Source organism: Cydia splendana, chromosome 8, assembly GCF_910591565.1.
Source record: "Cydia splendana chromosome 8, ilCydSple1.2, whole genome shotgun sequence".
In the NCBI taxonomy this organism is placed as follows: Eukaryota; Metazoa; Arthropoda; class Insecta; order Lepidoptera; family Tortricidae; genus Cydia; species Cydia splendana.
In genome coordinates this window covers 4,223,995-4,341,032 of record NC_085967.1, presented here as the reverse complement: position 1 = coordinate 4,341,032, position 117,038 = coordinate 4,223,995, and the positions used below count along the sequence as shown (strand labels likewise).

Below are 117,038 nucleotides of genomic sequence, written 5' to 3'. Positions count from 1 at the left end.
AATGTAGGCGTGAAGGGATATCGTCTCATAGAAAATTTGAATTTCGCGCCTTTTTCTACTGACAAGATTTGCTTGACCATCTATAAAATACATATAACCCGCTGATCACACTAAATATGTTATTTGTTTTTTTTTTCTTGTCGCACGATAGTTCTGTCCTTGAGTTCACACTGCACTATGGCCCAACGGCAATTTCAGCGCGACCCTGAACTGCCCCGCTACGACCTCTGACTCTACGTTATTGATTTAAAAAAATATTAATCAATATAGTCGCTGGGTCAATTCAATTAAATATTTATGACAGTGGCGTCAATGCATAAGAATATTGTAACCTTCAGTTTCGACAGGACGAAGTCGATTAGTAATATTTCAGAGCCGTTTTTCTACTGAGCGAACTATTTACTTATGTACTTACAAACTTAATACTTACCTAATGTAAGGTAAGGTGGGGTAAGACGAACATAGTTTATTTTGCTCGGGTCAAGACAAACAGGGTTATTCCCACTAGTTACCACCAAGTTCTTACCAGTGGTAACTACTGGGAATTTTTTTCCCACCTTTTACCACTGGTAACTACTGGGGAAAAAAATTCCCACTAGTTACCACCAACTCGTCTTGGTGGTAACTACTGGGATTTTTTTTTTTTACAGTTATGTAATAAGATAAATTTAATCCGGATAATAAGTTAATTTCTACTTAACTAGAATGAGACTCTTCTATTTTAGTTTTTAAACTTATACCGGTAAAACTGTTTTAATATTTTTGATCACTTTTAAGGCAGTTTATTGAATCACTAACTGACACATAATTATTTATTACAGCACGCTACATTTATACTATACTATTTATACTGTTTTTATTAGTATTGAATTCTAACAATATTTTGGTGGTAACTACTGGGAAAAAAAATTCCCACCTTTTACCAGTGGCAACTACTGGGAATAAAAATTCCCAGTAGTTACCACCAAGCCGAGTTGGTGGTAACTAGTGGGATTTTTTTTTCCCAGTAGTTACCAGTGGTAAAAGATGGGAAAAAAATTCCCAGTAGTTACCACTGGTAAGAACTTGGTGGTAACTAGTGGGAATAACCCGACAAACAGTATGAGGATTTTATACAAGTATTTGTCTTGTCCCTGTGATGAGTTTTGCCCACCTTACCTTAAATATTTAAAAGGACAGAAGCTACTAAAATAGCAAAAATATTTCCAACTCGTTTCTGCCCGCGAGCTTTGTCGAATTAGTAATTCCATATCAATTTTCCTCAGTAAATTCCACACCGCTTTCAAGCCCCTAAAGATATGATTAAGTGATAAAAACTATCCTATGTCCTTTCTCGAGATTCGAACTACCAACATTTTCAATTTGCATTAACTTTCGGCCAACACTGCCATCACATTGTATAAGGGCTCATTTAGACGGCGCGCGATCTCGCATGCGATTTTAGTTACATTGCGTCCATTGCGGTTACAAAAACTCAGCCGACCGATAATATACCGCAATGTAATGAAACTCGCATGTGAGTTCTCGCACCGTCTAAATGAGCCCTTAATGAGGGGGTGTTGGTGCTCGACGCGGTCCCAGTACATGTCATCTTGAAACTTAAGTCATTGTCAATAGAGGTGACAGCAGGGTGTCGTCTATAGGGCATTAGCATGTCGAGCACTAGTACCACCACCGGTTTAAGCAAGAAGGGGTAATTAATTACAGATAGGCAAGATCGCTGTGCATTTATGGTTTGTAAATAATTAATAAGGGTTGGCTTGATTAATTCATTCATCATCAATATCATCATCATCAATTGATCTACTAATATTGCATTCAACTTTATTTCATTGATAACGCGTCCAGGATTAAGATTGATTGCTTTATTTCTAGTAACTACCTACTTACCTATATTTTCTTTCGTCGGAGTCATTATCCTAATGCAGGCCTAATGCATCTTCATCAATCAATCTAACGCCTTGTCCGTAGTTTTAATACTGCAATAAGTACTTGTTGTACTAAATTCTTGTTTGTAAAAGACAAAATGTCTTTTTATTAATATCATTGTCGTAAAATTACTCTTTCACAAAATGTATTTTTTTACACCTCTATAAGTTTTGCTGTAAAATAAAGGAGTAGGTTGATGTTTTGTAAAAAACTTTTACAAGCTTTCACTAGTTATTAAAGAATAGTGGTGGTGGTGCATATGGTGGTGGTCACTCTTAGTGGCCACCCGCGGCACCCGCTGTAAACGGCCTCCTAGCCTAGTCGGTATCGGTACTGTCGGTAGCAATCGGTAGTGACCATGCCTACGAAGCAGGAGGTCCCGGGTTCGAATCCTGGTAAGGTCATTTATTTGTGTGTTTATCACAAATATTTGTTCCTGAGTTATGGATATTTTCTATGTATATAAGTATTTAAATATATGTATATATTATATATATCGTCGTCTAGTACCCACAACACAAGCCTTATTGAGCTTACTGTGGGACTAGGTCGATTGTGTAAAATTGTGTAAAATTGTCCTATAATATTTATTTATTATTTATTAACCGACTTCAAAATCCAAAAGGAGGAGGTTATCAATTCGATTGTATGTTTTTTTTTATGTTTGTTACTCCATATCTCCGTCATTACTGGACCGATTGTGAAAATCCTTTTTTCGATTGTATGTATATGCATACAGATTGGTCCCGTTTTTGTCAAAACCCAGTTCTGATGATGGGATCCATGAGGAATTGAGGGAACTCCTCAAATCTTAAAGGCATACATATAGTGATTTTGGTGTTTTTATCAACAAATCAAGCATATACATTCAGAAAGGTGACATTTGATGAAGTGGAACTGCTGATGATGATCAGAAGGGAACTCCTCAACAACGCATAGTTCACGTTTGACGAGTTGTCCTCTTCGTTATGTTTTATAAGCAAGTTAAGTTTTTAAGCCATATTTTTGTCAAACTCGAGTTCTGATGATGGGATCCATGAGGAATCGAGGGAACTCCTCAAATCTTAATATAGAGATTTTTGTATTTTCATCAGAAAATCAAGCATTTTCATTAAAAACTGTCGCATTTGATGAAGTGGAACTGCTGATGATGATCAGAACAGAACTCTTCAACGACGCATAGTACACGTTTCGCTTTGACTTGGACTCCGACCCGGACCTAGACCTGGACCTCGACCTGGACCTGGTCCTAGACCTGGTTCTGGACCCGGACCCGGACTCGGACCCGGACCTGGACCTTGACCCGGTTCGGTTGAGAAGTCGGTTTTTTTCTATTTAAGATTATTTTATTAAAACCCCTCTGGTGTTGCAGGTGTCCATGGGCGACGGTAATTGCTTACCATCAGGCGGTTCGTCTGCACGTAGGGGGCTGTCCATAAATTACGTCATCGATTTTTGACGATTTGTGACCCCCCCCCCCCCTAAAATCATCCAAAGATCATGCTTCGAATGACCCCGTTTCCTCCTACGTCATGCTACCATCATCCGATTTCCAGACCCCCCCCCTAATTTGAAATGACGTAATTTATGAATAGCCCCTAGGAGGCATCCTACCTATATAATTAAAAGTACAGATTCTCCCTTAGAGCCTCTACCATCAGTTTTAACATTGACATAACGCTCACGTCTACGTAATTTACTTTCTGTACATCTCGCTTGCACTATTGCTCGCATATGCGAGTACGAGCGAGATGCATAGAAAGTAAGTTACGTAAACGTGAGCGTTATGTCAATGTCAAAACTGGTGGTAGCCGTATAGGTACCTTATTCAAAAGCATCAATATTCCTTACTTACTTACTGCTGTGGCGCAACGATCCGAAGTGGATCTTGGCCTCCGACACCAAAGAATGCTTCTCTGTCCAAAGCCGTTTCTGTCCAGTCGACGACGCCCGAGTTCGCTAAGGTCTTTCTGCATTTCGTCGTACCTAGGGCGTCCAGACGGTCTTCGGCAATTTGGTACGCCATCCAGACTGCGCGATCTTCCCCCATCCGGACTATTTTTCCAATGATGTTGTTTCTTACCTATAATTAATTACATTGAAGCACAACATTGCTATGTTTACTTAGACTGCCCCACATAAAGTTCAAACATAGTTTCACCACAAAGGTTTAGTCTGATAAGTCATGCAAAGCCCTGGAGATAACATATCGCCGCTATCAAGCAGTTTTGCTCGGCGAAATTCACCTTTATGGCACTCATCTGAGATAACAGAGCCTATAACTGTGATAATACGTATAGCCATAATATTTATAACATTACTTTCAAATGTACCGAGATATGTACTTATGTATTTACCTTCCATCGTAATTAGTGCGATGTGAGCTGTAGCTTGATTTATTTACAAAACTTTTCAAATCATGTATAGGTATCCTCTTTAGTCCGCATGATTTAGTGACAGTAATACTAAAAGCAAAAATTCTCTCGGGATTCGGGAGTAATGTCGGCTAAGTATTACCTCCTTTTGCACTTGCGCGGGACTTCCTTTTTCGTTCTGTGGTACCTAACTTTTTATCACACCTACTGCAAAATAGTGTAAATAACACTTTAATGACTTTAACCCCTCGAATGCCTTGTCCCAGATACGTCACAGACAATTTGAACTTTAATTTATAATTTCAAGGTTATTAATTCAATACCAAATCTTTGACACGGGCGTTCGAGGGGTTAATCAATAGGTATATAACACTATTACCTACTGACTTTGCGCGCTAAAAATTGTGAAAGCTTGTGAAAACTTTTTCCAAAGTTACTCCAAGTTTTAAGTTGGTTTAACTAAAAAATTATGAAACAGAATTTAAGACATACTTAGGTACCTACTCAAGTAGATTTCTAAAATTTATCTCCTACCTATTGTTACGATGCTTTAATTGATCATTTTTAATAACGATTTCCTCTGGTAGGGTCGTCACATAAAAAATAAAACCGTTTGACTAGGTATTTTATTTAATAAAAATATGTGATACATTTTGTAACCTTAATTAGATTATGGGGTCATCCATTAATTACATCACACGTTTAGGGGGAGGGAGGGGGTCAATAAAATGTGACATGTTGTGACAAGGGGGAGGGGGGAGTCACAAACTTTGTGACGTCACTTTAACTATCAGTAACCGAAAATGTATTTTTATTATTTTATACGCCAATTATCATTTAAATAACAAGGTTTTGAAACGATAATCGTTTTTATTCGTTTAATTTTATTTCTTAATCAGTTTTGGGTTATATTATTACTAATATTTCTTTTGTCAAAAATATTTTGATAAAATATTAAATAAATATTTGCCGATTTCGTTGAAGAAATGTGACGTCACACCAGGGGGGAGGGGTTTGCCAAATGTGACCAAGTGTGACAAGGAGGGGGGGAGGGGTAAAAAACCTAGAAATTCGTGTGACGTAATTAATGGATGACCCCTATCATTTAAATATGTGTCTTGATAAATTACGATTGAAATTTATGATGTGTACCTTCTCACAAATACTTTGGCCTCGATTCAAATTTAATTTGATTCATTTCCATTTGCTACTATTATTACAATAGCTCATTCACAAATCGTATCCTATGGCAATAGTTGAATACATAGAATAAAATGTGAATTCATTAAAACCTTAGTTTAAAAATATACTATTTTATTTTAGCGATATTAGTTTAAAAGGACGGAATGTTACATTAAACGCGGAAAAGAAAAAACCTCTTTAAAAAAATATCGGTAAAATAAAGGAAAGTTTTCATTCAGCCATTATGCCGCGGTCTGCGTCTGTCCGTAGAAAGGGACATAGACAATTGGCTTAATTTTTTCTCCATCTGGGTTGAGTGACGTGTGGGAGTTGATGACGCTGCTCTGGATCTCTTGACGTCTGCGTTCACGTTCAGTCTTGGCTTTGCGGATAGCGCTGGCCAGTGAGAACGAAAACACGATGCCAATCATCTGGAATTAAAAACAAAACATAATTAGTTCACCGTCTTATCGGAGCAGAACAGCATTTATAACGACATCGGCATTTTTTAATGCATTATTGTTGTGCTCATTAAGATAAAACATAAAACAACGATACGATAAGGAATAATGATCATAATTAAAAAAACATAGAATTTCCTATTGTTTAAACTATAATATAATCTGCGTACTTGGTGCATGCAGCAAAGGTAGCGTCATCGACCACGGAGGAGTGGTAGAGTCGGACCAAACTTACGCTGCATGGCATTTGCAATGACAAAAGGTGGCCATGTCATCTTTAATGTCGAATTTCTATAAAAATTTGATGCGCTATGGAATTTCCATGAAACTTTGACGTTTATAATGACACTCTATCACTTCTCTCTCTATTTAAATCGGTGCGTAGTCGGACTCTAATATTACTATTCAGCGCAGCAGGTGTTAGACACAATAGGGAATATAACGCAAAACTCTGCGAAGGGGGCACTACTACCACTATCTATCACAATCTGGGGGTCTACCGCGAAACAAGAAAATCGAAATTTCGTTATCTAACCTCTATCACTCTTGCATATTCGAGCGATAAAGAGGCAGATAACTAAATTTCGATTATCGCGTTTCCCGGTAGGCCCTTGTTAACAGACCTCCTTGATGCATCAACGTCATATTTTATTGTCTGTGAAAACTCTGTCTGTCAAAAAACAGTTTAAGGCACAGAATGTATAAGTTACTCTATGGTTCACTAGCTAGCTTAGTGCTGCACTCTGGCGGCAGAACATTGCAGTAATACCCCCTATTATGCTAGTTTACTCTCTTTTTAAGACTGGTCCTAATTACATATGCATACAAACCTGAACAAAGGCAATGGTCATAGCGCCAGCACCCAACAGTCCAGCGCTTTGATAAACCAGGTATATAACCCTCGGCAGGCAGCCATTAGCGAACAACTTGGTACACTCAGCCACAGTGACATCTTCGACCACAGTGTAGTGGGACTCAGCGCAGCAGGAGTTGGGCACGGTGATGTTGGAGACAACGATGCCGTTGGCGCCTTGTGGTGGTTCCACCATGTGCCAGTCGAAATACGTGTCGACGCCGCAGCAGTTCAGCTGGAAAGGAAAAGAGGAATTAATTATTGTAGGTCCGATATTCTGCAAAATATTGAACCGTAAACCATTAAAGCTCCGTCACACAGGCGTGTTTTGCGGGCGGGGCGTGAGCGGGGCGCGATGAGAGCGGCGCGCTCACGCCCCGCCCGCAAAACGCGCCTGTGTGACGAAGGTTTTAGGCTCTATTCGGATGGTTTCTTTTAAAAGTGGACAAGTGATGTAGTATGATGAATTGATTTCGTTTTTGATGTTTCAGTCAATGCTGCAATTAATGAACAAAATGGCACGTGAGTAAGTCAATTTGTTGAAACGCCATTAACAGTTTTCAGGATCCATGGGGATCTACCAACAAATTCAAGGATGTCAACTCTTGAATTCGCATTGGATACCGATCGAGTAATCCGAGTAAGTATATATCTATATATGTAATTTAAAAGTCAGTACCTAAATCCGTTGTGATAAAAAAAACATTTCACGTTATCAGCTGTGGCTCATTATCGATTAGCAGGACTTAATGATTACGAGGACATTAACAGGTAATAGACGAATGAAGCATTGTTTTTACAAGTTCATTGCATGAAGTGACACTTGCAATTCGTGACACACCAGCAATGGATCTAAGATAGATTTCAGCGACCACTTTGGCGCTGTTATTTTGTCCAAGCCTTCCCCTATTTGATAAGCGATGTTTGACGTATCGCGTAGAAATCATAAGTTCTCAAATACGCACAATGTCAAAATTTGACATTAGCAATCTACAGTTAGGTAAACGAAACCGAACTACCCCGAGTTTAGAGTTGAGTTTTGGTTGTACAAAATGATATTATCCACAGTGGATCGAATCAACACTTGATAGAATCAACATACAATCAATTCAACTGTTGATTTGACGTAGATGCGAAATCTGACAGTTGTACATGTCGAATTTGGCCCGTTAGCACAGAATAAATAATCATACTACCGTACAGAAAGGACACTTCGTACAAACCCGAAGTTTGACAGCGGTTCAGGGTCGAATCATGCTATCCCTTTCTGATATATGGCCCTATCCCTTTCGGCTATTTAGGGTTGTCAAAATTCAAGTGGTTATTTTATCTGTGGTTGCGCACGCAAAAGGAAGTCAAGTGGTGCCAACCCTAATAATTGCTCGGAGCAATGCTGAGCCGAACGGAGCCGAGTTCGACCGAAGTGAGGAGTGTCTCCCCACTGCCCTTAGTTCTTACCCTGTTCTGAATGAAGTCGAAGGCATCCGTGACCTCCTGGTTCTCGTAATAGTAAGGCATGGCGATGCGGAGGCGGTCGTCCAGCATGTCGATGACCTGAGAGCGGAGGCTGTAGGCGGCGATGGCCGCTGCGACCTCCAGGATGAACACCAAACTCAGGATTACTGCGAACTGACGAAATATACGTGTAAATAATAACTTGTTAGGATATCAAATGTATGGAGATTCCCAGGTGGTCTTCTGTCAAAAGTACGCTTACAGGAGTATTTGTGAAGAGAGCGCTGCTATTCTCATGTATGGGGTGACATGTCATCAGTATAGTATGAAGAAATTAGTTCCAGTGTAATTCCGCAACATGGCGCGTGATCATATGTATATTCCTGGCATAGACTAGGAATCCTCTAGACCGAGTTTAGAGCAATTATTTCATGAAACCGATGCTGCCTAAAATACGGGGGTGCGGGGGACGAGGTGAGCGAGGTCCCGTGCCGTGATTGGTCCGTTCAAATACACGGACGTCACACAAAGACACTTTTGACTCGAAAATGGAGTAAAACTACCGTATGCGTGGCAGAGGGGGTAGAGCTACTATGCTCAGTCTGGAGGATGTCTTGTCTGTGATTCCTGGTAAGGCTTTAAGTTAAAGAAAAATCTTATGTGATAAGTTAAAATTACTGAAAAGACACACTGAAAAGCCGGCGCTACTGACGCGCGCATTGCCAATAGCATTTGTAAAAAAATAGTTCTTGATGAGGCCGATTCAGTTTGCAGCTGGTTTGCAGGTACAATGTTTTGACACGACCTTGCAGATCTCTAACGCTGATAGGCGCATGAGAAATGGAGTGAAAGTCTTGGGCGAGATGCGCGCCAATCACCAGGACGATCATTACCAAAACCATAACAAATTAGTAAATTGGGCCGTTTTCATTTTAAGCCCCTCCCTTTTCTTAAATTACAAGGTGAAAGGGCTTTTACTGGTACGTCTCGTAGCTTACCCGTAGTGGGAGCGAGTCTACGAACACACACCCCCTTCTACAAATTAAAATTTTTCGCTCGATAGCTAAACTATGGATTTTGGATAGGGTAACATAAGGGCCAGTACAGACGGAATGCAACCTGACTACAACTTGTATGGAAACAGCACTAAGACTAAAGAGTGAAAAAATACATACAATGTTAACCAAACACGTGCTCTCCCTCCACGCCCCAATACACCCGAACATGGAGATGAACAGCATCATGACGCCAATGACGATGACCAGCGTGGCCGGCGAGAAGAAGTGGGGGTCCAGGAAGAAGGACACGTCATGGTAGATCGCGTAGATCGTCGTGCCCACGGAGATTATGAGGGCTGATGTGATCTGGAAGGTAAGATTTTGTTTGTAAATTAAGAGTCGTCGAAAATAGAAAGTGCTTATACCCAAAGACAGAAAAGACTAGCGTAGTGGTGCAGCAATTATTATTTTATTTGCGGCCCAAATTATGACGACTAAAGTCCACAGAGAATTGTTTTGTTTATAAACTCGCGACCAATTTTCTGATCTGTTTAGCATCTAAACTTTATCAAACTTATGCTAATTTATTTCAAAATAGCGCGAATACTGGCTACGGGAATACTTGAAGAAAATAAATATAAACTTGGAACTTGGCTATATAGTTCAGTTTTATCATACATCAAAGAGTAGGTAGTATTAATATTGATTCATACATTTTGTCAACGCTACATTATTAATAGCAAATCGAAATTTAAAAATAGAAACCGCAAGTAGGTACTTATATTAATTATTGTGCCAAAGCGAAAACCAGGAAACTAGCGGAGGCCTTCTGCACATATCAGCAACAAATGCCAAAACGGTAAGCCAACCGTGTTGATTTTGGTTAGCATTCATATTTTTACAGTAATTAATATTCAGATTCATTGAAAATACTACAGGCTACAGGCTTTACGCCAAATTTCCTGGCCTTCGTCGCATTTTGCTACACAGTGCTATAGTTCGCTCAACTTCGTACTGAACGAACATTAGGGACCAAAACTGCTAACAATTTTTGTATATATAGTAAGTACATAATACTTGTTCTAGTCGTTTCCTCGTATCACACGCTTACGAAATTAGGCAGAAATTTCGGAAAAATCCCTATTTCTTCTATCTGGTACTATAAATAGTATAAATAAATAAAAAACCTACCTATTACTCATTCTAGAAGTTTCCTTGTATCACATGCTTACGAAAAGGCAGAAATTTCGGGAAAATCCCTATCTCAATGCAAATAATAGGTAAGTATCAGTATAACAATTAAACACATGTGTCATCATAAAGTTGTCCAATAGATATCTGTATGTGACACATACGAGTACATACATAATTTCACAAAGCTTTGTTTTTAAACGATATCGCTTGATAACGTTCCACATAAATATGTTATCTTATCTAAACGTGTCTCGATCGATTCAGTTCCAGGTATATTTATGTCCGTTTTTTGGATAAGTAGGGGCTTAAGTTAAGTACATGAACTATTAACTTCAAATTCCGTAAGAACTGCCTTTGCTCGAGTACCTATAACACGTCTGGAAAGCCTTAGGCGAAAGACACGCAATGGGATTGACAGCCTAGGTTGTACGCAAGAACTGGGGGCCAATTCCAGAAGGCACATTTGACGTTTCGATGGAATATCCAGTTGACGCGGATAATTCGTCACTTGTCGAATTGCGTACACTTGCCATCTGTCAGTGAACTATATCCTCACTAGAGGTGGGGCGTTGTACTGAAATAGTTTTTGGGACAGGTTTTTCTTAATGGACGACTTTTTGTTTGTCGAGTATTTAAAAGCACGGACTTTAATTTTCAAAATATAACAAATATGAAGTTGCCAACACCTCGTACCTCCATTCTTACCTTTACTTTAAGGAAAATATTTTTTTGTTAACTGACAGTCGTACGGGTATCTGTTGGATCAAAAAATTATGGAAATAATTTTTACATTGTTAATATGTCATTTGATTAATGGCCTTGACTCAAAACGTCACCATACGTCGGATCCCTACTAATGAAAAGTCGATATTTGCATAAATAACCCTTATTTGTAAGACGCTTAAGTACGGTAAACACTTAAATTGCCTATTTGGGGTGGTACACGTAAAACTGGTATTTTCATAGAAACGTACTTTTGGTACGCATTTTGCCAACGTGTCCCAGCTCTAGTTAGGATCGCAATGGATCGCAAGTTGTTGCATTTGACAGCGTGCGATCGTAACTGTCAATGAAATCACATCATCACTAGACTTTTTTGTCGATGGGTATGGCCGCCATATTTGGATTTATGACATTCAAAAGGGGATCCTACGGCATAGAGTAAACTGCATTCTTATTTTTCTACAATATTTTGATTCTTCTACTGGACGCAAGATGGAGTTAGCATCTTGGCGTTATAAAAATAAACCGCAAGAACATGACATGCAGTTGCGTGTGGTTGCGTGGGTGTAGATCTATCATGAAAACGAACATGACTGTGACAATTGTCTATGATTAAAAAAATAATTGACAAATATCATAAAGCAATACATATACTCCAAAATGGCAAAAAGAAAACAGATTTATTATAAACATACTTACAAATGATATAGGTAAAAAGTTTGATTTGTAAACCAATGGTCGTGGGTCCTAACCCCGGCTATTATTAACAATGAACTTGTTGTAACTATCTTAACCGATTGCTTTTCGGTGAAGTAAAATATCACGAGGAAGACGGAGTAGCTACTATAAGGTATATATTTTTCCCCTCTGGGTTAGATGGCAGGGAGAGATAGTGAAGAATGCCTGAAAATAAGCATTTATTTTGTTGTTAGACTAGTTTTCTTTTATAAAATTTTTAATTGTCACAACAGCAAGCTAAAAGCCCTAAGCCATGAGCCAGGGTATGTTAGGTGCAGGCTTAGGGGCTAATCTCGAGGAAACCGGAGCTTCGGCGACTAGCTGCCAACTTTCCCAACTCACTTTTACATCAGCTCCTTTGATTAATAAATTCAGGTAAAATTCGTAAGAACTAGTGCCTGTGCCATACTCTACATTGGACGCTATGCCTAATTAGTTGTTATTAATGTTGAATTTTCAATGGCATATAAGACACCGGTCGTATACCGACTTAGAAATTTGGATTTTCTCAGTTTGAATGAATAGCAAACTGGAGAGTTTTAGATTAATTTAAAACTTTACTTATTATTCATTTTAGGTATTTTGTGAAGAAAGGTCTTCACAGACATTGACAGAAAATCGGGAAACACCGGCCAGGTGCGTCAGACCACGCAAAATATGCCTACTTCTTTTACCATGTATATCCATATATCATTAAAATACCGTCTTCGCAGCACTACACTTCAGTCCTTTTATTAGAAAAGTAATATGTTTACTTGTTTAGGTACCTATATGTAAGTAATTTTGTTCTGTGAAACTTATTGTTTGTGTTACGAGACTTACGAGTAGGTAACTTTGGCACAATAAAGCCTAGATCCCAATAAGGCCTAGTTTACCCTCTGGGTTGGAAGGTCAGAAGGCAGTCGCTTTCGTAAAAACTGGTGCCTACGCCCATTATTGGGATTAGTTGTCAAGTAGACCCCAGGCTCTCTCTTATGAGCCGTGGCAATTATGCCGGGATAACACAATAAAGAATATTTGGCTAAATAGTTAAATCCTTATTTGATTAGACTCGTGTATTTAACCTACTCGTATTTTGCCACCTAGTAGGCTCGAATTGGTTGTTATTTGTGGCTTTCCATAAAATAAGGGCACGTCTTTATGCTTCAAGTGCAATAAGGACGTTTTCATCAGAAATTCCAATAGAAATTGGACTAAATTGAACTAAAAGCCACATTTTTACAAGTTTTTATGTAGTTTCACTTTCACCTGTCCCGTTGTCTGTTTGTAACAATCAAACCTAAAGACCCACTTTCCGGATGTTCAATGAAGCTGAAAATTTGCATACATAAGTAATCAAGTTTTCACAGATGTTCCGAATAAATATAGTTTTTTCAAAGGACTGTCTCATTTCAATCGTATACAGAGACAATCATACTATCTTTGTCTTACACATTACACTAGTACTAGCATCCAAAAGAAAAGGACGACTATAGTTTTCCCGGTTCTTACTGACTGATAAATTGGTTTGACCAACTATATAACATTGATGGATCAAGGCGGTTTGTTTACAGAGGGCTTGCGGCGAAACCCGAAAATCGAAATCTCTTTATCTGCCACTCTATCGCTCGGATATGCAAGAGTGATAGAGAGGCAGTTAACAAAATTTGGAATTTTGTGTTTCACGGTAGGCCCATTGTTTGTGGTAATTTTTCCGCAAAGACGAAGTACGCACGATAAACGCCAAAAAGTTAGTATTTAAATGTTTATGATATTCATTTAAATCGTCGTTGGTGGTTCTTGCTTGTGTGAGTTCTAATGTCACTGTACTATCACCTGCGTACTCAACCTTCACGTTATAATTTTTTTTTTTTAATATTAACGCTGTCATAGTAACGAAAATAATAAACACGTCAATCGAAGTAAAGAATTTAATATCCAAGAAAAAAATGCTGAATATGTAAAGCATCATTTATTATAGAATTAAAATGATATACCAATTATACGGGTTACATCTTAAAAAAGATGATTATCTTGAAAAGGATACACAGGTGAACAAAGTTAAGGTAAAATAGGTACATAATTCACTCGGCTTGCCTGGCCCACGCATGCTGCACCTACCACGACCACAGCCCGTAGAAACCTGGGGGCCCGTAGAGGCGCAAACCGGCGGAGCGCAGCGCAGATCACTTTAAAATTATCAATGTATTTTCTTCCCTATTTCAATTACCTTCAGGTATAAATTTAAATGCTTTGAGACCGACTTCGGAGCATCACGGAGGATTGTTACTCCGTGGCATCGAGGAGCACGTTAGAGGATACCGCGGCGGTAGGCGCCGGCATGCCGCGGCATCCCCCGGCATGCGCCGAGGCCTCCCGCGGCGTGCGCCGGAGTAGCGCCGGGACGACGGGGGAGAACTCGTGCACACTAGTCACTAATCCCTTGTGATAGAATACACGCGGCGGCATTTCCCGGCCTGCGCCGAAGTGCTCTCTGGTGCGCCGGCCGCCAGCGCTTGGGCTGTGCGCACTCGCGATATCGCGGGGGATTTCACCTCGCCGGTGAGCGCTGCGCGGCGTAAATCCTCCTCGGTGATCTGCGCTGCGCTCCGCCGGTTTGCGCTGGCCTTTATACCTATATGCTTCTGGTAATGCTCTAGGTAATGGGACGAACATCCACTTTGGTGGACACGTTCAGAAAAAGGAGAATATTATACAATGAGCTTTATTTCCATATGACCCAAGACTCTTTCGAAGATTTCAGAAACCAATATCCAGCAAGCACCGTCTGGCTTTCCGCTTGGAAGATATGGAAATACAATGCACGTACCTACATATATAAATATGTGTAATCATGTGCCGAAGCATATTAAGTTATTAAGAGGAAAGGGGATGACCGGTTCTCCATACAAACGTAGTCCCCATTTTCCTCTCTGGATATTTATATTATGGAATATAGGTAGTTAGCCATCAACAAACTGTAGTGCCCAATGCATTTTGCTACATTGTACAAATTTAGATTTCAGTTTGTCAGGTTTTGGCATTATTTTCTTCCATCAATCCCACGTTCTTCAGTGTTCATGTGTACAGATTTTTTCAGTTTCAGGAACGCGTGAAAAGAGAAGTTTAAATAAAAGAGAAGAAATTTCCGATGGCTGTGGGAATGTAACAAAATTTTAAAGTAGCGATTTAAGATAATCAATCATCTACAAACACGTTTTCGGCCACAGCGAATACGTTCACCACTAAGAATGTCGGTGGTGCGCTCTCAAAGTAAAAAAAAAGAGTAAGTAAATATTAACTATTAAGCTCATTACACGAATTGTCTAACAGTTACAAAAAATAAACTACATACTTATTGGGAAAAATATTTTGTTTGTCGATAATAGGTAGTTGAAATTTACTAAGCACTGTAAGTTTAGGGTTCCGTAGCAATAATGGCAAAAACGGAACACTAACAGTTTCGTCATGCATCTGTCTGTCTGTCCATAATATGTCACAGCAATTTTACTCAAAACTATAAGATAATGAAGGGAAGGTCACTGTGGGCAAGTCCGTCTACAAGGCAAGCCCGTCAACATCAAAGAGATACCTAATCACTACGTTTTAAGAGACGGGACTTCCATACTAGCGACTGGAATCAGTTTTTGTCAGTCTTTGGTTCTCCAACCATACCAACATGTACGACAAAGAACTGTCAAAGAACAATAGTACCAACATAACAGAGTCCAGGGCTCGGAACCGGTATTGATACACCGGTTAATATCGTTCATAAACCGTTATATTATTTCGTTCATTAATAAACCGGTTAATTGATGGAACGCGAACTTTAAAATTTAGTTCTCTCTTCTAACCGGTTAGTTGAGAGAACCAAATGTTTTCGTTCTCGAGGATCGATATAATACCGGTTAATCTCAGCCGTCTACAATATTAATACATTATCCGGCTACCCGCTCTAAGTACTCGATCTCGATGTTGACTTGACGGTGCTGCTTGCTGACTGAATTGTTTATTTTTAGGGTTCCGTACCCAAAGGGTAAAACTATTACTAAGACTTCGCTGTCCGTCCGTCCGTCCGTCCGACCGTCCGTCCGTCCGACCGTCCGTCCGTCCGTCCGTCCGTCCGTCCGTCCGTCCGTCTGTTGAAATTTTCACAGATGATGTATTTCTGTTGCCGCTATAACAACAAATACTAAAAACAGAATAAAATAAAGATTTAAATGGGGCTCCCATACAACAAACGTGATTTTTGACCAAAGTTAAGCAACGTCGGGCGTGGTCAGTACTTGAATGGGTGACCGTTTTTTTTTGCATTTTTTTTCCGTTTTTTTTTTAAATTATGGTACGGAACCCTTGGTGCGCGAGTCCGACTCGCACTTGCCCAGTTTTTCTTATTTATACTTTTTGGGCGTGTGAGTTTTGACTGTTGGTGTTGGTGGTGTTTTGTTACATTTAAAATGGATTCACAAAGTTGTAAATATATTCCGGACAGTCAACCATTTTTCAATGAAGAAGAGACCGATAATTTCGATTCTGACAACTGTGAGTAAAATAAGTGGGTACACATTCTTTGATAATCCTAGTCTGAAAGGATATAACGCTCTGAATTGTATTATCAGCTTCTCCTCCTCTCCTCCTTGCATTTTGTATGCAAATTAAAAAGAATATGAAATGTTGGTGGACGTAATTAAGCAAACAATGCTGACACGCTGGCGTGCAAATTATTTATTGTCTATAGATATTCATTTTGAATTTTGTTAATCCTTTTTAACCGAGTTCCAAATCCCAAAGGAGGAGGTTATCAATTCGATTGTATGTTTTTTTTTATGTTTGTTACTCCATATCTTCGTCATTACTTAATTACTGGACCGATTTTGAAAATTATTTTATGATTGTACGTATATGCATACAGATTGGTCCCGTTTTTGTCAAAACCCAGTTCTGATGATGGGATCCATGAGGAATCGAGGGAACTCCTCAAATCTTAAGGGCATACATATAGTGATTTTTGGGTTTTTATCAACAAAATAAGCATATACATCCAAAAAAGTGACATTTGATGAAGTGGAACTGCTGATGATGATCAGAACGGAACTCTTCAACGACGCATAGTTCACGTTTGGCGATTTGTCGTCTTTGTTATGTTTGTTAAGCAAGTTAAGTTTTTAAGCCACATTTTTGTCAAGCTCGAGTTCTGATGACGGGATCCATGAGGAATCGAGGGAACTCTTCAAATCTTAAAGGCATGCGTATAGAGATTTTTGTATTTACATCAGAAAATCAAGCATTTTCATTAAAAACTGTCGCATTTGATGAAGTGGAACTGCTGATGATGACTAGAACAGAACTCTTTAACGACGCATAGTTCACGTTTGGTGATTTCGAATTTCGATTTTGACTTGGACTGCGACCCGGACGCGAAACCAGAACCGGACTCATACCCGGATCCGGTTCGGACCTGGACCCGGACCTGGACTCGGACCCGGATTCGGACCCGGACTCGGACCCCGGACTCGGACCCGGACTCGGACCCGGACTCGGACCCGGACACGGACCCGGAACCGGATTCGGACCCGAGCTCGGAACCGGACTCGGACCCGGACTCGGACCCGAACTCGGACCCGGACTCGGACTCGGACCCGGACTCGGACCCGGACTCGGACTCGGAACCGAACTCGGACCCGGACTCGGACCCGGACACGATCCCGGACTCGGAACCGAACTCGGACCCGGACTCGGAACCGGACCATGACTCGGACTCGGACTCGGAACCGCACTCGGACCCGGACTTGAACCCGGACTTGGACTCGGACCCGGACTCGGACCCGGACTCGGACCCGGCCTCGGACTCGGACTCAGACCCGGACTCGGACCCGGACTCGGACTCGGACTCGGACCCGGCCTCGGACCCGGACCTTGACCCGGATAACCACTATGATACCTTAACTAAACATGGGGGCCACTTTTAGGGGGTCAATGAGAAAATTTAAAAATAAAAAAGTTCAAACTAAATCGTGTTGATATGTATCAAATAAAAGTTGTGAGAATCCAAATATATTTTTTTTATAATTTTAGGATAAACATTTTAGAAGTTATTCAAGTAAATAGGCAAAAACTGACCATTCCTCCCTTTATCTCCGACACTACTGGGTCTTTCAAAAGTTTTTTTGAAAAAAATTCATAAAATAGTTCTTTACCTATTAGATGACAGGAAAATCTATTAGAAATGTGCAGTCCAGCGTGAGGCGGACTTAATTACTTCGTTTTTGATCCGACCCTACGGGTTTTTCACTCACGTTTCACATAAAAAATACATTGTTAAAAATTGTGTAATGTTACATTTCTAATGTACGAACGGAACCCTTGCAACGCGAGTCTGACTCGCACTTGGCCGGTTTTTTTTTTTTAATTTTCAATCAGATGGGCTAATTGATGGTGGCAAATATGAAACTGATTAGTTTTCTTGTATAAATAAATAATTGGTTGATTTTAATCAATAATAAAAATAATTAATAATACCTTCTTCTATAATCATTCTAAAGCTGCTATAAAAAAAATTATTAAATAAAATTATAAAATAAAACATCTGAAACTATTATTTATTAACAAACAGGAAAAACATGTAACAAACATGCACTAATTAATTAATAAGTAGAAAAGTAATAAAAAAACAATAAACAAAAAACACATATTTCGGCGCACACAGCGTACTGCAGGACGCAAAAGGATTCCTACGCAGCGATACGCTTCGCTTTTTCGAGGAAAGCACTGATATTCTGCCGGTTACAAATAATAATACTCATTTTATCTTGCTGCGACGTTTTCAATTTAACCGGTTTATTTCGTTCCTCAAGAGAGCGTAATTGGTGTAAACCGTTATTTCAAACAAAAGAACAGTTCTTTAACCGGTAACCGCAAACGGAAACGAAATCCATTTCGTTCCCGGGCAAATGAACGAAACCGGTTTGAGCGTTGAGAACGGTTTCCGAGCCCTGTAACAGACTTAAATAGTGTAGTATGCTACATGCTTGCGTATTTTATCGATATCGATAAATTGGGGAGGGTTGAAACATAGGCCTGGTTAGGCATAGGTTAGAATCGATCACTGCGCACGACGGCCTTTCAGTCCTGCTTGTGACCAGTTAGAACTGTTTGACGGGATGACGAATAGGAACAGATTTGCCGTGTGACCAATAGCTACAAAACTATGATGTGACTTAATGACTGACGCTGACGCTTTTGTGATGATGCTGATGATGTGACTTTTTTTTGAGAACTCAATTTACTTGTGAAGAATTGAAACAAATAATTTCGCTTTTGGCGGTGTGACAGGTTATAACAAAATTTTGGTGTGACGAGTTGATGCCTGAATCCTTTTTGCATGGTGTTAGGTACTTTATTAAATTTTGATCTCAGTAAATTAAAAGAAACGATTGAAATTCAGTTTAAATGACTATTGATCCTTTATTTCGGAAATCAAAAAAATAATTACCTACGTGTCATTATTTGCCAAAAAAGGTTTACCACCCCATTTTCGTAGTATATGGGCGACTTGCCTTTGTATTAGAAAAATGGTGTTTATTTCTAATCTACACCCCATATTAACAAGTTTAAAGTACACTTTTCATTGTCTTGATTCGTTCCTTTTAGGAATTTGACTACGAACATAATATACGCACCCATAGATTGGCTGATATCATTACTAGACGGACTTCACTTAAACTGCACGGGAAGTCCGTCTACTCGCCAAATTAAAAAAAAAACTATTGTTTTTGCTTAATTTGTGTTTGAAATGATCTGTCACTAAAGCTAAACTATTAATCGAACGAGCGAGCGAAGCGAAGTACTTACATTCGACTTTGAACACGCGGCTGGCTAGGGGCACGTCCTGGCATTTCGATGTTTTTAAGCTGAACTGGCAGAAGATAGTTTGATACTCAATAACTTAAGTAAATTTGTTCTAATTTAAATGAAATTAGGTAAACGTGTAGTCGAGGGCATTAGACACTGCTACCTACCTGAGGACTTAATGAAGACTATCGTAGTGCCGGTCGTTAAAAATAAAACTGGTGACTTATCCGATTCCACTAACTATAGACCTATTTCCCTTGCGACCATTGTAGCAAAGGTATTTGACAGTTTGCTTAACGCACAGTTAAATAAGTACGTGCACCTTAACCATAATCAGTTTGGATTTAGACCTGGGCTATCCACTGAGAGTGCGATACTGTGCCTTAAGTATACTGTCAAATATTACGTGGATAGGAAAACGCCATTCTATGCTGCCTTCTTAGACCTTTCTAGGGCTTTTGACCTGGTCTCCTACGATGTATTATGGAAGAAGCTGGAAGCTATTAAACTACCCTCTGAGACAGTTCGCATACTTAAGTACTGGTATGGGGGCCAGGTCAATAGCGTTAGATGGGCTGGTACACTGTCGGACCCGTACAGGTTGGAGTGTGGAGTGAGGCAGGGCGGATTGACCTCGCCCACACTCTTCAATCTGTACGTAAATGGATTACTCGAGGCGCTGGGTAAGATGCATGTCGGCTGCTATATAGACGCAGTGTGCGTAAACAATATAAGCTATGCGGACGACATGGTTTTGCTCAGCGCATCGGCTTGTGGCTTACGACAATTGTTACACGTATGTGAGAAATACGCCTATGAACACGGACTTAAATACAATGTAACTAAAAGTAATTTTATGGTATTTGACCCCGGCAAAAATAGGGTTAATGAGGTTCCTCCCATATATCTAAATGGTATTCCACTAGAGAGGGTGGGGAGCTTCAAATATTTAGGTCATATTGTTACGTCTGACTTAAAGGACAATCTGGACGTAGAACGAGAACGGAGGGCTCTGTCGGTTAGGGCAAACATGATTTCCCGTAGGTTTGCGCGATGTACAAGGGAGGTAAAACTTACCTTATTTAAAACGTACTGTACTTCCCTGTATACGTGCAGCCTATGGAGGTTCTATACCCAGCGGGCCTACGGGGCCCTCCGGATCCAATACAACAACGCGTTCCGGGTATTGATGGGGCTGCCTCGTTTCTGCAGCGCATCAGGGATGTTCGCAGAAGCACGCGTGGACTGCTTTTATGCGACTATGCGCAAACGATGCACATCCCTGGTGCGCCGGGTGCGGGCCAGCCCCAACCCTATCCTGTGTGTGATAGCGGACAGACTTGACTGCCCGTATATGAGACACTGCTGCGAAATGCATGTTTCCAGCAGTGTATATATATTGTAATAGTTAATTAGGTACTAACATTAGGAACGTAAGTCTACTAACAAATCTGTATGAGTCCATAGTTGCTCGAAATAAATATTTTTCATTCATTTCATTTTCATTCATTATATTTTAGTCATTAAATTATGAGCAGGCCCGATCAAGGGGTTATTGAGCTAGAAGAGCTTAGAAGGCCAAAAAGCTGTTTGTAAGAGGTCTTGCTATTCTGGTAATTTTAATTGCAAGAAACATGGTCGAGTTTGGTATCAAATGAAAGTGCTTGGTTTACACTTTTATAATATCGTTTTTAAATTTACCATTTTGGAATAATTAGCAAGATAAAAATAAAATAAACATAAGTATTTGACATTTGACAGGAAATGTTTCAGGTTAGCACAGATACAGTTTATTTTTATCTCTATGGTGGTGACTTAAGTCCAGGGGAGGGACAGCCGTATACAAAGCCCTTTATTCGAAAAAATAGCGCCATCTATATTACTTAACGCTAAACTTTTTTTTGTTAATATGGCTTCACTTTATTTCGTCAGAACGTCTTAAAAGTCTTGTATCCAGGGCATGAAACAAACAAATAAACATCTGATAGAACAGATTATTTATCGCGTTGCCATACTTGCCATGGAGGCAATTGTCACAAAAAAACAACTTTGTCGAATAAAACTCAACATATTATAACACCGTATTTATAGTCTGTATTACGACATAATTCATATAAATAAAAATACTTTCAGTTTTACAATGTTAAAAGAAACAAAGTTTTCATACGCCATCACAGTTGCTGAGAACTTTATTATCAGAAAATTCAGAAAAAATCAGGGCGGGTAGATTCACAACCTGTGCTGCGTTCAATTGTGTTTTGTGGTCAATTGTGTGTTATTCCAGCCGTGTATGATAGGTACTTTATTTACATCAACAGTCAAGTTAAAAGTACCTAATCTGTTTTCGTGTATTAATAAATATCCTGAAGCCTTTCTTCAAAGTCGAAGTTTTTTACGTTCGCAACATAGGTCCTTAGACGCTATTTATGCCCCTTCACCCCTGATATTGACGTTGATGTTTCTGGTTAAGAATTACAGATGGCGCTTCAAAATTGATGCAAAAAAGTTCCACTAGAAGTTCTCTTTGTCCTATACAGGGTGTCCCTAGCCATTGGACAAAGCCGAAATGTACATATGCATCAGGGTATTTAGAACCAGTATACAAAGTATCATAACAATCGGTGTAGCGGTTACGAATAAATTAACAAATTACAATTTTTTTACTTTGGAGCAACCTCTGTGTCAATAGCTCCTGAGGTAATAAATAGTATAAAACCTTCTTGGACCGTTTTGATTATCTTTTTTATTTATGACATTAATAAGATTCTGACTTTTGACAAATGTCATCATTGTCGCACATTTTCAAAAAAATGCCAAAAGCACTGCCAATGATTAATACAGTATGTTTCTTTTTGTTGTCGATTATTGTTAATAACTTTTGTATGATATTTTTTTTTTTAATTAAAATAATAATAACCGTTAGAGCATTTCTGCGAAGTAACCCTACGTGGGATATCAGGGTTTGTCCAATGGCTAAGGTCACCCTGTATATAGATGGTCAAGCAAATCTTGTCAGTAGAAAAAGGCGTGAAATTCAAATTTTGTATCAGACGATATCCCTTCGCGCCTACATTTTTCAAATTTTGTTCTATATATAGATGGTCAAGCAAATCTTGTCAGTGGAAAAAGGCGTGAAATTCAAATTTTGTATCGGACGATATCCCATCGCGCCTACATTTTTCAAATTTGCCGCCTTTTTCTACTGACAAGATCTGCTTGACCAACTATATTACACATACTACTCTTTGCTTAAATCTGTCAGTTGCCGCCTATAGTGCGACATAAAATAGTAGAAATTAAATAAAATGGAACTCAAAAATGTCCATACTAAATTGTTGCCATGTGTAAGCATTTTACGTCAAAAATGTGACAGTTACGTAGAAACTGGCGCCCTCATTTATTTTCTATTATTTTATGTCACTATACGAGTGCAACAAAGTCAATCGCTATATAATTTTTAGTTAACCGCGAGTTCTCAGTTCGGGGCGAACTACTAGTTATTAAATTCTTCATCGTATGCGATTACAAGCGTTAATGTAGGTTAATAATTAACGGAACTAGATCACTCCAAAGTGAAAAAAAAGTATGCCGGTCTTGCCCACAGTGACCTTAAGTATATTTAATTTTGTAAACCTCTACTTAGGTTACAAGTTCAACCGGTTGGTGGTGGTGTGTAACATGGCAAACCTGCATGTACAGCCACCGCGCGCACTGGCCGGTTGGAAATAAAAAACTAAGGGTTTCGCCGTCTTTTGTTTTTTCTTCGTAAAATTTTCCTTTGGAAATGTTGTCGGATATAGCACAATTCTGTAATTATTATTTTAATGCGACTGTATGGTTATAATTAGTGATAAAGTTTAATACTAGGGCTGCTACTAATGCAGGTAAAGTTTGTATAATTGTATATATAGCATTAAGTTTAGGTTTATGTTGAAATTAAACCTAATCCAAGTCTTATTTGTACGAAATGTACGTCACTGGTTCTCGTAACGGAATAAGGCTTGGGTTAGGTTTCGACTACAAGTCTAAGAACGTACGATTGTTCCAGCCCTTCCTTCTACCTTTAAATTGAAGAGCTACTTATTACTGTTGCTGCTTATTGTTTGGACGTTTGCTGCTGAAGCTTTTCTTTACCCACGGACCTCGCTGAGCCTGCGTTGCCAAAGCTGATTCCCGCACCCGCGGCCTAAGTTGATCGTACGGTTCGACAAAGAATGGGATTCAAGAACGTTAAGGCCAGTGACGATATTTTATTGGTTTAGATTCAAGTACTGACAGAAATTAGTTTAAGTATTTTATTGTACATATTTTCATATTATATTATTTACTATAAAGAACCTAGTTTTCATTTACCGCTCTAGCTAGCCGGTTACAGGTGAACCGATTTGGAAAATTAGTTTTTAGTTTGGAAGTATATACATAGTTCCAAGTTGGTCCCGTTTTTATCCCAGTTCTGATGATGGGATCCATGAGGAATCCACGGAACTCTTCGAATCTTATAGGCATACATATAGCGTTTTTTGTGTTTTCATCAATAAAGCAAGTAGGTATTTACATTCAGTTTTTATTTATATCAGTTAAAGTGACAATTAACGAAATGGAACTGCTGACGATGATTAAAACGGAACTCTTTAACGATGCATAGTTCACTTTGGCGATTTGTACTCTTGGTTAAGTTTACTAAGCCCGTAAGATTTATAAAGAACATTTTTATCAAGGTTTAGTCTGATGATAGGTTCCATGAGGGATTGAGGGAACTCCTCAAATCTTATAAGCATACATACATCGAGTTTTGTATTTTCATCAACTAAATAACTAAGCATTTACAGTTACAAAGTGCCATTTGATAAAGTGGAACTGCTGATGAAGGCTTGAAGTCGGTTTTACTTTTTTTAGGGTTCCGTACCCAAAGGGTAAAAACGGGACCCTTTACTATGACTCCGCTGTCCGTCCGTCCGCCCGTCTGTCACCAGGCTGTATCTCATGAACCGTGATAGCTAGGCAGTTGAAATTTTCACAGATGATGTATTTCTGTTGCCGCTATAACAAGAAATACTAAAAAGTACGGAACCCTCGGTGGGCGAGTCCGACTCGCACTTGTCCGGTTTTTTCTTAATTATCTTAAGCCTTTTTACGTAATTATATACTTTTTTCGACTTTTAAATATTTGACGCTGTCATGTTTTTCGAATAGTAAAATAAACATGTCAAGAGAAAAAATAGTGATCTTATTTATAGAAATCTACTAAAGTATGAATAAATACCTACGCAAGAGTAACATAACAACATAAAATGTACTAATTAAGGTATTTGCTTAAGTATAATATCGTGTAGGTTGTTTGTGTTATCCGCCTGTATTTTAGGATTTCGTTATCTATCCGAAACATGCGCACCCAAGTTATTTCCATGTTTTTGTCCCCCAAAACCCTGATCGTGTGAAGAGATTTTATTTACTTTGACAAATAGAGCATTTGCATTAACTACAGATATGAAAAAACGGGACCCTTTAGGTATCACTTCGTTGTCCGTCCGCCTGTCGGTGGGTCTATCCGTCCGTCTATCCGTGTATCCGTCCGTCCGTCCGTCCGTCCGTCTGTCAAGACCCTTGATCTCGGGAACGGGTGGAGGTATCGAGTTGAAGAGGAATAAAGTAAATACGAGTATTATTATTTACTAGGTATACAGTATGTCCAAAGGAAGAGTGCTATGATAAGCAGAAGTAATTTTTTAGGGTCCGGTACCTCAAAAGGAAAAAACGGGACTCTTTAAGGATCAATTCGTTTTCCGTCCGTCCGTCCGTCTGTCCGTCTGTCCGTCTGTCCGTCTGTGAGTCCGTCCGTCTGTGTGTCTATCTGTCTTTCCGTCTGTCCATCCGTCCGTCTGTCCGTCCGTCCGTCTGTATGTCAAGACCCTTTATCTCGGGAAAGGGTGGAGGTATCGAGTTGAAGAGGAATAAAGTAAATACGATTATTATTTACTGTACAGTAGGTATGTCCAAAGATTTTCAAATCTTTTATATACAGGTACTTATAGTATATTTTTTCCACGACAAAGCATGGTTTCATGAAACATTTCCCGAAAACGCGTAAAGAGGCACAATCCACCTGATGATGCCGACATGGCTCCCAGCTTCAACTGCCACAAATGCGGTCGCAAATGCCGGTCCCGCATTGGCTTATACAGCCACGAGAGACGTTGTTCCTCGCTTACAAACGCTGCATAAATCATCTGTCAAGATGTTAAAGGCCTGAATGATGATAGTATTTTTTTTAAAAAGCTTTTATTAGGTAGACCTGTATGTAACTAACTATGTAATGGAATCTAAGGTAACTAATTTAACCATCTTCCAAGGATCGTAGCGTCATGAAAATTGGCAGCTGTATGTAGTTCTGATGACAATACAATAATATTATGGTACTGTCGAACTGATCTGATGATGGAGACAGCAGGTGGCCATAGGAACTCTGTGATGAAACAAAGCAACCTAATTGTGTGTGTAGGGAACTTGTCCATGACAAGTATTTAATAGGTGTTTGGGCTTAGGCTTTTAATTATTTATTATTTATATCCTCCCGGGTGGGGAGAGACGAAGGAAGAGACATTGACCAAATTCCACACGGGCAAAGCCTTGGCCACAGCGAGTATATAATTACTCCACCTTATAAAACAAAGTCCCCCGCCGCGTCTGTTTGTGTGTCTGTTCGCGATAGACCCAAAAACTACGGATCGAATTTTCATGCGGTTTTCACCTATCAACGGAGTGATTCTTGAGGAAGATTTAGGTGTATAATTTGTTAAGGTATTGTGTAACCCGTGCGGAGCCGGGGCGGGACGCTAGTACCAAAAATGGCGTAGTTGGTGTCAATTTTACGTAGGTTTAGGTAGAGAATCTTCAAAAATAAAACAATAGATACCTACAAAGCAGTTGTTATTGGCCCGTCTTTATACACCTGTATACAGTTATACATACACCATACGGAACATTTCATTTAATTGGATGGGTGATGGGAGGCATGTTTGACCTTATAAATGACTGTGCCCAAACATTTCCGAAACATATCGAACGTTTTAGTTGCAGTTTTCAGTAGTGTAAAATAATTGGTATATTTATAGTACCTCCTGTTATAAATGTAAGTATAATATATTATTTTTTAAGGTTCAATGGACTGGCACTGGTTTCACCAAGAACGATGAGCGAGAAGCGATTGGAGCTACAAAATAAGAAATGAGTTGGCGCGCGAGCAGCGAGAAGCGAGTATAGTTCTGGTACTTACTTCTGATAGTTTTGTCGCCCGGCTATAAAGCGAGTGGTCGAATACGAGTTTGACGTTTTAAACACTGTATTTAAGGTTAATAAGGTCTACAAGGAAATATCAGCCTTCGTGAATTAAGTATTGTAACCTTAGTCACAGAATAGAAGTACAATGGAACCTCGATAGCACGGATCTCAAGGGAAACGCCAAAAACTTCGTGTTAACGAGGTTTCGTCTTATAGAGGGCATCGACTTAGAGAGGTTCTTGTAGGTTTTTGTTCGTCTTAAAAACGCATTAAAAATTCGTATTAGGCAAGTAATTATAGAAACGTAGAAATACAGTTTCTTTTTTTCGAGTTACAGAGGTTCGTTAGTAATATCGATATAGATGTGGTAAAACAATACGACTATTTTTTCTAGTTGCATTGTCTCTCCGACCACCAAGCGAACATCGCTTCGCGAGTACCTACCGCTGAGCGATTTTATCGTTGACAGCTTTTATCGCTGCGAGTAAAGAGTGTAATAGTGCACTGCCTTATGGGAATTTAGTTCAGATTCGGAAACCGCTACCAACTTTTAGTATGTTGTTGGACATGGCATTGGGTCTCGAAAACTGCCGGGAAACAGCGGCGCCGACCATCTACTTCATTCAGCCTCGATTAGCCTTTTATAGAAGCAAATTTTAACTACGAGCGTAGCGAGTAGTTCGAAAAGTGGAATCTTGAGTGTTGCAAGGGCTTCAAGGCTGTGAAGGCTGGCAGTATTTTTCCTCTGATCCTCTGAAATACATACAGGTCAGCCCTCTGGTCATTTGAAACCTCCATAAGGCATCTTGCTAACTCATAGAGGCGACGCCCGCTAAGCCCCCCATACAACCATTTCCAGTCGCCGTTACGACGCGGTGTTGACACATCTTGTGTCGACACCGTCTGTTTCGGTCACAATTCCAGTCGCAGAGTCGTCGCCGTGTCGACACAGTTACCAGAAATGGGGAAGGGTCGACACATGACACAAAGTGACATAAAGTGTGGTCGCCGTGTGCACACATTGTTTCGGGTTTGCGACTACTTTATGCCAAAATCATTCGTTCATTCGTTCATTTTGTTCCTGTCAAATGGAAACTGTCAGATGGAAAAATACTTAAATAAAAATAAGTGACATTAATACGCCATCTCTAAAACGGATTACAAGACGTAATTATATATTGTTTGCATTTATATTACAATATGACTTAAATTATTATGGGGAATTAAACTGCTCGAGTGATTTGATAAACTAAGTGTAATATAATCAACGCGCCACCACATTGTTTTAGTTTAGCCGGAAATGAAATTGTTTACTTCTCAGTGCCTGTGTTCATAACTATATTATTTGAAGCATTTTTAGTACTTCGATGCGTATACTATACTTAAATAACAGAAATAACGCTTTACATACTACGAAACTTGTTAATTATGATGTATAAATATGGTTTAAGGCTGAGAAATATTGCAGTCACAAAGTAGTTGCAATGTTTCGACTTTGTGTCGACTCTGTGTTGACACATGACACGCGCTGTCAAAAGTAATAACAAAGTTACTGGTATGTTACTGGATTTGCAAAATGGCTCCTTGTGTTGATTTGTTTTCAGATATTCTCAAAGTGTAAAAATGCCGTGGTCAGAGATGGGCATTAATCGATTAACTGTTTATTCGACTAATTAATGGAATAAAAAAAGTTAATTCTCAAATTTTAATCGCGATTAGTTTAGTCGACCTAACATAGATTGAAATTGAATTAATCTGAATATTAATCGATTAAATTATCGATTAAATCTCGATTGAAAGTTGACAGGGGGCCATTTTTGTACGTAAAAATAATAGAAATGTCTTGCATGCAGATGGTAGCAAAACACTTTGTCATAAAAGTCGAGATGGGTGTCGATATATCCCTTCGGCCGCGTACGATACCGGAGATTCGTAACCAATTGCGACAGAAGAAAGAATCTACTTTTTACGATACTAGTTACAACTCAAGGCTTTTTTTTACTCAAACGAAACCACGTAATTCTTTCGTAACTGGTTTCGAGCGACAATTTTTATGTTTTTTCCGAAACTAGTTTCGAACGAGGGTACGCGGGATAGTAATATGTATAATTGTATATTCTATGTCTCTTAATATCTATGGCGTATTGTGCATTTAACTTGGTTGTTTTTTTTAATAAATAAAATGCCGTTAAACCCGGTAAATGTTATGTATTTGTCTTTACATGTTATTAATTAACAATAGATAGATAGATAGATAGATATAATTTATATATGTCACAGTATAGAGATTAGAGATTCAAACTTTTTTTTACAAGTGAAAAGTCCAGTGAATCAGTGATAATTAAAAAAATATTTACTATTTTAATATCTTTATTTAGTTTATGAATTTATATCATAACGTATGTGTATGTAATCACAGTAAGAAGAAAAATTACAAATTACTTAAACACACGGTCAAACAGCAAAGCTTTGCCGTTGGTAAAGAAAACATCTACGCTGAACTGGCTTAACTAAAAACAGAACAAAAGCAAAAAAAATTAAAATCGAAAAGGAGCTATCAATTCTATACAATGACCCACCGATATTTCGTTTCGGTTTAGTTGTGCAATTGATTGCTTAATTTCAGCCTCGATCTCTTGGTACTCCTTTGACATTTTCGTTTGTTTCTTAAATATGTTGAATAATTTGGTTTCTTTGGATAATATCTCGAGCAGTTGTGCTAGCGTCGGATTCTTTCGCCCAACAAATCTATTTAAACGGCTGTGCCAACCTTCGATATTATTTGTTGTTCTTATTTTTTCCTCAGAACAGTTACAGACTCTAACAAAATCAGTTCTTTTCATCCATTGCTTTTGGAAATATTCATTAAATTTCTTTATGTCATCCCCATGTGGACTTTTACACATCACATAAGCTTTACCTGTTTGAATGTACTCTTTTGGCAATCGAGCAAGGCTAGCACATCTTGCTACGTGCCTTCTTTTGACCCTTGTAGTCATCTTCAAGAATTTGGCTTTTCGGAACAAACACCTGTTAAGGTGATAGAAACATCCCTTGACGACCACCGAAGGAAAGACTTTTCGAATTGCTTTCATTGGGGCTAATTCAAAGTCAACGGTAATTTTTTCTGGTTTCCAGTCTTCGAATTGAGATTGTATTAATCTAAATACAATGGTGTAAGTTTCAAATTTTTTATCAGGAAGTAAGCAATAAATCAATGGTATTATATTTGACGTATGCTCGTCAACTCTGTGAATGGTGTATAATTGTTTGAAGCCTTTAGGGCTCGAACTAAACGTACCATCGCCCAAAATATGCATATATCTTCCTTCTTTGATTAATGGTACAATTTTTTTACTGCAAAACAGCAAAATTTTTCTATCGTCATCCTTCCATATTCGGCCAGCAGGAATGTTTTGAATTTTTCAGGTATTGTGACTTCTTTACATGATTTAAATCGTAATTTAGGTGCTCCAAGAACCCTTTTCCTTTCATTATAAAGCCCAGTCTTAACGTTCTGAAAACCGGGGATCGATTGTAAAAGGTCAAGTCCTTCATCCTCCAAATTAAATACCATGTCTTCGTATTGTTTTTGAATACTCTCGAAATTATGAGAACAGTTCCTCTTCAAAGTATCCAGTTCTTTAAGAATCCTATTGGCAGAAAAATCTTCTTTACAGGTGTCGATATGAATTTTAGTTTTCACCACTTCATTCCTGTCATTGAGAGAGACACTGCCTTTACAACCCAGGCTACTATTATTAAAACAAAGCCAAAAAGTGCCACCGTTTGCGTAGAATTTCTTTCTATGATATCTACGACCATTATTCAATAATGATCTCCCACCCCTCTTTGTGGAAATGAAGTCTAATTCCATATTAATTCTGTTTGTTCCGTCCTCTTATTTATCTTCACTTTACTTTAACTGTAATCAGCTTTTTTTAAGGTTTTGTAGATGAAATATCAGAATTAAACTAAATGCTCATTCAACACAGGCAATTGACATCGATAAAGAAATAAACAAGACATTGACAGTATAACCGGCCAACAATCTAGAGAGGGTTTAATGCTATCAATATTTAAAGAGGTTCTGATATCATTTTGAAAGTTTATTTTAGTTCCGTATTAAGAATGTAAAGTACGCTTACGTAATTCATTATTTCAATAGAAATTCCTACTTCGATACTAGTAACGTGTAAGGAAAAAAACTTATTGCTTAGTAACTAGTATCGTAAAAAGTAGATTCTTTCTTCTATCGCAATTGGTTACGAATCTCCGGTATCGTACGCGGCCGAAGGGGATATATAGGTTTTAGGGAGTGCCGATTTCGAAAATAATGACCATTTTGGAATCCGAAATGGCGGCCATGCACTGTGTCATAAAAGTCGTCATGGATGTCGTTTTATACGTTTTAGGGGGGCTCAATTTTGAAAATGATGACCATTTTGGAATCCAAAATGGCGGCCATGCACTATGCTATAAAAGTCGTCATGGGTGTCGTTTTATAGGTTTTAGGGGGCGCAGATATCGAAAATGATAACCATTTTGGATTCCAAGATGGCGGCCATGCACTATGTCATAAAAGTCGTCATGGATGTCGTTTTATAGGTTTTAGGGGGCCCCGATTTAGAAAATGATGACCATTTTGAAATCCAAAATGGCGGCCATGCACTATGTCATAAAAGTCGTCATGGGTGTCGTTTTATAGGTTTTGGGGGGCGCAGATTTAGAAAATGATAACCATTTTGGATTCCAAAATGGCGGCCATGCACTATGTCATAAAAGTCGTCATGGGTGTCGTTTTATAGGTTTTAGGGGGCGCAGATTTCGAAAATGATGACCATTTTGGATTCCAAGATGGCGGCCATGCACTATGTCATAAAAGTCGTCATGTATGTCGTTTTATAGGTTTTAGGGGGCCCCGCTTTCGAAAATGATGACCATTTTGGAATCCAAAATGGCGGCCATGCACTATGTCATAAAAGTCGTCATGGGTGTCGTTTTATAGGTTTTGGGGGGCGCAGATTTCGAAAATGATAACATTTTCAATTTAAAAATGGCGGCAATGCACTATGTCATAAAAGTCGTCATGGATATCGTTTTATAGGTTTTAGGGGGCGCAGATTTCGAAAATGATGACTATTTTGGATTCCAAGATGGCGGCCATGCACTATGTCATAAAAGTCGTCATGGATGTCGTTTTATAGGTTTTAGGGGGCGCAGATTTCGAAAATGATGACTATTTTGGATTCCACTTTTATGACAAAATACGTAGCCGCCATCTTGGATTATAAAATGATCATCGTTTTCGAATTCTGCACTCCCTAAAACCTATAAATCGACATCCGTGACGACGCAAGTTATCTTTATTTTCAGATCTAACAAATTGCTACAGAATACAAAGGACAAAAAAGAAGCGAGGAGGTAATGAAACAAGCAAAAATACAGATGATTCCTCGACGCAATTGGGTGATTCTTAAATTGTGTCCAGATTTTTTTTGTCATAAAAGTTTATATTTTTCACATATTACTCTCACAAGTTCCGTGACATTTCGACCTTGTAATTTTTTAAGTAAATGTTTTTGTTTATCTATGAGGATCTCACTAGAATAGTATAATCAAGGTATGTTTATATTTGATGAATGAAATAGTAACGCAAAAAAAAATATATTTGTGTCTTATATTCCTGCCGAAGACTTTTATTTTACCTTTTCCTTCTACACAAGTTTGGCCAAGTAATAAGAATTTAGGGCTCTCAATTTTATTTTGACTTCTACAACAGTAAAGCTACGAGGCCATGTTTTGGTATCGTTTTCGTATAAATTCGCAGTACCAAATTTAGTTAAGGTATCACATTTTTTTTTTTTTTTTTTATATTAAGGACATTTTCACACAAATTGACTAAGCCCCACGGTAAGCTCAAGAAGGCTTGTGTTGTGGGTACCTACTCAGACAACGATATATATAATATATAAATACTTAAATACATAGAAAACAACCATGACTCAGGAACAAATATCTGGGTCAAACAGATCAGTGTGTTATGTCTTTCCTGTAGACATACACAAGAGTTAAGGGCTATAAAGGTTAATTTTCTTATTTAACCCTTATCCACGTGAAAAGGTCCTCCTTTTATTTAGAGAACTATGATAAAATCATTACTTACATGCCCACAAGCTGTTAACTATTGCCCACAGGAGAGAAAAATGTACTGTTCGCGATAACACACTAGTTTTCTCTCCTGTGGGCAATAGTTAACAGCTTGTGGGCATGTAAGTAATGATTTTATCATAGTTCTTTAAATAAAAGGAGGACCTTTTCACGTGGATAAGGGTTAAATAAGAAAATTAACCTTTATAGCCCTTAACTCTTGTGTATGTCTACAGGAAAGACATAACACAGTGATCTGTTTGACCCATCTGTATCATCATACAAATAAATGCCCTTACCAGGATTCGAACCCGGGACCATCGGCTTCATAGGCAGGGTCACTACCCACTAGGCCAGACCGGTCGTCAAACATTGACACCATTCCGAAGTAAAAACATATAAACTTATTAAAATACTTTCTTTTAAACTCCTCTTCACGCTTAAACTGCTGAACAGTTTTAATTTAAATTTGGTACACATATATTTTGAGTCCCGAGACAGGATATAATAAGTTATCTCAAAAATCATCCTTTAAAGGTGTGAAATGAGGTGTAGGGGGGAATTCAGAATTGACTTCTTGAAGTTAATACTGTTTAAGTTTAGGTTTGAAGTCATGTTTTTTCATCATTTTTAACTAAATCAAAGATGTAGACCATCCCAAATTTCATATAAATCGGTTCAGCGGTTATTGATTTCCCGTACAAATTTCCACGCCACTTTTCACACCTTCAAAAGATGATTTTGGTTATAAGATCTATCCTATGTCCTGTTCCGGGACGCAAACTATTTCTATACCAAATTTCAACGAAATCGGTTCAGCGGTTAAGCGTCAAGAAGAGTTTCAAAAAAACCGGCCAAGTGCGAGTCGGACTCGCGTATTAAGGGTTCCGTACATTAAGTCCGACTCGCGCTTGACTGCACATTTCTAATAGGTTTTCCTGTCATCTATAGGTAAATAACTATTTTGTGTATTCAGACGGACATACATACAGACGCACGAGTGATCCTATAAGGGTTCCGTTTTTTCCTTTTGAGGTACGGAACCCTAAAAAAAATTATTTTTATTTTGTGGAATGGTGTCAATGTGATATCTTAAATGGATTCAGCACCCCAGATTTATACGAAAACGATACCAAACACGGCCTAGCACCTTCACTGATATAGATATATCAAGATAAAATTTAGAGCCCTAAATAAACTTTCAAGAGCGGATATCTCAAAAACTATTCAACATATCGAAAAAATTGACTGAATAAACTTGTAACAAATTAAATTAACTTTCATTTTGTATAAGTGGCCATGTCGCTGAGATGCATAGTTTCCGAGATATAATCGAAAAACGGGAAAATGGGACCTTCAAAGCCCCCTCTCTCCCCACCGCTCAAGGGCTACGGCCGGGGACTTTTGATATGTTCACCTCCTAACTTGTCAAACCGAGTTACGGAGTCAAAAATTGTGTTCCGAGCATTTCCCTCTACAACTTTTGGAGCATTCGTTGCCTGACCTAAGTAGCTTATTGAATTTCTTTAAAAACTTTTCTGTAAAAGGTTGACGGGTGTTGGGTGTTTATATGGTTTCGGTCGATTATTATCATTTGCATTGCCCATGATGACTTACTAGAATTACGAGCACACGAGACACTAATAGTAGTTTGACAAACCTTGGTTTTCAAGAGGTATTTTATATTGACATTTGCTGTCACAAATTTGCTGTCAGATTTAGTCGCAAACCGCACGCAAAGTGCACACAAATGTGTCGACACCTTGTTACGGAAAAGTGTAGACACGGCGACGACACTTTGTTTCGAAACAATTCTAGACACATTGTGTGGACTCTGTTACGACACATCTGACATTTAGTTACCACTTTGTGATTCTGCGACTGGAATGGTTATATGGGCCCTAACAGTTACTCTATGGCCTGAGGGTTTCAATGTTAGAGAAATTATGTACTACCTACTGCTTTTTATTTCTCTTAGAGTCTGTGCGGAGAGAGACGACTCATAGAATGTATTGATTCCCTTATGTTCCACGACTCTTCTCTTTCCGCACAGAGTTTATAGTTTACATTTGTAGTGCCAGGCAATGATAATAAAGGTCTAATTAATTTTAATCTTTTGCTCGACTACGGCAGAATTTGCTGTCTATGCGTGCATGTACTGTTTACACAGGGGCGTATTTACCCTAGGGCCATCCGGGCCATGGCCCGGGGCGCCAGCCCCCAGGGGCGGCATATGCCGCCCCTGGCGGATTGCATTTTGTTTTTCTTCCTTGGCTTCTGGGGCGGCGAAACGTATTGGCCCGGGGCGCCAAATTTCAAAATACGCCCCTGAAAACATGAAACTACTGAACTTATTTAATAAATGAGGTGTCAATTCATTCGTGTTTGTAGCCCAGGTGACAAAAGCCACATTTTAACCAACTATCAAAGGAGGAAGGTACAGTTCGTTTTCTTGTTTAACAAGCAAATTCAATTTATAAATTAAGATTCCAGTCGAAAATGTCGTTTTCATGTATTTTATGTAATGTCCTTTCATTTAATACTCGATAATTAGAACAATTCTTTGCATAATAAGAGCGCATTAAGATAGAATTGTACAAATACAAATACAAAAATAATAGAAATGTTGGCGCGCTTTAGTTTTTTTTCTACAACTTTCACAGTTTTTATCGGAAATTTAAAATTTAAATTGTAATGTATAGTTGAATAACTGGTTTCTTTAATATTATACGCAACATTTTATTAACGTTTTTAGTTTAGCCAGGGGTGCGAAACTCCTGACTTCGGCCAAACTCGGCTCCGCTCGGCTCAGCATTGCTCCGAGCAATTATTAGGGTTGGCACCACTTGACTTCCTTTTGCATGCACGACCACAGATAAGATAATCACTTGAATTTTGACAACCCTAAATAGCAGAAAGAGATAGTGCCATATATTAGAAAGGGATAGCATGATTCGACCCTGAACCGCTGTCAAACTTCGGTTTTGTAGGAAGTTTCCTTTCTGTACGATAGTACTATTATTTGAGTCGCTTAAGTTCAAACTTTTGGTATTAAGGCGCGGTGTGTAGTAAAATGCGCTTTTTTGTCACCATATTTACAGACTTTTACAAGGATTTCATGCATTATTTTCTAGTATGTATAACTTCAGTCCTTGAACTACGTTATTGCTTGTCAGAAACACGACGGCTCATAATTTTCTCGATAGAATCTTAAGTTGAAAACATGCCTAACACTGTCTTTATTTCCTTATGTTAGAAGTACTACGACGAAAATGTATATGAAACTTACTTCAGTCGATAGCTTTTAAGTAAATCTTCATTATTGCTTGTCCTTTAATCGAAACGTTAATGTTTTCATTCATCATTTGATGAATTCAACATTTTGCTTACTAAATTACACCCTACGCGGCAATACCTTGCGCCCATTCCTCACGCCAGTACGCCCGTGACCACTGTCGGCGTCGGACCTATGCTAGTTTAGCGGACGTTTCATAAAATGGCTAATCACAGTATAAATACGCAAATATGTTATACACACAATGTTTTTCAACATGCTTACGAAGAAAAGCAAAATAATTCTTAAATACGGTGACATTTCAGACATTCGTCCGTCATATTGTCATTTTATAACAAGTTGGGCAGCAAAGGCACACACCCATCTAACCAATCCGGAATTCAGTCACGATTGATAAATTGTGTAAACATATTTTAAAAAGCTATAAAATTAATCAAATTGAATAATTTTTAAACATAGATATACAAGATTCAAATATTTTAGACTGGTCATATTTTTCATAATATCGATTTCGACTGGCAAATCGTATTACTTTTTGGCAACCGGGTTTTTTAACCTAATTAGACCCCGCTGAATCAGAATTTGCCGGTTGCTTGATCGAATTCTTGACCGGAAGTGAGATATTTGATATTAAAGGACCCTTTTTTTAGTTTTTCGTAAAAACATATTTAGCAAAACATATTCTATTACATAAGTAATCTGCATAAAATTGCCTACAAGAAAGATTTAGTACAATTTTTTGCAAGGATCAATATTCAAAGAGATATTAACGCGGGAAATTCAATTATAATCACTTCTAAGGTCCCTTTTTTTAGTTTTTCGTAAATAACTCGTAAACGGTGGCCAATATCAAAAAATGTTGTAAAACGTTAATAATTTACACAAAATTTTGTACAAAAAAGATTTAGTATACTTTTCGCAGGGATCAATATTTAAAAAGATAATAAAGAAGGAAAGTTAATTATAATAAATTCTAAGGTTCCTTGTTTGTATTTTTTCGTTAATAATTTGAAAAGTATGACTCATTGCAAAAAAAATCTTATATATAAATAACAACTTACCCGCTGCTTTGTCTTTTTAGGGTTCCGTACCCAAAGGGTAAAACGGGACCCTATTACTAAGACGTCGCTGTCCGTCCGTCCGTCCGTCCGTCCGTCTGTCACCAGGCTGTACTCCCATACAGCAAACGTGATTTTTGACCAAAGTTAAGCAACGTCGGGCGTGGTCAGTACTTGGATGGGTGACCGTTTTCTTTTTGCATTTTTTCCCGTTTTTTTTTGCATTATGGTACGGAACCCTTCGTGCGCGAGTCCGACTCGCACTTGCCCGGTTTTTTTTAATATTGATCCTAGCGAAAAGTGTCCTACATGTTTCTTGTAGGAAATTTTATGTTTATTATTTATGTATAAGATTTTTTTTGCTATGAGTCATACTTTTCAAATTATTAACGAAAAAATAAAAACAAGGAACCTTAGAATTTAATATAATTAACTTTCTCTCTTTATTATCTTTTTAAATATTGATCCCTGCTAAAAGTGTACTGAATCTTTTTTGTACAAAATTTTGTGTAGATTATTAACGTTTAACAAGATTTTTTAATATTGGCCACCATTTACGAGTTATTTACGAAAAACTAAAAAAAGGGACCTTCACCTCCCCCCCCCCCCCCCCTCACCCCTACACCCTCAGCACACCCACTAAGCTCGAGGACATTAAGTATGGTTATCTGGACACCACAAGGTATAACTGTGCCAATTTTCAAAATTATACGAATTATTTCCGCAGATTTTTTTTATTTTCTTGAGCTATTAACAAACTCGAATGTCGAAGTAGAAGTGTTTTTTGTCATTACAATCTTTAAATGCTTGACTTTTACTCGTCAATTCAAAATTAGAAAAATAGTAAGTATTACAGTTAGAGTTATAAATTGTTATAATTCTTTCTTGTGAAGACAGCTAATTTTATGTACTTATTGGAGCTATGCATAACTCAATAGTCCCACAAATTATCTTAGCTTTGCTAGTATTCTTCCTTATTTTCACTACCTACTTGCCCGAAATTGACTGCTAGAGTTAGACCAAGTCTGCAACGATTTTGATAGCATAGGCAGTGCAAGTGTTATTCATAATTTCATAGAAGATTGACGTTTAAAATAACACTTGCACTGCGTGTGCAATCAAAATCGTTGCAGATTTTTCTTGGTCTAGCTCTATTACATTTTTAATGTCTATTAGTACAAGTACTATTTTTTGTCTCATAATAATTTGGTATCATTTGATTAGATTCTCAGTTTGTCGCGGTATACACTTATATTGTATATAATTAATAATTATTTACACTCACCGTCTTACCTACCATTTTTAATTTCATTAAGTACTCATCAAAATTCGAATTTGCTAATAAATCTTATTCAATATTAATTGCCGGAAAAAATCCCGGAACTGACAATTCAGAATACCGATGTCGTCAGAATAAGGACGTAGACGTGCTGCGCGGGAATGGTGCGGTGCGCCGCGCGGGGCGCCCGCCTGCCCGTTCTACCACGCGTCTGCTTCACCCCCTTGAAAACGTAAAACTCGAGTATAAGAGCGCCTTAAGAAAAGGTAATAGGGTAGATATTTGCTGAGAGGGTCGAATGGATTTACCCGAGTTTGAAGTTAAGCGACACATTTATTCTGTGGTTTAGCTATAAAATCGATATACACCTACTTTTTTCATAAAAAATGGTATTCCTGTGTTTATAGCTCTTAAACCATATTTTTTTCTGCAAACAATGTTTAGGTGACTTATAATACATTTCATTTCATAATTTCCACATATTTGGTCAAATTTGGATTTTTTTGATATCAGTGTATGCCTTGAGATGTCATCTTTAATGTTGTGGTACATTTCTTTAACGTCCGACTTTTGGTTTGGTTATAAAATCCAAATAATCGAATATTTTTTTACCTCATTTTGTTTATTTTGTAAATAGCTCTTAAACTGTTGTATATTTTGGTACACACTGTATAAATGAAGTATAGAATATTTCATTAGCTTTCATTTAATACCCCACACGTGTATGTGCCATGCATAGTTTGGGTGCAATATGCAATATTCGCAACGAGACGGGAGTCATTTTGATGATATCATTCCGCTGAAGGCCTGAAGTAGATGGCCGGCGCCGCTGTCTCCCGGCAGTTTTGGAGACCCAATACCATGCGCAACAACATACTAAAAGTTGGTAGCGGTTTCCGGATCTGAGCTATCTCTTCGACTGTTTCCCATAAGGCATAGTACTTTAAAGAGAGTCCTCGTGCAATGTGAACAGCCAGCGATCAACTATTAATATACCTATCTATCTCTTTTACCGACACGGAATCTCTATCTTATCGCTTACGGGTCATTTTATTTAAAGTTGTCCCCTACACTTTTTTTTTAATATGGGAAATTTTATGTTATTTCTACTCAGAATCACGAGCTCTTTCTATCCTAATAGAAGAAAAAAAGTGTGCCAAGGTTTTTATTTCCATTCCGGTACCATTTTTCATAGACTTTGTATGGCAGTCACGGAATGTAAAGATCGAAAATTTTATGGGAATTTCAGGACACTTTTTTTCTCCTATTAGGATCAAAAAAAGCTCATGATTCTGAGTAGAAATAACATAAAAAATCCCAAATATGAAAAAGAAAGTGTATGGGACAACTTTAAATAAAATGGCCCTTACACGTCCTTGAACTAGTGCATATCCATCCATACTAATATTATAAAGGCGAAAGTGTGGCTGTCTGTCTGTCTGTTACCTCTTCACGCTTAAGCCGCTGAACCGATTTATTTGAAATTTGGTATAGAGATTGTTTGAGTCCCGAGGAAGGACATAGGATAGTTTTTATTTCAGAAATCATCCCTTAAAGGGGTGGTGTTTTGTATGGGGACTTAACACCAACTGCACAACAAACTTTGTCAATAGGAACTGTCCCGCCCGCGCGGTGTAGTACCGGCGCTGGTGCACGATTTAGTTGGGTATAGAATAGGGTTTACTAACGAATGGGCCAAAAACGTTTCCCAAAGTATCACATCCCAAACTATGTTTCCCAAATTATCATTTCCCAAAAAAATGTTTGGCAAAACAACTTATCGCAATTTTTCAGTTAGCAATAGTCTTTTTTGGCAAGTTATTGTTTAGCAAATAATTACTTGGACAAGTTTCATTTTACCAAGTATTATTTAGTCAAATAAGCATAACATTGCATGGCATACAGTTTACATACCAATAGATATTTTTATTTTTGTTTTATTTGAAATACTTAATCCCGACCTTGGTATTTTTATCATTTTGGTTATGTTTTACGCATAGGGGGAAGCGGGGCAGATAGGCACAAGGGGCAGTTTTGAACACCCACACTAATTCCTTAACTAAAAATTTATGTTCACCTTCTGCAACACTAAAACGTGGCTTTGTATGTGTGATTGAGGTACCAGCTTCGGCACATCTCTCCTGCCAGCCGTTGCCGCTTAGTGCGTGAAAACGTGTTTCCGCGGTCGCATAGTAAATAAATTATGATTTTTTTATCGAGTTGTGGTGCGAAATTTTAGACTTTACCGGATGAACATCATAATGAGCGCTTAGTACGTTTATTCAGTAATAGAGTAAGCTTATTATTTTAATAGTATATTTTTAATAAATTATTTTTCATTTATTTGACCATTGGGGTACTTTGGTACAATAAAGATTGGGGCAGTTTTGAACATGTCAAAGTGCCCCTCTAGTGTATCTAAGTGCCCCTGCCAGTTTTTTTGTTGTGAAATTTTTTTTTACTGAATAGTGCGAACGTACAAAGAGAAAAAAAAATGACAAAGAAAAGTTAAAACAACCAAAGTAGCTTTTTGTGAAAAACTGACACTGATTTCATTTTTTTGTAGTTTTAGTGCACCTGCTTAATAACTGGTTGTCAGCACTTTTTATTTTACTTCGTGTAAAAAAACGCCGAAATAACTATATACCAACATGACAAACATAATTAACTTTAACTTACGAATGTAACATATTGAATATAAAATAACTTATTAAAACAAACTAAAACTACAAAGAAATTAAAATTAAAACTAAAATAAAAGAAACTTACCTATAAAATAAAAACCTAATTATAAAAAGAATACCCCCTCTAGCAGGTCCGCCTGTGGCATGGTACCCATTACGCTGGCGGCGTTTCCTCGCTGAACCGCCAGGGCGATTCGTTGCGAGAAATACGCGCCAGCTCTGGGGTCCCCTGTGGCGTCAATCAGCCGCCCCGACAGGGCCCTCACAAAGGCCTGCATGTCGGCTGACCAAGGGCCCAGTGTCTCTACCGCGAGCGCCGCAAACTCGTAGTCCTTAAGTAAGGACGAATATTTGCGGCGCTTGAGAACCTGGGCCTGGTCAGCCGCGCCGCCGGCCTGGGTGCGGGTCGCCTGGATATGGGACTGTGCGAAGGTATCTACGCACGTTGCGTCCCACACCAGGGCCCTACCTAGTTTCCACGGCACCAATGTGGCCCCGTCGGGGCGCCTGCCATCGTCCCTCGCCATGCCCGCGGGTTCGAGAATCGCAGGCACAGACGCGGTGGCAAGCGACCGACGGACCAAATCATTGATGGTACCGTGGCGAAATAGGCGGCCGGCGCTTTTGGGGCATGAAAGGCCATGTCGGCCCAGCTGATCGACGTTTTTGCCACAGGCGCAAGTGTGAGGGACACATATTTTGGACCCAAGCCTTAAGCATATAGCTATTCTCAAGTTACTTGGGTCAAAAACGGTGCCTATTTGACGGGAAGGGAGTGCTCGTAGCCAATGGCCCGACTCGGGGGCTGATACGGCTAGAATTCGGGCACGTTCGAAGTCGTCCGGACTATCCTGAAGAAGTGTGGTATGAGCTGCTTTTAAGGGAGGGGAGTCCCAAGCCCGCTGAATGTGAAGGGCGACTGGGATGTCCTCACCCGGACACGACTCACACCAGGCCTCCCTGGCCTCACTTAGATTCGCTATCTCATCGTCAGGTATCTGAGGAAGGTTTAAAATAATACCGACGAGAGATAGCGAGCCGTATACTGAGGACAGGAACGCGGGTAGAGCCAAACTGGCCGAAGTGCGAACGCCCAGTCCACCCAGCCTTATGGGTAGAACCGCTTGGGTCCATGAACTATTGTCGAGATGAATGTTCAGTGTTTTGGAAAGGCTTGCCTGAAGGGAGGAGTCTATGGAAGACAGGATGGACGGAAATTTCCAAATTGGGCAACTGCGGAGTAAATACATAAATTTGGGTGTAAATAAGCAAAAACGAATGATGAAAAGAGCCATATGGGGATTTATTTTAAATAGGAGGTCTGATGTATTATTGAATAAATTTAATTTACAGTTAATGACGGGTGCGATTGATTCGTCAAAAATTGGTGAGCCTAAAAGGGTGAGGGATGTTTTTGAATGAATGGAAATATTAGGTAAAACTGCGTTAAAATTTGTTAGTATATCTATTTTTGTATTCAATGGAACGTGATCTGGAATAAAAATTTCGCATTTAGTGAAATTTAATGCAAGCCCGATTTTCGAAAATTTATCTATGATAGATTGTATATCTTGTAGTACGGTTAGTGCGTCTCCGCCAAGGGAGCCGTCATCTAAGTACCAACAATTGAATTTTGAATTTAGACTAGAGATGATGGGGTGAATGACCAAACTAAAAATGGCAGGCCCAAGCGGATCTCCCTGTTGGCAGCCCATACTTGACAAGATAATATCATTTCCAAAAAGTAATTTTGAAGGTGCTCCGTAGCATTGCCAAATGTATTTGTAAAGTTCTGGTAGCTCTTTTTTTACTTCTGCTAACAGAGCACCGCGGTCGACCGAATTAAATGCATTTTTGACATAACTGTAGTATGTTCTAATAGCACCGCACTTAATAGACGTTTTGTAATGTTTAAAAAGTTTACTACTGGTCAGCTAACTGAGTTGATCTGTAAAGTGTGCTCTGCGGGGCAGTTTGAAACACTTACGGGGCACTTTGATTCACGTGCCAAAGTACCCCAAAACGATGTATCAAAGTGTCCCATGTAATGTATCAAAGTGTTTAGAGTTCATTTTGAGGCCTAAAATCGATTTCAAAAAAAGGTGTACCAAGCTGCCCCGCTTCCCCCTACGGATGTGATTAGTTGAACCATAAACATTATAATTTTTAAGAAAAAAAATACCGATTTCTATGGGGGCCGGTGAAAGATTATTGTAGATGGTGCACTATGTAGAAAAGGAGGTAAAACCACCCACTTTTCTAGTAGCATTTCGTTTCTGTAAGGGTCTTAGTTCTAGCCTAACCTAACCCACTTCTCTGATAGCAGTTCGGTTCTGTGAGGATCGCAGTTCGAACCTAAACAAACCCACTTTTCTAGTAGCATTTCGTTTCTGTAAACCTAACCTAACCCACTTAACGGCTTTTTTGGAATATAATATTAGCCAATAAAAATCGTAATTAAATAATTTTTTATCCTAACAACATTTGACAAAGTAAAATCATGCCAAGTGATAATTTGACCAAATAAATTATATGCGAAGTGTAACTTTGCTAAAGGTTCCTTTGGGAAATGAAACTATTGCGATAAGTTTGTTGGGAAGTGAAATTTGGCAAAAGGTATTTGGCCCAAACGTAAGTACACCATAGAATAGAGATAGTTTGACTCCCGTGGAACGACAAAGGGTTATTTTCATTCAAGAAATCACCCTTTAACTGATTGAATAAAATAATAGCTACCTACCTAAATTAAGGCCGTTCCCGTACCCAAATGAAATCTACAATCGAGCCTCCCCTCACGCCACCCGTCCCGCCCCTAGATACAATGACGATACAACAGCGCCACGCAAGAAGTAGCGACTTAAATGACACTGATTTGTAAAACGTATTACTAAATACTGAAAAAAAGCATGCTGCATCTCATAGATGGCGTTAAAGTTAAATTGGAAAAATAAATGAAACATAGTGCAAATTAAATATTCATTTTAATGAAGTCAACTCTTATTTCAATAATATTTAATTATAAGGGTAAATACAGTTTATATTTAAACAAATTAATGACTGCAAGTTTTCTATAATATCATTATTTATTAGGTATACTGTGCAGGTATATCATCGATATTTATTAAAAAAAAACCGGGCAAGTGCGAGTCGGACTCGCGCACGAAGGGTTCCGTACCATAATGCAAAAAAAAAAACAAAAAAAAAGCAAAAAAAAAAACGGTCACCCATCCAAATACTGACCACTCCCGACGTTGCTTAACTTTGGTCAAAAATCACGTTTGTTGTATGGGAGCCCCATTTAAATCTTTATTTTATTCTGTTTTTAGTATTTGTTGTTATAGCGGCAACAGAAATACATCATCTGTGAAAATTTCAACTGTCTAGCTATCACGGTTCGTGAGATACAGCCTGGTGACAGACGGACGGACGGACGGACGGACGGACGGACAGCGAAGTCTTAGTAATAGGGTCCCGTTTTACTCTTTGGGTACGGAACCCTAATTAGGGCATACCGGTACAAGTGCGAAAAATAGGTAATTCGCACATGTATCATACAACGTTTTACAGTACATAATATGGCCCTTTAAATTTTCGACATAGTTACGTAATGTGCTAATTATCGCACTAATGCGGTAAAGTAGCACCATATTGTAATAGTACTTACCTACATTACGTTTACAAGTGCGGCAAATAGGAAAATCGAAACGAGTGGCGATAAATTCGAAGACGACCGAAGGGAGTGTTTTGAATCGACACGAGTTGCGAATTACCTATTGGCACATGTATCGTACAACGTTTTACAGTACCTACAGTCCTACATACTAGGGTTTGCTCCCGGGAAATACCGGTACCGAAAGTACCGGGAATTCCCGGGATTTAGAGCCAAGCAAAGAACCGGGATTTCAAAATTAAATTCCCGGTACTTTCGGGATTTTCGGGACTAATATTTCCGGTACAATATTTGACTGTTTTCTGTTACTTAGCATGAAATATCATGTTTTTTAAAGAAATACATTATATAAATCCATTGCTGACGCTAATACTTTTACGACTGACCATATATTAAAGCAAAACAAAAATAGTCAATGGGTTTGACAATGCCAACAAAATAAAATAGCTTATTTTGAAACTATACGAGTGTTTCTACGATAAATAATTTTATACGAATAATTAGTTAGTTGTATACTAAATACGAGCAAAAACTAGAGAGAATTGTGTTATTAATAAAATATTTCTTTTAATTCGAATACGGTATAAGAAACTCTTATTGATAATCTGAATGACATTTTAAAATGAATTAAAATATTATAGTGACATGTCCTCTCCTTGGTAAATTCTTAATTCTGGCTGCAACAACTTCTTGATCCTTCCTATTGATAATTTTATACAAAATTTCGTAAACGTAGCTCTAACAGTTATTCATAAATTAACGTTTTAAAACCGGCATTTTTGTGCCTGACTGACTAATAGATCAAAAACCTAACCCACTTCGAGCTGACCTAGAAACTTGAAATTTGGCACTAAGGAATGCAAATCGGTTATTTTTTGTATGGAAATAACCGCGGTTTCGGTTAATAACCGATTATTTCCATACAAAAAATAACCGATTTGCATTCCCTATTTGGCACCAACGTAGACTATTAGGAGTTTATAGAGGGAACAATCTAAAAAATGAAAATTATTGATAATTTGATGAAGAAAAACATATATACTTATCGATAATAGATGACTAATTTTCATTTATGGTATCAATCGATCAGGTTTGTCTTTAGGATCAAAAGTCTATATGGGATCCATTGCATTAAAGGAATACAAAAGTCAGAAATGATAGTCAAAGTCCGACAGTCGTACTTCACTCGCGAAACGCCCCGAACAAAACGATATGTGACCGTGACGTCAAGGTCACAAAGAGTCCATCTTGAAGTATGAACAAAACAAGAAAATTGCGATTTTGTCGGTGAAATATTGCGTTTATGTATATAGTTTCCATACAATCTTTTATTGGATAAAATGCGAGGAATCCAATCGAATGGTAACTAACTGCGACAATTCTTCGACCGACGGTTTTGTCAGGAAGCTCTTCTTCCACATTGAACGATATTTGTAACTGAAAATAAAATATATTGTATGTGTTAGCATTTACAATTTGTCACATCATGTACAGTCGACGTCAAAGATATGTACCTATTGCAGCATACTCCTTTGTAATAAGGTGAAAAATGTATACATATATTTGACGTCGACTGTACATATAAAGCACCGGTGGTAAAGAACCAACGAGAGAAATAAAAGTAAGACCCTGTATAATGACTACGAATCGTGTGATAAATCAATTTACGATGGAATTCTGGCACACGAAGTTGAAACAATGTTATTCTAGCTAGGTAGTTAGTACAAAAGGTAAAATTGTTCTCTGCTCTACAATCAATAAGCATAATTAGCATGAATCACCTACCTCATGGGTATCTTCTTCCTCTAATATACTAGGAACCCGATAAGTGTCATCCACCTGTGCAATGCGTGGGTTCAAAATGTTTGAGCCGGTCGCCTCACTGTCAAAACCAAAATTAAATAAATGTATGATGTTTTACAGCACATTTGGACTTTACCGCACTAGTGCGATAATGCACACACACATTACGTAACTATGTCAAATATTTAAAGGGCTAGTAGTAGTAGTAAACTCTTTATTGTACAAAAAGACATATTAAAAATAACATACAATTAGCAAGAAGTACAAAGGCGAACTTATCCCTTTGAGGGATCTCTTCCAGTTAACCTATAGGGCTATATGTACTGTAAAACGTTGTACGATACATGTGAGAATAGGTAATACGCAACTCATGTCAACTATTTTTCGCACTATTTTTTATCATCAAGTGATGATGAACAATAACAGCCACATTTTGCCTCTCATTAAGCATCCGGACAAATCTGTCGGTCGAAGAATTGTAGCAGCCAGTCATTTCTTTACAACATCACTCAATTTATAAATTAGTCCATTACTATTTCATAAATTGATCATGGACCCGCGAAACGCAGCATTCCAGAAATGCAGTTATTTCGAAAAGTGAGACAGACTAATTTCAAAATTTTTATGTAGGTACCTATATTATAACAAGTGATGACAATGGAGAAAACTACTTGAAAGTAAATAAACCATTGTGCTGGTTACAGGTACAGTCGGCGTCAAATACTTTGTAGCAACAAAGTAGCCAAATAGTAACATCTAGCAAGTAACATAATAAAATTGCGGTTTATGACGTAAGTGTTAAAAAAACTGCTTACTAGATCTCGTTCAAACCAATTTTCGGTGGAAGTTTGCATGGTAATGTACATCATATATAAATATATTTTTTTTTATCATTCTCTTATTTTAGAAGTTAATGGACACACATTTTACCACTTTGGAGGTGGTCTCTCCCGCAAACTATTGAGTTTAGAAAAAAATGATATCAAAAACCTCAATATATTTTTTGAAGACCTATCCATAAATACCCCACACGTATGGGATTGATGCAAAAAAAAATTTTGAGTTTCAGTTCTAAGTATGGGGAACCCCCAAAATGTATTGTTTTTTTCTATTTTTGTTGAAAAATCCAAGTTTCAACAGTACCTATAGTTCTTATAGTTTCAGAAAAAAGTGGCTGTATATACGGACGGACAGACAGACAGACAGACATGACGAATCCTTAAGGGTTCCGTTTTTTGCCATTTGGCTACAGAACCCTAAAAATGCTCTATCACAGGTAAATGAGAAATTGAAAATGGAAATAATTGCCCAGGATTATTAGTTTTATTAAAATAAAAAATCGGTCAACACGCTCAAGAAAAGGAAATCATTTACTATTGTGTAGGGTAGGTATAATATAAAATAACTACCAGTTCATTAAAAAATACGTAAAAGAATAACGAAAGTACGGACAATCGGTAAATCCCGGGATTTTAATTTCCGGGACTTACTCAGGCAACCCTATTACATTCTATCAGTGTACATTTTTAGGGTTCCGTACCCAAAGGGTAAAAACGGGACCCTATTACTAAGACTTCGCTGTCCGTCCGTCCGTCTGTCCGTCTGTCATCAGGCTGTATCTCATGAACCGTGGTAGCTAGACAGTTTAAAATTTCACAGATGATTGAATTTCTATCGCCGCTATAACAACAAATACTAAAAACAGAATAAAATGCAACAAACGTGATTTTTGCCGTTTTTTGCATAATGGTACGGAACCCTGCGTGTGCAAAACCAACTTGCACTTGGCCGGTTTTTTTAAATTAAGTACCTCTTGGAGAATATCAAATAACTGATGAGGGCAATGTATCTCGTACGATATTATTGATTGGCGACATTTTATTTAGTTTTCGGCGAACATTTGCTAAGTAGGTAGTACTAATACTACTAATAGCCATCTAGGAAAATAAGTACAAAATATGTCCAAATAATTGAGAATATCAATTCAATTCATAAAAAGATATAAGCATCTGCACTGATAGGAAAACAGTAGGTATCTAAATCTAACTAAGGTCTATTTGTACGCCGCCGCTGTGAGTACTTGAGTAGGTAGGTATTTGTGACGTTATCTATGAAAAGGGACCTTATTGTCGATGGCGCTTCCGCCATTATTAACGATGCTCTGATATAAATACCACGCCGTGCGACGCAGTGCGTCGTAAGCGCCATAGACAATAAGGTCCCTTTTCATAGATAATGCCACAATTAGAATTAGAACTTACTCGTTACTTTGAATGTCAGTGGTTGATGAAATCGGAGATTCCATTTCCATATTTTGCAGTCTGTAAATAAAGATAAATTGTAGTAGTGTATTGTGTTACGTAGGTAGGGCTAAAAAGCACAAGTCAAATAATTATACTCACTCGATGTAGTCTAAAGATATAGTATCATGTTCGGCTGTGAAATTATCCAATTTTCTTCTTTTCCTAGAAAGACAAAAAAGTAAAAAGTTTAGACGCATGACAAATCACGAGCTGAGGTTCGAACCCTCGATAGGTGGATGGATTGCTAAAAGAACGCTTTATGCGTCTAATTGTGTGCGTTACATGTATCACTGTGTGCTCGTATTTATAGGAAGGCCCACTACACCGCAACCGCGTAACTACGACTCACGACGCACACATAGACGGCAATGTTTTCTGTCTTTGCCGTGCAAGGCGCTAGTGCCGCGTGGTGTAAACGTCGCGAATCGCAATATCCTTTTAAGCTATTTAGATGATGAATTGATGACAATGTTTACCGGTAGATGGAGCGATTATTAAATTCTAGAATGTTTTAAGTTATATGGATTACTAATTAGTACGATCAAGTATATATTAAATTAAGTAATAATTACGTATTTCACTGTGTAATAAATATACATTTTTACTTACGTTAGTTCCATTGTTTGTTGGAATCTTCCGAGTTGTCTTTTTCGAGATGTCTTCTTTTTATTCAATTGCTTGTTACCCATTATAACTTAAAGGTTTTGGTGCACACACTAGGACACACAACACAGCACAGTTTTTATAAGTAAATCTTATATTTGTTTTGGGGACACCTAGTACAGGTCCGTCTGGCACGAGCGCTCAGCCATCACTGTCTCATTTCGAAAGACGGACGGAGATAGAGCATGCAGGCCGGAGTTGATATTTTGTTACGATAGAATTAGTTGATGTTTATTTATTTTAAAAATATTGCCTCTAATTATCGTTTTTCTAAAGCTGTCAAATTACTGTTATACTTATGATTGATTTTTCTCCTTTTTTTGTTTCATAGTGTCACATAGTAAAGAAACGAGTAAAGTTGGAGTAAAAATTCGAATTGGAGGTTACTTTGGGAATAAATTGTATCGAGCGAAGTGTTATGAATCGTGTATCGAAAGCTGTGTTATTAAAGATAATATAATCAAGAATTATATTTATTTTTCCCACGTCTACAAGTATCACCGTTTCTTAGAAAAATAGGATAATTATTGGGGTATTTTTACATTTCTGGCTCAGGGAACGGCCTTAATAATTCCACGCTGACGAAGTCGCGGGCAAAAGCTAGTATATATATAACAGTAAGCTACAGAGATGAGCCACTGAAAATATCATTGATACACAATTAGACACCTAACCTATTTTTGTAAGGATATATTATTATCACTGCCAAAAGAAGGTTAAAGGTGCCCTCTAGCGTTCCGGGAGTGGGCAGTCAACGTGAAATATGTTCAAATGCTGGAAAGTGCAGGGGTCAAAATGTCCATACGGAACCGGCTGTCTATGTGGCAAAAAGTAGGTAGGTTAGGTTCGTTAGGTAGCTTCAGATGCCCGAAGGGCAAACCGCCGAGAAATAGGAGCCCCGCGAAGCGGGGCTCCGTCTAGTTACGTCTAGTTGCATAGACAGCCGGTTCCGTATGGACATTTTGACCCCTGCACTTTCCAGCGTTTGAACATTTTTTAACGTTGACTGCCCACTCCCGGAATGCCCTCTAGTAGTAGAAGGTATTGTCATACAATGAATGGTATTATAATTTTTTTTTTTCATATATATACTATGGACATTCCTCGATGGCATCAAGTTGCAACCGAAAAGCGATGATCACACGGCAAATCAAATCCTGAAGACTATAGCAGCCACGTCAAAGAAAGATATACCTATCTACCTACCTACCTACCTACCTATTAAAAAAAATGTTTATTCTTTCTCATTTGATATGTAAGAATGTATGTCAATAAGATGTTATTAGTTAAGACTGCGTCGACCGTCCAATGGCACCCTCATTGGGGCAATTATGATTTCTAAAAAATACAAGGCAATTAATTAAACTATCATATAAATGATCATATTAATATAATATGGGATCCTATTTGAAAGCAATTTTACAATAATGATCATACACGCCATATTTGTTAAAATTGTTGTTATTTAATTACCCTATGATTAAAAATTAAATTAAATTGATTTAAGACCAACAAAGGATCAATTTCGTCATTTTAATTTTAATCTTTCAACGAATGTTAGTAGGCATACACACAAATTTATTAACTAACTACATATTTACAGATGATGGTGTAATAACAACAATTTTGTGTGGTACTATACAGCACGTCCACGGATGATTTTATTATTTCTTTTGCGGTACATATTCATGAAAAGAAATGTACTTTTATGTACTTATGTTTTAAAAAAATGTACTCGCACGGTTTTGGCATAGCGACATACAGGTCGTGATCGTGCTGGGTAGATACTGCCTGGCACGACCACACTATATTTATGGTTAATTTAATGTCAAATGAATACAAAACAAATGTACTCAAATTGTACTATGTACAAGCAGATCAAAATGTGACAGTCATACTGCAAAAATCGCTGTCATGATTATAAAAGGTGAACCTAAGGGCTGATTTAGACGGCGCGCGAACTCGCATGCGACTTTCATTACATTTTTTTTGATCGGCTGGTGGCATCGTTTCCGCCATTATAAACGATGCTCCGATACAAATACAACGCTGCTCGTCGCAGTGCGGCGTAAACGCCATCGACAATAAGGTCCCTTTACATTGATGATCCCACATTTAGACATTATGCGCGCGCGAACTCTCATGAGATTTTAGTTATTTCAACCAGCCGATCAAAAAAAATGTAATGAAAGTCGCATGCGAGTTCGCGCGCCGTCTAAATCAACCCTTAGGTTCACCTTTTTAGAGCACCGTACAAAACTTTGTTCACGGTGCTCTTATTTAATCATGACAGCGATTTTTGCAGTATGACTGTCACATTTTGATGTGCTTGTACATAGTACAATTTGAGTACATTTGTTTTGTATTCATTTGACATTAAATTAACCATAAATATAGTGTGGTCGTGCCAGGCAGTATCTACCCAGCACGACCACGACCTGTATGTCGCTATGCCAAAACCGTGCGAGTACATTTTTTAAAAACATAAGTACATAAAAGTACATTTCTTTTCATGAATATGTACCGCAAAAGAAATAATTAAATCATCCGTGGACGTGCTGTATAGTACCACACACAATTTTAACAAATTTGGCGTGTATGATCATAATTGTAGGATTGCTATCAAATAGGGTTCCATATATATGATCATTTCTACGATCTCATTGCGGCCTTTGTATTAGAACAATAATAATCCAACCTAAATTTCGGGTCGACTATTGAGTCCAGGACTGCTGCCAAGAAACTTGATGTCCTAATATTTAAGGTGAGGCGGCACCAAGCATAGGTCCCTTCGTGCATGGAATACTGCTGCAACCTATGGGACGGTTCCGCCAAGTATCAGCTGGCAGCCCTGGACTCGATAGAGCGCCGGGCTCATATACTTTTTGGCGATGGCTGTCAAATCAAAGTTACAAAGTCTTGTTCATATCATCGCCGACGAGTTACATGTCTATCGGTGTTTCTAGGGAGTGCGCAAAAGAATTGCACGACCTGATCCCAGCTTTCCCTTTCCGGACGTCCAGGCGCGAGGAGCGAATGCACCCGTTCGTTGTTAATATTCCATTTGTCCGCACAAAACGATTTGCCTCATCTTTTTTGGTAAGGACGATTAAGGAATGGAATGCGCTTCCGTCATCTGTGTTTCCTGGGAAATTTGACCTCGGTCTCTTTAAAGCAAGAGTGAATAGGCTATTACTTACTGAGCCGGTAAGCTCCATCATCTTAGGCTCTGTTTTCACTTTCCATCAGGTGTGACTAGAGCCAATGCCCGTTCAGTTTATTATAAAAAATATATATACAAAGAGTACTATTGTATTATTTCAGTAGTTAGTGCCTTTGGGTATAGTGCGACATAAAATAGTAGAAATTAAATAAACTGGAACTATAAATATTCAATACTAAATTGTTGCCATGTTTAAGCATTTTACGTCAAAAAAGGGATAGTAACGTAGAAAGTGGCGCCCTCATTTATTTTCTACTGGTTTCTGTCGCACTGTAGTTTGAGGCAGGAAATAGCCAATATTACGCAAAACCCTGCGTAGAGGGCGTTACCGTCCGTGCATTACATGACATGCACCGTCAAACTATTTGTATTTGTGCATTACCTGTAATGCACGGACGTATCGGTCCATGTCAGTAGTGAAGGCGAGGGACAGTTAGTGTTAATAATAATAGCACAACCCAGGGCCTATCACTCTTGGCCATTCGATCGACAGAGAGGCAGACAACGAAATTTCGATTAACGCGTTTTGCGGTAGGCCATCTGTAAACATAGGTACTGTAAACAAATCACCTTGATGCATCAATATCATAGTGAAAATTGTGAAGAAACTCCGGGGGGTCAGGGCTTTGCACATAGCAAGACCGGGCCGGACCCGCACCGTGCCATTCCCGAGCCCTGCATGGTGATGACATAACGCTTTGCATAGAAAACGTGAGAGTCAGGATCGCGGGTGTACCTAAATAAAAATAAACAAAAAGCATACCATATTTTAGTACCTAATTTGTACTATTTGGTACCTCCTTTAAAAAAATTAGTACCTCACGGTATTAAAAGTTATTACCAAAAAACATTACACCCGCCATTCTGACAGTCAGAATGGCGGGTGTATTTTATTACGCAATGATCCCGCGATTATTGATAAATTCTATAAAAGCCAAATTTTAGTACCTTTTTAGTACTTTCATATTCAATTATAAATTGAGCCATTTTATTTGTGGTTTCCGAGTTTTACTCATTTTACACTTTACATTGCTATTAGTATTTTGCAGGCGCTTTAATTTTTCACCGTATCGATTTCGTTTTTAAGAAAAAACGCTACGCTAAAACTATTGTTATTACGCCAGGTTTTAGTACCTTTTACGTTTAATTTGTTACCGTTTCACGATTAATCTGTTAAGTTCAATTAACTATGAAAATTACGTCTTACAAATGGCCAGGCGCCATGTCATAGAATTCTTCGTATGAAAAAATTCGGCTCTTCATTGTGCTTGTAATTGTGTACCTAATACCTACTTTTAAGTATATGGTGATTAATGAAATAAAACCCGCAAATTATGTCTGTTTGTCGGTATATGACTTCTCGTCCCGTTGATGTCCTTTTTAGGGTTCCGTACCAAAAAAGTACAAAAGGAACCCTCATGGTGCGACTCTGTCCATCTGTCCGTCCGTATGTCACATCGCTAAATATATAGAGAACTACGGAAGCTATCGATTTAAAATTTGGAATGATTATTTGTTTATGAATTTTTAATAATTATGGAAAATGCCCAATATAAAGATGGGGCAAAATTTACAAGTCTATAGTTACTAGGTCGAGTAGGATATCATTTGAAAGCGCTCGAATTGAACATTACAAAACATTTCTTTTTCACACTGACAAATAAATTTATATTTGAAGGAAAAATGTGAAAAACAAAACTATTAAGGTCAATGTGGCCAAATCCGTCAGAGGAGTAAATCCGTCCAACAACATTTGCGACTATTCTAACAACAGTATGCACTTGCTGACTCGATCGCTAAAGCAGAGAGCATATTTAATACCAGTAGTCAAAAACAGATCACAACAGTAGTCAGAAACAGCGCTCAGTCGCCAGTAAATGAAAAAAAAATAACACTATTAAAGTTCAGGTGCGCTCCGAACTTGATATCGAGCTAAGTGTGCTGCTCTGTTTTGTGAAGTTGGGATGAGACGATGTAAGTTAGGCCTTAATAATGGCTTATTTAGAATTTTAGACGATGCGAGAACTCGCATGCGAGTTTCATTACACTGCGGTTTTTGATCGGTCGGTTGAATTGGACGTAACCAACAGTCCGCAATGTAACTAAAATGCATGCGAGTTCGCGCGCAGTCTAAATCAGCCCTTAGTATGTTTATTATTGTTCGATATGCATGTTTATAGGTCTTTTTATCCATTTTACATTATAATCTCTTGGTGAGAAACCATTGGTGGTTAAAATTTGTGTTTACAAAACTATCGAGCGGACAAATCCGTCAATTACGAAACGGGAAAAATCGTCATGTGCCGGAATTTCCCTATTTCATATATTGCCAACCTTTTTTGATTTGACTCACTTAGGTAAGTATAACTCATATCATACTCATGCAGTGATGCGAGATTTTTACTGAATTGTCAAATTTCTCATATAAATTCGTGGTAGCTTTCGTACATCAATCTAAGATATCTGTGCTGTATTATTTAAAATTAAAAAGTAGATATTATTTTTAAACTTTTTTTAAAGGTTTAATTTAAAAATAGGACGGATTTGCCCCAAGAATATATTTGGGAATAAAATCTAAATTTAACCTTAAATTGAGTTCACTAAGGTTTAGTTTCGATTAAGGGTATAGTGGTATTTCTGTTCACTTGACGTAAGTACCTACATGTTTGTAATACGTCACGATACAAGAAAAATCGTTGGTTGACAGAAATGCCCCAAACCCTAGGGAAAATCCGTCAACTGACATGTCTTTAAAAAAATCATATTTTAATAACCAGCAGTACTAGGAGTTTAATATGAGTACCTTTATATAAATAAATAAAATATATAAATAATTAATATTGGGGACATCTTACACAGATCAACCTAGCCCCAAACTAAGCAAAGCTTGTACTATGGGTGCTAGGCGACGATATACATACTTATATAGATAAATACATACTTATATACATAGAAAACACCCATGACTCAGGAACAAATATTAGTGTTCATCACACAAATAAATGCCCTTACTGGGATTCGAACCCAGGACCATCGGCTTCGCAGGCAGGGTCACTACCCACTAGGCCAGACTGGTCGTCTATATCTCATAGGTTAAATAAATGCTTAATCTATTACAGTGATAAGGTTTATTAAAAAGTTAATATCATCATAGTTATGACCGGCCAAAGTGAACTTAAACTATGACGGAAATGCCCTCATTGACTTTATTTACCCCCCCCCCCCCCTAAGTTTCCCCGAAAAACCAACATACATACAGTGAGTATTTTAGTTACTAAACGTGTCTGAACACCAAAAATTTAGTCGAGAAGACTAGTAAGAGTGGTGGAGTGGGGCCACGGGGAGGCTCACTCGCCAGAAAAAATAGAACAAAATGGATCCATTCGACTAATTTACTGACTAATCTACTCGACTAAATTGTTGGTGTTCAGACACGTAATACTCGCAACTCGCCACTCGACTATGTAGTCCGAACTAGGCTAGACATTGATACTCAAGGCGGTTTGTGTACAAGTGGCTTAACCGCGAAACGCAAAAATCGAAACTTCGTTATCTGCCTCTCTATCGATCGAATATGCAAGAGTGATAGAGAGGCAGAAACCAAACTTTTGATTTTCGTGTTTCGCGGTAGGCCCTGTGTTGGTGCTAGTGACGCCCTCTACGCAGGGTTTTGCGTAATATTCCCAGTGGGGTCGCTTTCCGTGCCATATTCATACTCAGACACAGCGACCTTGTCAGAAGAAAAACTGTACCAAGACGATAGAAAAACATCATGTAATAGTTAAATGAAATAATTGCTTGTATTTCTAAAAGGTATGTATTTCAATCGTATGTCTTCTTAGCAAAATCAACGGGATCCCACAAAGAAGTATATTCATCACACTAATATACCGACAAACAGACATAATTTGCGGGTTTTATTTGATTAATCAGTAATCACGATATACTTAAGAGTAGGTATAGGTACACGGTACGCGGAATTTTTTCATAGGAAGAATTCTTTGACATCGCGCCTGGCCATTTGTAAGAGGTAATTTTCATAGTTAATTGAACTTAACAGATTAAACGTGAAAAGGTAACAAATTAAACGTAAAAGGTACTAAATCCTGGCGTAATAACAATAGTTGTAGCGTAGCGTTTTTTCTTAAAAACGAAATCGATACGGTGAAAAATCGAAGCGCCTGTAAAATTGTAATAGCAATGTAAAGTGTAAAATGAGTAAAACTCGGAAACCACAAATAATGTGGCTCAATTTATAAATTAATATGAAAGTACTAAAAAGGTACTAAAATTTGTCTTTTATAGAATTTATCAATAATCGCGGGATCATTGCGTAATAAAATACACCCGCCATTCTGACTGTGAGAATGGCGGGTGTAATGTTTTTTGGTGATAACTTTTAATACCGTGAGGTACTAATTTTTTTAAAGGAGGTACCAAATAGTACAAATTAGGTACTAAAATATGGTATGCTTTTTGTTTATTTTTATCTAGGTACACCCGCCATCCTGACTCTCACTAGAAAACGAAGTTCCGGAAGCTCCGGCCCGGCCACAGCCCGGTCTAACATGAGTCATCCTAAACTGGAAAAAAACCGGAAAAACTAAATTTTGTGAAATGATCGATAAGCATTTGATTTTTTCCGGGATTTTCATCCCTAATTCCACCCAGTAATAAAAAAACGGACTTTTCTAAATATGGTTAAAGTACAACTTGGTTTATGAACGTGAATAAGCATTTTTGAGCGTTCATAGGTGAATGTGTGGAGCGAGCATTATTTGACGTATAGGTGTGGGTTTAACAAAAAGAACGCTTGTCAATAAGGCGTTCGTGCTGTTAAAATTCAATTAATAATAGCCTTTATCGACCATCAACAGTGTAGTCCCCTTTTGATTGATGGAAATTGTCACGTATAGTTCCACTACTCGCCGCCGCACCGTGAATAGCGCGTTAGTTCATCTATCGCTCACAAGATGTCATTAATTCCTGTAAACGTATATACTAAAAAAAAAGCTTTACTCTATGCTATAAAATACCCTTTCGCACGTCAAAAACTCCAAGATGGTGCCCAAGCCCATGGACAAAAAAGTCTAGCGATAGTATCCACACCTGTCAAAATTTGACATTAGCAATCCACAGTTAGGTGACAACGAAACCAAACCGACGTAACCGACATACCCCGAGTTCAAAGTTATAATAAACCGTATAGTAGTAATAAAACAAAGTTGATTTTTTCTTACTTATTTTTTCGATCGCATGTTTGCGATAGAATGCGATTCGACGAACATGCGATACAATCAACTGAGGATATGAAGTGGATTTCAAATGTCAGATAAGTACGTCTCGAATTAGGCCCCTGAAGGTTGTGCTGTAGTCTGAACACATAAATTGCGTTACATCATGCGGGGTTATCCTCGAAGGTGCTACTCGACACTGACCTTCATGTGTATTTTTAGTTTAGCAGGCCGTAAAGCCGTAATATCGAAACGAGTAACGTAGGTACGTATATTATATCAAAACGGTGCCAAATATGACACATCATTTTCTTGAAAACCCTTAGGTAATTGGAATAGCTGTGAAATTTAGGTTTGAATAGACGCACCACGTGATAGAAATTCTATTTTTTTCGCAAGAATTTTGACAGACAACCTGCATGCTTGCATAGTTAAGTTGCTGCCCGCCTCGGCCCTCAAATTAGAACATAAAAAGCTACATAAGCATTTAGGCTATAAATAATAGTAGGTTCTACTAGAAGCTAATAGCCATGCCAAGTGGAATGTTATTGATTTTCGCGAGCAAGCGCTAGTGGCTGCATAAATAATGAGTGAAAACCCATAAATATAACTTCATACACCATTGTAGAGGTGACCTTGCTTCGTATACGTGTTTCGTTTGTTTGTATTGGTTTTTGTCTTGATTTGAATGCTGCTAATGACAGTTATAAGCAGGGCCGTCTTAAACTATGCTGGGGCCCTTGGCTACATAAGAATTTGCGGCCCTTTTGGAAAGTAAAGAAAGCGAGTGAAATTAACATTTTTCTACTATGATCTTCTATTTCTTAAGCGTAATAAACTGTTACTGTCTGTCCTTCGGGGCTCCCTGAGGATGGGGGCCCTGGGCACGGGCCCCGTGTGCCCTTATGGTAAAGACGATACTGGTTATAAGCAGGAATTGTGCTCTCAGCTCTCAGTGTCTTTTGGATTCTTTAGAGCATGTTTTAAGTGACATAGGTAATTATAAATGTTAAAACAAAACAAGTTCTACAAGATTTTTGACCTCCAAAAAATGACTGAAAGGTAAGTAAAAATTGCCGTGACTAGAACATGCTTAGACTGGGACTATTACGAGACAAAACGTTTCTTAAGAAACATTTATATTTGAATCTGCCATCTCCCCCTCTCTCTCTCTCTCTCACACACCCACATATACAATCACACGCGCACACACACACACACTCACACACACCTCACACACGCTCTTTACGCAAATTAATTCATTAGTAACTAGTTGTAAGGTTATCCTCTTATTTTAATTACTTAATCTTTTCTTAAATTATTTATCCTAACTTTAACTTTTCCTTGTATACTAATTCTTAGTTATTTAAATAAAATAGGTCTGAGTCATATTTTCTAATGTCAACTGCATTCTAGGAGCTCAAGTCACTGGCATAGCCATCAACTACACCTCTAGCTACAAGAACTAATACCTAATCCCCCACCGAATATGATAGGTAGTTTTAATATATTTAATATGATAAATAGTCTTTTATTTCGTTGATAAATTTTGATTATCGAGACTTTATTTACTCAGGTAAATCATACACCATAAATTAAGTGACAATTGAGAGATTTACTGTACCTACCTACTAGTACCTACAACTCTACATTTAATTTTGTTTTCCTTTTACGCTTAACGCTACAATACGCTATAGTATTAATAGTAAATAGTAAATATGCTTGGTATTACCTACTATTAATGACCAGAGTTAGACTAAGCTAAGTTGATAGCGATATTAATAGCCCAGACGGTGCGGATGATTATGACGTTTAAATAACACTTGCACCGTCTTGAGCCATCAACAGCGCTACCAACGTAGCTTGGTCTAACACTACTTAGCTATCGAGTACTAAAATACATGTAGGTACATTATAGTAAGTACTTATGTTTTTGTTTACCCACATTACGAGCAAGGCGAAGGTCCGCCTACACTGAAACCTACGAGCACGTGGCGTGGAAGCATGTGTGAGTTTGTCTGATGTAATGGTTGAGCTCACTCATCGTTTAAGCCTTTTAGAAGATTCTAGACGTTTCAAACGCGATTGATGGGAAGGAAGCCGAATTCATAAATACAGCAAACTGGAAGACAGTCATCTTTCTATCGCGTTTTCCCGGGATGGCATTTTGCCACGGCTCATGGGAGCCTGGGGTCCGCTTGGCAAACTGGAAGACAGAGCCCTTAAAATTGATTTCTCAGCTCAAAAGTAGGTACAGCCCGCTTCGCTAGGTTTAAAAACCTACTGATATTTATCCTGCAAATATTGTTTACTGACGTAATGACGTTAGTTTTTAAGGTGAATTTCCTGATAAGAAACTCGTATTAGTAACTAAATGAGTGCTTCTGATCAAGTTTTTTATCGTTTTTAACGATTTCGCTACTTAGGTATATTTCTTTACTGTGTTAGTTGTTCTTGTGAAACGTATTTATGTTTTTTCGCAACTGTTTTATCGATCAGGAAAATACTATTGGCCTTGTGACTTAAGTGTGTTCCATGGCATAAACTTATTTCTAGTCTAGCCTTACTAGGAACAGGAAGTTTGCAATACCTATTAGGTACCTAATGTCGTTCGTAACGAAGCGCGCAAAAATATATGATCCCTCTTGTAACTGGTTCTATACACAAAAATGTGTAGCCATTTTTGCTCACTTAGCTCTATTGTAAGAAACTATACCTACTGATATGTATATATCTAGTAGATGTAGAGATCCTATGTAGGTGCCTACATATATTTACTGGAAGGAACAAGTAGGTATTGAAAAGCTGACGGCTAGAAACATACATATGTTCCTAAATGTTCAGCACACTGAATTCTTGGAATCGGTAACGCGCAGGTGGCAACTTAGTTGTACAGTCACCTGCAATAATATGTTACACAACGAAGGCCGCAAAAATATCTGCCACGATCTTCTTTGTAGAGCTACAAGCGTATCACATATTTTTGCGGGCTTAGAAGAGTAGCATATTATTGTAGGGGACTGTACCTAAAATTAAACAGCTCATCCGCTGATGATGTGACATTTACGGATAACAGAGCGTCAACGTCAATATTATTGCGCTCATTATTGAGCAAACGTGATTCACAGAAGATAAGATATTGTATTTCTTTTGTCATCTTATCTTTATTTATACGTTTTGCAACACAAGTATTCATTCTTAGTTAGAACAAAAACGTTAACGTTTATAGTATTTAAATAACCATTGTCTACAATAACCAGTACAATAACAGTCAATTTTCTACCAGCAATAAGCGGAATCACGTGTTTCAGTCAAGTTTCAGTAGGTTTACTTTTAGTACCTTGTCAAATTAGCATAATGCAGCAACTAACTAAGGAATTCACCGTGAAATTAAAACGACAAGGTACTTTAAACGGTAATGCGGCAATGGTTAACGCATATAAATATGGCGCAGTTTTATATCATTGCGATAGATGATAAAACTAAATGTGGCTTTCCGTAGTGAAGGGTCCTTATGCTTCATATGCTAATATGGTCAATAATGACATTTATGTTGGAATTAGAGATAAAAATAACCTTATGGCTCCTCTACACGATGGGCCAGCACCGGCCACTCCAATAGACGCATTTATGCGTTAGAGGGAGCAAGTGATATTGCTATCTCATTCTACCGCATGGCTGCGTCCCTTGGAGTGGCCGGCGCTGGCCCATCGTGTAGAGGAGCCATTATCTTATAGCACATGAAGCATTTAGGACCCTTCTGTGATGGAAAGCCACAAATGTCCTCTCCGTAGTCTATAATATAAAGTTGCATGTTGCGTATACAGTTCAAATATTTACGTCAAAATTCAAATATGGAACGTCAAGTTGATCGTTTTCCGTCAATCAAATCAATTTCCGTAATTAAGCTTAGGTACAGTCAGCAGCAGAAGTTGCTAAGCGGGCCAGGTGTTCTAAATGATCTTGACGCGACTTTATTGTTAAAAGAATAAGAGCGTGTCAAGGTAGTTTTGAACACCTTGCCCGCTTAGCAACTTCTGCTGCTGACTGTACAAAACATCAACACTCCTAACGTATATCGGTGGACCTTATTACAAAAAGCATAAGCTCCACTGTACAGTTAACAGTGTGAGCGATGGTAATATACGAGCATGTATTAAACTAACCATCAACCTTGTGACGTCATTAATGCAGACACATTTCCGAACACGCAAAAAAGCGTCCTAACTTAGTCCCTTTCGGTTCTTATGTTTAACAGCATTAAGTTGTACCTACTTACCACAAAAATTGCGGTGACACAAAACAGCATATACTTAATGCATTTCATGCCCACTTCCAAGTTAGTTTGAGCCACCATTTTGGCGCACTGTCTTACTGCACAGGTGTACGAATACTGGCACTGAGTATGTTTGTTATCAGTTGATAAGTTATCACTGCGCTATCGGCCGTTTGGGTCGGGCGGCGGCGGGCGACTAACGTGAGGAAAACGAGTGGAAAATGTGGCGATCCGCGCGTTAATGAAAAATCCTTTTATGGTATAAAAGTTCATATAACCTGAGACACAGAAGCAATTGTTTTGTTTTTGAAATTGGAACCCTTAGTTACACAATAAAAGTTCCAAATAGATTTTGGAATATGTACAAAAAAATGTACGCAGGGACTTATGGTAACATTCCATTTCTAACCGCAGCTACACTACCGGTACTGAACGTGTCGCTGTCATTGTCAATTTCCATAGTAAAATTGACAGTAATGCAGCTGCGGTTAGAAATGGAATGTTACCATTAGGAGGATAACCACAGTAGTCGTTAGTAATTTGCGTCCTATTCTTGTTGTTAGGTATTCAGATAAGCATGAGAGAGAGGAAAAGTTGTTAAAAACATTTTTTAAATTGATTGTCCTCATTTGACTTATGTACAGTCACTACACGGGATTGTTAGGCCATTAAGGGTTCTTGCTAAATTAGAAATTCTATAGCGTAAGTATTGAACAACCAATTTAGCTAGGACCCTAAATGGCGCAACAATCGCGGAGCGTGATGGTACATTATAGTTCGAATTTTTCCCATTTATGTAGAGCCCGATTGTGACTTGACAAAATGTTTTGGTTTTGAGCTGGTTTTGATGCGACTTTGACGATCGTCTTGGTCAGGGGTCTCGAAACCCCGGCCCACCCAAAGCGAGTGCCCACTGTTAGGCCCGCGGGAGCCAGACTCCAGGGGTACAGCATTCATTGAGAGCGGAAGTGTTCCTAACAGCAGTAACCAGACACACTCCCCCGGCGCAAAAACCGACCGCGCGAAAGTTTCTGAGGCGCAATATTATGTCCCTCAGGGGGCAGGGGGACAGTGGTGAACACCACTCGATTCCCAATTAGCATTTCGATGTTTTCCACCGATTTCCGCGTGACGAAATCGAGCGATCGAAATTCAAAATCGCCCTCCAAGTAAAAAAGTGTGGAGACCCCTGGTCTTGGTGATTGGTGGGCATCTCACGCACCACTTGCACTTCATTTCATACATACACCAATTAGTCGATCGTATCAAAATAATATCAATACCGTAACAACTTGTTAAATCTGAATAGGGCACCTTAGTATGATATAAGTCGTTTAGTACAGTCAGCAGCAATAGTTGCTAAGCGGGCGAGGTGTTCAAAATTATCTTGACGCGACTTTATTGTTAAGAGAATAAGAGCGCGTCAAGGTAATATTGAACACCTCGACCGCTTAGCAACCTCTGACTGTACTTTTCAGCACTAAAGTTATTATTTGTCTCGTTTCATTTGATGCCTTTTTACTGCTCGCCGTGAATCGATTAGACTACGAGAAGGTATATAGTTAGAACCTTAAACAGAAAAAGTGACTCGCGCTTGACCAATTTTCCATGAGCCAATTAGCTCACTTATGTGCATGAAGTACGCAGTTTAGTGACTTCGCTAACTAAAGTGCTAAGTGCATGTCATATTTGGCACTTACACATATATACAGGATGATTCATGAGACGTGAGCAGGACTAATCCTGCACACTCAGTAACTGATAATTGATCGATCACCGTCGTATTTAGGAGAAACAACAACACTTTTTCCTATTTTTTTACTTTTTGGTGAGGGCAAATTTAATTTTCAACAATCATGGTCTCCCTACAGGACCTAATGAATCAACATAAAACCTCTTTAACCGTAATGGCATTTTGATTACGAAGAAAATAAAATGTCAAACTTGAGTGAGATACGAGTTTTCAAAAGTAACCAGACCGTGATGACAGTAATGACATTCAATTTGACACAGAATATCGGTAGTTTAGTATTCTAATTTTAGGGTGACCATGCATGTCGTAAAAAAATTAATAACTTTTTTTTTCAACACGACTAGAAAATTAACGTTAACCTCACTAATACTAATACGAAACAGTTGCTTATAATTAACGATATGCGCAGTGTTAGTCCTGCTCACGTCTCCTGAATCACCCTGTAGATGGCTACAAACTATGTACATAATATAAACTCACTCATCCAAATTAAACTGAAAATACAAAATTAGTTCAACGGCTTTCAATCATTCTGTTGACGGAAGTTACAGGAAAGTAATTTAGGTTATGTTTAAGTTGGTTATAGTGTAAACAACTTTATTTACGGTATTTGACACATTATGACTGACGTATATAGAGATGTAACTAACGCAAATCGATTGTCACAGCAAGCGATTACGATTGGATGGCACGTAGACTGAGGTATCGAATTGTGACGTATAATGAATTTTTATTTGAGATTTAAATAAAGCTAGAATTATATGGTTTTCCCGCAAGCTACCGGTCGGTCGGTGTATTTAATACACCGACCGAGTAGGTCGCACCCATTGTCAAAATTGAAACTAACTGGGGATCTATTTTAAAGTTTATTTATGTTATTTCTGTGTCAAATTTGTTGTCTGTTAAGTGACGATAAATATATCCATATTTACAGTTAATTATCCACCTTTTCCTTATTTTTATTAAAAGAAAAATGAAAAATTCATATCGATTTACTTAGACGACTACCGATTCATAACGATGGTGTTCGGTCAACCCTAAAATTAAAAAAAAAAAAGACGTAGAACGTAAACGTTCGCAGTGCAGTTGTTTTCCTTTGTGATTTCGATGTGCAAAACATTTTACGTAGTGTTGCTGTAGTGAGTGACAGACGTCAAATACCGTAAATAACGTTGTTTACACTATAGTTTAAAATGCTGCATGCATTTTTAATTTCCTCAAGCATTATCCTGACATACTCGTATTTAATTTTTAGTATTTCTTTATTCGTTGAGTACTGAAAAGCCCAGGACTAAATTAACGGGCTCCTAGGGCCCGATTCGGATTTTGAAATAGACATCTATTAGACATCACCAAGATACGATAACGATATGTTTAAGATCTAACCTGTCAAATTTGACATTTGCGCGATTCTGGAGATACTGTTGAACGATTTCCACAGGATATGACTTAGAGATCCAATTCACATCTAATAGATATCTTACTCTATCTAACGTAAAAGTGACATTGGTTGCCCGAATTGCGCTGCAAAAGAGAACTAGTTGATATCTAAACTATAACGTATCTAGAACGGATCTAGTACGTGTCGTCTCTTGTGAATATCTTGAAGTTCGAATACCTACGGCAGAAGGTATCGTAAATTACTTATATATCGAGACCGACTGCAAAGAGTTTGATGAAATTTTCAGTCAGTTTCAGGAGTTTACGGAGAAAACTCGTAGCAATCAAACGCCTGTGAATGTTTCCCCAGCAATTTCGATGAAATTAACATTTGACGGTCTACCAAATACTCGTATTTATAATTAAGTTGTAAACCTCTTGTAAATACTCTAACTTCTTTAAGAAATGGAGGTACTGATGACACGACTAGAATACAATTATAATACAACTCATAATTAAAGTATTTAATCCATTATAGTCATTATTATATACGCATAATCACTTAGTTACTCTGGTAAAATAAAACAAAAACACCTCTAACATAATTTATTAATCTGCAATAATATTACTTAACGTAATTAAAATACTTAGTCCACAACAACAATTGGTACACGTCATTCTTCAAGGAAACGCATTTTCTGCCCTGGATATCTTGGCCATCCATACCGCCCCGCCAACGGCCAAAGCCTGAAAAAAAAACATTTTTTATTATTAAAACTTGTTTTGGTCGAAGTAGAGCCGAATTCTATAGCTATACCTACTTATAGCTAGAACTAGAGGTAATAATTAGGGCTCGCGGCAGCGTCCGGGTTTCGTGTACCCGTCTCCGGGGCCCCGTTCTCGTGTTACACGAAACCGGATTTGTGGCCCGTTCGGAACGGGTAATTAGCATCCGTGTAATTAAGACCCGTGTACCCGTGTTACCCGTGTATCCGGATCCACGGATACAAGGGTCCGGCCCGTTCTCGACGTATAGTGACGATCGGACGCGTTCTTTATAAGAGCGAAGAATGAAAAGTTTATAACGAACAATAACACATTACCAATAACAAGCAATACGAAAAAAAAAAGAACAACAACAACTAGATCCGGAGCCGAACGCAAATACGGAGCTGAACGCACTACACGGACACGGACTTTGACGGGTTCGTGTAGTTCGGACGCTTAGCACCGCCGGGGCTAAGAACACGGACGCACGGGTTGGCGTGTAGCACGGATATCGGGAGCCCTAGTAATAATTGGTTTATTACATTTGTGGGTCTCTCTACTACGTTCCTGAGCCGGTAACCGCAAACAACCAAAAATATGGTTGCCATAAGCCGTATTCGAATTCGAGGCGGAAGCCATTTTGATGACGTCATTACGCTGAAGTAGATGGCCTGCGCCGCTGTCCCCCGACAGTTTTGGGGTCCCAATACCATGCCAAAAACATTCTAAAAATTGATAACGGTTACCGGTTCTGATCTAAAATATTTCTTCGACCGTTTCCATAAGGCATTAAGAGTCAACAGGAGTGGTAATTTCTCCATACAAACGTACTCCTCGTTTACCTCCGTGGTTTTTGAAGCTAGAGCAATGATTTTTTCAACACAGATTAATATTGTCAATATCTGTGTCGGACCGTTTTGCTTTTTTTGATATTTTTGTTTTTTAAGGCGCTAGAGCCCTTCAAAAATGGCCAAAATGGCCTAATTGACTATGCCGCAATGAGAGGCGTGGCATTCAAAACTGATATCAATTAGTCAAAAAAGCAAAACGGTCCGACACAGATAATTTCATAATCATGTAGATTTCCAAATTTGGTTACGATTGGTTAAGTTTTGGAGGAGGAAACAGAGGAGTACGAAACCTCAATTTTTGCGATTTTTACGCAGGATTTTTCGCCTTGTCCTTATCGCACTACTTTTAGGTGCCGCTTCCGTTAGCGAGACGGGTATATTTACCTAAAATATTTAAAACTCAGCTCCTGTTTCGTCTTAAGCCTATTAACGACGCAATACCAGTGTAGACATGGGTACTTCAATCGTGTCATTCCCAATTAAGAAACTAATTCTGATTCATTTTGACCTTGCATGAGCAAAATGAATGAGAAAAGTGATGGTCATGGTCAATGTAATTTTCTCGCTGGACCCTTACAATTATATCAGATTAGATTAGTAGTATTTTATTAAATTAGTCTATGTCTATGGTCAAACTTATGTCTATAAAGATTTATGGTGAAAGCCTTACTAAAATATAGGTAGGTACCCAAATGGTTAATTATTTTAATGTATTGTCCACAGAAATGACGCCTGTATTCCCAAACGTTCCTAACCCAAAACGATGTTAAAGCCAAACCATGAATAATATAGGCGCGAGGTACTCGTTAAATAATTATGAAAAGCGATAACCCAGTTACTTTACGTACTCGTTAACTCGTTACGTTACCCCTACAACTATTCAACGAGTATAATACGGTTTGCTTCGATTCGAACTTTCCCGAATTTAAATGATCCCGTTTTGAACCTATTATCCCATTTTTTGGATTAGTCGTTTCGCATCTCGCTTACGCTAAGACAAAGTACAATTGGGTGACCTTAATTCGCATTTATCCATTGGTACGAGTGAGATATACTCATATCAAAATTAGATCGTAATTTAAAAATTACACCTTGCATAATACTGTTAAGCTAATTTCGTAGCTTTACGCCGTAGCTCGTAGCAGTTGTATCTCGCTATTCTCGCTCTTGTAACTCAATCGTGTTAGGCCCGGAAGCCTATTCACATAGTTGTTTCTTGTTACGAAATGGTTATAGATATGATATGTCAGCTAACAGTTCATAAACCATAACCGTTATGTATAGATTATAAAGTTCTAATCGCCCTACCAGTCTACAGAAGAAAATGTAGGGTCAAGACAGAAACAGTGGCTCAGTCGCCCAAATATCGCCTCTCTCGTGTCGAAATAAGGTTGAGTGAGCTACTGTACCCGGCCTTTTTCTACCGAGTCACTGTTCCCTTGACCCTAACGTAACAGGTGAAAATGTTCTACCTGAATAAGAACCAAGAAAACCCCAGCAGACCCTATAGCCCCCGCATGACTTTGCGTCCACGCCCCAAACGCCTCAGCACAGCCCGTCCTATATGCACTCGTCACATTGCACGTGAAGGTGGCGACGACACCGAACACGCGGCTGCAGCAGCTGACGGGGAGACCCTGGCTGTCGTGGGTGTTGAGGTGCTGGAGCCAGTCGCTGGCGTTCAGGACCTACCTGAATGAGAACCAAGAAAACGCCAGCAGCCCCTATAGCCCCCGCATGGCTTTGCGTCCACGCCCCAAACGCCTCAGCACAGCCCGTCCTATATGCACTCGTCACATTGCACGTGAAGGTGGCGACGACACCGAACACGCGGCTGCAGCAGCTGACGGGGAGACCCTGGCTGTCGTGGGTGTTGAGGTGCTGGAGCCAGTCGCTGGCGTTCAGGACCCCACAGCAGGAGAACTGGAAATGCAGAAGAAGATACGTAAATCGAATTTAAACTATCGAGAGATATAGGTACTTTATGCTAGTTTCACGGTTTCACTCACGTATTTTTAGTATTTTATGTCGCGCGAGTGTCTAAAAATAGTGTAGACCGAGGCGATTCGGATCACTGGGGAAATCGGATCAAAATAAGCATTTCTTTAAAATTTGAAAGATCGCGGTTAGTTACAGCCAGTCAATCAGCGTCCCGCGTTCGCTCTGTTCCTAACGCATGTCGCCACAGTTACTGCCATTGGAAAAGACTCACGCGTCGGTCACGGTGACACTTACCGATGAGTCGCTCGTACAGTGTATTGTGATTTTACTGCCGATGTAAAAAATGTGCAAATACAGTCCGTAATAAAAGTAAACGCAAAAGGCTAAAGGTTTGTAATTGTTGTTACTTATTGTTAATGGCGCATAGTGTTTCCTGATTTGATATTGTTTTTATTGTATTTAAAGGTATATTTCCGTTACGCGAAAATAATTCAAACATATGATATGGGGTTATTCGGATCATCTGATTGGGAGCGATTAGGATCACATTATAAAACAAGGTTTTCGGACGTTTTTTTTTGGCTTATTTTATGTTCGCATGTTTTAGATGGTGCGTACGTATAAAAAGAAGAGGTATCAGGGGGAATGGTCGGGAGAAAATATGACTATAGCTGCTAATAAGGTTTTAACGAAACCGCTGTCCCTACGTAGAGTCTTTTGTTACCAACAAGTAATTTTCTCATATGGGGTGAATCGGATATGTGTGATTTTTCATGTTATGGTTTGTAAAAGTTTACAGTTTTTGTTTATTTTCATTTAAGTTATTCGATTTTGTTGCTAAATGGCCATTAGCATGTTTTGGATTTATTGTTAAAATATATAGTAGCATATAGGAGTGATATTATGTTGCGCTTTCTGTAGGTGGCGTGATAAAAAATTGAACTAGAAAGGAGGAATAAAAATAATGCTCAAATGCAACATTAAAGATACCAATGATAGTTGATGTCAATTATTTGACCTTTGTGATTATTAATTAAGATTTTATGACAGAGTTTTTTTGATCCGTTTTACCCCTTAAAATGGGGCGAATCGGATTTTTTAAGAGGTTTTGTATTTTATTTTTCATAAATCATATTTAAGTTTGATTTTATGTCTGAACCTTGGATTCTGTTCATTAATAACGAATTTATCCAACTGAATATTAATAAAAACAGTATCACCTTAAAAATTGTATTTATTGGCCGTCAAACAAAAAATGTCCCGATTCGCCTTGGTCTACCCTACGTGAAAGTAATCGTAAAAATAAGCTTAAAGATACATAAATATAATGGGTAATTAATACTAAAAATGTAATTGTTAGTCAACTAGTCCCGGGTTACATAAAACTAACAAAGTAAGCAAGAGGATTTTTTATTTGGTTTCTTATTACCAATTTTGAAATAGCAACCACATGAGTACAAATTCCATAGAAACTGAAATCGTGTAAGTATTGGACTGCTAACGATGTTTTCGGTGTCTATGGACCCGATTCGGATTTTGAAATAGACATCTATTAAATATCTTTTAGACATCACCAAGATACGATAACGATACGTTTAAGATCTAACCTGTCAAATTTGACATTTGCGCGATTCTGGAGATAATCTTGAACGATTTCCACAGGATATGACTTAGAGATCCAATTCACATCTAATAGATATCTTACTCTATCTAACGTATAAGTAACATTGGTTGCCCGAATTGCGCTGCAAAAGAGAACTAGTTGATATCTAAACTATAACGTATCTAGAATATGGATCTAGTACGTGTCGTCTCTTGTGAATATCTTGAACTTCGAATACGGCAGTTAGTCGTTACTTTATATTTGCACTGTGATGTGATCGCTATTCGCTCTTTGCCGACTATTTCTCGTGTACAGGGGGCCGATTTTTCAAGCGCTCGATTTCGTCGCTCGAAAATCTGTGTAAAACGGCGAAATGCAATTTTTGAAATATGATCAATAGAAATTGAGAATCTAGTGGTATTGATCACTCGTTATCAATTCTAAGTAGAATAAATGCCTAGTAGTGGAGACCACACGAAATCGAGCGATCGAAATTCAAAAATCGGCCCCCAGGATCCATGGTAATCTCTATTGTTTCCCATAAAGTCATAATGTATTGTTTGTCTTCATTTTCGTTAGTCATTATTTGGTTTTTCTCAGAAACGCGTAACTTTTCAGGATTGCCATAAAACAAACCTACCCTAACCTAACCTATAGGATAACCTTACGAAAATCCTGAAAAGTTAACGAATTCAGAATTATGACTAGTGATAATCTGACAATCATTACATTATGACTTCCAATAATTATGTCAAACTAAGGGATCCGCTCGTACTTATGGTATTTATAACTGCGTCTGCGCTAGCGACATAGCGCCATGTCTTTGTACATACCTGTTTAAGTAGGTAAAATAGGTACTCTAAATAGGTAAATAAAGTTTAAGAACAAAACCATACTAACGTCTTCCTGCACTTCGTCCCACAGCTTGGTAACTTCGTAGTTCTTGTTGGGACCGTACAGGTCCATGGTGTTTTGCAGCTGCGTTTGGACTAGAACTGTCGTTTGACTTTTTAGCGCGTAGCCCGCTATACACGCTGACAGTTGGAAGATGAACATTAGCACCATGGCGCCGGCAAACTGGAATGTGAACATATTTGGTATGTTTAGGATCATGATGGGAAAAACCTTTGGTATCAAAGTGATTATAGTCAGTCAATGTGAACAATTCTTTGCAGTAGGGTTTGCCGGTGAATATGAAAAGTGTCAAATTCTTGTTATTGTTTGGAATTTTATAAACAAAACTAGAGACAGGTAAAATCTATGCTGGCGCCATCTATGAAAACCATTGACATTTGCCAACCCCATTAAATCGCTGGCCCAATATTACAGGGTTATATGTTATATTTTCAAAATAGTTGAAATTCGACTTAATGTCACTATGACAATGTTCAAATTTCAGTTCGATAAAAGTGAAACATAGAACCCTGTAATATTGGGCCAGCGAAATGTTACCGCTAGGTACCTTCGAGCAACAGCGGCTTCCGACACATCTAGGTACGGTCGAAAGTTTTAATTTATGATCCATTTTGTACCTTGTCACAGTGACAATAGTGTGAGGTCTCTAGCGACTTTCATATTAATTGTCACTGTGACAAGGTACGAAATGGGTTATAAGTGTTATAACAGAAATTAATACTTTCGACAGTTTCGACCGTACCTTTGTTACTTATCATCCCATAAATGGAAATCGAGGGGGAAAGCACATGGTTCTACGAATCGATATGGTAGATAAATGTAAATGCGTCATGTCTTTGTGTAAGTAGGTATCTACTCTAATTTATCACAAAAAGGTCGAATGTATCATCAATGATCAATATACTGTATTGTTGAATCACAAGAGTAAAATGTACTTATACCGTAATTTATTGGTAAAAGGGTTTTCTGAATGCATAAATAAAGACGGTCAAAATAGTATAATTGATCGAAGCGTTAGCCAAGGTTTCCGTTTTGAGTCGGGCAAACCGCTATCGTAGGTAAGTCCGGATGTTCTCCTCTACAGGTCGCAGTTCAAAAAAATGTTTTTGACCAAAAACTTATTTCATCCTTCCAATGGAAGGAAAATACCGTTATTTTCCTCGTCATTAATAATTATACATATATTTAACTACATTTTGGTAGGTGGTGGTACTGTAGGTACCTATTTGTTAGTTTGTTACGCATTTAGGGTGAGAGCACGAGTAGTACCTAAAGTATGTACCTACCTAACATTAAGGTCGCCTCCAGAATCTCGCGAACTAAACTGACATGAGTTTGACAAATAAAATGATACCATGATACTAATAATTGTTTAGGGGTAACAAACGATTTTGATTTATATCAATGTCACAAGAAAAGAGTTTATTCGATTGTATGATTGTGACGTTACCGATCAAACCACAGGAGGTGCGGATGCGAAATTGACAAATTTCGATGTTAGTATTGCATTATGGTTTAATGTGCAGGTTAAGGTTAGTATGCAGGTCTGGGGGCAATAAATCTAAAATTGGTGATTTAATTTTGTACATGTGGCCGGTAGATGAGATGGATCCATAATTATTTAAATTCTGACCAAATTGTCAACTTGAATGTCCAGGCCCCAATTTCACCACGGTGACAGGTGCGACAATTGTAAAATCACTGTTGCTGACGTCACAGGCATCCATGGGCTACGGTTACCACTTACCATCGGGCGGGCCGTATTCCTGTTTGCCACCATCATTGTTTTATTTAAAAAAACTTTATTATATCGGAAAAAAACAGATATTTCTTTTGCGAAGTTTCTGACAATTGTCAAGATTTAGAAGAATTGTAGGTAATTCTTGACAGGTAATGAGTTATATGTCGGAATTTCGTGACAATTGTAGAGTTTCTTGTGACAATTGTCATAAACTTAGCAAGAGAAATATCTGTTTTTTTCCGATATAATAAAGTTTTTTTTAATAAAACAATGATGGTGGCAAACAGGAATACGGCCCGCCCGATGGTAAGCGGTAACCGTAGCCCATGGATGCCTGTGACGTCAGCAACAGTGATGTTTTACAATTGTCGCACCTGTCACCGTGGTGAAATTGGAGCCAGGTAGGGACTGGACTTTACAATTGAAGCAATAGGGATCACCGAGACAGTTTAATTTTTGCATCTACACCAGACAATAATGTATTTATCTTATCACATTTAATGAGAAATTAATCACATTGTACGAAATATTTTCCCGTCTGGGCAGGCCTTATTTGTATTTTGAGCCAAAATCGCTGTTTCTATGTTATCACCTAACTTGTTACTCTAGCTGTAAGTTTTCCTAACAAATATAACAAAATAAAATATTTATTTAATTAATTACAATATGTTCAGCCAATATCCTTGCCTCTATTACTATAAAATTGCACAATTTTCGAAATAACAAGTAACATTTGTAAAATAACTTAACAAAATTACTTAAAGATACATTTTAACTGACCGCGCAACAGTAGCGCCCTTAGCGGTGAATTTTCGCGATAATCTCTAATTCAAACTTTTTTGAAAATATCGATATGAACAGCACTAGTCAAACTGTGGTATCATTTGTGCACATTGACCTGTCAATTTATTTCGATAGTTTCTGGAGGCAACTGTAGTAAACTAATTTTATTAATAGTGCTAAATGGTGCTAAAGCCTTTCCATTGCTTTGGGGTACCTAATACCTAACCTTCTGTATATATCTCTTAAGTATGTAAATAAATGATTTTATGGTGGGAAGTAGTTTTATATTAATTATTTAATTTATGCCTTTTATAATAAGGTCCACCAATGAACAGTTAGGAGTGTTGCTGTTTGTATCTCGGTATTTAAAATCTATTACTTACTAATTTATTTAATAAAATAGAATAGAATTTCTTTATTTGCCAGAATACGCATGGTACTACAAGACGACAACAGAAAAGGTTTTACATGTAAGTATCAGTATTCAGTCGAAGACACCACAAAATAATTGACAATTTAATAATTGTAACATAAAATAAAAGCACAATATTGAAAAAACTTAGATAGAAAATAAAAACAATACTCAACGTTTCATCCACTATTGTATTGAAACAAGAGTTTTTGTGGCCTAAGGGTCGGTTGCACCAAACTGTTCGTATCGTCAAAGAGTTCGCTAAATTTTTATGTATGGAATGTTTCATAGTAAAGCGTCGGGGCGCGCCGGCTGAAGTTGATCAGTCTGTCAAATGTGGTTGGTGCAACTGGCCCTAAGTATGTGTCTATGGTAGGAATTATAGGTAGCCTAAAAAACGCATGCAATAATGAAAATACAAAATAAGGTACTGTCGACAACAAAACTGTGTAGGTATCCAAAAAAAAGTTGACAGCAACTTGTTATTAATGTGTGTTAATGGTATTATGTGTATAGACTGCGTACCGCGTAAACGTTACATACTAACGCGTAACAGCACATAAATAACTGGGTGCGTAGCCAACATGCCAATCGCTTACGCTCCGTAGCGAACGAAACGCAACTGTCACTATCGCACTAATATGGAAGAGTGAGTGAGAGTCACAGAATTAGTACTAATTAGTATGCACTCTAGAGCAGTTAAGATGGGTCATACAAATATACATACAGGGAGACCCGGGTCATTTTCATGGTGCATAAGAAAGATATACTTATTACATAAGGTTTGCCATTTTGGCTAGGAACCGGGCGGTCAACCATCATCGAACATCAGCGTTACGTCGCAAGGTTACCGCAATTACGTTTAATTATACAGCGCTAATGAAAGAATGGCTTACATGTGCAGGTACAGACAGCATCAATAGACTGGCGGCCTAGCCAAGGTGACAATCGCTTGCGTTTCGCCATCGAATCACTTTGTGTCTCTCTATCACTCTTTCATATTAGTGCGACAGTGACAGTTGCGTTTCGTTCGCTACGTAGCGATTGGCATGTTGTCTTCGGGGTCTGATAAGACTCCGATGTATCTCTTATATATTCTCTAGCTTTGCAAACAGAGATACTTCACTGCATGTAAAACAATTAGAGTGTGACAAATATTTATAACCGACTTCAAAAAAGGAGGAGAGAGGAGATGCTCACTGATTCATCGGAGACTATTAGACCGATTTGGAAAATCCTTTTTTATTTGATTGGGTATATGCTATCTTGTTGATCCCATTGTCAGGATCGGATGACGGGATCTTGGAGAAATCGAGGGAAATTTTCAAATATATAGGCGCACGCACATATTTCAGTCCACAAAATGATGGTAGACTGTTTATAAAGTCGGTTCTTCTTTTTGTTAACGATTATTGAACGCAAACTATACATCTATTTGTAAAACTAAAAGAGGATAGCATGACACTGTTGGCGCGTTATTCTAACTGTTACTGTTGGCGTCGACTGTACTTGTTGTTTAGTGGAGGACAAAAGGTCGGTAGCGATAATATTTCCGATCTCAAAACAAGGAAAGATAAAAACGGTTGTGAATAAAATCGTGGAGCTGTTTTTGCGACGAAAAATTAATGTTTAAAGCAAAACCAAATGTCCCTCAGATTGAAATGAAATGAAAATCTTTATTTCAGGCTTAAATTCAAAGGTGTATGTGAAGTCCCCAGTCCGCATTGGGCTAGCGTGGGGACTATAGCCCAAGCCCTCTCGCGCATGAGAGAAGGCCTGTGCCCTGCAGTGGGACGTATATAGGCTCAGTTATTATTACCTACTAACTATAAGGCAATTTTATTGTACTAGCGTCGTTTCATGCCTTTATAGCCATGTAAAAAAATTGACGCATAACATATCGCTAAGATCGGGACAAGGGCGAACAAAATGTAAAGAAAAGATAGCCATATAAAGGCTGTATACGGGCGTGTGCTGTGAAAATTACGCGATTCACGGCCACCATCCTCATATCGTCACTATATTGATTGTCAAGCGGCTATCACGCGACAAATGATTGAACGTGATGAATTGTTTATCATTGTGTGCTCAATAATCATCTTTCTTTATATGGACGGAACTTTGCAGTTCATTCATAGCATAACCATCAATATCAATAAGTACAGATATTTAATTAATTTACCCAATTCTAAATTATATGGCATATTATGTGCATGATTTGAATTCAGACAAAAAATAAATTTGAGCGGGATCTTTTTAAATGAGGTTGCCAGGAATTTTATGACAACCAAACAATAGCGTGATAATTAAAGTTTAAATGATTTATGAAATTAAATTATTAAATTATCGACGATATGACCATTACATAAGATTGAGAATACGTCGCGTTTATGAGCACAACACGGCATAATTTAAAATAGATACCTGACATTTCGTGATGAAAAGAGGCCAGTGTTTCTGAAATAGCTGAAGCCGATTGTTTAATAAGTTGTGATTTTAATTACTTACCGCCATTATTAAGTAATAGTTTTCCGAATAGGCTCCATAGAAGCCGAAGAAGGCGATGAGGAAGATGATGACTCCAGTGGCGATGCAAAATGCGGGTAGAGAGAAAAACCTCTCCGAGAGAAACTCGTGGTACCCATTGTAAGCGGACTGCACGGAACTTCCCACCGACAGTATTATTATTCCACTTATCTGAAAAACCACTTCACGTCAAATTGCTTTCAACACTTCATCCAAAACTGCGTAGTTTACCTAACTTACCAGGAACAGAAAATTCACTGTTATCAAAGAATATTTAACACTTGTATATATTTTGTTCCACATTTTGTACGAGCGGCCGGGCGTCGTGACAGTTACTACACTAAACTGCCGTATAGTTTTAGCTAGGTCTGGTATTTTTATCACTATAGGTAAGTACCTGATCTGTTGATAAGGAAAGCAAGCGGATTTATCTCAGTCCGAGCTCCTGTCAGATGCTTGTTTCCACATATTATGCATAATTCATCAATTCATTTTTAGCGAAGCGGTTTTTCAAGTTCAAAATGTCACTATGACGCGCAGTGCACTGGATTATAGGCAATTCAACTTTGTATATTTTTTATTGTATATTTTAAGTTTTAACTGTTTGTTTTGAATGCTGCAATACGACTGGCGTTTCAAGCGATAAGAAACTCCTTGGTAAGAACTAACCAGTACAATTTACATAATTATCTGCAACACACAGTATTAGCAATGGCACGTTCATTCGCATGAATAGGTATTAAGTAAGTTTTACAGGCTCCAATACTTCAGTAGGTATATGATGACACACTTTACCTAGATGGAAATTTGCGGACCTTATCGCATTGCATTAAGGATCACATATTGTCTTCGAGGACACATTGAAAGTTTATAGATACCGCCACGACACGCCATAGCTGCTTTTAGAAAATTAGCTCACAGCGCACATGTCGATGTCGGCGTGTTTACATTCGTATCTCTGCGTGGTGCAGTGCATCTGCTCGGCTGTACCTCAGTAGAGTTGACAGGTTTCACTGCTAACAACACAGTATAAGCTGTCCCAATTTGCATATGCAATTTTAATTGACTCGTGCAATCACACGAGGATAGATTTTAAAACAAAGGTCACTACTGTGGACAATAGTTTAAGTACATCTTGTGTGCACAATGATAAACACAGGATAAAGGTTTAAACAGAAAATCTGACTTTTGTATCCCTTCAAAATCTTTGCTTTGGGTAAAATGTCTACAGGAGAGACGTGAAATTACTTCTGTCCTATACCATGCATGGTCCGCGAGAGACTGCCACGGTGGATCCACGCGCTCAATTAGGTATTAATTTTATTTCGGGAAGTGTTATTAAATTTATTTCATTAAATAGAAAGCCATGTCAAAGAAAATATGAAATGGGTTTTATTGTATTCCCAGGGTATTGTTAAATATCAAGTGCTTCTTCTAGTTATTTTACATATTTATTAACATTTGTAGCAGGTACGAAGTAGGTACTACATATGTCGCCGTGTGCCTGCTATACGGCCACAATTCAAAAATTTTAATTTTCTGGATTATTGCAGATTCGTATTCAAAATTGTTCAATTTACGACCTTATTTCGAGAGCCATAGCATAAAAGGTCTTTAAGAGCCTTTTTTAGATTAGATTTGACCATAAATTGTCAGACGATTCCCTGCAATACAGCCACTTGCCAGTCTGCCGCCTCCTGCTCCCGCGGCGTTCGCACGTGAACCTGACGGCCCTTTTGAGTTGTGGCTATATAGCACACGTTTTAAATGAAGCTTTTGAGTTGCGTCCTAGAAAATAATAATTAGATAATGTTGCTGATTATAAGCTAGTTACACATATTATCGCGTACAGTGATCTTGTTCCTATCAAAGTTGATAAAATAAAGGGATTTTAACTATTTTGGTGTTTTTATTTATATTTGCATGGTAACCTTTATCCAATAATTTTGTGTTTAAATTTGGCCGCATCCCAAAATCTTTAAAAAAACGTGTCTGCAATAGGGCCACAACTCCAAATACCTGTCTTTCGGGCCTTGTGTCTTAAAAAATATTAAGTACATTTGTTTTAAAAAGTGGCGTGGTCATAAGGAGGGTTATATCATTCCGAGTAAAAAAAGCTAAATTTTAAATTCATAGACCTAAAACTAAAGGAGTAAGATCAGTGTTGCCAACTCGGATTTTGAAAAAATGCTAGACTAATGTCTAGATTATGCCAAAATTATGCCAAAGTTTTTTGAAATATGCTAAAAAAAATGCTAAAATGTCACTTGAAAATAGACACTTAAAATAATATGGTGTCTAAAAATATTCACTAAAAAACACCGTACTTTGTCAGTAGAAAAAGGCCCGAAATTCAAATTTTGATAATCCTTGATTGATGATAATCCTTCGCGCCTACTTTTTTTTTTAAATTTGTCGTTTTTATTTATTAACGGAATGGCTTGACAGAATATAGTTACGACGGTTACGAGTCTGCTGTTGTTTGGCAATATAGGCTGGCCGTAGACGCACGGAATTTTCATTTGGTTTCTGGACGGTCAGGTATGAACGGGACGTCGCTATACACATAACTATACATGTCTCGTTTGCACCTGTCATTCCGTACGGAACATTCCGTACGTCTGTGGCCAGCCTTATTATTGACCAAGTGAGCTCAACATGCGAGCAAAGCTTCTCCATTTCAGGCGTATAACCGCGAACATTGAAAGTCGAAAATTGCCAGCAACTATCTCTGTCAATCTAATTACGCCTTAATTGGAGTAAAAGAGGTAGTTGCTCGAAATTTTCATTATCGACGTTCGTGGTAGGCCCGCTGTAAATTTATGTAGGTAAATAAATACATACAAGATCAGTGAAGGCCAGTCCAGATAGGACAATTTTCACCCGACCTGATTAAATTGCTGATCAAATCTGCAAAACGGAACTCAAATTGTCAATCCACGAAAAAATCAGAGGTCAATTTAACTGAATTTATTTGCCATAAAAAAAAATCATATATAGTCCGTCGACGTCCATCCGTCCACAAAAGTCAGAATTCATATGAAAATATGAACCACATAAGGCGATGGCGCATATTGTTGCTGCCAAGTTGGTGCAAACTTGGCTAAGACTAAATTATGCTAAAAAATATGCCAGATGCTAAATGGAAAATTTTGGTGCCAAAGTGAGTGAAATTATGCCAGATCTGGCATCATTTATGCCAAGTTGGCAACACTGAGTAAGATCCTATTAAACACCCTGAACTATACTCTCACAACTTTGAGACGCGATTTCTTGAAAAAACGGTTTTTTGAGATGTGGCAGTGTAGCAGAGGCACACGGCGATGTATTGTCGATACGTAATACAATTTATTCCAGTAAGTACTTTAGAAATGATCCACTTGTACAGTTTGATTTATGAGTTATTTATTTGTCTTTTTATTGTCTTATTCGTACGTAATAAATACTAATAATTGTTATAAATATGCTTGTACAGTGAAGTAATATATGTCAAACAACACACAACTATTTCTTATCTCTAAATTATTTACTTACAACATTTCCATCAAATATGAAAACCGAAAACTGTAATTTACATAAAGATAACATTGTGTAGGGCTTAGTATTACATTCTACTGTATATACATTATCTAAGTATGTAGGTACAAATTGAATAGTCTAAAGCAAATAAATAATGTAGCTTCGTTACATTTTCTTATTCCTAAAAAACGTCTGTTGTCGTCATTTCACTCATATGATATGAATACACGTCAGTTATTTTTGTGAATATGTTTATGGGATTAAAGTTCATACCTACTTACATTAGCAGTGACATGCCTAACATCATAAATGGTTTTTTTGGGTTTTATTTAAGTACATAAATTTAAATATTAAGTGCTAGTGCTAAAATTATGTTATTATATGTCTTCAGTCTGAATATCTCCATATATTAGAGCTAAAATATGGACTAAGGGTCTAGGCAACAAATCAAATTATGCTATGAAATATGTGGATTATTGTTTTGTTAGTAATTAAATTACCTGGTAATTACACTACTAGGTATAGCTATACAAATTAGTTATAAACTGAAAAACTGATGGGGCCAACCGGTTGGCTAAAGACGTTACCCGCGTCAGCTGAAGACGCAGATTCGATTCCGGCCTCGGCCACTGAAGGATTGGTCACATTTTCTTTACTACATTATATGCCATTATTTTGATTTCTAAAATGGGTGTATCACGAAACGTTCACACTGGTTCCCAATATTTTTTTATTTACTTAAAAATAACATAGTTATTCACTTACGCTACCAGGAAAGTATCGCTATGCTTTAATATTTGGTGCAGATTTTTTTTCTTGGGATGTCCAGTATAGTGGACGTTATCGATTTAAGGGTTAAAACCTCTTAAACATGACTCTTAACTTCTTACATCTAGGTAGTACATTATCTGCTGCCGACATCGACAGCCCCAAATGGCGACACCCGCGACCCCTATTCTGTTATGGGGTCATGAGTTCATGACCATGACATGACGTAGTAACGTTATGGTAATTGTTGGCTGTCAAAACAAAATATTTAAAGGATGTGTGCGGTATTGTAGTTTTTGTATATATGTATATAGGTAATATGTATTATAGAATATATATGTATTTAGTTGTGTATATATGTATATATTTGTTGTAGGTAAGCTGCTAACATTATAAGTAACTAAGAAATTTTCGTTTTTATTATTATTATTCTTTTCTTTTTCTTTTATTTACGCTGTTGGTACAGTTCGGATGTCTACCGTCTCTAATTTTCCCTCAATTGCACAAAGGTTAACTGGAAGAGATCCCTTGAAGGGATAAGTTCGCCTTTGTACTAATGACGAATGTTATTTTTCCTGTTTTGTTTTGATTTTTGTACAATAAAGTGTTTTACTACTACTACTACTATATTTAAAACATAAGTAAGTAAGTCCTGAAGCCGTGAATTGTTAATGGCTGACTGGCATGGCACTAATGGCTGTTAATAGGTGAATGACGTTGATTAAATTAGATAGATACTTCTGTTTAAGTATTTCATGGGGAGTTACATTTATAAATGTATAAATAATTATTTATTTACAATCTTATTTCTAGGACTCCAGCTCGACTGTTGCGAACCTCGACCGCCACGTGAGCCACGAAGCGATTGCAGTCAGCACTATCTGAAAACGGACAAAGAATTATAAACAGCTGTCATTAACTCATTATCGACTTGTAATATTAAATTGAAATAAAACATATTTGTCGGACCAAAAAAAGTCTGCAGCGGATTTGATAGCCCCCGCAGTGCAAGTGTCATTTATACGTCATAATTTCATAGAAGTTTGACGTTTAAAATAACACTTCCACCGCGTGGGCTATCAAATCCGCTACAGACTATTCGTGGTCTGACTTTATTAACATGTTTAAATCTTATTGAAATAAAACATATACCTAAACAATATCTCAGGTAGGAATTGGAACAGGTTAAATTACAAATAATGAATTAATTTTAATAAATTTAGCCGCAACGGTGGTTATAGTTGCACACTACTAAAAAAATATGGTGGTTACGCGAATGATGCCACACGTGTCCAATCAATTAATAATTTCTCTGACTTCTCTTTCCGCAGATACTCTACAATACAAATACAAATTCCGTAAGTATACTCAATCGATTCAATAAAATAACCGTGCCATTCAAACTGCAGTGACTTTATTAGCGACATGCCTGCCTATAGGTACATAGTGCCTGTTATCGGCCTCCGTAACCATGGCATTGCAATCATTGCATGCTTCGATCGATGCACCATTGAAACTGATAAAACATTATCCATTATACCTACTTACTCAGCAGATTAATTGACAACAATATTATTGCCTTTTCTGTAAGTATCCAAAAGTTAGGAATAGGTAATAAAAATTGGCATCAAAATATAATGACCACCAAAAATACTTTGGTACCCTAAATAAAAAAATCATGCTTACCAAAAAAAAATACTGAACACCAAAAAAATAAGGCCTAACATTACAAAAGTACCACCATTTTAATAACGACTGCACTTCAAATTGTATTCAAATACCAAATATTAATTTAATAATGATCACCAAAAACTGTACATCTTTTTACACCAGCAGCCTGTGGGTGAACTACACGCAAAAACAGTACAGTGCCCTGCGCGTACAGTATAATAATGCGTTTAGGGTGCTGATGGGGCTCCCTCGCTACTGCAGCGCGTCAACAATGTTTGCGGAGGCGCGCGTGGATAGTTTTGCTGCCATTATGCGCAAAAGAGCCACTTCATTGTTATGCAGGGTGAGGAACAGCACCAACAGCATCCTAGCCATGTATGCAGATAGGTTTGATGGGGCCTACCTGAACTACTGTGGTGCACTCCACATGTGCTTAAATAAATAAATAAATATGTAAATATGTAGTTAGATAGTTAGTTAATAAGTTTTGTGTGTATACCTACTAACAGTAGTTGTAAGATTAAAATGTGTCACTAACGAAATTGATCCTTTGTTGGTCTTAAATAAATTTAATTTAATTAAAAAAAAATCATTAATGATCACCAAATTTTGAAGACCAAATTAATGCGATATTTTCACCTAAATAAACCACTATGATTACCAAAAAAAATTATACATATTACCAAATAAAGTAAAATGATGCCAAAATTACTAGCCCCTCCCGCTCAACCCCCCATACCTCGCACCGCATAGGTAGGTTAGGTTTACCTGAACTACTTTTCTAGTAGCTTACTGAAATGCTAGTAGAAAAGTAGGTTAGGTTAGGTTTGAACTGCTATCAGTTAAAAGTGGGTTAGGTTAGGTTTGAACTGCGACCTTTACAGAATCGAAATGCTACTATAAAAGTGGGTTAGGTTAGGTTAGAACTGCGATCCTCACAGAAACGAAATGCTAATAAATAAGTGGGTTAGGTTAGGTTTGAACTGCGACTCTTACAGAAACGAAATGCTACTAGAAAAGTGAGTTAGATTAGTTTTGAACTGCGACCCTTACAAAAAACAAAATGCTACTAGAAAAGTGGGTTAGGTTAGGTTTGAACTGCGACCCTTACATAACCGAAATGCTGCCAGAAAGGTGGGTTGGGTTAGGTTAGAACTGTGACCCTCACAGAACCGAAATGCTGCCTGAAAGGTGGGTTAGGTTATGTTTGAACTGCGACCCTTACATAAACAAAATGCTACTAGAAAAGTGGGTTAGGTTAGGTTTGAACTGCGACCCTCACAGAGACGAAATGCTACTAGAAAAGTGGGTTAGGTTAGGTTTAAACTGCGACCCTTACAGAAAAGAAATGCTAGTAGAAAAGTGGGCTAGGTTAGGTTTAAGGTGTACTTTCGTTTGGGCCAAATACCTTTCGCCAAATTTCACTTCCCAACAAACTTATCGCAATAGTTTCATTTCCCAAAGGAACCTTTAGCAATGTTACACTTCGCATATAATTTATTTGGTCAAATTATCACTTGACATGATTTTACTTTGTCAAATGTTGTTAGGACAAAAAAATATTTAGCAAACGTTTTTTATTGGCTAATATTTATATTCCAAAAAAGCCGTTAAGTGGGTTAGGTTAGGTTTGAACTGCGATCCTCACAGAACCGAACAAAAGTGGGTTAGGTTAGGTTAGAACTGCGAGCCTTACAGAAACGAATTGCTACTAGAAAAGTGGGTTTGATTAGGTTAGAACTGCGATCCTCTCAGGACCGAACTGCTATCAGAGAAGTGGGTTAATAGTTTGGGATGTGATACTTTGGGAAACGTTTTTGGCCCATTCGTTAGTAAACCTAGGTTTAAACTGCGACCCTTACAGAAAAGAAAAGCTACTAGAAAAGTGGGTTAGGTTAGGTTTGAACTACGACCCTTACAGAAAAGATATGCTACTAGAAAAGTGGGTTAGGTTAGGTTAGGTTTGAACTGCGACCCTTACAGAAAAGAAATGCTACTAGAAAAGTGGGTTAGGTTAGGTTAGGTTTGAACTGCGACCCTTACAGAAAAGAAATACTACTAGAAAAGTGGGTTAGGTTAGGTTAGAACTGCGACTGTTACAAAAATGAAATGCTAATTTAATTGGATAACGATATATTAAATATTTGCACATTTTTAATTAAAATGTGGTTACAATATTGGTGGTAATTTACTATTTTTAGGTTTACAATTATTATTTTGGAGTAATTTGCTTTAATAGGATAACAAGATTTAAAAATTTGGTTATAATTTTACATTAAAATGGAGTTCTAATTTTGGTGGTCATTTACTATTTTTGGGTTTACAATGATTATTTTGGTGTCATTTTCTTTAATAGGATAGCAAGATGTAAAAATTTGGTTATCATTTCACATTAAAATGGGGTTTGAAATTTGGTAATCATTTACTATTTTTGGGTTAATAATGATTAGTTTGGTGTCATTTCCTTTAATAGGATAGCAAAATGTATTAAAATTGGTAATCATTTCAAATTAAAATGGGGTTATAATTTTGGTGATCATTTATTATTTTAGGGTGACAAAATATATTTTTTTGGTATTAAATTTTACTAAATCTGGTGATCAGTTAAATAGCAGCCAAAAAAATTTTGGCACTCCCAAAATGACACCCAGAAATATTGACTCCAGGTAGGTACCTATATTTAACTTTCGGGTTAAAGATAGACATTTGTTGGCTACTTACCAACGAAAGGAGAGAGCGAGACCCGAAGTCTGGTGGCTCCTACCTGCAGAAACCGTCAACACGAACACGTTATGGCTAAGCCACTTGTCCAAAGACACCATGCACCTGTTGCCGTGCAGTTGAAACACGGAGTATGAGTTGAAAGGACTGAAATGAGAGACAATTTCTTTGGCTATTACCTGTATACAAGTGACGACGAGCGCAGAAACCGCCAATACAAACACGTTGTAGCTAAGCCACTCGCCCAACGATACAATGCAACCAGTGCTGTACGCGAGCGTCACCGTACAGTTGAATGGAGAGATGGTCCCGTAGTCGATGTGACAGCAGCTGATCGGTATGCGTGTGGATTGCCAGTCGTTCACGCCGACCACGCCGCAGCATTCGAACTGTTGGACAATATGGAAAGTTATCATAGTCATACAGTCATTATTGGTAAGTTGGCAACCTGTGTAGGTTTATAAATACGTCATCATCATCATAGTTTAGCTACAGCTGCTAATACAGGCCGAGAGCAAGAACGGGACGGGATGAGGAAGACGTAAAAGGGTAAATGAAGAATTAGTCTCCACCAATTTCCCGTTGTATTAATTTAACTTACCTACATTACAACAGGGAAATTTAATGAAGGTCGGTTGGTTGAAATATTGGCCAAGTTTCATAGTTTACTGCTGACGAGTGACGTTAATCAATTCATCACGTGTGGGTTGGTGCAACTGGCCTTAAAATCTTTCAAATTTTTAACAGAATTGACTCTAACCACGCTACCTTGGCGCAAACTTGGAAGTAAGAACGCCTACATACTAATATTCCTATATGCCCTATACTTGACGTAGGCATGAAAACTTAGCGTGGTCTGACTCTATCTTAGGGGCAAAACTTATCCGCACTTACCCACCACCAAATCTGCCCGCACCACCAAATCTGCGTTTTGATTTATTCTTAAACACTTTCAACAAAAACAGGCTTATCTAAAGATAATATAGATTGTGCACTTACTTCCGTGTGTAATTCGTCCCATAACTTGGCGATGTCCAGCCTGGAGTCATACAACAGTAAACTGCTGGCCATGGGTGCTCTAATCTCGCTGTTGACGTCGTTTACCAGCGCATACGCGGCTATCGTGAGCGCGCTCTCGTCTATTAACATTAATATCAATCCGGCCAGGTACTGAAGCAGAGAAAAGACGATATAATTAATCCATAATAAGCAATTACAAAATGACCTTTAACCCTATTACAGACATCACATCACTAGATGGCGCTGTGTGAACATGACGATAAATATATGTATTATATCGGTCTAGGAAATCCATTTACGGTTTTAAAGTATAAATAGCAGTAAAAGGGTTGATAGATTTTATACGCACAACATACCTATTTAAAACCTCACAAAACAATAAATAGGGCAATCTACCACAACGATGCAGCACGCAGTTTATACGGAATTACGGACATTGAAGCTCTTCGTTAATTTATTTTGTAGTATTTTTAATCAAGAAAAGCAGTATTTATATCATTATAGCAATACGCAAATATGAAATTCCGTTTTCCTGTATAACGCCTTCCAAAATTAAATAGCACTCATTGATTTCAGCAATTTTAACCTTTAATATTAAAGTTAGGCACATACCACAGCGACAATGTAGAACTTTTCCGACAGCGCAGCATAAAATCCGAGAACAGATATCAGCAATATCAAAACGCCAGTAGCTGTTGCGAAGGCTGGTACAGTGTAGAATCGGTTTGTGAGGAAATCCTCGTATTGTATGTTCTCCACAAGGACCACTACGCCAACGATTAGTAGCAGTGCACCGGTTAACTGCAAACAACAGGAATAATGTTCATTATTACGGTCGTAGGGGGTAGAACTGCATGGAACAGATGCTTCTAATCAGGCCTGGATTTAGAGACCTCGGGCCCCTAGGCACTTGGTACGGCACTTCGAATTTAGGGGGGGGCCTTCTCCATCTCAAAACCATTGCTAGGTTGCCTGGGCCCCTAGGCCCGGGTCTTGTGGGCCTAGGTGAAAATCCAGCCCTGCTTCTAATCTATAAAACTTTTCTCGTATTCTCGCAAACGCATTATCCTCTTCACCTCCCCTTAGCTCTTGCATCTTATCTACTAGGCACTTGACTTTTATAGTAAGTAGTTCCTATTATTTACTCAATTACTATTTACTACACTAGTAAGTAATTGTTTAAGGATTAATATGGTCAAGTAAATTAATGTTTTTTTTTTTCCTTTTTAACTCCAAATACTTAAAAATTACTTACCACAAAAAGTCCATTAACTGCAGCAAGATTATACCTCACTGATTTGAAAATATTAGGTAATTTAACTGACGGTATTTTCATCTTGACCACTTTACAAAAATCTGTCGATTTCTCGAATGAGATAAGTAAACTGAGCGCGGGATAGGTATCTTACGAACTATCTGAACAGTCAATGTCTGAGTTATCTTGACGTTATCCGTATCTGAGAAAATTTATCTCCCAAAATAATATATAGTTCAACGTTGTTTTGGAGAATGTTTACTCTTTATTCGGTGTGCGATATTTTCCTCTGGGCAAGTGCATCATATTCACTTTTGTTAGATACCTACTACGCCAAATAATTTATGTTCAAAGCAGCAGTCACAATAGCTTTTCTAAATTTTATGAACGCAATTTGACTTGGTTTATAAATGGTAATTTACTATTCTAATTTCACATATGATACGTAATAAAATGAGATAAGTATTACGTAAAACAAAAACACGTCAACCGAACGTTAAACGCGCACGCGCAACGTATCTACCATGTATCTACACTGTGCACTAAGTGCTAGATGGAAAACTTTTCAAACTCTCCCGCCTTTGAGGAGTTTGTTATTTATTTCCTGGCAACATTTTTGCGCATAGTTTTTGGAAATTGTTTTAAACCTTTAGTCAAATAAAAACTTTTACGTACTCGTTCATTTAGTCTAAGAAGTCTTTTTAATCAAGTTAATAAATTCTAATGTCGTTCAATGGTTGATGCTACTTTTGTACGAGTGGTGCGTGACACAGACAGCTGAGACAGCAGACGGCTGTACTCTAGCCTGGCAACACTTGCATTCGCATGTTTGCTTGCCGTAGCTGGTGAACGCTCTGTTGTATCGTCATTGTTGTTTTATCATTAATTTTATCTGGCTCTTCATTGTTTGGCGGTAAGATTATTTTTAAATTGCACGCAATTAAATTTAAAACTGATTTAGACATTTTAAAATAAAACATATCATGTTTCACATTACTTTTGAAGACTACCCCATTGTGAACACGACAAATCGATGTTTTTAACTTCGCACTTGTGTGTTGGACGCGTAATTACTGTATAATAGCTGTGTTATTTTGATTCCAGATAGTGATTTTGTAATTGGAAAACTCCGGATTTAAAAATGGCTCTCGGAATGGGGATGTCGTGTGTTAAATACCTGCTTATAGCATTCAACCTGCTGTTTGCGGTAAGTGCTTTTCTCTAGCCGTTTTCTTGTTTTCCCGAGCGAGGTTTCTTTAATATTAATGCACTTTTCTTTCATATACCTATCTATAACAGAATATTTACTTTGAATTTCGTTTAAAATGGTTTTAATATCCAAATAAATTTCATAAAATGCCTACCTTCCATTACCTACCAAAAAAATAAGCTGGGTTTATGTTACACTAAAATGACTCATTACTTAACGACATTAACGATTGCATAATGTTAACTGATGCATGGCTCTTTCATCGACAGTTGCACATGATTTTATTTGCAAACTCGAAAGTTTCGTTTTTATAACAACATTCTTTCAACTTCTTCGAGGTCATGCTGTGAGATCGTTGAATAGCAAACGATATTTCGTTTATAGCATACGATCTCCAGTTCAACTACAGTTTATCACTTATTATTCTTTAATTACATGTTAATAAAAGGCAGCATTGTTTTGTCAACAATGCACACTCAATTCAGATAATGCTATTTCTTGGATATCCATATAAAAGTATCTACTTAGAGAACAAAAGCATGTTATCCACAATTTTTATTTCACATACTATTGGTAAAATAAATTTCACTCATTTTTGTACAACTTATATTTTTCCACACAAAACTCATTTTCATATTATAATTTTAATATTATTTACATTTATGATATTATACTTTTTTTCATGAAATACCTACCTATTTAATATTCTGTTCGTGTGTAAACTTAGATTAAGAAAATAATTGCCCTTCTCATGGTCTGTGAGTTATAAACTTGTAACAAATTCTTAATTTATAATATACTATTATATACTCTTTATTGCACACCTCAATAAAAGAAAACAATACAAAAGAGAACAGAAACATATATCCCAAACAATATTAAGATTAAGAACTGAATTACAGATCACTGGGCTGATCATCTTCATAGTGGGCATCAAGGCGGAGATGCGCCTGTCTCCGTACATTGACTTCACCGATGGGCACTTCTGGTCTTCAGCTCCGGTGGTTCAGATCATTGTTGGAGTTGTGATCTTCATTGTGGCCTTCCTGGGATGCTGTGGTGCCTTTAACGAGAACCACTGCATGATTATTACGGTGAGTTTATAATATAAAGTAAACATACTGGTGCTCGACGCGGTCCCAGTACATGCCATCTTGAAACTTAAGTCATTTTTAATAGAGATGACAGCAAGGTGTCATCTATTGGGCATTAGCATGTCGAGCACTAGTATGTTTAACTTAGTGTGTAAATTCCAGTTCTTGCAATATTTCATTATCAGACCTCAGATTTTCTGACTCGCATTAAGAAAAGTATTATAATCCTTATGTTTTAGTAATTACTTAGATGAGTGTTATTTACATATAGCAATAATAATGAGCTATTAATCAGTTAAATTAACATCTGTTTCCTTAGGACTGTTGTTCGGATTTATATTTTTATATTTTTAATTCACCCGACATACCTAACTGATGAATTGATGATAAAATAACAGAAAAATGTATAAGCTTTACTAGTTAGAATAACAACTATAGGTCTTTTGTTTTTTATGGTTTATGGTCATAACATTGCCATGCTAATTTTATTTTTACGAAAAAATTTTTATGGCACTTACAAATACCTAACCTGCTTATTCATGTGCAGATGTTTTATTTTATGATTTATTATAGCCAACAACAACAACTAAAAATGAGGTACCCAACATATGGTAAACTGTTTTTTAAACGCAACTTGATATTGATAAGCCCATAATTTGATTACTGTTGTAATGAATGCCTAAATGTGACTAAGCTAAGTGACATAGTCATGCTTTAACACAATACGTAGAACATTGACGTATAATATCTAAGGACGAGCTAATGGGGCACTAAAAATGGTACTAGTTCAGCGGTGTTGCTCACGAATTCCAGCCAATCGTGCAGTCTCACGCAACTAGTTGCGACCAATAGCGCGCGTAATGCGAACTCGTCAACCAATCGCGCGCGTGATGCGAACTCATCAAACAATCGCGTTGTGGCGGTTTCACACCGCTGTACTGGCCCCTGTCATGCCTCATTATTATTGCCCGTAAAGCCATTCCCTAGATATGTATGTCAATGACGTAGAAGAGTAGGTATGTTAGAATGTTACAAAGCATGACTAATTTTACAACATAGCTATCTCGGGAACGGGGATTTTCCGCACGTAAAGACCGAAATACACGTTTTCTGCATTCAAAGATTAAAATTAACATAAATAGAAAAAAACTATGTTTCTAGGGTGTCAAACAAACGGAAAAAATACTTTCTCAGGCAAAGATTCTTTGTTGTTCTTGTAAAAAGAAAAGGTGTAAGGTCATTTCGGTTAGATCCCGATTCGCCGGATTCCTGTTTCGCCTTCGCCGGATTTACTTTAGTACGTCACAATCCGAGTATAGCAGATTTGTCACTGAAAGGGTTACATGCACATTTCAAGGGTGTATTCCCATTTAAGGGTGTATGTCAAGGGTGTATTTCCACGCCGGGCACAGATAAGAATAGGCTTCATATAAATCATTCCCATTTGTCCCCGCCTCATGTATGACGGCGGTCACGTGGAGAGGGGTGGGGACAAATGGGAATAGACTACAGGCGCGGATCCACCGTTGTGGGCACGGTGGGCATGCCCACAACCCTAATAGGATGCCCTATTGATTTCCCGAGTAGAATTACGCCGATTTTTGTTTCGCAGACGCTTTGGCAGAGGAACATTTGGCAGAATTTCATTAGGTATAGGTAATTGCGCAGAGTAGTCAGTTGATCGATACGCAGATTTACTTTTCGTACAATGATCGTTTGGTGAACGTCAAAATTGCCCGAGTAAATTATTAACCATTGGCCGAAACACGGTACCTAGGTACTTAGTGAAATAGAACTCTTAGCTGTCATAAGTATTTATATCAGCTGACAACTCAAATGATTAGTGATACAAAATAAACAGCAATTTTTTAAATTGTTAACTTATGGAGTCTTAAATTTAAACATTCAGAATTTTATGTACAATTGCTTAAAATAATTTCAGCTTTTAATTGACTGTCATAGGAGTTTTAGAGCGCAGGTCTATATGGATATTATGGATATGGAAAGGGCTCCATAGACCTTACGAAAAATCGCATGCCATTTTTGGTAAAATTCCGACTACACTTAAGTGTAGGGGCAAGTGCTCTACATGTGGACATTATCCAGATTTTGGCCTTATTTTGTTCATAAATCATAAACTATTGACAATGTCAAAAACTTATTTATTTCTTTTAAACAATTATTAAATAGTATATAATTGCAGACTAGTTTTATCACGTTAGCTAAATAGGAACCAGAGATATAAAATAAATGTAAAAATTGATATTTTTGTATGATATTTGGCAGGGTTTGTACCTATGGTCAATATTCTTGGTACAACATTTCAGCAATTATTTTGGACTTGATATTGTCTCCAGGGTCTACAAAGCCGTCGGAATCATCGTTTAGTACGCAAAGCTTTAGACGAATAAAGCTTGATTTTTCGTTAGTCCCGGTGTCCATCTTAGGTACACTACTCTACCTCCTTTTTATTAACCATACTATTATTTAGTTATCAATTAAACATCTGGCGAAATGCGAAAACTGTAGAAAACAACAATGAAACCTTGACGCTTATTTTGTGAATTTTTACACACTTGTATCATTTACCGAATTCACAAAAAAACATTTATATTACGAGGATAAAATTTAGTTATTAATATAATAACACTTTTATTATATACAATTACAAGTTATTAACATAATTTTTTTTCAGAACCAAAAAAATCTCTACATTTACCGGGTGTGGCCTGTAACACGAGCAAATAATTAAAACATAGATTGTACTCCTCAAACGGTGACACTTTTGTTCAACAACTTTTAAAATTTATGAAGTATTTAGACTCCCTATTTTTCATACAAAATAAATATTATCTTCAATGGACGCCATCGCCACGCCATATCATTGTGATTGACGTTGCTTGTCACGCCTTAAACATAACAAAATTCGCAATACATTGCGTCTTAGAATAAACTATAAAGTGTATTAAAAATCAAACCAATAGTTATTTTTAAAAGTCGCTGAACAAATGTTGGTCAGTATGAGGAGTACAGCCTACAGTTAAATTTTTTGCTCATATTACAGGCCACACCCGGTATATATATGGTGAATAACTAATTGTTAGTAATATAAGAAAATGCATTTTTTTAAGTCCACGATGGTAGTATGTATATCGTTAGTAGTTCTTTAAATACCGGTATTAGTGTCCACAGGTAAAACCGCCCACCAGTACAATTTGACACTGGGTTAACGGTTTAACGGGTTAACTCCGGGTTAGTGGGATGGTGCAAGTGGCGCTAAGTGTGTATACTCGTAGACTGAAATAAATCGCTTGTGATCCCTCTGCGAATTTATTGGTCGGGGAATCATCAGGTACCCCCTACTCGCACTTGGCCGATTTTGGAGTGGCTGTGACCACAACCTTTTTTGAGGGCTGGATCCGCGCCTGATAGACTATTTCAAGCCGTTGTTAGCAGCTAGTTAGTCAGTCGCCCTCTATAGAACTACAAACTGTCAACGACCTTAACACGCCAAAGTACGAAAAAGGTGAAACGATATCGTATTTTCTTTATCAGACAGTAAACACGGTTTGTTTACCCTCGCTTGGCATCATTTCACTAACAAGCGTACTGGATAGCCAACTAACGCAGATCCCTACATACTAGACGCAACATACGAGTTGCGGTATCCAAGAGCGCGTATGCGCGGTTACCGCGCGGGCTTCGTAAATTCTTTACAAAGCGAAGTCTTGAAGGTGGTAATCTAAGCCAGCTACGCAGCTACATATATCGAGTGTCTTGCGCGTGTTGATTTCATACTATTATTTCTGTGGTATCTGTTCTACTAACTAACATGACTGTCCTTGCGGTTGACGTTTGGTCTTCAATGAAGCGTGACTGAAGGTCTAAGGATGACACGCAATTAACCGGCCAATTTTAAACTTTATCTCATTGTAATACGGATTACAAATGTGTCGTGGAAATTGAAAGTGTCTGAACCAATGACAAATCAAATCAAACCGTCACTAACCAATTTTTTATGCATTGAAGAGGAAAATACTGCATTTATAATATAAAAAGTTTACGCTTTGCAAACACGTAAAACTTTACATTTAGTACTGTACACAGATATTTATTTCCCTCAAATATGAAACATACATTTACTAATTATCCCCATTTTGATACAAACCAAAACATATCGGGAGTCCCGTGTACTTGATTTTGGTAGTGTGTGTAGTGTCTATAGTCTAGTATAGGTACCTTAATATTATCTTATGTGCCCCTCCCTGTTATGTGTGCCTCCTCACTGCACCTACCATTTACCTTACATATCAAACTTCACTGGCAAATTCTGGATTTTTCATTTGTATGGCCGGACCTTAGGAGGATATAGGTATCTAAAAAAAAACAGCTTAGGGATTTAAAACAGGATGGGCCTGCCTGCTTACCATCAGGCGGGCCGTATGCTTGTTTGCCACCCATGTGATATAAAAAAACAGTCTCTCGGGCTATATGCGCATATTATAAGCACGTTGGAAATTCATCATTTGTTAGGGGCTAAAAAGTCCAACATTCCATTCAACGATTACCAAATTAAATCATGTTTTTAATTTCTTGCGAACCAATAATGCAAAATGACTCAATTTTGCAAAAGTACATCAGTAATGACTGTAATGAAACTAATGAGTCATGTCAATAGTTGGAACGGGACCAATAACAGTGTTCAAGTACAAGATAACGAACGTTATCGTGAGTGCCTGACCGAGCTGCATGTATGTTAGTATACCTAACTGTCTAACTTGGGTTTCATATTGCACAATGCAATATATTAACGCTTGCACAAACAAATAAATATTTATATCTTTATCAACTCATTCCAAAGTGAAATGATGATAACTTACAAAAAATACTCCTGTTCAACAAAACACGAAAATCAAAATTGAAAATACTTACCTTTAGGTAATAAACACAAAACAGTATGCCATCATTTTATGATCTTCATTAAAAGTTCTACTTCACCAAATATCGCTTTTTGAGAAGAGGAAATGTTCTTGTACTATACCTATATCCAATCCAAGTCAATATAGGTGAGCCTATAATATTTGAAGGTTCTTTCTAGTTTCCCCCCTGATATACAATAATCCTCTCTCTCTCTCCTCAGCATTATATTCCCATCTGATTGTGGGGTCTGCTTTTCTGGTCTTTTCTCTCCACTTCGCGGGGTCTTTTTTTTTTCCTGCATGGTATTCAATAATTGCTAACCAAAAATAGGCACCTATTTTTTTTATATCTCTGTTTTTGCGGTAGGTAGAGGTACCTACTCTCCTCTCCATTGTATCTTCTAAGGTAGACTGGGCCACACGTACTAATTTACAATAGTCCAGTCATTAGCGCAAGAATCATCGCAACGTCTTGCGAGCGGCCAATTGACCGCGGCCGAAGCGACCTTTACACTGTGACTTCACGTTAAACGGACGCTTCCTCTCTCATTTACGTCCATTTGTCATGTTAGACTTGTCTAGTTTAATTAAATCAGAATGAGGAAATGATGGATAAAAGGCTTACACTTTTTAAGTCGTTCGTTTACGAACGAAAAAGCTGTATCTAAAAATAGATGGTATCGTCTTGGGTCGTCCCATTCGTTTTTCGTCAAGTTCCTAAATTAGTCCTATTCTGCTTTCGTCACTCATTCTACATTGAAAGCCACCGACGATTGTGACGAATGTAGAATGAGTGACGAAAGCAGAATAGGACAAATTTAAGAACTTGACGAAAAACGAATGGGACGACCCCATACGACACCAAGCGTTGGTTGTGTCAAAAAACCGGTTGGTATTTTAGAGCTCGTGACGCTTTCGAATGTAGCTTTGTAAGAAGGTCATTTGTTTTAATAGTCGCATTAACTTAAACCGACTTAATTAGTAATGGTGGTAATTGGTAGTGGTGCTCGTACAAAATAGCCAACTGCTTTCGGTCCAGTTGGACTCATTACATTAAGAGGGGGCGTAAAGCCAGGAAATTAGAAGGAAGCAAAAGATATGGCGCACCGCACGAAACTTGCGAATTAACCCTCTCTTAAAAATCAACGCGAGTTATTTATCGTTAACTTCTTAAAAATACATCTTTGTACAAATACCTAAGACCTAAGTCACGACAAAATGTCACTGTTTTCGGATAGCGGCCATAGATCACGATTCCCATAGATTTGACTATTTATTCAATGATAGAACAGCTTGCCTGCTAACAATTTAATCGCTCCACCACCGCTACATTGAAAGCATCGTGCTTTTCTTGCTTGCAGCGTAACGTAATTCAAAAATTATATCGGCGTCCATTCGAAAGAATTCTAAATCTTGAGAGATTATCCCTCCTCCCTCTCATAGCTCAAAGATAACGTATAGGTATATCTAGAACAAACATTTGCTGAGGCGACGAAAGAAATCGAAACGATATAAATACACGGTCATTTCCCTCTAATGTGTGTTATCGTAGGATTTCCTCTGATTGCTGCTATTTATACCGCGATCCGCGTGACATCATTCGGCCAAAATAACAAAGGAATTGGCTGCTGACCCAGAATAACTACCTAGAAATTAAGAGGCAATTTGGCGACAATAGGATGGGTCAGACAGACCCTAAATAGCTATAAATTAAAATTTAATAACTGATAGTTGTTAACGGAAGAACGGATTTTCCTTCAATAACTAAGTGAGAACTTTTGGTCAACGGTTAAGACAGTCATCTTTGAAACAAATTAAAACTGGTTCATTACATTTGGTAATCACTATTATAATGACACACACCAATCTACGTCAAACTCTTCCCTACGTTTTGATTTATTTAATAACCCGCCCGGCTTCGCACGGGTTAACAAATTATACACCTAAACCTTCCTCAAGAATCACTCTATTGATAGGTGAAAACCGCATGAAAATCAATTTAGTACGTAGTTTTTGAGTTTATCACGAACAAACATACAAACACACACAAACAGACCGACGCGGCGGGGGACTTTGTTTTATAAGGTGTAGTGATAATCTCATGTCTATAACGGACAAAATTGCACGTAGATACACACAGATAGATCTGATCAGCACAATTACAATCCTTTTTATGACAAACAATTTTCCTGGCATGTTTATTGGTGAAATCAGTCAGTCCCTGTTTGCGCAGGAAATAACTTATTAAATTACCCTGGTCTTTAATTTAATTACCCACCGTTAACAGTAGTTACAGTTTATCTGGTTGCGGATTAGTTTATCAATATTATTTAATGGTACAAGTGTCGTCTCTCTTGCACTCACTGAAAAAAAAGAGTCGGATATTTATCGTGACACAACTGTAACTGTTACCATTGTTACTGCAGGTTGTCACTGCTCAATGTCTTTGTAGTAGCTCTTTTGTTGGCGTGTATAATAAATGTATGTACTTCTACGTCGTGTTTTGTTTTTACGTAATTTCCTATTACGCAGGGCAACGAGTAAAATTGTGTACACACAAGTGTTAACACACGGGCATATTTAATTTACGCAAATATTCATGTAGCCTATTTTTGTTTTGCATGGCAAACTAAAAGCGCAACTACAAAGTGAATTGATGGTGATGACATAAGACATTCTTAGATCGCGCCTTCCCTTAGTTAATGGGAACAAACACTGTTATTTCTAGTCCGGAATGTCAGTCAGTATCGCGAGTGGACATTGAAAATATTAATTTTTACACATAAGTATTTAGTAATTACAATCAAAAGATCTAATTGGTAGGTACCATCATCATGGTGTCAAGATTCATCCTTCGTTTTTTATATAATTTGACTAAATCGCAGTCAGCGTGGGAAAGGCTTATAATACAATACAATCTTTCATACGCATATGGTAATTTATGTAGATATTCATATTTATGACAGTAAATTGTCTACGGTAAAATAATTATTATCATGACAAAAGAATACGATACGGTGTATAACTACATAAGAGTAATGTCCTAATGTCTTACATTCATGGTCGAACTTTTGCTATAGATCTTCCTAGACTCTCGACCTCGGCCCTAGAGGGTTTGACACACCACTGAAGGATCGGTTTAGCCCTATTTAATATCATTAGGTATAATTAGCCGAGTCGGATTCATACTACTCAGATGCGTTAGCATAAAAAATATTACAATTGATTCTTCGAAAAAAGTCTCGTTTAATTACGAATATCAAAAAGTTATTCTGAGTACGAAGAAAAATACAATACCAAATTGTTTACTAAAATACAAAAGCTTATGTACAACAAAAACAACTGAAGAACTGTAAACAACAAGCGCTTCACTAAAAAGCGATCTCACCATTGGGTACCCAACCTAAAATCCCAAGAAAAAGTCATGATCTCTGGGAAATTGAAATTAGTTTTTTGTATAAATGTTACGGAACTGATAATGACCATCAAAATACAACAAGAAAATCCTTATCATATTTATTCCCCAGTTTGCGGTGCTCCTCCTGGCGACGTTCATCGCCGAGCTGGCCGTCGGCATCGCTGGCTACGCCAACCACACCAACCTGGAGCAGTCCATCGTGCGCCACCTCAACGAGAGCCTCAAGGAATACCCCACCAACAAGGATGTGCAGCGCAGCTGGGACATCATGCAGACTGACGTGAGTCCATGTCTATAGGCTACAACCACACCAACCTGGAGCAGTCCATCGTGCGCCACCTCAACGAGAGCCTCAAGGAGTACCCCACCAACAAGGATGTGCAGCGCAGCTGGGACATCATGCAGACTGACGTAAGTAGGATTCCTATTGTGCAGGGTTTCCACCACAGCCCACAAGCGACTTAGCGGGACAGGACTCGTGAGCTGAATACTCGATCTTTCTCCGGGGTGTAAGCTCCGGCCATCATCAAAATATATTCTGAATTCAAAACATGCTAACATGCAAGATGTAGAGTCTTCGAGCAACACCGGCTTCCGACACGTCGGAAGCGAGGAGCCCAAGCGATATCTTATACCGTACAAATCTTTCTGCCATTTTTTGCGGAGGGAAATGTGCACACAGCGCACTTCTCACTCACTACATACAAAATCCAATCTGTAATAATGACACAAATACATAGAAAATGACACACGTCAAAGACAAATCTTGCACACCTCGATCTCTTTATTGTGTACCTACTACCTACGGATGAGTCACAACACGCACCGCGTTAGTTGTGTGCATGCACAGTTGATCTTGTACCTCGGCAGAGGGGAAATAGTGCGAATGCCGACTCCCTTCCGTGTTGCTCGACTTGTATACTGTAGAGTAATGGAAGTTTGTGCAACCATGTAGTAACTATATGTAAAACATTGATTCTTAATTCATTCACTGGACTCATTCTGTATTGCAAGAATCAATAAACAATGTCGTAAGTGTTCATACTAGCTTATCGATAAAATGAATACATTCTACATATTTACAGCAAACGTGATAAAATACGAATGTCACATTCGCAATTTATTAATCTATTTCCAAACTAGTTCAGACAGATATCTGTAAGTAGCTTACTTACAACTCTGTCCTAACCAAAGTAGACATCAATGAATGGGGTTTTAGGTGCTAACGATTGAAAGCGTAGATTAAGTATTTTTATTTTAAAAAATATGAGCGGAAGATCCCTGCCTGCCTGGACCCCGAACACGCAAACAGATACAAAGTCAGATAACAAAGTTAATGCGCTGCCGAGGCAATTACGTGGTCGCAGCGTTCCGCGAATTGCACCACAACAATAACATAATCCACTTTGTTCGAGATATAACATAAATAAATAAATATACACTGAACTGCGTTTATGCGTTACACTGTGGACTTAGTAAGAGTTGGTTTTAACCTTTTCGACGCCGTGTCAAACACAAAAGCTGTCACTCAGACGCCACATCACCGAAGTGTCAAAACTGAAATTGAACTTTATGCATATGCACGTAGGTCTATGTTGCTCTGTGGTCTGTGACCGATTAATCGGTCTTTGGCGTTGAACCTGCGGTGCGGATATATCGGTCATCGTCCAAAAGGTTAAATGTCATGGACCATGTGTCCACTCATGGTAACGTTGATATATCAAATAGCAGAATATTAATCTTCTACAAAAAAAAGTTAACCACTGCAAAGTTAATGTAGCATAAATATCCCCTACACACAGGCAGGATTTTGAGGGATTTCATATAATGTTATTGTTTTTCCTGCACGCGAAGTAATGAATGTGGGAATAGGGCGTCTTCTGTTGCACGCCGTAGCAGTTACCTGCCATTATGGGTCACTTGAAAACGTTGTCCTGCTTCTAAGTTTTATATAATTGTACAGGGTGGACCATAAGTCTTTACATTTCAAACTAAAATAAAATGAAAACTAATTATATCAGATGAAAACCGTTTATTAATTATGAAAACACATGAATATGGATTTTTTTTTAATTACATCATCTTAATGTGATCCTTCATTATTTTGGCATTGCCGTAACCTGGAGCGAAAATTTTCAGTGACGGCCTGACAAGTGTTCCGAGAAATGTTTTGCATTTCCTCGCGAATACGTTGCTTCAATTCCTCAACAGACACTGGGTTGGTCTCAAAAACTTTACTTTTAAGGTATCCCCAAAGAAAATAATCCATTGGGGACAGGTCCGGGCTGCGAGGAGGCCAGTTAATGTCACCTCTTTTGGATATGACTTTTTGGCCGAAAATTTCTCGAACTGCACTCACTTAGATAACTTAGCATAGGCCGACTCTACGGATCTAGTATCAATATTCTACACAGTACTTGGATGTCAACATTTTCTCAACAAAGTTTTTCAACTCGCATGTGTACTAATAACATATTCCATCCCCCAGCTGTTCTGCTGCGGCGTATTCGGCCCCAAGGACTGGTCCAACAACACCCTGCCCGTCCCCGACTCCTGCTGCAGCGCCCGAGAGGTCACCAACGGAGCCGCCGCCGCCTGCAACATAGACTCTGCTGACATCCACACTGGCGGCTGCCTGCCCAAGATGCTGGACATCTTGAGGGACAATGCTTATCTCATTGGTGGAGTGGGCCTGGGCATCGCTTTTGTACCGGTAAGCTTTTCTCTACATATACTACCCGAGTCATACTAAGGGCTGATTGAGATGGCGCGCGAACTCGCATGCGAGTTTAGTTACATTGCGGACTGTTAGTTACGTCCAATTCAACCGACCGATCAAAACCCGCAATGTAATGAAACTCGCATCGTCTAAATGGGGTAAGTAATATAAGACATAAGAACTTATACTATAATATTCATATTATATACGCTCATATTGTATAAGTTTGTTTTGTATACCGTTCAAGGTGTATAACGAACGTTAGATATAACATCAAAATATCTATTTTTGTTAAGTATAACGTTATTTAAGTATAATATCATTGTATATAACGATCATTATGTATAACGTTCATAATATCTCAGATTTATAATGTATATTACTCAATACATCTAACACCAAAATGCATAATGCTCGTATAGAATAACCTAACCTAACCTACTTTTCTGGCAGCAGTTTGTTTTCTGCAGGGGTCGCAGTTCTAACCTAACCTACTTTTCTGGCAGCAGTTTGTTTTCTTTATGGGTCGCAGTTCTAACCTAATCTAACCTACTTTTCTGGCAGCAGTTTGTTTTCTGCAGGGGTCGCAGTTCTAACCTAACCTACTTTTCTGGCAGCAGTTTGTTTTCTGTAGGGGTCGCAGTTCTAACCTAACCTACTTTTCTGGCAGCAGTTTGTTTTCTGCAGGGGTCGCAGTTCTAACCTTTTTTTTTTTTTTTTTTTTTTTTTTTTTTTTAAGAGGGGAAATGCTTTACGCATACCACCCGGCGCGGGGACGGGCCGGGATGGTTATGTGGGACTCCCTGTTGTGGGCTAATGAGACCCCAGGTTTACCCACTAAAACCCCTCTGTTGCCGCCTCGCTGCTATATGGCGAGGTCCCAGGAACGCCGAAGTACTCTTCCGCAACCTCGCCAGCTCGCAGTTCTAACCTAACCTAACCTACTTTTCTGGCAGCAGTTTGTTTTCTGTAGGGATCGCAGTTCTAACCTAACCTACTTTTCTAGCAGCAGTTTGTTTTTTGTAGGCGTCGCAGTTCTAACCTAACCTAACCTACTTTTCTGGCAGCAGTTTGTTTTCTGTAGGGGTCGCAGTTCTAACCTAACCTAACCTACTTTTGTGGCAGCAGTTTGTTTTCTGTAGAGGTCGCAGTTCTAACCTAACCTAACCTACTTTTCTGGCAACAGCTTGTTTTGTATAGGGGCAGCAGTTATAACCTATTTAGTATATCATACGCTATTATATTTTATAATCATTATACTAAAAGATAGTATATACTATGATCGATATACGTTATGTATGTTATACAAACTGAATTTATAGTATTTGAGTGTTATATAAAAAATCATTATACAAAATGAGTATTATGTTAAATGACCGTTATTCCTAATAAAAATATTGATTTTGATGTGATAGCAAACGTTCATTATATCTTGTGAACGTTATTAATATGAAATTATATATTAAGTAGTTATATCTCGTGGGACGCACCCGTCTAAATGAGCCCTTACTCGTGCTGTGGCTAACGGAGCTACTGCCACGTGCTGCACCCAGTGGTAACTTGGAATTCTATTTCTTCAGAAGCCACTGGTAGCTTACCCTAAATACTTTGGCTTCCCGAACCAGACTCGTGCCATACGTAGAAAGCTGGTGACTAACAGAAGCGTTTCCCTGACACCACACCAAGACTTTTACCAAGATGCTTGACGCCACACGATGTCACCCCTACCATCATGATGCAGATATGCTTATTACAACTTCAAAGTGTACAGTTACCATAACCTGGCAAGACTTGCATGTTTTGAACGACAAACTAAATTATTTTCTTTTATTTTCAGCTGCTCGGAGTGATCTTCGCTTGCTGCCTCGCTCGCTCTATCCGCAGTCAGTACGAAACCGTCTAAGCCAGCTTTACTATTTTACCCACGTTACCAGTACGAGACCTTTTCAACATTAAACCATTTTTCCAGTCTCATTTTTTACGATTTTATAATTCGAATAAGTATGGTCTCTCAAATATCTTAGCAATCATTGTGATTCTCGTTTTCAAAGGTTAATTTAAGTTGTCTGTATATGTATGTAATTATTTTTTTAATGTTATTTTATTGCCATAGTTTTATTTCTTAAAGGTTCTATTTATTAAGAGTACAATATTTTAAGATCTCTTGAAAGTAATCCGTAACTAGGCGGATAGCTTCTTTCATTGATTATAATTGATGATTATTTAGATTGTATTCATGTTTGTGTAAATTTAAGGCCAAAAATGTGTTTGTGTCGCGTGACTAGCACCCTGCACTCGTAACTTTCACATCAAGACAAAGTGTGCTCAGCGTAGAAGACTGATTTATCAAAGGGTTTACACCAAATTCCGAGAAAAACGATTCGTCTCATGTCGCGACGTTTTTAATCTTTTCGATTCGATGTAATCTTTACTTCTTAGTGTCTAGTAGAATTGGTGCACACGAATATAAGTGTAATAATGTAATTCGAATATATATTAGATGATTGTCATATTATTATCTAGATGTGTTTCCAGGTACGTTTATAATAAAAACATTCTTTCATCTACACAGTACTTTTATTCAAGAAGTCCGATTCAATAAAACAGCTATCGGTGTTCTAGTTACACACAATTTTATTTTTTTCTATTTTATACCATGATACAAATTGTAACAGAGGATGGTTACAAGGGTCCGAAGTCAATCGATTCAGAGGAACCTCAGTCGCGTTAAATACAGCTGTCGATTGCAAGCAACATATTCATAGTACAAAATAATTAAAAAATCACATTGACAAAAATATCCAGTCTTGAATACCATCCCAGTATTCGATTATCTATTGTATGTCGCAAGCATGTGAACCTCACAGCACCAGTTACACCATGTTATCACCGATTTCATCAAAAATAACGAATGTCTTCCATTCCATACGGGATCGTCAATACATTCATATACACGCGACATACTCCCACTAAAATTATTACACAGCTAATTTTAATTAGAACTATGGTTAAGACATACATTACACATTACCTAAATAGTAGAATAACTTATTTCTAATAATTGTTTACATGCTAAACGGAATATGTTAGAAAAAATACACGGAGTAATGACAACAGATAAGTGGTCATGCGTTTGGACTGATTTCATGATTTGGCACATCTGAGTGCGCTTATCGGAAGCCGTATACCTTACCCCGACGGGAATCCGCAAGGAACGTAATCAAATCACCCACTATTGGATCAAAGCTTGATATGTTTTATTTTGTGAACTAATGAATCTACATTGTCCAATCACTGCTCGATTCGATACAGCAATCCTGCAAAACAACTATGAAATACTTAATAGTTAAAACCGTAATTTGGAAATATTGCTGGACCATCAGTCATTTCACATTTATTATGATTACTTTATTTCAAAAACGAGTGACTATTTTATCAACCATTGCACGCAAATAAAGAAAACTAGTAAAACACGCAACCTAGGATTGATTCAAATAAATTTACTATCTATTTCAAAACAATAGGACCAAGTAAAACCTATCTAAAGACTCACAATTCTCAAAAATGTCACTCAAATTAAGGCAATACAACAACTTCAAAATATGACCATCACATCTTTTAGGAAACATCGAGTAGTTAATTAAAAATTCTATTCATTTGTTATGATTAGTCATCGAAGCATACACTCTTGACATCGGCACAGGCCTTAAAAAATTGCGCGTTACATATGGCAGAGGGGATGTATGTATAAAATGATTCTTCGGTCATCGGTAACTGGAGATTTCAACAATAAATCAATTATTTGTACCTTGTATCAAAAGTCAACACAATTATGAGGGTGATTTAAAGTAATCAGGAGTTTATATTTCATCCTTCTTTTAGGTCTGCCCTCTAGTACAGTATCACTTATCGCACAGTACGGCATAATATAATGTAAATGCAAAGACTTACGTGCAAAGAAATAATAGTGAGCTAGAGGGTGGATTTGACTCTTAAATAAAGGCCGAAGCACACCAGACGCATAAGCAGCATGTTCAGGCTTAGAAAGCCCGTTGTAATGTATGGAATTATAAGAGATGGTAAAGTTAGACCAGTGCAGCGATTTTGATAGCATACGCACTGCAAATGTTATTTAATACATCATAATTTCTATAGAAATTTGACGTTTAAAATAACACTTGCACTGCGTGTGCTATCAAAATCGATGCAGACTTTTTTGGCCTAACTCTATATAGTTTCGAACATGTAATTCCATACATTACAATCGCTTTGGGCTCAAGTATGTTTATGCAGAAAATCTGAACCATGCTTCATAGGCATCTGGTATGATTCAGTTTTAAGCCACGCCAGGCGTGTTTCATTATTTTTTTATCACACAAAATGAATGTAATCCATACCCTGAAATCAAAAATCGTTATAGAGATAATCTACGATTTATTATTAATTTATAACATAGATGTCGGCCTGAGATAGTCCGACCGCACATAAGCAGTAACAGTACAAAGTGTATGAGATCATCGCATCATCGCGGAAAATTGACTCAAATTCACTGGTAAAACCTAAAATTACAAATTTATTAAGAAAATTATTCTGTATCCATACATTAAGGAACGATTAACAGAAAAAAAATCATTGATTAAATAAGGCCTATACATTAGTTTTGGACAATTTTAAGCTTGTTTATACATCACATTAATTGCGAAAAAAATGAATAAGCCATTATAAGAAACACGCGCACCGTCACAGTCGGGAGTCGCGTCCGGGACGCCGATAGTTATGCAAAATATGCTAAACGGGTTACTGTTAAACATTTTAAGCTTATATTAACGTGGAGGGTTGATTTTGAGAACAGAATGGTATGGGCTGAGTATGAGTGGGCCTGGCCGGGCGATCATGTCGCGTAACGCTTGGTCCAGAGGCGCGCGATGCGGTCGTGCTCCTCGCGGTTCTGCAGATACTGAGTCGCGATGCTGCCCACCAGCGGGTCCGCTGGAACAGAAGAGGCTTTGTTAAAGTTGGTATATTACACAGATATTCTGTGGGTGTTATTGGGTAAATCAGAGTAACTATGACGAGTAGATCATACAGCTGCTAGACTGCTCCCAAAACGGTATCAATCTGAAATGCAGCTTCAAAGCTTCTCAATTTCATCATTTAAGGATTTCAAAGCTGTCAATTTGTTTTTATAAAGGCAAAAATAAGTTTTATAAAATTTCCACATAAAATGCAGATAATGCCAAAGAACCATTAACTCATATTTTCATCCACATTTGTAAATCCAGCACATAAATTGAACTTGTTCCAGGGATTTCATTTCTAAAACATGTATAGGATATCTCTACCTCATCTTAGCATTTATCTCATCCAATGCAAAGTACTGTTTTGATATATGTATGCTATCTATCTTCAGGATATGAGAGACAATTTAAAATTAAGCAATACAAGACTAATAAAATTAGTAACATTAACTAACCTGGATTGCAGTCAGTGAGCAAGGAACAAATAGATAGTAAGACTTTAGAAATGGTGAGTGCAGGGGACCAGTTGTCCTTGAGTATGTCCAGGCATATCACCCCCTGGCTGTTGATGTTACAGTGGTATATCCTAGTCCGGAATGTCACCTGCAAATTAAAAAAAATGTGTACAGGATTTTTTAGTGGGACAGTGTGAGTAAATAGTAAACTCAAAGACAGTTCATTGCAGCTAAGTGACAGGACTTCACAAGTGTAACTTGTAATTAAAAATGCTTTGCAAAGCCCATCCCCCCACCATGCAGTAAATGTGTTAAACAACTGAATTTATACATGTAAATACCCCATTCACAAGTCTGCCAAGAATGCAAGGCTACAAGATGTAGGTGATCTTTAGATAGATAGATTTATATAATTTTACATACTTATACTAATTTATTAGCAAAATGTTAAATTTTGCATGTCAAAATTTAAACAGACAGATTGCCATGCCTTTAAATGCTTCTTAATGTTTAGCTTCCTCATTTCACTTAATTTATGTTTACCTATTTGCTAAAATGGTAAAATTCTTGTAGTATACTAGTTTATGAAACTAATTAAATTTATATTCCAAAAACAGGTACCTAAATGGGCACCTTTCCTAATATTTTCAGTTAGCTTTAGACATGACTCACCTTAGGAGGTTTGAAAGGGTATTCTGGTGAGAAATGTATGTCAAGGAAGAAAACACCTCCTTCATATACTGATCCAGGAGGACCGAGAATAGTTGACACCCATTCATACAAATTGTCTCCTTTAGGGCCCGCACTGCAGTTTGGAGGGGGATCTAGTGTGATCTCTGCTAGTTCCTTCTGGATTCTCTTCGCCGATGTACCCAAAGCTTTCGACATTTTAGGGTTGGGTTTATTTTCCTTTTCTTTGTTGTCTGCTACAGTGCTGGAGCCCCGGCCGCGTCCCGCTCCACTCCCTGAACCAGACGCACCAGACATTATCTAAAAGCACCAAACAAGTAAAACTGCTACACTACAGCTATGTTAAAAAGCCGATGAGGTGAAGGCAAATGAAATTGTTAAAGCATGCACACATGAACTGATGGAGTCTGAAATGGCAGCAAATCAATAAAAAATCTACTGTCAAACAAAATGTAAACCTTTGTCCTATGAAAATATTGTTTTGGTTGCATGACAGACTATGAAATGTTTAAAACATGTTATTACTATGTACCTATGTAATCATTAAATCTCATGGTACAGTACTAAACATACAAATTTATGCTTAACACACAAATACACTGTTGCATCATCAAATCCGAATGTACAACAGTTGCATAAAAGACAGTACTCATTCATTTTAAGTTCGTACTAATAATATATCTAAATTGAAAATGATTTTTTTTTACTTTTTTTTAAAGGAAAACAACAAGAACAAAGGCTTGCCATAGCTCTGTTCATAAGGAACCAAACTGTAGCAATATAATAAACGTAAAAGAGCAAAGGCCTTCTAACGCCTGTTTAACGAAATTAATCAAAATTAATGAGCGATACGTTACAGAAAAGATTTATTTTGTACCTTACGAATAACAGTCGGCCATCTTGTGAGCTAGCGTTATCCGAAAAATTATTATTTATTTTAAAGTTCACTGGTGACTTAATTCTTATGAATTACTAGTCACCGGATGAACAACAGGCAGGAGAGAAGAGGACTTCTACAAAATGTACGGATTCCGAGCAATGCAATGAGTGAACTCCTGTTATGATAAGATGCCCCACACTGCAAAGCGCAAATAAGCTTGTAATTTTATCCCACGAGATGAAAGAATATGTTATTTAAAAGAACACATAACGAAATAATTACCTTTTATAAACAATCTAATGAGTTAAGATATTTTTTTCTCCTTTCAAAGCTTCAATCGTCCGCTACCACATTTTCACTTCATCCATTTGTTCATCACCCTCACAAACACAAACAACACGATCTACACACAGACTCAGGATAAAACTTGAACTTACTATTTTTTGCGAATGTAAGTTATTACATTAATGCTAATCATTAATTATTAACTAAAAAGGGTATATTTAAGGAAATCTACTAGTATTTACTAAGGATTAAATATTATAATAGTTCACAATGCACAACCACTTTCCGACATGTTGTTGAAAAGAACCGGTGTGTTGCCAACTACATCTACAACAATTGATCACAAAAAGATCTATTGCCAATCTATTGCTCTGCCTATCATTTTATAGCATTCCAACGTTTTTTTAACTTACTTAAACAAACTTAGTGTAATTCCATAGACTAGATAGAATTTAACTGTCAATGTCAAATTGACAAGTAAACAACTCGAGTACGGAATGAAAATTTATTAATATTCTATTTAATTTTTTGATACTATGTTATGCAAAAGGCGACGTTATGAACTACTTGATAAAATTCATTCTTTGAAACTGAACATAATTACAAGTTTTAAGTTTATTCTCAAATCCAGATTCATATTCGTGTGGTATTGTTGTTACCAATACTGAATTTTATAATTTACTTCAAATACTAAGTTATTTATATACATTTTAACAGAAAACCAATCAAAATGGGTAAAAGACAGCACCAAAAGGATAAAATGTATGTATCAATCAACTATACCCCTGGAACATTTCGTTTAAGTTTTCACACCCTTTTTAAAACGCAATGTTTCCAGGTACTTAACGTACACAGAATGGACAACTCTGTACGGGGGCAAGCGCTCAGGCACGGCTGTGGAAGAAGACACGTCGTTCAAGAGGCTCCCGTTCGACCACTGCTGCCTGTGCTTGCAGCCCTTCGAAGACCCATACTGCGACGCTGATGGCAATGTGTTCGAGCTCCAAGCATTCCTGGAGTTTGTAAAAAAGTTTAAAATCAACCCAGTTACAGGGAAGGTACGTATTTCTACTCATTCACATGTGATAAAGATAGTTTATTATTCAAGTAGGCATATAAAGCTACAGCGGCTCGAACCCTACACCTCTGCCTTGAGAAGATTTAAATCCCCCCTCAATTGGAGGAGGGTATCCCAATATGGGACCGGCAACAAACTCGGCGGGACAGATCTTTGACCATCTGTGACCATGAAGACATTGTGTAATGTGTACAAAATTAACCTCTTTGGATACAAAGTTTTACTGCCATCTGCATCCTAATTTTGAAAAAATGAAAAGCCCTATAATTTTGACATAATACATATATTATTGTAAAATCTTAATTTCAACAATTATACATTTATTTTCCAGAAAGCAGATGTTAAGTCTTTGATCAAATTAAACTTCTTTAAAAATGCACAAGATGATTACCATTGCCCAGTTTTGTTCAAGAACTTCACTAAGAATTCACATATTGTGGCAATCAGGGCTACGGGAAATGTGTTCTCATATGAGGCTGTGGAACAACTCAATATCAAGGGAAAGAACTGGAAGGATTTGGTCAATGACACACCATTTGTCCGAGCTGACATAATAACTATACAGGATCCGAGTCATCTCGGCAAATTCAATATATCAACCTTTCATCATGTGAAGAATAATCTTAGAGTTGAGACGGAAGGTAAGTTTTTTTAATTTTCTTAAAAAAAGCTAATGTAAAGTAAAATTAAATATAGGTCAGTTACCCTATTGAGTCCAATGGGATGCACATACACCCATCCAGTTTTTAGGATCCAGAAAATAAGGTATAATTCAATGATAATGTGTGGTAGAGGCATTTGCACCTTCCTGAATGTTAGTTTGCTTACTTGTTAGTTTACATGTTTTCATTTAAACTGTTAAAATAAACCAAAAATTAACAGTTTTAACCTTTTGAACGCCAAACGGCGCATCCATTTGCCATGGCACTGACGCCACGGGGGTTTAAATTTAGTTTTGTGAATAAATAATGCCAACCTAAAAGTGGGGTGTTTTTCAGTAGATTTTCATCAAAAAATGATCGACTTTGATGCCGTCTTTGGCGTCGTTGTCACGATTTTGTGTTGATGTCAATTACCGTCTGTAGCGTTCAAAAGGTTAAAACAGTCCCTACAAGAATAATTGTAAATTATGTATATGATAGTAGGTTCAACCAAGTTTTTATTTGTTTTCTAAGTAACAAATTATTTTATTGTATTCCAGAGGAGATTGCACTGAGAAAGGATCCCCATGCAAGACTCAAGTCTGTCTCGGCCGAGACTAAAGACATTCTTAATGAGCTGGAAAGAGATTATAAAGCTCCTGAAGTGAAGGAAACTAAAAAGGAGGTATGTGCCATTCTTGAAACAATCTTCATAACATGATATCTTGTCGGAATGCATGGTATACAAAATTAGAGGTGTGGCTCTTGTAGGCGGCCCAATAGTACTAAGCACAAGAAGGCTTGGCTTCCTGCTTCCTGTGTTAGGGTCAGATGTCACTTGTCAGTAGCTTTCGTAAAAACCAGTAGGCTTAGCACAAGAGCTCCGCGATAGTATCTCACCCTCAAGATAGACTACCCGTCCCTCTCTGATTAATTAAGTAAATAACCTTTATTGCACCATAAAGTTAAAAAAATACAAAAAGCGAAATACAAGCTTAAGACTAGGTAACAACAGGCGGTCTTATCGCTAAAAAGCGATTTAATCTCTCAATCTGATTAATACAGTTAAAAGAGTGAACAGGAGAAAAATCTCTCGCGGGCGAGATACTGTCGCGGCACTCCTGCTTACAGTGCCTGTTCTACATAATTCTTGGACTTAAGTTGCTAAAATCAGACTCGAGACTCATTTAGGATGCAACCAGGAAAACACTGATATTGATGGCCCCATATCACAGTGTAAAAATTAACAATGGCGATGACCGCGACGTATGCGGCTCGGGTGCGCGCGACCCCCCCCCCCGGTCTTCCCTCGTCGAATGACTGTATACACTGTGGCTATATGATGCAACAATTTATTTTGAAACCACTGTTTCAGGTAGCAGACAAGTTTAATGCAGCTCACTACTCCACCGGCATGGTGGCAGCTAGCTTCACATCCACCGCGATGGCGCCCGAGACCGTGCACGAGGCGGCCATCATTGCTGCTGACGATGTCAAGTACGATAGGGTCAAGAAGAAAGGTATGTTTAGTTTACTTCTTTAAAAATTTGGAGGGAATCTCCAGTGTCTTTTATTATTAAGACTCCACTGTCCGTCCGTCCGTCCGTCTGTCTGTCACCAGGATGTATCTCATGAAAGTCATAAACCGTGGCAGGTGATAGACAGTTGAAATTTTAAAAACTACTAAAAACTAAAATACTAAAAACAAAAATAAATATTTAAGTGGGGCTCCCATACAACGAGATTTTATTGTCGTTTTTTCTGTAAAGGTACGGAACTCTTAGTGCGAGAGTCCGACTCGCACTTGGTCGGTTTTATTGGTTTAAATTTGGTTGTATGACGATAGTAAGTAAGTGATCTTTGGCTTTATTTTAAATCAGACCCTTCCCTCAGGCTACGTCCGCTTGATCACCAACTACGGCCCCCTGAACTTCGAGCTTTACTGCGACGTCGTGCCGAAGGCCTGCGACAACTTCATAAAGCTCTGCAACAACGGCTACTACAACGGGACCAAATTCCACAGATCTATAAGAAACTTTATGGTGAGTTTTACTGTGGTACAGACGCGCTCCGTGATTGTTGAGCCATTTAGGGTTCTAGCTATACTCTGTATCTTTAGGTATTTAAAAAGTAAACAAACAATTTGTACATTTTCGGGTAGTTATAACATTTATTGATTAACCAACCAAATACAAAAGCGCCTGGATCTGTCACTGAACGACCTGACTTTAACCTTTAACCTACATTATTTGATCATGTAATGTTTTCATCTGCCCTCAACTGGCTTAAGGAGCCATTTGAGGGGAGATTTTGTTTACTTTTATTTAAATACCTAAAGATACAGACTATAAATTGGACATTCCATAGCGTAAGTATTGAACAACCAATTTAGCTAGGACCCTAAATTTCTCAACAATCACGGAGCGTGACTGTACTGTGAAGTGAGACATCTACTCTGGTAATTTTCACTCTCATTCATTAAAATATATCTATCAATTGAAGTAATTTCATAAATTAAAACATCCCTTCTGATGATGGGGGCACACGTCAAACAGCTGCCGGTATCATCTGCGAACCTACGAAATTCGCCGAGTAGGTACCTACTATTCTGAATTATTGAAAAAGGCTGCCAAGCCTACACTACCACAGAATAAATAATAGTACTAGGTACAGAAGACTCACTCTCTAACAAAACGCGTCTGTTACGATCAGCACAGATATGGCCGCTAGGTGGCGACAGCGCCACGCGCGGCTTATGGCTTTCCCCAAAATTGGTGTGGAACGGATGTACTTTTAGCTACCTGTAGCAAAGCGACGAAATCGCGGAGTGAGCCACGCCTGACACTACTTACAATGTTGCAAGTTGCAGTAGTGAATATCGTTCGTTCAACAGTGACAGTAGTAATTAATTTACCTACATATTTAAAATATACACTTTACTCTAGATCCAAGGTGGCGATCCAACCGGCACGGGTCTCGGCGGCGAGTCAATCTGGAAAAAGCCCTTCGAAGATGAAATCAGACCGAACCTGTCCCACACCGGGCGCGGCGTGCTGGCCATGGCTAATTCGGGGCCCAATAGCAATGGATCACAGTTGTACGTATATGTTATTATTTATTAGTACAATATCATTTCTCTCAATGGTTCATTCTCGAGACCTCCCTTACCTTCCGAAAATAGTACATTGTAGGAGAGGACGGAAAACCGCTAAAAGATGGACGAGTGCGTTTGAGAGCCGACACGTTAGTGGAGGCCCTAAAATAATACGAGTCCATCTTTAGCGTTACCGGCCGAAGCATTACATGGTGCTTTTCACGACTACTGCGAGGAAATAAGAAAACATTTGCATAACTATAAGTACTAGCCCGCGATTTCTCTGGTAGCAAATTACTAGCCACTGCCTGTGCTGTCTCTTGAATTTCGGTAGGCGTCAGCGTAATATCATTTTCTTCACTAGAAGAACTCATTTTTATAGCGAGCGTAGCTACATGTTTCTTGTAGTTTTAGTCAAACACAATTTACACTATCCAATTCAGTAAGTATCTTAGATCCCGCCTTTTTACTTTTTTTATCACTTTTAAGAGGCGTTTTTCTGTTATTTGCTTCAAACCGACTCTAAACTTAGAAGCGTTTTTGCTAAAAAAAACACAAACAGCTACAAAAGTAAAAAACGCCTTAAGCGTGTACTGAATGGATAATTGTAAAAACTGAATGGTTTTGACATTTCTTTTTTCTTAATCAAGAAATTGGTCCTATAAATAACCTAATTTTATTTTTCATGGAAAAAGTTGCGCCGAAAAGACCTTTTATTGATTTTTTTGTTTTAAAATACTAAGATACTCATTGCTGTAGCCATGAATCTAGTATAACTGGATTGGGCATGAGTGGTGGGGATAACTGACAGAACGGGATAGTCTTACGTATCTTTCAGTAGGAGTAGCAGAGAAAGCGCTATTATATTGTTTGTCCTTATCACAGTCTCACATATTTTTTGTTCCCCACCTTTTTTTTGTATGGATAATGGTGGGCAACAAATAAATTCGACCAATCACAGTGTCGCATTTGCGTATGTTTTGTCCCTCACGGAGGCACGCCTATACCACTTCTATACGATCCTACCTTCTATGGCTGTAGCGAACCGTCACCAATGCCAGATGATGATAACAATGAAACATTGTAGTAGTGGTGGTTTAGGTGCTACAGCTATTGCCTACTTTCCAGCTTGGTTTTAGACCATCTATTGCCACATTTCCGAACAGTGGCGTGAAAAGAACTTATTGCCACTCTCACTTCTTTCTTGTGAACATTGATCCTTTGATTGCTAATTGACCTAATAGGCCCCGTGCATGAACTATGGGGGGCAGCATAGGAGCCGTCAGATATTTGCGCGACGCGAGGCGTAAATGTGTCGTTTATGCTTCCGATTTAGCCCACAAGATGGCAGAACCAGAACTATGCACCAGGAAACGTGCCGACGAGAACGGTAGATGGTAGCACTTGCTTTGGCAATGTACATGTGCACATATGTTTCCGATTCAGGCCACAAGATGGCAGACCCTCCAACGCGCACGGTCCCTATTGTGCCAATATTATGATGCTAGCGCAAAGCTCAACACAGACAAAGAGAATTAAGTAGATGCTACTCCTATGTCTATGACACAGATGACGCTGTCAGAGAATTGGTTCCTAATAAATAAATAAAAACTTCCGAAATTCTTATTATGGAACTTTATATATGGGTGTTGATGCTCACTCTCGTCGGCGATAGCTCCTTTTTGAGAGGCTGGCCAGATATAGCACCAAACAGAGATGAGTGAAAAAAAGAGGGGGGAGGCCTTTGCTCAGCAGTGGGACACGGTGGGCTCTTAATAAACAATAATTCTGTGGTAAACAAGTACCAGTTTTTTTTTCAGTTTTCCGAAAGTTTCTAAATGTTGATTTCAAATGTATTAATTCCAGCTTCATCACATTCCGGTCGTGCAAGCAGCTGGACGGCAAGCACACGATATTCGGCAAGCTGGTTGGCGGAGTGGACACTCTCAACACCATGGAGCAGATCGGAGTGGACAACAAAGACCGCCCCATACACGACATTATTATAGAAGCAGCGCAGGTTTTCGTCGACCCGTTCGCTGAGGCTGAAGAACAAGTATGATTGAGAACACTATAATAACTTAATAAGTAATAAAAAAAATATTGCAAGGGATATTAATCGTTTTTATGATGTCTTTGATCCCCCTAGCGGCAAAGCCTGTCAGACAGCAGACACCAAATAAAATGAGCCTTTTGTTGAATACCATTAACTAAGACAGAAACATTAGGAGTTTGCCTTTCTGGTCAATTTTCTCCAAGGTGGTCTATTCTGGGTTAACCTTTTGAACGCCAAACGGCGCATCTATTTGCCGTTCCACTGACGCCACGGGGGTAAACTTAAAATTTAGTTTTGTGAATAAATAATGCCAACCTAAAAGTGGGGTGTTTTTCAGTAGATTTTCATCAAAAAAGAATGACGTCAAACGCCGTGTTTGGCGTCGTTGTCACTATTTTGCGTTGACGTCAATTGCCGTCTGTGACGTTCAAAAGGTTAATTAATAGGTCCTTTTCTAATTTACATTTGAAACCCATGAGAGGCTCCTTTCATGGACAGTGTTCTACAAAATGTATTAAAGCTATTGTTTAATTTGTCTCTCTTTTTCAGCTTATGGAGGAGAGAGCAGCAGAATTAAAAAAGCAGGCGGAAGAGGCAGGCACAGGTGTGAAGCCCAGAAAGGCTTCTACACAGCCTCTCAAAGTGTTTAGAACCGGAGTGGGCAAATACCTCAATCTAGAACCTTCCGGTAGTAAGCCTAGGCCTGATGAAACTCCAGCTAAGAAGGCTAAGAAAGAGGGAAATTATAAGTTTGGTAGTTTTGATGCTTGGTAGATTAGCAACATGGACTTGAGTAATTATTCCCTATAAGAATAAGGCTTTATAATAGAGTTCTAGAGCAAAAAAACCGTGTCTTGAAAATATGGGCACCATTTTCGCACAAATTGTCTTGGATTTTAGCACTCTGTTATAATTATATCAATGACTCTTATGACTCATGTTATAAATAGTTACATAATAATTTTGTAACTCATAACATAAGATGTAAATATTTGTAAAATAAAAACAAATTATTACTTTATTTTCCTTTTTTATTTGTGTAACTCATATACTTTAAACACAATTAAGTACCATTTCTTAATATCAATATAGATGACTTATAAATTGAGTAGATTGAAAATAATAAGTTAACTTGTAATAATATTCTTAACATCTAACATAATACAATATGTGCATTCAATCTAATATAACTAACGAGTA

At 37.9% G+C, this 117,038-nt stretch overlaps 7 protein-coding genes across 12 annotated transcripts; 2 read left to right on the top strand and 5 right to left on the bottom strand.

Annotated features, from left to right (window-relative positions):
* Positions 1-5,465: 5,465 nt before the first annotated feature.
* On the bottom strand, positions 5,466-62,859 carry LOC134792711 (CD63 antigen-like). The gene is made up of 5 exons (XM_063764008.1): positions 62,658-62,859; positions 9,431-9,619; positions 8,259-8,429; positions 6,778-7,035; positions 5,466-5,917 (listed from the first exon to the last, which is right to left on the bottom strand). The coding sequence occupies exons 1-5, from the start codon at positions 62,733-62,735 to the stop codon at positions 5,729-5,731; spliced, it is 885 nt and encodes a 294-aa protein (XP_063620078.1). The 5' UTR covers positions 62,736-62,859; the 3' UTR covers positions 5,466-5,728.
* On the bottom strand, positions 46,175-49,968 carry LOC134792723 (uncharacterized). The gene is made up of 5 exons (XM_063764023.1): positions 49,868-49,968; positions 49,358-49,420; positions 49,217-49,276; positions 46,938-47,034; positions 46,175-46,589 (listed from the first exon to the last, which is right to left on the bottom strand). Exons 1-5 carry the CDS (start codon positions 49,945-49,947, stop codon positions 46,335-46,337), a joined length of 555 nt encoding a protein of 184 aa, XP_063620093.1. The 5' UTR covers positions 49,948-49,968; the 3' UTR covers positions 46,175-46,334.
* A 3,520-nt stretch (positions 62,860-66,379) lies between the features above and the next one.
* On the bottom strand, positions 66,380-77,934 carry LOC134792688 (tetraspanin-4). Its single transcript, XM_063763956.1, has 5 exons — positions 77,568-77,934; positions 77,310-77,498; positions 71,851-72,027; positions 69,099-69,329; positions 66,380-66,534 (listed from the first exon to the last, which is right to left on the bottom strand). Exons 1-5 carry the CDS (start codon positions 77,628-77,630, stop codon positions 66,469-66,471), a joined length of 726 nt encoding a protein of 241 aa, XP_063620026.1. The 5' UTR covers positions 77,631-77,934; the 3' UTR covers positions 66,380-66,468.
* Positions 77,935-82,244: 4,310 nt separating this feature from the next.
* Positions 82,245-88,783, bottom strand: LOC134793207 (CD63 antigen-like). Its single transcript, XM_063764785.1, has 5 exons — positions 88,282-88,783; positions 87,639-87,827; positions 87,006-87,176; positions 86,186-86,395; positions 82,245-82,495 (listed from the first exon to the last, which is right to left on the bottom strand). Exons 1-5 carry the CDS (start codon positions 88,360-88,362, stop codon positions 82,424-82,426), a joined length of 723 nt encoding a protein of 240 aa, XP_063620855.1. The 5' UTR covers positions 88,363-88,783; the 3' UTR covers positions 82,245-82,423.
* Positions 88,784-89,070: 287 nt separating this feature from the next.
* LOC134792687 (CD63 antigen-like) lies at positions 89,071-103,587 on the top strand. The gene is made up of 6 exons (XM_063763955.1): positions 89,071-89,194; positions 89,386-89,488; positions 90,394-90,585; positions 99,032-99,202; positions 101,411-101,635; positions 103,479-103,587. The coding sequence occupies exons 2-6, from the start codon at positions 89,423-89,425 to the stop codon at positions 103,542-103,544; spliced, it is 720 nt and encodes a 239-aa protein (XP_063620025.1). The 5' UTR covers positions 89,071-89,194; positions 89,386-89,422; the 3' UTR covers positions 103,545-103,587.
* Positions 103,588-104,253: 666 nt separating this feature from the next.
* On the bottom strand, positions 104,254-109,289 carry LOC134792685 (ubiquitin-conjugating enzyme E2-24 kDa). Of its 6 annotated transcripts, none has more exons than XM_063763950.1 (4): positions 109,249-109,289; positions 107,787-108,079; positions 107,115-107,262; positions 104,254-106,630 (listed from the first exon to the last, which is right to left on the bottom strand). In XM_063763950.1, exons 1-4 carry the CDS (start codon positions 109,259-109,261, stop codon positions 106,533-106,535), a joined length of 552 nt encoding a protein of 183 aa, XP_063620020.1. In that variant the 5' UTR covers positions 109,262-109,289; the 3' UTR covers positions 104,254-106,532. The 6 variants fall into 6 exon arrangements, with proteins under 6 accessions (XP_063620020.1, XP_063620021.1, XP_063620018.1 ...); XM_063763951.1 differs by having other exon boundaries at positions 109,122-109,263; XM_063763948.1 differs by having other exon boundaries at positions 107,787-108,104; positions 109,122-109,260.
* Positions 109,290-109,586: 297 nt separating this feature from the next.
* LOC134792684 (RING-type E3 ubiquitin-protein ligase PPIL2) lies at positions 109,587-116,665 on the top strand. Its single transcript, XM_063763947.1, has 9 exons — positions 109,587-109,731; positions 109,808-110,027; positions 110,379-110,688; positions 111,249-111,373; positions 112,064-112,208; positions 112,582-112,730; positions 113,634-113,785; positions 115,649-115,838; positions 116,388-116,665. The coding sequence occupies exons 1-9, from the start codon at positions 109,700-109,702 to the stop codon at positions 116,610-116,612; spliced, it is 1,548 nt and encodes a 515-aa protein (XP_063620017.1). The 5' UTR covers positions 109,587-109,699; the 3' UTR covers positions 116,613-116,665.
* The last annotated feature ends 373 nt before the right edge of the window (positions 116,666-117,038 follow it).

Excerpts from the sequence above, each read along its gene's own strand:
- LOC134792723 (XM_063764023.1), bottom strand. The coding sequence starts at position 49,947 with ATGGGTAACAAGCAATTGAATAAAAAGAAGACATCTCGAAAAAGACAA. Across the intron at positions 49,277-49,357 it reads ATATCTTTAGACTACATCGA|ACTGCAAAATATGGAAATGG; the intron begins GTGAGTATAATT and ends CTTTATTTACAG. Across the intron at positions 46,590-46,937 it reads AGGAAGAAGATACCCATGAG|TTACAAATATCGTTCAATGT; the intron begins GTAGGTGATTCA and ends TTTTATTTTCAG.
- LOC134792711 (XM_063764008.1), bottom strand. The coding sequence starts at position 62,735 with ATGGTGGCTCAAACTAACTTGGAAGTGGGCATGAAATGCATTAAGTAT. Across the intron at positions 9,620-62,657 it reads GTGTCACCGCAATTTTTGTG|ATCACATCAGCCCTCATAAT; the intron begins GTAAGTAGGTAC and ends CTTACCTTCCAG. Across the intron at positions 7,036-8,258 it reads TCGACTTCATTCAGAACAGG|CTGAACTGCTGCGGCGTCGA; the intron begins GTAAGAACTAAG and ends TTTCCTTTCCAG.
- LOC134792688 (XM_063763956.1), bottom strand. The coding sequence starts at position 77,630 with ATGTGGAACAAAATATATACAAGTGTTAAATATTCTTTGATAACAGTG. Across the intron at positions 72,028-77,309 it reads ACTATTACTTAATAATGGCG|TTTGCCGGCGCCATGGTGCT; the intron begins GTAAGTAATTAA and ends TTCACATTCCAG. Across the intron at positions 69,330-71,850 it reads GGGACGAAGTGCAGGAAGAC|TTCTCCTGCTGTGGGGTCCT; the intron begins GTTAGTATGGTT and ends CTGCATTTCCAG.
- LOC134793207 (XM_063764785.1), bottom strand. The coding sequence starts at position 88,362 with ATGAAAATACCGTCAGTTAAATTACCTAATATTTTCAAATCAGTGAGG. Across the intron at positions 87,828-88,281 it reads CAGTTAATGGACTTTTTGTG|TTAACCGGTGCACTGCTACT; the intron begins GTAAGTAATTTT and ends TGTTGTTTGCAG. Across the intron at positions 82,496-86,185 it reads TCGTCGTCACTTGTATACAG|ATAGTGCTGACTGCAATCGC; the intron begins GTAATAGCCAAA and ends GTCCGTTTTCAG.
- LOC134792687 (XM_063763955.1), top strand. The coding sequence starts at position 89,423 with ATGGCTCTCGGAATGGGGATGTCGTGTGTTAAATACCTGCTTATAGCA. Across the intron at positions 90,586-99,031 it reads ACCACTGCATGATTATTACG|TTTGCGGTGCTCCTCCTGGC; the intron begins GTGAGTTTATAA and ends TTTATTCCCCAG. Across the intron at positions 101,636-103,478 it reads TGGGCATCGCTTTTGTACCG|CTGCTCGGAGTGATCTTCGC; the intron begins GTAAGCTTTTCT and ends TTTTATTTTCAG.
- LOC134792685 (XM_063763948.1), bottom strand. The coding sequence starts at position 108,101 with ATGTCTGGTGCGTCTGGTTCAGGGAGTGGAGCGGGACGCGGCCGGGGC. Across the intron at positions 107,263-107,786 it reads ACCCTTTCAAACCTCCTAAG|GTGACATTCCGGACTAGGAT; the intron begins GTGAGTCATGTC and ends TTTAATTTGCAG. Across the intron at positions 106,631-107,114 it reads GCTCACTGACTGCAATCCAG|CGGACCCGCTGGTGGGCAGC; the intron begins GTTAGTTAATGT and ends CTTCTGTTCCAG.
- LOC134792684 (XM_063763947.1), top strand. The coding sequence starts at position 109,700 with ATGGGTAAAAGACAGCACCAAAAGGATAAAAT. Across the intron at positions 111,374-112,063 it reads TGAAGGAAACTAAAAAGGAG|GTAGCAGACAAGTTTAATGC; the intron begins GTATGTGCCATT and ends CCACTGTTTCAG. Across the intron at positions 115,839-116,387 it reads TCGCTGAGGCTGAAGAACAA|CTTATGGAGGAGAGAGCAGC; the intron begins GTATGATTGAGA and ends TCTCTTTTTCAG.